The sequence below is a fragment of the Ascidia mentula genome, chromosome 4 (genome assembly GCF_947561715.1).
Source record: "Ascidia mentula chromosome 4, kaAscMent1.1, whole genome shotgun sequence".
NCBI lineage: Eukaryota > Metazoa > Chordata > Ascidiacea > Phlebobranchia > Ascidiidae > Ascidia > Ascidia mentula.
This window is the reverse complement of record NC_138569.1, coordinates 13278174-13410333: the sequence shown is the minus strand read 5'-3', so window position 1 is coordinate 13410333 and position 132160 is coordinate 13278174. Positions and strand designations below refer to the sequence as shown.

General features: G+C 36.5%; 25 protein-coding genes across 48 annotated transcripts; 12 read left to right on the top strand and 13 right to left on the bottom strand.

Annotated features, from left to right (window-relative positions):
• Positions 1-3190: 3190 nt before the first annotated feature.
• Positions 3191-5532, bottom strand: LOC145899251 (WAP four-disulfide core domain protein 1-like). The gene is made up of 6 exons (XM_082987983.1): positions 5309-5532; positions 4604-4726; positions 4235-4362; positions 3913-4038; positions 3471-3590; positions 3191-3264 (listed from the first exon to the last, which is right to left on the bottom strand). The coding sequence occupies exons 1-6, from the start codon at positions 5468-5470 to the stop codon at positions 3258-3260; spliced, it is 666 nt and encodes a 221-aa protein (XP_082844109.1). The 5' UTR covers positions 5471-5532; the 3' UTR covers positions 3191-3257.
• A 685-nt stretch (positions 5533-6217) lies between these two features.
• Positions 6218-7270, top strand: LOC145899110 (testis-specific expressed protein 55-like). Its single transcript, XM_082987828.1, has 2 exons — positions 6218-6601; positions 6760-7270. Exons 1-2 carry the CDS (start codon positions 6371-6373, stop codon positions 6889-6891), a joined length of 363 nt encoding a protein of 120 aa, XP_082843954.1. The 5' UTR covers positions 6218-6370; the 3' UTR covers positions 6892-7270.
• Positions 7271-8761: 1491 nt separating this feature from the next.
• LOC145897862 (uncharacterized) lies at positions 8762-16838 on the top strand. 3 transcript variants are annotated; one of them, XM_082986316.1, is made up of 21 exons: positions 8762-8885; positions 8963-9014; positions 9075-9219; positions 9788-9918; positions 9984-10086; positions 10299-10554; positions 10950-11084; positions 11227-11343; positions 11403-11471; positions 11589-11698; positions 11760-11894; positions 12060-12231; positions 12483-12603; positions 12664-12762; positions 13378-13522; positions 13905-14254; positions 14477-14885; positions 15136-15302; positions 15383-15469; positions 15660-15872; positions 16186-16838. In XM_082986316.1, coding segments are annotated over exons 1-21 (3219 nt in total). In that variant the 5' UTR covers positions 8762-8883; the 3' UTR covers positions 16387-16838. The 3 variants fall into 3 exon arrangements, with proteins under 3 accessions (XP_082842442.1, XP_082842441.1, XP_082842443.1); XM_082986315.1 differs by having other exon boundaries at positions 8770-8885; positions 8940-9014; XM_082986317.1 differs by having other exon boundaries at positions 8770-8885; positions 8940-9014; positions 15660-15951; positions 16186-16294.
• A 1303-nt stretch (positions 16839-18141) lies between these two features.
• On the top strand, positions 18142-25110 carry LOC145898533 (cell adhesion molecule 1-like). Of its 2 annotated transcripts, XM_082987027.1 has the most exons (11): positions 18142-18290; positions 21201-21411; positions 21467-21597; positions 21666-21774; positions 21842-22050; positions 22337-22579; positions 22702-22833; positions 23029-23064; positions 23399-23431; positions 23907-24029; positions 24464-25110. In XM_082987027.1, the coding sequence occupies exons 1-11, from the start codon at positions 18245-18247 to the stop codon at positions 24592-24594; spliced, it is 1404 nt and encodes a 467-aa protein (XP_082843153.1). In that variant the 5' UTR covers positions 18142-18244; the 3' UTR covers positions 24595-25110. The 2 variants fall into 2 exon arrangements, with proteins under 2 accessions (XP_082843153.1, XP_082843154.1); XM_082987028.1 differs by lacking the exon at positions 23399-23431.
• Positions 25111-26453: 1343 nt separating this feature from the next.
• LOC145897463 (uncharacterized) lies at positions 26454-34433 on the bottom strand. The gene is made up of 16 exons (XM_082985770.1): positions 34302-34433; positions 33994-34120; positions 32819-32989; positions 32178-32399; positions 31758-31873; positions 31434-31576; positions 30708-30961; positions 30081-30192; positions 29407-29561; positions 29149-29298; positions 29000-29088; positions 28706-28781; positions 28388-28509; positions 28103-28173; positions 27815-27947; positions 26454-27518 (listed from the first exon to the last, which is right to left on the bottom strand). Exons 1-16 carry the CDS (start codon positions 34388-34390, stop codon positions 27416-27418), a joined length of 2133 nt encoding a protein of 710 aa, XP_082841896.1. The 5' UTR covers positions 34391-34433; the 3' UTR covers positions 26454-27415.
• Positions 34434-36068: 1635 nt separating this feature from the next.
• Positions 36069-37447, top strand: LOC145897520 (ubiquitin-ribosomal protein eL40 fusion protein). 2 transcript variants are annotated; one of them, XM_082985844.1, is made up of 5 exons: positions 36069-36112; positions 36291-36399; positions 36684-36770; positions 37111-37213; positions 37300-37447. In XM_082985844.1, the coding sequence occupies exons 2-5, from the start codon at positions 36297-36299 to the stop codon at positions 37391-37393; spliced, it is 387 nt and encodes a 128-aa protein (XP_082841970.1). In that variant the 5' UTR covers positions 36069-36112; positions 36291-36296; the 3' UTR covers positions 37394-37447. The 2 variants fall into 2 exon arrangements, with proteins under 2 accessions (XP_082841970.1, XP_082841971.1); XM_082985845.1 differs by lacking the exon at positions 36069-36112 and having other exon boundaries at positions 36285-36399.
• Positions 37448-39873: 2426 nt separating this feature from the next.
• On the bottom strand, positions 39874-45312 carry LOC145899635 (hemicentin-1-like). 4 transcript variants are annotated; one of them, XM_082988522.1, is made up of 15 exons: positions 45211-45312; positions 44615-44694; positions 44459-44547; positions 44252-44388; positions 43977-44091; positions 43630-43832; positions 43375-43410; positions 42633-42772; positions 42419-42548; positions 41848-41964; positions 41560-41745; positions 41270-41498; positions 41072-41190; positions 40749-40869; positions 39874-40605 (listed from the first exon to the last, which is right to left on the bottom strand). In XM_082988522.1, the coding sequence occupies exons 1-15, from the start codon at positions 45248-45250 to the stop codon at positions 40449-40451; spliced, it is 1899 nt and encodes a 632-aa protein (XP_082844648.1). In that variant the 5' UTR covers positions 45251-45312; the 3' UTR covers positions 39874-40448. The 4 variants fall into 4 exon arrangements, with proteins under 4 accessions (XP_082844648.1, XP_082844649.1, XP_082844651.1 ...); XM_082988523.1 differs by having other exon boundaries at positions 41270-41495; XM_082988525.1 differs by having other exon boundaries at positions 40749-40851; positions 41270-41495.
• A 2970-nt stretch (positions 45313-48282) lies between these two features.
• LOC145898122 (uncharacterized) lies at positions 48283-49119 on the top strand. Its single transcript, XM_082986557.1, has one exon. It carries the CDS (start codon positions 48283-48285, stop codon positions 49117-49119), a length of 837 nt encoding a protein of 278 aa, XP_082842683.1.
• Positions 49120-49230: 111 nt separating this feature from the next.
• On the bottom strand, positions 49231-50272 carry LOC145898121 (uncharacterized). Its single transcript, XM_082986556.1, has 5 exons — positions 50199-50272; positions 50043-50138; positions 49776-49898; positions 49416-49589; positions 49231-49329 (listed from the first exon to the last, which is right to left on the bottom strand). The coding sequence occupies exons 1-5, from the start codon at positions 50268-50270 to the stop codon at positions 49231-49233; spliced, it is 564 nt and encodes a 187-aa protein (XP_082842682.1). The 5' UTR covers positions 50271-50272.
• Positions 50029-56396, top strand: LOC145899634 (uncharacterized). 4 transcript variants are annotated; one of them, XM_082988518.1, is made up of 11 exons: positions 50029-50117; positions 50507-50615; positions 51780-51949; positions 52287-52472; positions 52536-52627; positions 52741-53040; positions 53157-53213; positions 53372-55201; positions 55288-55330; positions 55495-55550; positions 55604-56396. In XM_082988518.1, exons 2-11 carry the CDS (start codon positions 50527-50529, stop codon positions 56345-56347), a joined length of 3567 nt encoding a protein of 1188 aa, XP_082844644.1. In that variant the 5' UTR covers positions 50029-50117; positions 50507-50526; the 3' UTR covers positions 56348-56396. The 4 variants fall into 4 exon arrangements, with proteins under 4 accessions (XP_082844644.1, XP_082844646.1, XP_082844645.1 ...); XM_082988520.1 differs by lacking the exon at positions 50029-50117 and having other exon boundaries at positions 50432-50615; positions 53372-55043; positions 55134-55201; XM_082988519.1 differs by lacking the exon at positions 50029-50117 and having other exon boundaries at positions 50432-50615; positions 55613-56396.
• Positions 56397-56552: 156 nt separating this feature from the next.
• LOC145899636 (cytosolic beta-glucosidase-like) lies at positions 56553-58966 on the bottom strand. 2 transcript variants are annotated; one of them, XM_082988526.1, is made up of 9 exons: positions 58833-58966; positions 58636-58775; positions 58392-58567; positions 58140-58315; positions 57885-58075; positions 57677-57827; positions 57494-57628; positions 57219-57422; positions 56553-56791 (listed from the first exon to the last, which is right to left on the bottom strand). In XM_082988526.1, exons 1-9 carry the CDS (start codon positions 58912-58914, stop codon positions 56598-56600), a joined length of 1449 nt encoding a protein of 482 aa, XP_082844652.1. In that variant the 5' UTR covers positions 58915-58966; the 3' UTR covers positions 56553-56597. The 2 variants fall into 2 exon arrangements, with proteins under 2 accessions (XP_082844652.1, XP_082844653.1); XM_082988527.1 differs by having other exon boundaries at positions 57219-57329.
• A 247-nt stretch (positions 58967-59213) lies between these two features.
• LOC145899638 (uncharacterized) lies at positions 59214-60214 on the bottom strand. Its single transcript, XM_082988528.1, has 3 exons — positions 60104-60214; positions 59535-59865; positions 59214-59378 (listed from the first exon to the last, which is right to left on the bottom strand). The coding sequence occupies exons 1-3, from the start codon at positions 60175-60177 to the stop codon at positions 59217-59219; spliced, it is 567 nt and encodes a 188-aa protein (XP_082844654.1). The 5' UTR covers positions 60178-60214; the 3' UTR covers positions 59214-59216.
• A 1602-nt stretch (positions 60215-61816) lies between these two features.
• Positions 61817-64339, bottom strand: LOC145898932 (retinol dehydrogenase 7-like). Its single transcript, XM_082987607.1, has 8 exons — positions 64152-64339; positions 64046-64095; positions 63825-63981; positions 63602-63760; positions 63429-63531; positions 62407-62564; positions 62081-62250; positions 61817-62026 (listed from the first exon to the last, which is right to left on the bottom strand). The coding sequence occupies exons 1-8, from the start codon at positions 64255-64257 to the stop codon at positions 61961-61963; spliced, it is 969 nt and encodes a 322-aa protein (XP_082843733.1). The 5' UTR covers positions 64258-64339; the 3' UTR covers positions 61817-61960.
• A 603-nt stretch (positions 64340-64942) lies between these two features.
• Positions 64943-67876, bottom strand: LOC145899734 (protein unc-93 homolog A-like). 2 transcript variants are annotated; one of them, XM_082988637.1, is made up of 8 exons: positions 67628-67876; positions 67370-67564; positions 66901-67109; positions 66639-66821; positions 66387-66567; positions 66135-66325; positions 65729-65963; positions 64943-65507 (listed from the first exon to the last, which is right to left on the bottom strand). In XM_082988637.1, exons 1-8 carry the CDS (start codon positions 67737-67739, stop codon positions 65230-65232), a joined length of 1584 nt encoding a protein of 527 aa, XP_082844763.1. In that variant the 5' UTR covers positions 67740-67876; the 3' UTR covers positions 64943-65229. The 2 variants fall into 2 exon arrangements, with proteins under 2 accessions (XP_082844763.1, XP_082844764.1); XM_082988638.1 differs by having other exon boundaries at positions 65378-65517.
• Positions 67877-68716: 840 nt separating this feature from the next.
• LOC145899735 (rRNA 2'-O-methyltransferase fibrillarin-like) lies at positions 68717-71121 on the bottom strand. The gene is made up of 8 exons (XM_082988639.1): positions 71017-71121; positions 70742-70795; positions 70596-70664; positions 70359-70522; positions 70132-70302; positions 69933-70065; positions 69603-69715; positions 68717-69287 (listed from the first exon to the last, which is right to left on the bottom strand). The coding sequence occupies exons 1-8, from the start codon at positions 71027-71029 to the stop codon at positions 69108-69110; spliced, it is 897 nt and encodes a 298-aa protein (XP_082844765.1). The 5' UTR covers positions 71030-71121; the 3' UTR covers positions 68717-69107.
• Positions 71122-71641: 520 nt separating this feature from the next.
• LOC145899861 (eukaryotic translation initiation factor 3 subunit F-like) lies at positions 71642-77401 on the top strand. Its single transcript, XM_082988787.1, has 7 exons — positions 71642-71771; positions 75604-75754; positions 75831-75968; positions 76610-76718; positions 76785-76913; positions 76977-77090; positions 77157-77401. The coding sequence occupies exons 1-7, from the start codon at positions 71663-71665 to the stop codon at positions 77250-77252; spliced, it is 846 nt and encodes a 281-aa protein (XP_082844913.1). The 5' UTR covers positions 71642-71662; the 3' UTR covers positions 77253-77401.
• LOC145899862 (uncharacterized) lies at positions 77344-78417 on the bottom strand. The gene is made up of 5 exons (XM_082988788.1): positions 78199-78417; positions 77994-78136; positions 77805-77935; positions 77678-77744; positions 77344-77616 (listed from the first exon to the last, which is right to left on the bottom strand). Exons 1-5 carry the CDS (start codon positions 78270-78272, stop codon positions 77486-77488), a joined length of 546 nt encoding a protein of 181 aa, XP_082844914.1. The 5' UTR covers positions 78273-78417; the 3' UTR covers positions 77344-77485.
• Positions 78418-81295: 2878 nt separating this feature from the next.
• On the bottom strand, positions 81296-83654 carry LOC145898669 (TLC domain-containing protein 5-like). Of its 2 annotated transcripts, XM_082987214.1 has the most exons (7): positions 83312-83654; positions 82982-83097; positions 82853-82925; positions 82640-82790; positions 82474-82579; positions 82285-82405; positions 81296-82205 (listed from the first exon to the last, which is right to left on the bottom strand). In XM_082987214.1, the coding sequence occupies exons 1-7, from the start codon at positions 83413-83415 to the stop codon at positions 82016-82018; spliced, it is 861 nt and encodes a 286-aa protein (XP_082843340.1). In that variant the 5' UTR covers positions 83416-83654; the 3' UTR covers positions 81296-82015. The 2 variants fall into 2 exon arrangements, with proteins under 2 accessions (XP_082843340.1, XP_082843339.1); XM_082987213.1 differs by having other exon boundaries at positions 82474-82790.
• A 6161-nt stretch (positions 83655-89815) lies between these two features.
• On the top strand, positions 89816-91864 carry LOC145898359 (mitochondrial carnitine/acylcarnitine carrier protein-like). Its single transcript, XM_082986789.1, has 8 exons — positions 89816-90077; positions 90147-90239; positions 90303-90439; positions 90561-90769; positions 90828-90900; positions 90974-91083; positions 91339-91460; positions 91522-91864. The coding sequence occupies exons 1-8, from the start codon at positions 89976-89978 to the stop codon at positions 91582-91584; spliced, it is 909 nt and encodes a 302-aa protein (XP_082842915.1). The 5' UTR covers positions 89816-89975; the 3' UTR covers positions 91585-91864.
• Positions 91865-98794: 6930 nt separating this feature from the next.
• Positions 98795-110148, top strand: LOC145898499 (protein mono-ADP-ribosyltransferase PARP14-like). 6 transcript variants are annotated; one of them, XM_082986976.1, is made up of 34 exons: positions 98795-99542; positions 99866-100275; positions 100356-100481; positions 100692-100880; positions 101049-101212; positions 101287-101401; positions 101736-101978; positions 102267-102443; positions 102515-102696; positions 102748-102965; positions 103107-103224; positions 103413-103466; positions 103603-103738; positions 103898-104103; positions 104173-104425; positions 104485-104663; positions 104728-104881; positions 104954-105086; positions 105140-105353; positions 105412-105495; positions 105626-105788; positions 105896-106025; positions 106097-106305; positions 106359-106459; positions 106521-106641; positions 106717-106962; positions 107045-107230; positions 107285-107388; positions 107447-107613; positions 108039-108228; positions 108279-108426; positions 108505-108632; positions 108688-108868; positions 108939-110148. In XM_082986976.1, the coding sequence occupies exons 2-34, from the start codon at positions 100194-100196 to the stop codon at positions 109214-109216; spliced, it is 5379 nt and encodes a 1792-aa protein (XP_082843102.1). In that variant the 5' UTR covers positions 98795-99542; positions 99866-100193; the 3' UTR covers positions 109217-110148. The 6 variants fall into 6 exon arrangements, with proteins under 6 accessions (XP_082843102.1, XP_082843100.1, XP_082843101.1 ...); XM_082986974.1 differs by having other exon boundaries at positions 103107-103244; positions 103310-103466; positions 106097-106301; positions 106355-106459; XM_082986975.1 differs by having other exon boundaries at positions 103107-103244; positions 103310-103466; positions 108724-108868.
• A 2169-nt stretch (positions 110149-112317) lies between these two features.
• Positions 112318-114824, bottom strand: LOC145898466 (mitochondrial assembly of ribosomal large subunit protein 1-like). Its single transcript, XM_082986926.1, has 4 exons — positions 114508-114824; positions 113803-113942; positions 113560-113714; positions 112318-113505 (listed from the first exon to the last, which is right to left on the bottom strand). Exons 1-4 carry the CDS (start codon positions 114812-114814, stop codon positions 113292-113294), a joined length of 816 nt encoding a protein of 271 aa, XP_082843052.1. The 5' UTR covers positions 114815-114824; the 3' UTR covers positions 112318-113291.
• Positions 114687-115955, bottom strand: LOC145898467 (uncharacterized). Its single transcript, XM_082986927.1, has 4 exons — positions 115896-115955; positions 115569-115740; positions 115327-115456; positions 114687-114824 (listed from the first exon to the last, which is right to left on the bottom strand). The coding sequence occupies exons 2-3, from the start codon at positions 115718-115720 to the stop codon at positions 115348-115350; spliced, it is 261 nt and encodes an 86-aa protein (XP_082843053.1). The 5' UTR covers positions 115721-115740; positions 115896-115955; the 3' UTR covers positions 114687-114824; positions 115327-115347.
• Positions 115956-116698: 743 nt separating this feature from the next.
• On the top strand, positions 116699-118349 carry LOC145897002 (uncharacterized). 2 transcript variants are annotated; one of them, XM_082985154.1, is made up of 6 exons: positions 116699-116832; positions 117261-117366; positions 117429-117626; positions 117776-117859; positions 117980-118138; positions 118210-118349. In XM_082985154.1, the coding sequence occupies exons 1-6, from the start codon at positions 116756-116758 to the stop codon at positions 118243-118245; spliced, it is 660 nt and encodes a 219-aa protein (XP_082841280.1). In that variant the 5' UTR covers positions 116699-116755; the 3' UTR covers positions 118246-118349. The 2 variants fall into 2 exon arrangements, with proteins under 2 accessions (XP_082841280.1, XP_082841281.1); XM_082985155.1 differs by lacking the exon at positions 117776-117859.
• Positions 118350-118423: 74 nt separating this feature from the next.
• LOC145897001 (PR domain zinc finger protein 10-like) lies at positions 118424-125896 on the top strand. Of its 4 annotated transcripts, XM_082985150.1 has the most exons (21): positions 118424-118489; positions 118549-118597; positions 118745-118864; positions 118927-119054; positions 119130-119180; positions 119301-119444; positions 119518-119594; positions 119767-119911; positions 119965-120030; positions 120092-120213; positions 120269-120420; positions 120535-120695; positions 121051-121234; positions 121421-121554; positions 121785-121869; positions 122016-122101; positions 122257-122439; positions 122818-122891; positions 122987-123113; positions 123191-123274; positions 125699-125896. In XM_082985150.1, exons 3-21 carry the CDS (start codon positions 118747-118749, stop codon positions 125762-125764), a joined length of 2187 nt encoding a protein of 728 aa, XP_082841276.1. In that variant the 5' UTR covers positions 118424-118489; positions 118549-118597; positions 118745-118746; the 3' UTR covers positions 125765-125896. The 4 variants fall into 4 exon arrangements, with proteins under 4 accessions (XP_082841276.1, XP_082841277.1, XP_082841278.1 ...); XM_082985151.1 differs by having other exon boundaries at positions 118466-118597; positions 120269-120414; XM_082985152.1 differs by lacking the exon at positions 125699-125896 and adding an exon at positions 123530-125117 and having other exon boundaries at positions 118466-118597.
• A 2176-nt stretch (positions 125897-128072) lies between these two features.
• LOC145899168 (uncharacterized) lies at positions 128073-130001 on the top strand. 2 transcript variants are annotated; one of them, XM_082987895.1, is made up of 8 exons: positions 128073-128142; positions 128314-128400; positions 128633-128766; positions 128834-128941; positions 129065-129157; positions 129217-129533; positions 129605-129728; positions 129798-130001. In XM_082987895.1, exons 3-8 carry the CDS (start codon positions 128691-128693, stop codon positions 129809-129811), a joined length of 732 nt encoding a protein of 243 aa, XP_082844021.1. In that variant the 5' UTR covers positions 128073-128142; positions 128314-128400; positions 128633-128690; the 3' UTR covers positions 129812-130001. The 2 variants fall into 2 exon arrangements, with proteins under 2 accessions (XP_082844021.1, XP_082844019.1); XM_082987893.1 differs by having other exon boundaries at positions 128114-128400.
• Positions 130002-132160: the final 2159 nt, after the last annotated feature.

Below are 132160 nucleotides of genomic sequence, written 5' to 3'. Positions count from 1 at the left end.
CTATACCCTGCAATGTGTCCACGATTGGTGGCTTTGGTAAACGTTATAGAGTATATTGCCTATACCTTGAACTGTGTCCACGATTGGTGGCTTTGGTAAACGTTATAGAGTATATTGCCTATACCTTGAACTGTGTCCACGATTGATGGCTTTGGTAAACGTTATAGAGTATATTGCCTATACCTTGAACTGTGTCCACGATTGGTGGCTTTGGTAAACGTTATAGAGTATATTGCCTATACCTTGAACTGTGTCCACGATTGATGGCTTTGGTAAACGTTAGAGTATATTGCCTATACCTTGAACTGTGTCCACGATTGGTGGCTTTGGTGGACGTTAGAGCATATTGCCTATACCCTGCAATGTGTCCACGATTGGTGGCTTTGGTAAACGTTATAGAGTATATTGCCTATACCTTGAACTGTGTCCACGATTGGTGGCTTTGGTAAACGTTATAGAGTATATTGCCTATACCTTGAACTGTGTCCACGATTGGTGGCTTTGGTAAACGTTAGAGTATATTGCCTATACCTTGAACTGTGTCCACGATTGGTGGCTTTGGTGGACGTTAGAGCATATTGCCTATACCCTGCAATGTGTCCACGATTGGTGGCTTTGGTAAACGTTATAGAGTATATTGCCTATACCTTGAACTGTGTCCACGATTGGTGGCTTTGGTAAACGTTGGAGTATATTGCCTGTACCTTGAACTGTGTCCACGATTGGTGGCTTTGGTAAACGTTATAGAGTATATTGCCTATACCTTGAACTGTGTCCACGATTGGTGGCTTTGGTAAACGTTGGAGTATATTGCCTATACCTTGAACTGTGTCCACGATTGGTGGCTTTGGTAAACGTTATAGAGTATATTGCCTATACCCTGCAATGTGTCCACGATTGGTGGCTTTGGTAAACGTTAGAGTATATTGCCTATACCTTGAACTGTGTCCACGATTGGTGGCTTTGGTAAACGTTATAGAGTATATTGCCTATACCTTGAACTGTGTCCACGATTGGTGGCTTTGGTAATCGTTGGAGTATATTGCCTATACCTTGAACTGTGTCCACGATTGGTGGCTTTGGTAAACGTTATAGAGTATATTGCCTATACCTTGAACTGTGTCCACGATTGATGGCTTTGGTAAACGTTAGAGTATATTGCCTATACCCTGCAATGTGTCCACGATTGGTGGCTTTGGTAAACGTTATAGAGTATATTGCCTATACCCTGCAATGTGTCCACGATTGGTGGCTTTGGTAAACGTTATAGAATATATTGCCTATACCTTGAACTGTGTCCACGATTGGTGGCTTTGGTAAACGTTATAGAGTATATTGCCTATACCTTGAACTGTGTCCACGATTGGTGGCTTTGGTAAACGTTGGAGTATATTGCCTATACCTTGAACTGTGTCCACGATTGGTGGCTTTGGTAAACGTTATAGAGTATATTGCCTATACCCTGCAATGTGTCCACGATTGGTGGCTTTGGTAAACGTTATAGAGTATATTGCCTATACCTTGAACTGTGTCCACGATTGGTGGCTTTGGTAAACGTTATAGAGTATATTGCCTATACCTTGAACTGTGTCCACGATTGGTGGCTTTGGTAAACGTTGGAGTATATTGCCTGTACCTTGAACTGTGTCCACGATTGGTGGCTTTGGTAAACGTTATAGAGTATATTGCCTATACCTTGAACTGTGTCCACGATTGGTGGCTTTGGTAAACGTTGGAGTATATTGCCTATACCTTGAACTGTGTCCACGATTGGTGGCTTTGGTAAACGTTATAGAGTATATTGCCTATACCTTGAACTGTGTCCACGATTGATGGCTTTGGTAAACGTTAGAGTATATTGCCTATACCCTGCAATGTGTCCACGATTGGTGGCTTTGGTAAACGTTATAGAGTATATTGCCTATACCCTGCAATGTGTCCACGATTGGTGGCTTTGGTAAACGTTATAGAGTATATTGCCTATACCCTGCAATGTGTCCACGATTGGTGGCTTTGGTAAACGTTAGAGTATATTGCCTATACCCTGCAATGTGTCCACGATTGGTGGCTTTGGTAAACGTTAGAGTATATTGCCTATACCTTGAACTGTGTCCACGATTGGTGGCTTTGGTAAACGTTAGAGTATATTGCCTATATATGTGTCCACGATTGGTGGCTTTGGTAAACGTTGGAGTAGATTCACTATACCTTGGACTGTGGGGTTTCCAACGCGATCGACGTTGACCGAAAGATAACGCAAAGCGCAAATCTTTCGGCCTGCTGGTTAAAGCTAGTCCTGTGCCACAATCACCAGCTGCACTGATATGATATAGTTGTTGATCTCTGCCACTTGCTTGTACACATACATATAGTCTATCCCAGTGCTTTTCAACCTGTGGGACCATCCGCACTGGTGCGGATGTGAAAATTTGTTGTGCGGATGGGCAACATGGTGCTGATGACAATCGCCCGATTAAAGGCTATTTAGTCTAAGAACTTTTTATATATGGTTACGTACACTAGCTTCAAGAAGCAACGCTAATCCTTCCCCTTTAATCGTGGATAGGTTTCCAATCGTTTAAATTTCGAAACGTCCAAGAAAGGGCAATTTATCATGAAGCCTGGCTGTTGGTATTAGTTATGTACATTCTGGGGTTCGCAAACATTTCATGCGCGGTTTGGCTGCATTGTGCGGATGAAATTTTCGTGCCACAGAAAAGTGCGTATAGAATTTAAAAGGTTGAAAAGCACTGGTCTATCCTGTTCCAGAGAGTGGAAGGCTCTAGTTTGAGGGATATGTTGGAAGTAGGGATTTGCTGAAAAAAAATGTGACGCCATGCAGTTCTTTATAAAGCTGTCAAAGAGGCCTTTCGTTTCACTTTTTTGCGCGTTATATACCGTGTATCGCACAAGTGTTTTTTCAACTTTAATTTGATTTTTGTATTCTCAACTGTTAAAAACTTGTTTGCACCACACTTCCTGCATAGAATCTGCCTTTTTGATTGAGACGCACTTCCTATTTTCTTTACTATTTCAAGTTGCATACGAATCTTTTTTTTCAACAAGTCCCCATTGTTTGCCCACTTCAAATCATCGCTGTATGAAATTAAAGTTCTCTAAGAACATTGCAAACTGAACGTTCCGTGAAATGTATATTGTCATCGATTTGATGCTGAGATGCTTGTTCTTTTGGCGAACATGCAGTTTGATATTCTGTTGCAAACGTGATTTTCCGTGCGCGCAATTCTCATCTACCTTCATGATCTACAACCATATTCCATTTATTTGTCATGTTTCATGTTCACTAATGCATTAATCATGCATTAAATCAGTTGATTTCATGAAAGGGTATATTAGATAAAAACGCTTTATGTTGACGACGTTCTATTGAAGAACGATTCATGGAGGCGTAAGTCATGCATGCTCGTTGCCTATTGTCTTTGGTATAGTATATATTGGCTATACGTTACGTGAACTCGTAGATAGTTTCTAGGTTATCCGAAGCAAAATGAGTTTTTGAGACCATGCATCTTCCGCTGTCTGGAACACCACGATCAGGATCGCCAACGTTTTCCACATGACAAAGATATCTTAACAAAATGTGTGGCAATAAAGTGGTTCTCAAACGTTTGAAAAAGTTTTCAAAACGGTTGCCTGGCAACTTATCGACTCGTGCTCTGAGTTTAAACATTAGAATTAACGAAAGATTGTGTGCGAACAATCGCCTTCTTAATACTTGTGATAGAATAAAGGACCGTCGTCCGGTGACAGTGACGCAAGCATTATTGTCTAAAATTTTAGACTTAATACTTAAAGATTTCAGAATCTTCACGGTCCCCCCGAAACTCCTTTGGGACCGCAGACCCACTTTAAAACCCGCTGGTGTAAAGAATGCATTCAAAAAATAAATACCCATGTGGACATTCCAAAGGTGCGTTCCCCTCTTGGTCAATTGTAGTTGTGCATAACTCGCCAATCACTGGTTGACCATGGTGACTCTCGATTAGCTCTTCGCCTGTTACAACTTCGTAGTCAACGCTGCAAAAAAACATAGGTGAGTAAACTCGCAAGCTGTTCAAACAGACTTTATTTAATTGCATGGTAGAAGTATTTCTTTCTCTTTAATTCACTTGGTCAAGTTCTGCACCCGTAAAAAGTACATAAATGTCTCAAATTTGCAGGGGTTGGTTAATTTAAAATAGAAAGATCATATTATGCCAGTAATTCAACTTACTCATTTAAATCCACATCTTCGTTTCCATGCCAACGTGTACCGTGAGTTATCCAATCGATGACAGGTAAAGATGCTGCAGTAGTACGCTCGCACGAGAAGATGCAACCGTTGAAACAGCATTTAGAATTCTGCAATAACAAGCTATGTCAACATTCCGCAAGCTTGAAATTCTCTGTGTAAACTTCTCTTATCTGCAGACATCTCTTATCATTGTTTTGGAACATACCGTTGTTCGAAAAGCAATGCGTGAAAATCGTAAACACGTCAACTTGTCATCTTTTGGTTGAATAAAACGGGATAGGCTACATAAACTCCAAAGCACAACACGACATTCAAGCAGCATTTAAATAAGTTAAGACTGTTTGTTACCTCACAATCACTGTCTGTAGAACAGGGAAGCATTGAACACAATTTGCTGGTCATTTTGGCAGAAGGCGCAGGGCATCGGTGGTTGCGCGTATGATGCCGTTCAGTTTGATCTGTCAGTCTTCTCTAAATATGACAATTGATTCGTATACGAATACCAGGAATGTAAAGACTGAAGTTCATACCAATGTAACAGTATGATTTACAAATTACGTAATTCGTTTTTGTGACTGTTTTGTTGTTAAGGTTCGAATTTATTAAACAAAAATAACAATCTATTAAATTTACCTTTTTTTGAAAATTACTGTAAACACCCACTGACGGTTGCAAATTCGCAAAAAAAAAATATGTTTTCACAAAATATTACTTAATGCACATAGTTCCATATTATTTCGATATCGCCAGTTCGCAATAAAACCTGACTATAACGCACTCTTTAGTGTGATAAAAAAATGGTTTCATAACAATATGGCAGTTTGCTGTCTAGAATTTGAGCGTCCGTTCCCTTATATACGTTGGGTGAACCGTTAGTTATATCGGAAAAAAATCCTTTACAAAAAAGGATTCATGCATCGACTGGTATATGGTTACAAACATTCTAATCAAAATAAGGGTTGGCGTGTGGCAAATGGGCAACCTGCCTAAAAGCCTAAAGACACAGTAAGTTAGAAAAGTGTGGTATCAAAATCACAGCCAAAAACACATTACCCCATGTTGAGACGATGATACGTTTCTGTCGGGAACAGGTGATGCTGTTGCTGGGAATATCACATCGACTAGAAGCGAGTTTGAAACAATCCAAGCTGTTCCGAGTATAATCAACTTACGTCGAAACCAACTAAAACAACTTTTGACATTTTCTGTTTTCATACTCTGATTTCAATTATCTCATATAATTACAACATGAAATGTGACCACTTCGGCCTTGTACCTTTCGCACATTGCCAAGCGTATAAACTTTTACCAAACTAACGGCATTTTGGTGCGCTCTTTCGGATTTATGCACAGACATGCCTTGCCTAATATGCCGGTAACCGCTACGCCGTTTGACCGCAGTATGTAAGGCGAGGCTTAAGTGTGCAAGTGTAGCTTTAATGCTGAAGGCGTCTGTTATGTGCTTTGGGTTTGCTGCAATCGATGTCTGTGCATAAACTGGGTCACAGTCTTTGTAAGGAAGTTGGGACGTGACTCACTTCTGTTGAAATATGGACCACCTTTAAGCAAACGATGCAGTCGACAACCAAGGGTTGAAAATGTCGTCAAACTTTAACACAAAACTGTAGTTATTAACATGGAAAATGTAACACTAAATTCTAAGTTAGTTTTACTTGATCGCTGCATGAACTTTGGTACGTGAGAAACTAACAATGTTATATAGGCATATTAGAGGAGCGTATTCTGTTTGTAGGTTTCCTTATTCTAGTCATATATGTGTAATTTGAGATCTAAAGTGTGTCGATACACCGCAATGTGTACTTACGTCATGCCTCGTTGGTTATAAAAACGCGCCGCCATGGTAACAAACAATGGCGAAGAACCTGACGAGCTCAGTTCAGGCTTCGGTCTGATCGATGTTTTCAGCAGTAGCCTTTCTTGTAATTGCCAGTGGTAGCAGTTTTATTGCAAATATTAGAAAGATGCAAAATATTTTCTCAACAACCAATGACTTGTGGGATAAGGAGACAGTTTTAAAGTTACCATATGCTAATACAATATATAACTGCGCGTATAATGTAACGCTATTTAATCAGGTTTTTCACACTTGTAACTATGGATTCAGAAGAAGTTGCTGAGAAACGCGTTTTACTGACTGAAACAAGCGAGCAAACAGGCGCTGAAGCTGGTCCAGCGGAAACTCAAAGAATCACCCCAATTACACCAGTAACACCAGCATCACAACAAGCGGAAATTTTGAGTCCTGACAGTGTTCCAATATATGAAGATCCTTATCAACGTGCCGTAACGTACATGGAAAAGCACCACATACTGCATATATTTCGGGTATGCTTTGGCAATAAAGTTTGTTGTTTTATAAAATGCACTTATTTCCGGAATAAATATGTAATGGTCATGTAACAAAGTTTAGATGTAAGCAATTGACTGGTGTGCTTATTTGTATTGCGACAGAAAATTATACTAACGTAATCACCTTTTACCAGGAGATAACCGAGCACATGGTATATTCAAGACCAGAAGATCCACTAAAATTCATGCTTGGTGAGGTACAAAACCTCATAAACGACCGTGACAGAAAGTTGATAGAGATTGTGAAAACGAATACCGACGTTTGAACTGTACATTGTCACGTTCACTTTTCTTTTCTTTGTTGCCTTGTTGTTTCAGTTTGCACTAGCAGTGTTGTTCGCTGTTTTTACTGTATTGTTTTGCAACAGTAAATTGCGATGAAGAATTATACCACATTTGCTTCTTCTGCTCATTCAAAAATATATTTCTTGTTAGTAAGCATAATATAGGGTCACGTCTTTTAACGTATAAATTTGCCATAATACTGCCTTGTGTTGATGTTAAAATATTCGTAGTATACATGTTACGTAGACTTGATAATAAACTTCGATGATACTTACGTTATGCCCAATTTTATCAACACTTTAAGTTGTATTTGCTGGGGAATTGTTTTGCCAGTATGACATTAATTTGACAATAAATTAAAATGGCATTAAATTGGTGGTTGGAACACGCTTTGTTAGTTTTACTAAAATTTTGGATAAAATCGGGCCTAACCCACACCATAAACATATCCAGTAACTGTGTAGCTATTCGCCAATATGTCATCAACAGTAAATGTGATCATTTAACAATTGAATATAGGCTACTATTACGCTAGTAATCATTAAGCATCGAAATATAGATACATCCGTGATGTGATCGTGCTTGTGGAAAAAACATTTCTGGTGCCATGAAACCCTTGGAGTAGTTTAGTAAATATTGCGGAACCCCTTTTTTTGTCACAGTGAAAGAAAAACGTATATTTTCCATAAACACACTGTCCGTACATGAATGTATAGTCCAACTGAATATTTTAGTGTAACGCAGTATTTAATGGTGTTAATGTCATGACTTAGTGGCTTGCATAGAACCTTGCAGTTGATGTAGCCCCTTGTGCTGCCCGAAACATTATGGTTCCGCGATACCCAGATTGAAAATCTCTGCCTTATACAGAGCAGGGATGGCCGAAAAAGGTCAAAAATTTAAATCAGACAGACTAATGGTCATGTGGATGTAAATTTTACAAAGGGTGTTTTTACACCAGTTCTTCTCATCATTTTCGCACTTGTGGAACGATCAAGTTTCAAAACAACTTTTATGGCCCTGTACTTTGGTAACATTTAAGCTAAAATATAATAAAATTGACATATTAATAAATTTAAGCAGACCGGCATCCGCGGTCCCTGGACATGCGGTTAAAAACTTTGATTACTATATTGGCATTCATGATTATGACTGGCATTTATCTCATTAAGTTCTTGTCTCGTGTATGGAAGCAGACACATACAACTTAGTAGTTTTCGTTGGAAAGCCATCATTTTCAACAAGGCACTGGTGATTCGATCATATCCACCAAATACTGGGCTTCCGCTGTATAAGAAAAAAACAATCCAATTATGTAAGATAACCATGCAATGGTCAAATATGAAAGATACAAATTCGGAGATACAAAAATGCTAATTCGCATGCATTACCTGTTTACTTCAAATTAAAACGGTACAGTGGGACGGACTCTGAACTTTGTACCGCTTCGAACGATTAATTTTCCTTAACCGGAACTAAACTTGGACCCGTCTGGTATAAATTGTACGAACCCCCAAACCAAACCTGAACCTGGTATTTTTTTGAAAACCCGAATCAGAACTAAATCCGTGTAACAAGCGTTTCGACTTCCTGGATTTTCGGTTAAGAACTCTATTATGCGGTAGGTGGCGCCGTTTTGTTTTGAATGTTGTTAAGACACCAACGCCAAAAACAATGAAGATAGTCGTTTGTGCGAAAGTTTACATTTACCTTTTTTCGGAAAGTGCCTGCACTCAATTGTGTGTTACAATTTGTGCACCGTGTGACAGCAACGTAGAGTTAAAACATCACATACTTTGATGCGTATGACTTTATCCTGTACATCTAACTAATATCCACTGTACTTGCAGTTGTAGGGTGTATGTAGGCTACATAATATTTATCAGGAGGTCTATAGGCCTATATGTTTGAATGTGGAACATCGAAGATTTGAATACCAGGTTCTATTTTCAAAGAAAGATCAACATTAAGAGATGTATGAATCAAATTTTATCATAAATTTATGGTAAACTATTCATATTTTTAAAAGTTCTTTATGTATGATTTATACAGGCAGAATGTGAATCACTATGATTCACTTGAGAAGCTAGATGAAGAAATTGAGGTAAATTAAAATGTAAAATTATTAGAATTATGTTTTTGTTAAATATTGAACACTTTTAAGGGGACCTACAGAGTTGAACTGCCTCATCCCCAAACAGTGGAGAATGAGGATGAATTTATAACCAACAGTGCACGAAATACAAAAGTCGAGTCTTGTCAAGACAGCTTAAATGAATCTCAAACATATCAACAGCAGAGACTCAAATGTATGGTCATGTATTGAATGTTATATGGACCTGGCGTATCATTGCATATTTGTGTGTATTTAAACAAACACTTATTTGTTCTTAACTTATCATAGGCCCAATAACCACATATTGTTACCATGTAGGTCAGCAACATTTTTTCACTAACTTCACACTTACTTACTTTCAAACTTCAGCGGCACAGCTGAATCCGATTTGTAATAGTTGAAAGTAGTCAAGTATTTTTAACAAACTAAACAAAAAAAAATTATTTGTCTTTTTATCTGTTGCCATAGGCCCAATATATATATATAATAGTTATGTCACACACACTGGCATGGGAAATAGGGATCAATACTTGACAAAATCCTAACGAACAGAATGACCAATTATGAAAACAATGATGGAAAGCAACCTTAATTTTTTTTAATATTTTATAATGGGTTGGTATTAGTAAAAAGAAACAAAAAAAAAGATTTGATAAAAAATCATAAGGTGCTAGCATACTACTTAATTAGAATTTTTTTTTAATTTAAAATTTTTGTGAAAGCTGGTGTAATGCACAGTTATTTTTTACTGACATAAATAGATGTCCAGCCAGACAAGAGAGGGGAAGGGATGCAGTTTTCCATGACGGAAAGTCTTCAAGCACAACTTCATCTAAGTCTTGACCGCTTAAGCCAAGCATCATTCGAAACCAGAGAAAAAACAAAGCTTAGTGTAAGCATGAATAGCTGATCAACTAAACCACAAAGTCACAAGCTAAATACAGAAACTATATTTAGGACGTGTACGGCAAAGTACTACTCTCCCCAACAAAGACACTTTCTTCTGCACCACCTTATTCAGTGCAATCTCTTGCACAGAAATTTGAACAAGCTGATCAAGGTAAATGAAGTGTTTAAGGGGTAGCCTAAGTAATAATTAGTTCTGTCTCTTGACAAAAGTAGTTTGGACAATGGGCTCCAAAGATTTCCTTTGTTTTCATAATTACCGGGTAACTGTAGTGTTTTCATACATGATACAAATCAAATAGATGACATTGCCTGCAGACAATTCACTTTGACCAAATAACTTAGAAACTGATGTTCTCAATACAGAGCAACTTGGAGATTTGAGTGACTCAGTGGAAGTTGCCAATGCAGTTGTTCCTGGAAAATTTTCTTCTTTAAAAGATTCTCTTAGTAACATGTCAATGGGCGCAGTAGTTAGAAAGGAATTAAAGGATTCTGATGATGACGATATTAACATTGTAGCTGTTGATGACTCATTGAATGGAGATGAGGGACAGGTTACTTTATCTGAAGATTTGTCAAGTTCGGAGCGCTCAATGTTGGATTCAAAAACCAAACCTGGGTAAAAAAAACAATACCATATGATTATATTTGTGGCAAATATTTAACACATGCTGTGCATCAGTGTCTAACATAATGGTTTCCAACCTTTTTGTGGTTGCGTAATTGGTTTACACTTGGATGTAAAACAATTTCAACATTTACCACCTGGTTGAGTGTTACAAAGTAGGGGATGAAGTAGCAAACATTTTGAGATCACTCATGATTTTTTCAATTCGAACTATATCCGCTAAAGGAAAAGTGCTTGCTTACCACCAGGAATGTCACCGTGTACCACTGGTTGGGAAACACTGGTCTAACACATCAGCTACATTACATTGTTTTTGCCTGGATATGTATTTTGCAAATAAATATTTTGTGTGGCTAATTTCACTTTTTGTTTTTAACATATTAAAGTGAAATTCAACCTGATCGTTATGCTGACCTGAGATACAACCCTGGGTGGAGAGAAGTTTCTCAAAAATCTGAACCTTCACTGCAATCTCCTGAAATTAACCCTGAATTTGTAATTGATTTCAGAAATGCCCCAAGGTACCTGAAAACTTTTGCAGAATTTGAAAAAAAGGATAATAATTGCAGTTTTGTGGCAGTAAATCTGGTATCTTTCGTTTCTTTTCCAACTAAGGAAAGATATTTACTACAGAGACCAGTTGAAATTTCTTTGTTATCTTAGACTTCCATCTACTCCGCCACAACATCAAATTGCAAGTCATGGTCAAATAAAGACTGCACTGCAGCCTTCTGTTGGTGGAGCCATAACTGTTCATAACACAGAATTATCACCAACAAGGTACAAAAAGGTTTAATTAAAGTTTGAAAGCATACAAACCCAAATTAAATTCTATAAAGGCCAGACAGCAACGAAGAGAAATTAAACCCACCCAAGGAACAAGAAGAGTTTGGTTACTATATTGGCAGGTAACAGTTATCTGATATCTGTCCCATTTTGTACTGTTTTTAGGTAAACCCTGGCACAAAACAATACCCTGCACAAATATATGTGTTGTTATGTTCAAGAAGTTTTTGTGCCCATAGAGACTCACCAGTGCGACTAAGTGCAGACCCAAACAGACTAGACTCTATGAATCAATTATATGAAGAAGAGTTCGCCAGAATGCTACAGTTGGAAAGACAGTGGACCCAGGGTAGAATAAATTGTTTGACATGAATTAGATGTTAGGCATAACAAAATGCTTTGTTGGATAGAAAATTCAATGCAGAACCACACGGAAGAAAACATGTTTTCGAACCATAATCATCAGCAACTTGTACAGCACGAGCTACAGACTATCAAACAAAACGATGAAGAAAATGTAACCGGTCAGGAGAGCAAACCCAAATGTAAGCACATAAAATTCCGAACAAGCTGATTGTTCAGATAAATTTTTTCCCTCACTTTATCAAAAAAAATTATGTTGAATAGATCTTAATTGCCAAATTATATCCAGTGTGGTACGTTCAGAGTTTTGTTATGCATGTGGTCAATACTATTTTATATTCTCCCAGATTATTCCCCTCGTATCAGAGAACAGAACTCGCAAACCACATCAATAAATAACGACTCGTCCAAATCAATTCGTAACAAGAGAAGTCTTCACATGGTTTCGCATGCTCCAACCCCACCAAGAGCTCCCAAGTCGATTAAAGATAAAGATTACATTGAAATGAACAAAATCAGGTTCAAAAATGCTTTTGTCTTTGGTAAATTCTCCATGTTTTTAAAGAAAGTTAGCATGTAGTTAATTTTTGCTTAATCTGTATTTGGACTGCATCGGTGTTAATTGAATTTCCACAAAAAGATATCCACATGTTTTTATTATGTGAGTTGCCTTTATGTTTATGTTCGTGAGCAGTTATGTTAACGGCAAAGTTTTTTCGATATAACATAGGTTAATTAATATGTTAAAATCAACTTAGACAATTTTATAGATTAGGAAGAAAAAGCAACTCGGCCTCGTACTTGGAAATATATTCGAAACGCAATAAGCAATTGCAGGATGAGCACAACGACCAACTTCGACCTAAGTCAGACACAAACAAGCTAACACAGGTTCGCTCGACAATTTTGTACATGCTTCAAAAATCTTGCAAGTGTAATTTTAATCATCAGAAAAGTGACAATTACATACATGATGATCGGCATAGAAGTCCTCCATCACCGAAAGAAAACCAGGGTATCATGGGTTTGGAGGATGTTTGGAAACAGCAGGTAAATTAAATACACTTTAAATATAATTATAGGTTGCGATACCAAAACTATTTTTAAAATGTGCTGTTTTTTTTCACGAGCTGTAACACAAAAAATAATTTTTTTTTTCTTTTTTTAAAAAACGTGCTTGTTTTCGGTTTGTGTGCATTGTTTTGTTTTATCCAAACGTGTTATTTACATCAAATTCGGCTTGCTGGTTACTTGGCAGTCTGTAGTATAGACGTTTAAATATTAGCATTGTTTGGGTGCCTGCCTTGCCAAAAATCCTTTAGTTGTAGGTGAACGAATTCGTCTCTTACAAAACGTCACCATACTAACAAAAATGATAAATGTGACAAAAATCGTTATTTCTTACAAACCGGTTAAATGATTGTGCTCGTTTTTTGTCTATACACTTATTGTAACGTGAATTAAGGTGGTCTGATCAAACATAAAATATCGGCACAGTCACCAAATAACTTTTTGTAGCACATTCCTCTGTCATTAATAGTTTTGTTCTGTTGGTTTAGATCGGACCACCCCTGAAGTAAGTGTTTAGGCATCGAAAAACGTTCCCTTTGGTATTAGAGTTAAAAAAAACACGTTACAATATTTGTTGAAATCTTCATCCTTCAGGCCAATCGCTTAAAAGGCATCAAAGACGGACGGGAAAGTTCAAAACTCCCACAAAGGAAAACTTTGCGCGAGTTGGGCAACACAAGGGAGATGAACCGGCCTTTGTTGAATCCGGAAGAACTTATTACGAAACGTTATTCTCCGAGTAAGATATAATAATTAAATGTGTGTTTACGGATATAAGAAAGTTAGTTTAGATTTCATGCAGTTTTTTTATTTGTGTTAGGCATGTATTTATTGGCTGAAGGAAACGATAAAGTTCACGATTAGCGCTAATTTTTGGATGTTTTGTAACATTTTGGAAAATTAAGTTTTTATCAGGTTTATATGCAAGCTGAAAAATGTTGCTGGTTTATTTTTTGCCCTAATGGTGTCATAAAGTCGAATTATTTATTTGTGTATGTTACACCTTAGTTCCAGATAACACGTTTTGTTAAAAACTATTCTTGCATTTTTGTTAGTTCCTCGTACAAACAACCTATCATTGATTTCTTAATTTTAATTCTAATTTTTTTTTTTCGATGAAGGAAAATTTACCTCCCCTCGCAACCACCCCGAGTTTGAAGATGAAAACGACAACTTTGCAAATCATCCCGCCTTCAGCTCGTTTGATCATCATCGCAACACTCTCCATCGCAGACAACAATTGCTTCACGATCAGTACCTTAAACTCAGTCAGCAGAACGATTCGTCGATCGGCGTTAATTCTAGTTACCAAGAAAGCGACGAAAGTCAATGTTCGGACAATCACGTTGGTGCATATCAGACAAGAGAAGAACCACAAGATGATCCAAGATACTATTACGCACACGGCGAAGCTCCTCAAACCGAGAATTTCGTATATCAAAGTCCTGTGAGACCGAGTCATCTTCTACAGGTATGTAATATAGTAAACACAAAGGTATTATGCACAAGGTTTGATTAAAAACAAAGTAAACCTGGATAATATAGAGGAAAGAAATCCCAATGTCATGTATCGCGGGTGTAGATTTTACCGTATGAACGTTTTCATTTAACTGGATGACAAAATGTGCGTTGTTGTGTCCGCAACGATAAAATAAAAAAAAATCCAACCTTATTATTCTGGGTTTTGTTGCAGGCGTATAAACAGCGTTACGACAACAACACTTCGATGGAGCAACAATCTTCTCATGTGGATCTTCCGCCTAAACCCGACAACCCACTAAGTCCTCGAAACATCAGCGGAGATTTCTTTCCAGTACAAATTGCCGCCCAGAACTATCCTGAAAGTCAATACTATCATCCGCAAACTTTCCAATTGAAGAAACGAGTCAATTTCGACCCCGCAGTTCAAAGTCCCCACAGCCCGGCATCTCGTATACCAATCCCTGTTTCATCGCATGCTTACAAATATCAAGTTCCTCTTCCGCCCACTAACGGACCATCAGTAAAAAAGGAGGATACTTATTTTTCCTCGCCAAGATCCAGCAGTTTAAAACACGGCCAACGCAATAACAGGGAAACTACCTGGACGAGTAACTTACAACGTAAGAATAGCTAACTGATTTACGTTATTCGGACAATTCTGCAGTGTAGCTCGTCAATAAGTATCGAGGATAATCAAAATTTAAACATAGCATCAGCTTCAACGAGTTTTAACATTAGAGATAAATTACATTTTTTGTCGTGACAACTATATTTATGAAATTTAAGCAGGGAATTTTAAATTGAATTTAACTAACACGGTATAATTTGTTCCACTGTCTTAACTATAACTTAACTGTTGTTGTTTGGCAGAACTTCCAAATCGAAAGCAAACATTGCCCCTTCTGCCGCCAATACTTGGAACGAGTGGTAAAACAGAAGACAAACTAGAACTTGATACATCTCTGGTTTCCAACGATGATGGTGGTGGAAGCTACCTAGAACAATACGAAAAGCAAAAACAAAAAGCAAAGTACAAGGTTGGTGTAAGATAGCGAAAATAATGGTTTGCAAATACTACATGTTGTTTTTCTTAACAACAAATTACTTTATTTTCCAGAAATATACATTGGAAGATTACAAAAACCTAAAAAGAGATCTTAATCTCGGTGGACTTGGTCCTGATTTGATCACAGCAAGGGAGAAAGTGAGCGATGTCGTGTCTGATGAATAAAGTCATAATATTTTTATTTAATGTAGAAAAATTAATATTCGGAAGAGATCTTTAATTGCCATCTGTGTTTGAAGGTGTGATAAATGTTATCCCAACAAACATTTAACAATTTCTGGAAAGGCCAAAACAATAAATAAAAAAAATCATTTCCATTCCGTGACAGATGGGAAAAATAGACCGTGCTAGAAAATACGCGGAGTTCATTCGACAACAACACAAGAACCATCAGCAGCTCGTACAAAACAATGCGACAGCACCGGGAGATAAGAGTTATGACGAAGATATTAGTCGTGAGCGGGACGAAGGCGCGCAGAGATTTGTGGTCATGGCCGACAGCGATGATAAGAAGAAGGAACAGAAGGAGAAAAGGAAACGGGTATTCGCAAAATTACCGCGGCATCGGTCGTGAACATATTTGGAGAGGGTTGCGTCTTGAAGGCTTAACCCACAAACACGTAATCTCTGCTTTGTTTTGGTTGCACCAAATAACACAGCCAAATGCCTTTGTAAATTTTAGATTATTTGTTTTGATAGAATATTTATGACTGTGGTTTGGTGAAGAAGTTATGAAAGATTTATACGTTATAGTTTAAAGCAATTCCCTCTGAGTTGGCGAAGAGAAACTTAAAACTCAAATTTTGAGTTTACAGGTATTAAAATCTCTGGTGAAAATCAATGTTGTTCTTTAGGCGTTGGAGTACGCGCGACAAGTTCCCCGGCCCAAAACCATCTTTCAGACAAATCAGGAAAATCTTCCGCCGTCGGCGACACAAAACCCACTTGAAAACAACGGCGAGCCTCTTGACTGGGATTTGTTAAAATCATTGCAGGAACGTCACGAGCGAGAGAAGGCGCTTGTCGCCCAACTTTCAACAACCAAAATGACGTAATAGTTGGAAAACATGCAGTTCGCCGAGCGTTTTTGCAGAACCAATATTTGGTCGAGGATTCCGGACGAAGTTGGCACGTGACTAAAAAGCACGCCGCTTCTTCTGATTTGTTCGCATTTGATGACGTATTATGGTGTAGGACGATGACTGTGATGTGTAAACTATAGTTAAAACTGTTAATTTGGAACTTTAAAAATAAGATTAAGTATGGTGTTACCAACATTTTTTGTTTTACAAAAATTGTTTAGTGTTTCACTTGCCGTGTAATAAATTTTATTTGATTTGCCGTCCAATTCCTCAATATGTTTTTCAAGTTTCTAATTGACAAACTTTAAAACGCAAGCGGTTATTTCGCAAATTTTCGTACAAAATTCTTTATGCTGTGAGTTGTGTGATGTTTAAATGTGCAAAACTGTGTTATTTTTACTGTGTTTTCTACATTAAAATAAAATCGACACAACTTTCTTGAAACAAAACGAGTTTTATGAAGTCACCTAAAACGTTCAATAATTTCAAAAACTGTTTTTCACAAAATTATAACACCGCCGTTTTCTGTTGATCTTTTAGTTTGTAGTCATTAAAACGGCAGATCGTCGCCTACAATTCGTAAAAACAAATGCTTTTGAGTGAGGTCAGCGCAGTGAAGCAACGTAAACAACCGAAATTTTGTGTTTAAAGGTTGCGCTATTAACTTAGTAAATCCAAAAAATTTTTCAAGGGACCATCCTTACTCAGTTTACCCTAATTTCGTTTTCAGTATGCTTTAACAATCGAATATAGGCCTACTAATGAAGTGACTTGCTTTACATGAAAAGTAAATTAAACTCTAACTGTAACAAACTAAATGAATAATTTCTTCCCGAAAAACCTTGAACGACGTCAATCGCCCGCAATATATCAATATATACTTTTTGAAAGAATTGCAAAAAGGCAGAATTATTTTCGCTGTTTATACCGCCATAGACAGTTTAATTCGAGTGTGTACAGATGTAGTCCTGTTACCGCTAGATGGCAGGATTGAACTTCGCAAATATTTGTTGAGCGGGTAGTTACTTCTAAAAATCACACAAAAGGTCCCTCTTGTTACGTTTGCTGTTGGCGTTTCCTGTTCTCTCCAGTTGGAGCGCGCGATTTCAGGCATGGCTGGCTGGCCACAGTTAACGTCGAAGTCAGGTTAGCCAGATTGGCCTTTTATCAAATATTGTAGCCTATATATACATAAACGTGTATTTGATAAAAGGAAGGTTTTTTGTGTCTTTTTCTGTACTATTTTTGAACACATTATTTATCATTTTACATCATGAATGTTAATAGTTTTTTAAATTTGGCTTTTATTTTAGAAAATTTCTTTTGATTTACCTTTTTTCTAAAGGCTTTGAGCTTTTACTGTAGTCTGGTATCTCCGCTTAACATGGTTTTAAAAGTTTTTTTTGTAGTTCTCTTTAAAACACTTGTTTCAAATTTGTGTCTATTATTCGGAATAGTTTTGTTATAACTTGGTGAAACAACACTTTTTCTTGAACAACACTATTTCTTTATTAATCATCCAACCAAGATGTTATTTCTGAATATATATTTCGCCTATGCAGCATCCTCAGTATTCTTATTCAAATAGATAATGATCAAATAGATGATCAATAAAGAAATAGTGTTGTTTAATTGACCTTCTCACAAACTAGTCATTTATGATTTACTTTGTTTCTGTCTGTAAAGAAATAACTTGATGTTACTGCTATGCTCTTTCCTTGCAGATATTAGTTTGTAAATAATTTGTATTGTTTGTGTAATATTATAATCATCAACAAATCTCGGCTCAAGATTTTTTTTATTCACATAACCTGGATTATTCAGTTGCAAAATGAAATTTCTGATATTCGTAGTCATCTTAGCTGTTCCATTTAAAGGTGGGTCAAAAAGATTTCTTGTAGATAACGAATAATATCACTGAATAACATCTTAGCATTTGACTTGTATGATTGATTTAAACTGATTTACAACATAGATTATTTGTAGTTTGTAATGTATACTCAAAATACAGAACCTCATATATATATATATATGTATTAATGAAAATATATATGTAGTTTTCGCTTTGTACTTGTTGTGTGATTGCACCACTCCTATTTACTTAAAATTTTATTAACCCCAACTGGTAGTTCATAATAAAGAAATGGGCATTATTTTCCAATCCAGATAAGAAGAGATTATGGGGTATTATATTTTCATTAAATTACCATGCAAGAATAGCTGGTGATCTTGATTGTTGTGTCTTGACTGTGTTTTCAATGTAACATTTTAGCATCCCACAAAATTGAATTCAGTGTTATAAACTGTCAACTATGTTACATGAACATTCGAACATTGTGGAAATTGCTCAGCATGCTTTGTGTTTGGTCACACTGGATTCACTTACATTCACTTGAATAGGTTACCAGTGATCTATACACTGTATAGGGTGAAGGAGTGAATGCTATGACGTCGTTCCTATTTATTACCCACTTTAGATTGTACGGATTGTAAAAACGCTGTCAGATGAACCGCATTTCTCTGGACCATGTCACTGTATGTGTCATCATCGGTAACTGAAGACGTTGTTGCGTTTAAACATTTAGAAAATTATTGTTTTCGACTCTAGTTTTGTCGTACACAACTTGGAAACCAATCACAAAAATTTTAATTTGGTCACTGGTATTTGTCGCGCACAGCTTCGTAGTAATGAACTTTGTCGTTTAATTCGACAATACATCACTTTTCATTTGTAACTTTGCACGATTGACCAGGAACTGCAAGCACTGCAAATGAGCTGTCCACCACAATTTCGTCAAACCGAGTTACACAAAATCAAGATGAACTCAACGCCGCTTTGTCCAACGACTTGGGGTGCAAATGTACGTTGCACACTTAATTACAGCTTGGCTGCGCTAAATTGCGTGTGCCGTTTCGATGCAGTTGGCGACAAATTGAGAATGTTGTGATGGCCCAATTTCATCTTGGTGCAATTCGCACCGAGCCTAAAAATCTACCTCACCATTGCAGTGTGTTGCGAAACTGCGTCATAATAAGTTTAACAAAGCGCTGTTCATGAGTGCTTTCATTGCATGTCCTGATTATTTTTCAATGTATTCAAACATGCACAGCACAGCTTTATGTGTAGTGTAGCGGGCACGTATGGCATATGAAGTTAATACCACGTCTTCAGACCCTTCCAGTATGGTTTACTAAAGCGTAAATCGCATTATTATTGTTGCATAATTGCTCTATTGGAGTGCAAATTACTTCCGCATTGCCGTAATGTTAATATGCCACATCTGGGGTGTGAAATTGAATCAAGAAAGCAAGATTTTGTGCAAATTGCTTGAGGCGTTAAACGAGGAACTACAGCTCGCAATGTCTGCTCTGCTGAGAAAAGTAATTTGGTTGATCGTCTTTAAATTAGTGGCTAATAGCAAGGTTGAATGCAATATAAGTATATGTTTGATAATCTTTATGAGTTACCTTTGGCTCACACTGTTTAATTTTCTGTTCAAGTTCACCGAAAGCAAATTATTTGGACAAAGGCCAGCAAAGCAGCAAACGCCATTTGTGTACACTTGCGAAAACCTTAATTTCAACGAAATTTCATTGTGCTATACATAGCGTTAACATTACAATTTCCATTGGTTCGCTATCCGTCGCAAACGCATAACATTTAAGATTTAGAAGTACCTCAGAACTTTCAATCTGCTATTGGGAATTGTTTACAATGTTAGGAAATTAGCATGTGTGCCGTCGTCAGTTGTGATAGGATGGAGCGACCTTCAAAAAAGTTTCGATATTGTGATTTAACGCGATAAGCGTTTCATTCCAATGAAATTGCTGCGCAACCAAGCGCTTTACACGGACTAAACAAAAGACACTTTCAATAAAGGACGCTTGAAACGTTTCGGATGACTATACTGTACACAATTCCCTATTGTTTTTTGCCTGTTACATTATACGACGCAACGATCGGCGCCGTTTTTATTGTGTCTTTTTGTGCTTGGAAATATCACAAATAGAAAGGAGTTTATGGTATGTCCTTCGGCTATTGTGAGGTGTGCCAACATCTGTCAACCCTCTTGTGTAGGGTTTTTGCATTGCAGCTCATTAATGTTCAACAAACATATGTACTAAATTAATGCACTGGTATTAACAACCAACCAAACTCACAGCACAGAAACTCTTGTCAGGGTCCATATTACTGCATGCCTTTTTCAGTACTTCACACATGGGCAAAGTATGCCTGACAGTACAGGGTTCAAATTAGCAGTTCGCAATTCGCAAATTGCGAACCGTTTTTGGAGTTGTTGCGACCCGTTTTTGAGATTATGGCGATGCAACACGAAGCAGATTATAAGGCGCCGCATCCTTCTTTATCTGTTCATTCGTACACGCAACAAGCGCTGATGCAAACAACGTTTTTGAAGTTTCTTGGTTATGTCAACGACTATTTTCTTTCAATTCTCGTATTTTGTCAAGCCTCTATTGCGGAAGTCAATAAAACGGTGACGATGTATGACGAAACAAATATTGGGTAAACGAGTTTAAAACGGCAGGTTTTCAGCGTAATACACAATCGCGTACGAAGCAAAATTTATGTATAGGAAGTTAGGGTGTAACGTTTTTGCGATACGTTTTTACCGCTAACTCGAACCCTGCAATATATTTTATATGGTAGAAATAGTTCACTTTCATGCCAAGATCGTACAATAATAATTGTGTGAGTTTTCTTGACCACTATGACACATTTTTGCTACTTTCTTGGCACAATTTAAATGTTTTTATTTGTTTTATAGATGCAGAGGCTTTAGGGCTGAGAGGACAGAATGCAACAGCAGTGATTGGACCTTCTTATAGCAAAGCAAATGAGAGTTTATATTATAACAAAGCAATATTAAAATGTTTTATTTCTGGACAAAAACAAGACACACAGACAAACAAAATATGGTACGGCCCTGATGGAAAGCTAATGGCATTTGATGAAAATGTTGTCAAACATAGTGAAAGGTTTGTCACTTTGTTGTATTGTGGCTAAAATGTTAATTGTGATTTTTGTTATCAGAATTATAGTTTCTTTTAACCAAAACGAAATGTCTCTGCAATTTACTTCGGTAAAGCTTGGTGATGAAGGAAAGTATGTATGCGGCTTGTCAGGAGAAACTACAGAAGGAAGTGTCACTTTTACTGTGAACCGTATGTAACTCATGACAACACATTTTGATTTTTTATCTTTCATACTTTAACATAACATGTTAATGAAGAACTTCCGGTGATTTCGATGCAACAATATAGGGAGCCGGTGGTGGAAAATTCTATAGCTGTGGTTGCAACATGTTTTGCAAATTTTTCCAAACCCCTACCAACTATGTGGTGAGTAGCAAGTTGTTAAAATTGGTGGACATGTAAATAGTTAAATCAAAACTTTTTATTGGTGAAGGTTTGAGAACTCCAAAGGTAAAAGAGTTGATAACTTGGCAAAAACTATTGCAATGCCAAAAGCAAATGAAACTGACCTTCCAAGTTTGTCGCTAGACCTGAAGAAGGTTTTTACACGGTTGGATAATCATGAAACTTTTATGTGTATGGTGTCACATGAAGACTTTGAAAAACCTCTTTCTATCCCAACTGGTGAAGTAACTGTACATTGTAAGTTGACATTTGATATTTTTTTTTTATAACTGTGCTTTATCTATAAGCCATAGAGTTTAATGTAGTCATTCTTAAACCAAGGGTGCTTACTCACCACAATCACTTTCTGGGGGGGAGGGGTGGGGGGGTTGGGGTACGTGGTCGTTGAGGATAAATCTTTGGGTTTGTTATATAATAACATGTATTACTTCCACATCAGAAGGGGGTGCAAATCTATTGGTGATTTTACAAGGGTGCTGAAAAACAAGTTAAGAGCCACTGGTTTATCACTTTTGTTTTATAGTCCCAGCATCTGCTGAGTTTGTGGAATCAAGTCTTCAAGGCTCATATCTAGAGCTACAGGAAGATGATAGCTTTGAAGCATTGTGCATGGGGATCGGAAGCCCCCAACCAGAGATCAAGTGGAATTTTGTTCCGGATGTACAAATAACCTTGCCACCAATTTCAGAAGAAACCAAATTGTCTGATACACCTGTCAGTGAGGAAGTTAACAACAAAATTCCATCAAACTTTATGGTATCAAGCAGTAAGTAAAAAATGACACCATTAGCATGATTGTTTGTTCAAGGGGGTAGTGTCATTTTAATAACGGATTTCAAACACTATTTGTAAGTTTTTTCCTCGATCTGATTATGAAACTCTTTGTAGATGGAAATAAAATTATCAGCACAAGCCTGAAGGCAACCTCGGAGGATGTTACAAACAATGGTACATTCACATGTACGGCATCAAATGGAGTGGGGTCTCCTTCAACGATTTCTTTTCATATTGGGGTTTATGGTAAGTTTGGTACATATATTTTTAATTGTGAATTTTCAAATGGAAAAACTACATTTTATCATCAAAGACTACCACCACAGTGTCGTAAATGAATAAACCACTAACACAGCTTTGAGTGAGATTCTTTGTCATGAAATGTTTGCACAAAACGTCAATAAAGTTGTACACTATTTAACAACCTTTTATTATTTTCAGATAAACCAACTACCCCACCCCCTCCTACTACACCTGGTAAGTAGCAGTTTCACACGTCATATATGTACATTTCCTTTACATGACATGTGCATCCGTTCACCTTACCAACTATATAGTTGTTATAATTGTGCGTGCATGTTAATGGCCTCACAGCTAAAATCTTGGTTGTTTTTCTCTCCCCTTTGAAAAAAAGGTAATTTCTCTGCCGAGATTTTTTTCAATGAAAATTGCCTTTTTTGGATTGAAAAAACTAACCTTTTGTAACATTTGCTGCTTGTCATCTGGTGCAATAACTGCTTCTTTTCTTTATATGTTTACCTATTATTAACCAAGTAGTTCAAGTACCATTAACATGCTTGACTGCTTTTAGCACAAAGTCATGGAGCTGGGAGTGGTTTTGCAGGTATATTTTCCATGCATTTTTCTCATGGCAAATTTTTTTTTAATTTTGCATTACCAATGTAATGTTTCAAAACATTTTTGTTGTGTGCGTGCTATTCTTTAGCTATCTGTAAATGGTAACTTTGTTTGTTAAATCTAAAACTATTTTTTTCATTATGTATGAAAGAATTTCATTTTAAGTGTATTTTTTATCACCAAATAACAAAAGGGTTCTTTTGGTTGACAAAACCAAATCCAGCTCAATGCACACCTAATAAAAGTGCTTTTATTGTGTGCTTGCACAATTCAAGGCATCTCCATTCAGTCTAAATGGCACATAGTATGTTTTTGTGGTGATGTTTCTCTGTACTTACTGCAGATTTTGGAAAAAAATTTGAATGCATGCTATAATATTTGGCGGGGTGACTGATGTCATTTGCATGAACACATTTTTTCTTTGTGTTTCCAATACCTCAATAATACCTTACTATATTTAGCACCAACCACAACAATGAGTCCAACAGTCGACGCTGCAGTAATCGGTGGAGTTGTTGCTGTTGCAGTATTTGTTCTGATTGTGACCATTATCATCCTCATGCGCTATTTCTTAGCACACAAAGGTACAGAGTGAGATTTTTTAACACTTACCTGGAAAAAGACCTAAGTGCCTAATGTAGGTCAAATTGGTGTTGAAAGGTTTAACTTTTCAGTCCAACAGCTTTGACAGACAAAAATTTATGCTATCAGAATTTCCTGTTTTTTATAGTGGACAAATAAAGGTAAAATCATGCCTTAAGTAGGTGTGTTTCTGACAAAGAATTTGTTGTAAGACATAAGACACAGGGATTAAACAAAAGCTCTTTAATGTTGATGTGGTTTTAAATTTAATACTTTACAATTACCGTATTGTAAGATTTGCTATTAAGTGCTATTTTAATAAGAAACTGATGATGCCTTAGTATGTAAGCAAAATTTTTCAAGCAATACATCAGCTGGCATCAATTGGAGGTAATATTACTTCATTCAAAGTTTTTCTCTTTTTTTTACAACGCAGGTGAATATTACACAAATGAACTAAAACGAAATGATGACCTTGAAGAGGTTTCAGTCTCTGATGACGATGACCTTCCGACAACTGAAGCTGAACTCCTTGGTGAAAAAAAAAGAACTGAACACTTTTTGTAAGAGTGCAAAAAAGATTGAAACCCTTGCAGAAGAGTTAAACTGGGATCGAGTGTAGTAGGCTGTGGGCTTGTAGCGTTGCACATCCGTACACTTGCTACACAAATTGCACTGCTTGTAAATCCTACTCTTTGGTCGTTGCCTTATTGTTTTTTGATGAAAGTTTCACGTGTTTTTTTTTTTGGTTTGAATATTTGCCTTCGATATGACGTAATAGTACTCTCAGAGTTTGTCGTGGGATCAAAGTTTCATATATTATCGAGCTGTCAAGCACGGCTTTTTACGGTGCTTGTCTGTATGCGCATTTTACTAAAGCTGTGGTACTGTTGTTCATTGTGTTGCAATTGAGGACCAAATTTTATGCTAATTAAATAATCTTAAACATCATTTTTTTACCAACCGTTAACCATTTCATACATGTTTTGCAAATTTAACGTTGGTTTGATGTAACGAGTTGTTTTGCGAAGATTCTATTTTTCACGTCATTCGCCAAATGCTGGAATAAATCGTTTTCTTACAAAATCACGTTTTTTGGTCCCAACCGGTTTGGTGTAAAACGTCAGCAGTTATTTTAGTGTGACTTGTTTTCACAAAGTATCAAAAAAAATTTGGGTCATAACAAACTGAACTTTTTAAGTAATACGGTACATGAATTATCCAATGCCACTGTTATGAAGTCACCCACAATTCTTTTGACGGATTAAAGATAAAACAGATTTTGTTCTCGATTTAGTTAGTTTTTCAAAAATCTGTCACATTTTCTACCCAAGAAATTTGGTGAGAAATTCCCTTCTCTAACTTTTCTACAAAAAAGATCCAGGTATCGTAATCAAGCAATCAGTGATAAAAGTGTGACAGATTTTGGATTGATTGAGCCCAGATGCACAAGCTATTCCCAAAGTGATTTAAGCCTGTTATGGAAAGTTTTAGTGTGATCTTGGGGTTTTCGTCAGCTACTAGACAGGGTATTGTTGAAATTTGGGTTAAAAACTACAAAACATGTATGTGGATGTCGCACACACTTTGGTGTAGCAGATACTCGGGGCGCATTTGACCACCTACTTGGACACTATTTTGGCTAAAAAAGCGGCAAAAAATGTGTTGGTCTCTGGCAAATGAATCACGAAACGTTCATCCATTTGCAAATCAGTGTTGGCTCCAACTCACTTCAGTTTAAGTGTATTGTCAAATAATAAAACATAAATAACTTGAAAAATTGGGATCTTAACCATAGACTGCAGATGCTAGCGATCACAGTATACCTTCCGTAATGGCAATACGCACACAAAGCACCAGCTTTTAACAACAGGATCAGCCTGGCTGTTGTATGGAATGTATATTTCGTCCTGTGGGCATCGTCAGTTTCTTGGTTACAGTAAACACAATAATAAAATGATTTTTAGGGCGAAAGTGTATATTCCAAACAACAGCCTGGCTGATCCTGTTGTTAAAAGCTTGTGCTTTGTGTGCATAACAAGACATAAAATTCTGAACGGTTGATGAAATCAAAGCCAATTTAACGTGTCCCTAATAAACGTGCACCATTTGTTTTTAGGCATCTACATTTAGTCTGAGCGGTACATAGCATGTGTTTTGCTGTGCTCATTGCAAATTTTGGAAAAAAATCTTGCACACACAAAATAGTTGCTTTGGCAGCCACCCGTGCCTGACGCAATATTTTTTTACCATTTTAATAGTACCGATGTTCATCAGTTTTGCATACAAAAACAATCGGTGTGTGTATAAATGCAGATAACCTTGTAGGCTTGATTTGTGTGATTTCATTGCGCAGATAAGTAAAGGTGCTTAAGTAGGCCCACGATAATGATGATGCTATTACTTTAATTATTTCAAACTTGCTGTAACTTAGTTTATTGGAGTGCAGCGCACGTGTTTTTGTAAGACGTTTTGTGCCGTAAACCTCATGGTCTAATACATTTTGTTCAGCAAAGAATTGTAGTGGTTTATTCGAAAGCCGAAAAGCAAAGCATTAGAAAGGTGTACAGGATATTGTGTGTAAGTTGAAAAACATCAACCGTTTCTTCATACTATACTTAGAAATTATGACAGGAATACAAACACATTCAGACATACGAAAGCGTCGATTAGCATAGGCAACACTCACGTAAAATGGTTGCAATACACTCTATGTACAATACGTAGCACCGCACTCGTTAATTAACTATATATTAATATACAAAGAGACTGGCATACAAGTCCGCAAGAAAAGTACCTTATAAATGCACATATTAAACTCACAATACATAAGCCCCCGTTTTGTATACCACGCTATAAAGTACCAACCCACTGTGTAGCATTGCAATTTTGTCAGAAGTTATTTGTGTTTAAACGAACACAGAAGGCAACTGATGGCAGTTCAATGAAGTTCACCACGTCACGTTAAGGCACAAAAGTTTTCACAGCAGATAAGCACTCTACACTTGACAATTTTACAGTTAACAGTGCTGTATGACGAAATTGTTTTCAGTGGGAAAAACTATACACAATTGCCACTGACAGACAATGTGAAAGGCAATAACGTTGCGTTCCAGAACCACAAGATGTATAAGATAATATTTTCGTAAGTAACATTAATTAAAATCAGCAACAATTTACAAAGATGAGTAGTACCACAATGGGAAAGATAGAAGTGATCATGGAAAACTGATTTGAGTGATTTACTGCAAAAAATGCAAGCGCTAAAAAGTGCAAGTTGCAAGCACGGGAAGAGAACAACAAAAAAAAGGGTTTGGTAAAAACACTTCACAATTTCTTAAAGATCGGTAGTGTTAAGAGTTTCATTTAAATTGCTCTTTACTAATTTTTAGACAAATGCTTCTGAACCACCACCCTTGTTACTGAGAATTGAAGCATGTTCCGATGCATCATCAATACCAGGTACATTTTGATACTGAACTGCTGGCCCACTAAATTAATTTTATAATAGGTAAAGCTAATGCTTTCAATACTGTACAGTTTTATGAAATTTGTAGTCCTAGTGAGCGAATTACACACATCACATTGTAGATGTTACTGACCTTTGTTTAGAACATAAGACAATAAAATACCAGTCAAAAAAACATTTTGTAATGAAATATGGAAAAAAAGAATTACTTGCATACAACTACATGAGAACCACTGACCTGGTGCTTAACAACCACATAATACTTTACTAAAAATAGTTAATGAATTATGTAAAAAATGTCCATAAAACATTACTTACCCTACTCTGCACCTCCACTTTTTCCAAACAAATAGAGCAGCTACTGTAAGGATGACACCAAGAGCTAATCCACCAAACCATAAACCAGACATTGAACCAGAGTCAGTTTTAGTGAGAACAACAACATTTGTATCTACAACAAGCAATTTTCTTTTATTTTGTATCCACTTTGTTGTGGGCATTTCTAACACCGAAAGTGCTTGTTACTTTTACCTAATATATGTATGGCATAAAGTTTATGTATATGATGGTTTAAATCAAACACTCGGCAAAATAGGGTTACATTACCTTTTGTACAGTTGAGTTTGTCTCTGATAGATATTAAGTTCAGTTTGTCATATTCAATAGGAAAGCTGCATCTATAAATCATCAATAATTGTTTAAAAAATAACACGTACAGTGAAAAATATACTTTTTCAAAAAAAATTCTTTTCATTTGACTTTCTGCTAAATAAACACGCAACTTTTTGGTTTGCCGCAGTTTTAACATAATGTTATTTTTTCAATAGTTTTAATTATTTTTGTATAGCTTAAACTTGTAGCAATGCAAGCAACTACATTTCAAAAACTTACATTATGCCTTCCCCAAACAAGTTTTTCCATTGACTTTTCGTCTTTAAAAATGTTTGCAATTTTATCATTTTACAATCGCAAACAAAAGAGTTGTCATCAACAAATATTTTGTTTACTGTGACCTAAAAACATGTAGTGCTTCGTAAGTTCTATGATGACACAAAATATTAAAATAAATCTCCTCATAGATGTATTGACTTTTTACACAAATAAAAAATAATTCGAAGCATTAACTAAATATAGTGTTTAATGAACTAAGCAATGTTAATTATTCAAGTTTTTATTGACATCGACTTAACAATGCTGTATGGAACTTACATCTGCTGGAAGAATGAGTGGTTTTATTGTCGCATAACTCATTGTTTGTATAATGTTTCCTTCCATGTGAATGAATCTAAGCAAAAACATTTTTAACTAACATTAACTTTCAGTTTTATAAAAAATTAACAGGTTTCTTTCAGTAATTGAAAAGACAAAACAACTTAAAATTTATTAACAATATTTCTGGAAAAATGGATCGTTTATTCTACATGCAATCACACAAACCTTAGAACATGACCATGGGACCATGTATTAACAATACATAACAGAAATGTTGTTTAAATAGCTCACCTGATTTTTTCCATACCGGCAAAGGCATTATCACTTATTTGGCTTATTTTATTGTTTCGAATATAAAGCCACTGCAGGGACTTGAGATTCTAAAATGAACCATAGTTATTTCAATTAGATAACAATAAACAAATGCTCAATTTATTTACCTTAAACATGTCATCATTGATTTCAGTCAGTTCATTGTTGTCCAGGACAAGAATTGTCAATTTTGCTAAATTGCCAAATAGTCCTTTAGGTATGTGATGTAATCTATTGTCTCGCATTGTCAAAGTTGAAAGTTGGCTGAGGTTAAAAACCTAAAATAAAACATTGTTTTTGTCGCACAAGGCTGGTAAAAAAACACAATTATATCAATACAATTATGATAAAAGTTTTTGGTTTTATTTGGCAATTTAAAAGCTTACATTTCTCGAAATTGTAGATATTTTGTTATTATCCAAGCGAATTTCTTCCAGCATTTTAAAAGGTTTAAAGGCATGTGATTTGATTTCAGTAATGTTATTGTTTGCAAGACTTAGTGTAAGTATGTCTTTTTCCAAAGAACTCAAGTTGGGCATAACTAAACAAAGAATATGGTTAGGAAGGTTACAACTCAAGCAAACAGTCATCACAGTTAGGTAAGGTTATTACTCTACTACCAATTTCACTAAAAAAGTACTTTATTAACCAACAAATTAATTATGAGTTAGTGATTAACTAACCAGTGATTGGGCCAGTACTATGTATACCATACATCAGTAATATCAATTGTTTTTGGTGGTATTCAAAGTGAGAGAATAATTAAATTTACTACTAATTAACTGATGATTTCTAAAAACTGTGTAATCACCTCCAAGTATAAGTTAACCCCTTTATGAACTAATTATAATATTTCTCTCAAATTGCCTGATTAGATAAAACATATGTATAATATATGTTTTCAGCACTTATACCATAATCAGGAGCACATAATGACATCAAACTTTATGGCTAGTTGTGAAAAAGTGTGACATCACCAATCACCACTTTTAGATGTTTACAGTAAGTTGACTATTCAAAAATAATTAGATAGAAAACAATGTAAACATGTGATGATTACTGTCAAACTGAAATCCATCTGATGAACAATCAACATGTCGGGAAATGCAAGTGCACTGTTCAACACAATCTAAAACAGGTTTGTTGGTCACTGTGTCCTTGGAAGTGCCATTCTATACAAACAAAAAAGTTAATATTGAGCAAGTAATATTCTTTTTTTAGCAAATAAAATTTACTGTAGACTAACAGAAATTAAATAAAATCCCACAACCTATACACTGTGCTGCCGTGTTGCAGAAGCACATAGTGTATGTACTACAACAATTGGGGAAAAAAAGTGTCAAAATGTACATTGTATTAACCCTATTTTTTCAATCCAGATGACAAATATTTGTGACTATATATGAAACTGTATTACAGTGCTGATTACAAATTAGCAACAAACTAAAATTTCATATACACTATTTACTTCACAGAAATGGTGGATGTTGGTGGAGTGGAGGTATATATATATTGTTTAAATTTATTTATAATTGCCACTTGCAAGCCTGGCATAATCTTCTCCTTTTAATTCATGACAATACATCTAATTTACATACTAATTAAATTTGGCGAAGTTCGCATAACCTAGCAAATGTGTGCTGTTTTCTATTGGTACATGATCATAATAAATATGATTCAAATCTACCTTTCCAGGAGCGACATTGTTAGGATCTTTAACATTATCTTCAGCACCAATAGTGATGGTGGTAGAGGCTACAATAGAACCCTTTTGGTTGGAGGCTGTACAGTTGTACATTCCAACATCCTCTTTCTTAAAGTCATGTATAACAATAGAGCCATTAGCAAATGCCTCAATTCCATCAAATCTGTCTGCTGTATGCATGCTGTAGCGGTCAGTATTGGGTGCCACCCATACGATGCTGGGCACAGGAAACCTTTCTGTGATTAAATACAAAAAAAATTGTAAAATCAATTTGCTTGCCATTACACAACGCTGCCATCAATATAAGATTCCAACATCATATTTACTCAACTAACAGACCTTCATTATGTCTGCACATTATAACATCACAGAATCACAGTTAATTGTCGTGTATATCTCTTAATTTTTTTTTGGTATATAATCAGTGCATGTGGCTAGAAGCACACATGCAGAGGTCTTTTGCATGTTTAGTTAACAAAGATGTCTTAGCTATTTTTAATCAGGTCTAATTACACAACATCAGGCTTGAAAAAAAATGACCTTATATTACTTCACCTATCCTAGAAAATTTTTGTGACAAATTGAACCAATTACTACTGTTTTTAGATCTGGACCGGCAAGCAGTTTTACTCTTCAAAACACATTACACCATCCAGAAATATACAAGTTAAACAAACAATTTTAAAATATCCTTGAAGTTGTTCTTACTTGTATCAACTTGACAATCCAACTGTATCGACTGATGTACTTTAAGTTGAGTTGATTGTGATATTCCATGTATTATTGGTGCATCACATTGAACAAAGGTTTTATTATTAAGTTGAAATATTGGTGTGTTTCCTTTACTAGCTCTACACAACAAGAATGCTGATTAAATAAGACCCATTGTCATGTACCATGTTCCACTAGTGTTTAAAAAAAGTCATACAGTGCGATGCCAAAGGGGACACCATGACTTATACTAACTTATGATTCCCAGCAAATGTACAGAGAATATCCAATTTTAAATCACAATAGTAAGCTAGGAGTTACGTGTTACAAACAAGGCCTCCAAGTAGCTTTTGTGCCCATTTGGTCTTTTTAATCCAATTTTTTGCAGGTATCATTGCACAGTCACATGACCAAGGATTTTCCTGAACTGAAAACACCTAAAAAAATTGCTGCTGTAAAACAATGAGTGGATACATCTTTTTGCTAATTTATTCTTTTTCAAACAGGGCATCGAGTCTTAAAAATAAAAAAATACTTTTAACAAAGGCAGTTGCCCTCAGGCATATATCTTTCATATTTCAAAACTAATAATATATTGGTGTCAAATTAACGTAGTTGTAGTTGGCAAAACCTACATATTTTCTTGTATATTGTACACATGCTTACCCATAGTTACTATGACACTTTCATATTTCTATGCAGCATTTTGTTTGATTTTACCTTTTTTGTTTGTAAAATTACCTTAAACATGTTGGAGTGAAGACCTTTCATCCACTTTGGATCAAAAGTATGAAGTTGATTGCCCCTTAAGTGAAGTTCATTTAAACTCTTAAGTTGCGAAAAAGCATGTGGATGAATAAATGAAATATTGTTGTAACTTAGATCAAGAATAGTCAATTTTTCCAAATCATACAAAAGAAAATGTTGAACGAAGTCAAGTTTGTTGTGATCAAGTCGTAATTCCTAAAAATATAACCATAAATAATAATGGATATCAGCTTTTAGATTTGCCTCTACAGCAGGGTGATCCTGCTTTGTGGAACATTTCTGCAATTAACCTTGATCAAATTACATATTTTTATAAATAGACAGAAAAAAACTATGGAAATGTGAGTTTGTATTCACAAAATCTCCTAATAGCTTACACAGGCTTAATAACAGATGTAACAACTTGAATCATTTTTGAAATCAAAAATGAATCATTTTTTAATTGATTTTTTTCACCTATATTTGTAGATCACTATCGCCAAAAACATAAATTAGTTACAAATAATTGCAAAAAGAAAAAAGAAATTATAACATTGAGAAATCTTTAGTACTGATAACCCTAAGTGAAATATTCCTTTTTTACAACAGCATTTGAACTTACAACAAACAACTACCTTTAATTGCAGTGGATTCCATTCAAACACATCATCTGTTACTCGTGATATGTTGTTGTGACTTAAAACCAACGTATTTAAGTTGTCAAGATTGTCAAAAGCATCATATCTGATGTTTAAAATACTGCAGTTGGATAGACTAAGAAAAGTCAAGTCTTCTGCATCTTTTATCTGAAATGGGAGCAAATGCTTTAGCAAAAGTTAAACATCAATTTCACTTTTAAAAAATTTAAATTGTTTTGAATGACAGCAGCTAGAAAAGTGGTTACAAAAGTCTTCAACATTTTAAAAATCTGTGATTAGCAGTTACTGAGGAAAAGGAAAAAACAAAAACTATTAAAGTTATGCAGAGAAATAAACGTAAACATTAAGTCATAAAGCATTTGCTTTCAAAGTAATTGTAAAGATAATGACAATGTTTTAGGAACATAGATCTGGATGTAGTGGCATTGAGTTTATATCACTAGACACCATTCTCAATTTTAGATAAATTTCTTTTATAAAGGATGTTCACCATTAACCGTTGAAATGAATTACAACTCTTTTATTGTTGACCTAGCCTATAAACTAGTTAGGGATCCTTGAATAAGCATTTTAACTGGTCTGTAAACCACAACAAGAATATTCAATATAGTTTGTTAAGATAGTTTGAACCATACTTCAGCTTAGCCATGAACCAACTCCAGACCATGTGTTGTTCTATCCAAGTATACACTTTTGGAAACACTTTCGGTTCTCAAATTAATGGATAGACACCACATTTTCGACAACATAATTATAGCATTCCAGGCACATTTAGAAATAAAGTATATAATTACAACATTTATTGTGTTTTTTGTTAAGTCTAAGATATAAATTTTTCACCTAGGTTTACACCTTACACTGCTGGATGACTTTAGCAGCGATTAATATTTGTAATATGTGTGAGTGTTTTTGAAAAGCTTCGCAAGTTTTATACATTTTAAGTTTGGTGCGAAAATTTGGTACTGTCTCATTACTGTCTCAGTTGGAAAATATATTTTATATAAGTAGTTGATCGTGAAAAAAATTAGTGAAATTTTATATTTTCTCTTCAGGCCAACAAGTTTGAAATAAATAAATGAATTTACAATTAACTAACTATAGCCTACTATACAATAAATCTTACAATTGCAGTCTACATTTATAATTCTTACTGTTGCTAATGTGCTGAAACTACTCCCACTTAAATCAACTGTTCTTATATCTTCTCCAAATTGTTCTGGCAAAGTGGTGAGTTCACTACATGTGAATACATTTTCCAAACATTGGCAACCATGGTCACTGCATGCACATAAATAAAAAATTGTTATAATTGTAAAAACAATTAGGGTATTTTAGTTCATGTCAAATTATACAGTAGCAAATAATTAGTTGCATTGGCTTTAAATTGAATTTAACACAATGTTTACATAGCCTATAGGCTATATAAAAACAGTAAATTACTGTAACATGTTTGGTTTACCTCAGTGGACATTTTTTTGCCTGTGAAATAGCATTTGTGATCAAAGGAATAGCAATCAAAATTAAAACAACGTAACAACTTAAACCCATATTGAAAAGATATAAAAGTAAACTGCAAAAAATATTGTAGTTGCAGGTTAGCTATTTTCACTACACCGTTTACGAGGTTGAGGTCTGAACCACAACACACAGCCAACTCTAAGAGGTAATCACTTGGTCTGAACTTTACGCTAACAAATAAACAGCGCAGACAAAAAACAACCAAGGAAACCAAACCAAGCTGGTTTGGCAGATTAGAATCCCTTCTCTTACAGTGTTTCCACAAAAAAAAAATCTAAAAAATTGATGTAATTGCCAACTTTGAAAAGATGCATTGCCAATTTTTAGAAAAAGTGATTTGTTTATTATATAACCATTTGTCTGCCTGCATATGGATGCGTGTTTTTACAAACTGCTTATTTGATAAAAAGTTATTTTCTGTTTTTGTAAACAAAATGTGTATACCGTATTTTACGGACCATAAGGCGCAACCTAAATCCTTTTTTTCCTCATAAATTGATCGTGCGCCTTTTAAGCCGGTGCGCCTAATGTATGGATCACTCAATACCAGTACCGATACTATTATAAATAAACCACCGTCTTACACAATAAACTACGGTAAAAGCAACTAGCAACTGTGATATTCATACTATTGTGACTTGCTTACATATATTACGTAACAAGTTTTTGTTTAATGAGCTTTATAGGGTAACCCGTACTCCTCAAAATACGTTGCGTTCTATAGCCCGGTGCGCCTTATGTATGAACAAAATACTAATCCTAATCAAAGCAATTTAATGACAGTGCGCCTTATGATCGGGTGCGCTTTATGGTCCGTAAAATACGGTAAGCGCAAGTTTGTGTTTGATTATTGTGCAACTAATAAGTTAAACCTAAGGAAACAAAAATCTTAAACTAACGGCGAAAACATAAACATATAAATATAACAAATTGATACGTTGTGCTGATTGCCATTGTTTTTTAAGTAGGGAAACATGCGTGTTGCTACATCCTTTTTTATCGAAAGTTTTTTATTAGGAAAAGCACGACCTGCTATTTCCAATCGACAACAAGAGAACTTTAGGACAATAAATAGAAACTGCTTTTCAGAGAACAATCTCAGGTTGACATATTTTTAATCAGTATAACTGTTCAGGAAACTTGCGTTGACCATTTATTGCATAGTTGACTATGTGGTATGGGTCGACGTTGACTGTCAAGTACCAAAAAGTGAAAAAATGTGCCCTTTTTTTCTGCAAAACTTTTAGTGTTTTTAACATTTCACAATATTTTATGAAACGCAGCGTTTTTCTTTATTATGGATGATGAATGAGCTGATTAACTCAACTAAAATCCAGATTACATGTTCGCCCCAATATAATAATTTTGTTTACATTAAACAAAATTTATGGTTAGAATTTAAAGTTCAAGTCATGATTTCGCCCCATTGATCACTATTAAACAGAGTTCAAGGTTAGCCCTTCCTTGACGCTTTTACAAATGAAAGTTTACGAAACCCAATATGGTGCTCAGGAATATTTTAAAAGTACTTCTTTACATCTTGTCATCTAAATTTTGATATATGACATATATATACATATAATATATATTTCATGATATATTTGGCTGAGAATTCATGTCCGTGTCCGCGTCTGCGTCCAGTATGGAAAATTGGTGTTTTAAATTAACGAAACGGTGTGATTATAAGCGAACCACGCACTAAAAAAATTCGAGTCTTTCTTTTTTCTGCGCCTAGGCAGGTAAACGGGTGAGGTAAGTAGTGGTAGCGTTGTAATTTAATAAAAACAAATCGTTGTTAGAAAGTAGTATCACCTGATATAAATAAAGCTGGTGAATATGTGTATATAAAACTACAGTAAAATAACCACATGTAAGGTAGTTTATTTCGGGCATACCTAGTGTCTAGTGAAATATGTTTATAATCATTCAGGAGGCAATGCAGATTTTCGTAAAAACACTGACTGGGAAGACAATCACCCTCGAGGTGGAAGCTTCAGACAGTATTGACAATGTAAAGCAGAAAATACAAGATAAGGAAGGTAACACAGTTCAATCATGATGTAACAAACAAGTGCCTCGGCAAAAATAATTTTGTTGGGCAAGTACTTATAGCATAATTGTTTTGGGACCAGTACAATAACAGTAAACATGTAATCCTGATCTATTTGATAAAAGTTTACAGATTATGGGATATCTGTAAAACATGCCTTAATTGTGTCTCTCACTGGTACTGACTACTCCAAACGCCTTTCAACTGACCAGTGATTACGATGTTACAAATGTTGTAAAGCATAATGCAGTAATACTGATCTGTTTTCTGCAGGAATTCCTCCTGACCAACAGCGGTTGATTTTTGCCGGCAAGCAGTTGGAAGATGGGCGCACTCTCAGTGACTACAACATACAAAAAGGTTTGTTGCATTTAAATTTATAAATTAATTTTTAATCTTTCTGTTGCAACATTTTCCTGTGATCTGCAAAATTTGTATCTTCTTCCCAGCAGTGTTAGTGTGTTAACCTGCTTTTTGCTGGGGCCATTGTTATTTCCATTACTGAAAGTTTATTTCCTTGTTTTGTAATACTTAAAAACATCAAGATGAAGATATAGGTAAAAGTTATAACACAGCTTTCACTTAAACCAAAATAAAGATTTTTAGCATGGGTCTCTTTTTAAAAATGAGCATCAGGGTGACATATACTGTTCAGTTCACTCCAGATAAATTTTTGATATGATCCTGTTTTTTCTCATAGAGTCAACTTTGCATTTGGTACTTCGTCTCCGTGGAGGAGTCATTGAGCCAAGTTTGAGGATTTTGGCCCAAAAGTACAACTGCGACAAAATGATTTGCAGAAAGTTAGTGTTTTTTTTTATCTAGGCCATATTATACACATTCATAAATGTTTATTGTGCTATCTGTAAACCATGGAAACTGCTTGTAGGTGTTACGCTCGTCTGCATGCAAGAGCAACAAACTGTCGCAAGAAGAAATGTGGCCACACCAACCACTTGCGACCAAAAAAGAAACTGAAGTAAATTATTACCCAAGTTTGGTGGTCTTGCTTTGAATAAAGTGCACTCTAAAAGTAATCGTGGTGCTTTTTGATAGTTTTTTTGGTGTTGTTGGCAATAAAACCTATAAACTTTGATAGAATCACAATATGTCAAAATATACTTTAATGCTATTGCAGAAATTGGTCCATAAAAAAATGTCTGTTTACCGTTATTACTCGATTGTAATCCGCATGCGACGGTGTTAAAAATTAATATAAGCCGCACGCAAATGTTAAAGGCAAACTTACCTGCCATACAACAATAATTGTCAACAAATCTGTCATTGAAAATTGTCAGATACGCTGACAACCTTGGGCGATAAAACATATTGGTATGTTAGAGCGAGTTGATGGTAAATTTCATTAAAACACAGAGCCGCAGAAAAATATCGGCGTGACTTTAAATAATGTAAGTCGCCCTCGATTGTAAGCCGCACAAACAGTAGATCAAAAAAGTCCATAAGCCGCGGCTTACAATTGAGTAAATACGGTACTCAAAAGGGGGGCAATTTTACTAATAACTTTGTAGTTGATTGTTCCAAGGCACATTCCAAGTTTTCATGCACTGGTGTGCTGATTATTTTTTGTCACTAGAGCACTAAACGATTATATTTTATTTTTCCGACCCAAAAAGAAATTTTGGTGCAAAAAATGTTCTTGAGCGGTGAGCGTAAAATTCTGAAAAGGGAAACCAAAGGTAAAAGTCGACTGGTAAGCATAAAGCAAACATTTCGAACACCACACTGCGCTTATCATCAGTTACAAAGGAAAGGCGAGTGCAACAGGTGCAGAGTCGAGTAAGTTTTGTTGAAGCAATATAATCTAATGATAACTGAGCTTCGGACAGGGCCACGGTCGACAATCCAGTAAAAAATATTTTATACACGATTTTTACTTGTATTTATCTACTGTCAATACTCTTTTACTTGAGATTTACGTAGTCCTGGTTTACAATACGGTTAGTAAAGCCATAAATGTTATATCACGACAATGTGATATACAGTTTTACACGTACTTTAAAAGTGCATGTTTCAAGGTCATGACAATTTTGAGTGAACTTAAAGATACATCTACAACAAACATATTTCTTAAGTTTATCAGTTCTACGTCAACTTAATATAGTTAAAAACTGCAATAAAAGTAGCGACGACCAATAATCGTAAACACCATGCGAGGGAGCCGCATCAAAAATGCATTTTTGCATGGAAAAAACGCCTTATATTGAAGATAGGTTACGTAATAGTTTCAAATACAGGAGAACCTTCAAATTACGTTACTTCAAAGGTCAGAGCAAGCTGTGACACCACACAAACCAAAGTTACATACTTACTTGTCTCCGATTAAACATCAATGACATTACCCTGTTCTTTAATTAAAGACGTGGATGGTGCGTTTCTTCGCTCTGTGATATCACATGACGTCGTTTTTGGTATGATGTCATAACTTGAACCTCGCCTTTGTGGTGACGTAATCTCATGTTTCTAACGTTTCTAGTTACGAACCTTCGTGGTTGATACGGTGGATTTTGATGTAACAATGAATTTGAACAATAACTAGTTTTTTCTCGACAACGTTGCCAGCCGAAAAAAAATTAAAAACGTGCCAGATATTGTGACAACTTATTACCGACTGATGGCGGTTAGTTTTCTGGGTTAATCCACCAGCAAATAAACTTAAAGGTACTTTGGTACTTATGTCCGATCGAAAAATTGTTTCATGACCATGCAATGGCAATGGTAAAGTCGCCTGTGTTTTAAGTTTGAAGGGGAACTTTGTTTTCTGTAATATGTTAATAATTCAAAAGCCTGTGGTGCCCTTATCCTATTGTTATTAATATGTTCCTTAACAAGTTTATAGTTGACACGAGATTGTAAAACCTAACGTATTTTTTAAAAAAAAATTATTCAGAAGTCTTATTTTTATGCTAAATTTTGAAGACATGAAGTATTTGTCAAGGAAACCAATTTGACCCGAATCTATAACCGAGAAATGCTTGACCTTACATAAAATCATAGGTTTTACTTTAAAGATTAATTTCCGCAGAATACAAGCTTTTTCCTGCATTTTTAAATAAAAATTTTAACAATACCATATGGGGTAGCTGAATGAAAACGCAAACAATCACTTTCAAACTGTCTGAAACACGCGAAATACACATCTGGCAATTGCCCACATGCACCCGTGTTTTTTAAAATTGACTTTAACGTAACACTGATTACTTTGTGACGCGATCTTCATACATTGTGACAGAAGATAGAAAAATGGACAGGCATTTCAAAACTTACTCCAATGTAAAAAGAAATACGAGGCCTTTAGCGGCATTAAAATCAGGTACTAAAGGAATGTTTTGCCTTCCCAGCCCAAAGCACTTTTTTAAGCCTATAACTTCCTGTGTGCTGCCAAAGCAGTTTTTGGTCTGATTTAGACATAGATTTTTTGCCTGCAGTGTTTGTTCGAGCGATACGACGTATTGTAACTTTAATAAATCCCACAAGTTATACACAAACGCACTACAATTTAATGAAAAAAAGTTCCACTATTTGATTTGGGCCTTTCATTTACATCTCTTTGCTTTCAGTTTGCACCACAAACCTTTTTAAAAAAACAGCCGATATTTTGTACAGCTATACATGAATGCGAACACCATCAGCACAGTCTTCATCATAATACAGAAAAAGCGTATTTAAAAGCAACACCAAAAATGCGTTTGCTGATGCACACGCGGCAATTTGGAATGTAACGCAATGTATCTGAGATAGGATTGATCTTATGTATTTTTGTTGGTGACAGAAGGTAAATTGTGTGTAAAACACTATTTGTTTTAATTCTGGCTGTTAAGCTACCGAAGCGGTCACATGCCAGTTTTAATTACGACTAAAGTCAGTAACGGTGTCGAAAAAGATGAGACCTATGACGCACGAAACAATAGTTGATGTTTAAGGGCGACGAGATCCAATTTAGGTTTGTGGTGGAAGTGGTCAGCTTTGGTAGTTCAAACCTAATTGTTGTTTTTATCTGAAATGTGATTGTCGGCTCTTTTATTTGGTTTCGTTGGTTTCTTCAGCAACTTTTTCAAGAGTGTCTCCTTTTCCAGAATCTTTGTCGACAGCCTGGTCCTTTTTTGTGCCACTGTTTTGTTGCGATCCTTGTCCGTTTTCTTCGTTTTCCTTTTTGCCTTCTTCCTCACCATCACATCTAACATAAAGTGTGCAGAACATTGTGTAACAATAATCAGCATTCAAACAAAAATTCTTGAACATTTAACTATATGACATTTGATAAAAAAATGATCTAAATATTGTTAGAAATAACTTAATTAAGTTATGAAACGAACTTACGATTCCTCCTCAAGTTCCTGTTTGTTTCCACGACAGCATTGCGTAGGGAAAGGAATTTGCATTTTCCTACTCTTTTTTTCTTCTCCTACGCTCTCAGCTCCCTCTCCTGTTTCACCATTACCTGTTTCGAAAAAAAAATATTTGCGTGGTCATAGTACTGTTATTTGCACGACTAATTCGACTTTAGGTAACCAATTGATGTTTTTACCGTCCCTTAATCTTAATCCAAACTGATTGATGTATATTTAACTGTGCCGTTTTTTACTTTATCGGATCATGATGAAAATAAACTGAATTAATTTGAATTGAATTGAATTAGGTACCTTCTTCCTTTTCAACATTTTCAGCCGCTGGTTTTTCTTCGGCTTCCGTAAGTTTTTGCTTTTCTTCCGACGTCCCTTCTTCATTGATTTCCTTTACTTGATTCCCGTCAACAACCTCTCTAAGGAAACACAGTGATGTTTGGTTGCGGTTTAGGAACTGATATCCAAAAGAGCTACAATCGTTACAACGCAACTTACTGAGTTTCTTCATTAGATGAAGTGGAGTCACCACACGGAAAAAATGCAAAACAACCGGGAGTGCACATGCCGTTGCCCGATTCAACTTCATTCGGTTTGGTCACATCCACATCCTTATGCTGACGTCTTGTCAACGAAAAGAAGACGATGAAGAAAACGAGTGCCAGAAGAACAATTACTGCCATCACCACCCCGACCACCAGCGCTGTATTAGCCTCTGCCATAGCTGCTAATGTATTCAAGCAGGGATTTTCAGATAGTTTAACAACAAAATAATAAAATAAACTTACGATATTCAATGGAAAATATTCTGCTTGCATCACCGTGGAGGTTTGACGCAATACATTTGGCGAGAATAGGTTTCTTATCCATTCCGCTCGACGTAATGTTGACAATTGATCTGACCACAAGACCACGAGATTCCTCAACCACCACCAAGTCCGTTTCATTCAATCCCTCGATGTTCCACACAATTACTATCAAAATAGATACAATTGTCAAAAAGAATTATGTTTTGATTTATGAAATGTTTGGTGGTTTACGTCAGCTTCTTGTTTATGCTTTTTAAAATCTCTTACCAGCTGCTGGCTTTGCTTTGGCTTCACACACAAGTTCTATGTTTGTCGTTTCTGGACTTGGTAGGATTTTCTCGGTTTCGTTTTTAAATTCTCCGGAAGTTTTTATTTCCGGTGGCCCTAAAATAAAAATATTGTAAGTGAATAGATAAAATTTATTTAATGTAATTTTAAACAAGGTGGGTTTTCAAAACAACATGAAACGCTTGGTAAAGGTCTTAAACGCGAAGTTTCGTGCAAGTTTTAATACAAATAGCCAAAACGGCGTGTACTCAACATTCGAGACTACTTCAGTCTCAAGACTGACGCGCCAAGCGAATTTTTACAGCTACACCACATGGTTACGTCATGAAGATGAGCTCCACAAGTGGCATGTATTGAAACAAACTGCCGTGTTTAAATGACTGTTCAGTAGTGAACTTGAGTACTTCTAGAGATCACCATTAACACAAATGCTCGATAATACTTGTGATGTGTGATGGTTGGGAAATTGGGATTTAAACTCAGCCATGTGCAATGAAGAGAGAAATATGAGACGTATAATATATAGTGGGTAAATATAAATTCCTATTACCCTGAACATCAATTTTGAATGTTTTGCTGATTTGTCCAGCCTTGTTTGTTCCAGTGCACTGATATCTTGTCGCGTCATCAAAAGAGTTCACTAAAACAGTTAATACTGCCTCGCCGACGTTAGTAACAATCTGTGGTGTACAAAAGTTGACAGCATTATATTTTTCTGTCGCTATTTCGACTTAATTGGAGCTAAAATGTAATAAATCACATACCAGTTGATCCTCGCGATACCAGGACACTGACGGTGCAGGAACTCCACCTATCTTGCATTCGAACTGCTTCTGTGACCCAATCACCATAGAAACCAACGCGTCATCGTTAGATGTTGGAAAAGTCACAACATGAGGTGACGCTGCGTTACATGAACACACATTAAACCATCTAAGTATAGTGGTCAATATCAAGCAAACTTCTATAAACTATTGTGTAAAAACAAGCACCCCGCGGGTAAGCCAGCATGCTTATGAGCGCTTCATTTAACATTTTGCGGTGACCCACTTTTCACAGGGAGAGCCTCTTTTATCTGTTCCCATGCAATGACCGCCGCAATCAATTAGACACGCGCGGCATCAAGGTTAAACGCATATTGCTCTATTTTTCGGGGAGGATTATGATGAGGGGACAATGCGCGCACCTTAATGATGCTGCTAGAACCTCGGGATTAGAGAAAACGACGTTTTAACATAAACAATGCAATTTTCCTTTTGAACATTCGTCGACATTTAAAAAAATGCCTTTTCCATATGCGACAGCAGACAATAATGAAGTAATGAAACTATGCTGGTTTTAAGCTTATTTAATATGCGATGAAAACACAAATTTGCTTCACAGATAGTAGCCTTCGTGCAATAACTACGTGAAATCATGCAACAACTCCTACTCGCCGTTGGTGTGGTTTCTACAGTGAGCGATACCGTACAACGTGCAACGAGCATTTATAGTCAGGAGACTTACCCTGGGGTGTTGTGGTCTGAGGTGTAGTAGTCGGTACTGTGGCGTGAAGCATGAAAAGGCCGGTTAGTCAAAAATGCTTTCATGAAAAGTTACACACACACACCGAAGAAAGCAAAGTCATTACGTGACTTGCCATAGTCAGAAATGCAACACCGCCTTTCGCTACAGAAACCACGTCATCTAACAGTTATACGACACTACAAAAATACGACATCTAAAACGACAGTAACAATCGCAAAGTTAAAGGGAGCTAACCTGATACAGAAAGCACGACATCAACTGACGTCACATTCCCCAGAGCATCTTCGACGACACAAGAAAATGTGCGGCCGTTGTTTCTTTCGGGATCGGGGCGAATAGTCAAGGGCAGTGTGGCATCAACGAGTTCGGCGAAGGTCGGGTTATCAGTTTCCACTCGAAAGTTGTTTGGTACCACTTCGTCGTTCATATCTGTCACCCTACATCGACAATAAAAAGTGATTATTGTTATAATTATGTAGATGGAAATAGGAGATTTCTATATTAACAAGGAAAAAACGTGATAAGGTTTGTTAGAGAATTATATAAAACATTGATGTCGAAACGGGATTTGGCTTACTAACCATTTAACAGAATATGGTTTGCTGGCTCCTGTTACTCTGCACTCAGCAAGTGTGGCCGCTTGGTTAGTTCCATCGTCCAATACATCGAAGGCTTGAGCATTCACTTTAGGTGATGCTGTGAAGAAATGCTTGGTATGAAGATAATCAATTATTCATTATCTACACATGCATGAAATATTAGAGCTCGCCGAAGCACTTTATTCTTTCGAGAGGTATATAGTACCTTCACAAACCACCCTGCTTCTCCAACACACAATAAATTAAACAAAACCAACCTAGAACCTGCAGGTTGATTTGAGAGGCCGGAGATCCGGCACTGGTTGTTACAGAACACTCATAAATTCCCTCATCATTGAATGTGATGTCATTTAAAGTCAATGCGAAATTAACGTCATTGAAAGTCGCCCGATTTCTGTAATTACAAAATATTGTAGATTTACAGACATGCGTGACATGTTGAGTTTAAACGGTGTTTTACTTACTCGTAGCTGCCTTGGAAATGTGCCACTCCTGCCCCGTATGTTACGACATCTACTCCGTCGTGTTTCCAGCTAACCGCAAACACTTGCGACTGAAGAAAAACCTGATTTAGAAAAGTGAATTGTTCCAACACTACTGGGTTCACGTTACCAACTTACCTCTGGCGCACCGTAATCACATGGAATAGAAATTGCGAAGCCGTAACCAGCTACAACGTCAGCACTTTTGGCAAGTGAAACTGTAAAACAAAAATGACAAACCCTGATTAGTTATACGTTACATGTTTGGGTCATCGTTATTGTTTTTCGGTTCAGTAAACCAAAGCATGTCGCCGTGGTACGATCTACTGCAAATAATAATTGCACCGTGCATCTAATTTCAAATAACTGCATGAGGGAATATCTTTACAGCCAATTATAACGCCGAAGTGGTTTATACGCGAAATGGGTTTACGATAATCTTTAAAAGCTTAACGTAGAAGCCATGGGATGGATGCGGATTGCGGCGTATCTTAGGTTATTGCCAGTCTTTGAAAGTGTCTGCCATGTAGAGATCGGATTTCATCATCAAAGGTTTTTAGGCAATTTCGCTTATTGTAAACACTGCTTCCACTTGGTAAAAAACGTAATTTTTAATTATTCTAGTGCATGCAGTAATATGTAAATTGTTGTTGCAAAACCATGTATATCACGAAACTATAGGTATTACGATTTTCAAAATCGTGTAATCGACTTTTTTCATGAATTAAACTTACCTACGGATAGTACGTAAATCGTCGCCACAAGTGAAAACATTGTTCAGTTCTGCAAGGTTCTAGGTTCAAAATATTATGCTAGAAACTGGTGTTTTATAATCTGCAAAAATAAAGCATCTTATTCGTAAGCGTGATGATTTTTCTAAATGCACTAACTAGGCTTATTTTTACCAAGAAATTACAACCAACAAATTTCAAAGATATTTGCAGCAAAAACAAACAAAGGGCGTGTTAACTGTTTTCCGCCCACTATGATTTTCCATGTCGTGGAAATCATAAACACGTGAAAGAGAAGTTTAGTTTATCAGACTCCAACTACCGACTGTCCCACTGCCATCGAAATACTGACTGAATCCCACCAAGCTTTTCTCTGCTCTTGGACTGAGACGTGTATTGTTCTCGACCCAAATGCTGTGCTGGGAAAAAAAGTCCGTCCGCGCCCTTTTGCTCGCGCGTCACGTGACCGTCTCCAACCGAAAGCGCGGCGGGCGCTCTTCGTCCCACCTCTCTCCCGCTGCTGTCAGTACGCAAGAGCGAATGAGGCTTTGATCCGAACTGGGTGAAGTGGGGACGCGGCAAACACAGGGTCGGCCGATAAGGTTTTCGGTGCTAATGAGCGTTGCCCGCCTATTCACTCTTTTATTCGTATCGTTTTGGCAACAGCAATGAATTAGTTCATTAAGTATCGAACGGCGCGAATGTGTACCCCGCCTGTTTGTGTAGCAGAATTAACCTTGTTGATTGACCGGACAATCCGAACCACAAACAGAATTTGCTGGAAAATTGTGGCATGATTGGTTACAGTCTGACTTTTTTAAATAACTTTTGTGCTCAATATTAAACTAATCCGACGTTATACTAACTGCAACATGAACAATACAAAATAGACACGAGTTAACAACAAAAATAACGATGCTTGACAAACAAACAAGTAGTTTTATTGTAAATTCCTTTTGCGGATGTACTATTCCTTTTGCACTATTTTGTAAATACAATAAAACAGAATATACAAGGTTTCTTTTACATATCTGCGCCAGGAGAACTTGATTTTAGAAAAATATATTTTGCGCCGTGAACAAATGTTTTGTTGCTTGCAGGTGACCGGATACACTTGATTAAGTGACCGACCGTTGCAGGACTTTACATGTTTACCTTCCTGATTAAAGTCGCGAGAGGGTTTTAGGAAAGTCGACTACCCGTAATTAGTCTCATGCAACATGTGTCCCGCCGACTACAAATTGTTTGCGATCCCACCTTAAGTACCTTTTATTGGATTAACTGACTCCGCAATTAGCAACTAAAGGAGTTAGTCATTTGGTCTTTGTGACATTATAGAAAATTATTTTTACCAAAAGTGGAAATTCATGCTCAAAGCCTGTCTTCATTCTCGTACTTTTTGACATAAAAGTATTTAATTCTAAAATCACTATGACGTTTCTCAAAAAAAAGAAGACTAAATAATTTTACTCTTAATGTTATATTTATTCAAGATAGGTTACTTCACAATGCAAATACTTATTTGTCCACTGTCTCTATGAGCTAATTTCGTAACTGTATGATTGGCATAAACTAGCATGTCTGAACACGCTCGAGCGCATGATGCTGGTAGTCAAACCCAAGCTAACCTCTTGCGTAAAGTGTATTGCGGGGGGCACACGTCGACATAGGCCGTTGTTATAGAAACCAATTCATTCAAAAAGCGAGAGCTCTCAAACAGGAGTGCCCTCAGCTCGCTGAAGGGCCAGAGAGGCCTTATTTTCGAAATTTCGAATGATGGAATCTCTACATTTGACTGGTCTTCACAACGCATCAGTGCACTTGTTTTCTTTTGTGCGCATTTTGTCGCAACCGCACCTTATCCACAATAAATATTGATTAAAGTATAATCAGTACCGTCAACTTTGGGAAAAAAAATAGGTGGTTTACAATCGAGACGCTGAAGCTCGAGTATTATATCACGGACCAAGAGAAATGTGCCAGTGAAATGTTATTTGGGTATTAAATTTGGTTTACGCAGAATGCTATGATGAATATGTTCTACACATTATATTGTCATACAGTTTTGGTTCAAATAAATTTGAAGTCCAGTCGATCTGTTGTGCCAGTTTCATTGCAATTGTACATGTCGCAATTAGGCTATCACATGCTGTGAGCAACCGGACGAACAAAGGTATTCTTCACATTTAAATGACACAAATCAATACGTTTGCTCAAATACAATATGTTCTAAAATCTGTGCGCCCATTGATTACTTACGTCTCCCGGCGAACTAGTGTTAATGACACAAAAACTGTCTTTTTAAAAAAAACGGTAAAAATCACATGTTTTTAATTTTTTTCCTTCTTAAAATGTTTTACTATTTTAATGTTAACCGATTTCCATTCTATGAAATTATGTGTATAATTGTGGAAGAAACGACGTTTGTTGTTGAGTACAAACCAGTCCCACACTTGGCATATCTAATGGAACATTGACTCATCCGCGCTCATGATATTGCATTGATCAGATTAACTTAATATACCGGATATATTGTCAAACGGACCGCACGATAGAACTGACTAAGAGAATACGATTCATACTCTTAAATGTTTCAAATATAAGCAACGAACAATACGTGATTGCTTGTTGACTATTTCTGTCGAAATTAGATTGAGGCGTATGGATAATATCGATCATTACGATGTCATACTTTTGGGCACTGGGTTTGTGGAATGCGTGATTGGTGCAATTTTATCAATGGAAGGAAAGCAAGTCCTGTTTATCGACAGAGAACGTTTTAGCGGAGGACCGAATGGGTCGGTGTGTTCCTTATCCGAACTAAAAGAAAAGTTTTCGAATCAGACGCTGCACAGCACAACTGATGCTGATCTTTGCGTGGATTTGATACCAAAGTATTTTATCGGAAGGGACAGAATGGTGCAAATCCTGCAACATGTGGGAATTGAAGTAAATATGCTTACTAAAAATATTCAGTCTCACTACTTATATGATGAAGAAAAGTTGAAACCAGTGAAAATTACTGAGGCTTCCCGCCATGTCAAAAATTTAGTAAAACTTGCAAAATCTTACAACATGTCAAACAAAACAATGAATACTGGAGAAAGCGTGCAACCCCTCGAAGATTCCATTGAATTACTTTTTAAAAAGTTTGACGTAACCAGTGAAAACGATAGAAAGTTTGTTTTGCAAGGTCTTGCTGGAGGAAGTCATATGGGGAACGATCATCAGCTGCTGGACGCGATCAATCGTTTTTGTGACATTCCTTGTTATCAGTCATCTGCATACCATTATCCTTACTACGGGCTTGGTGAACTTATACAACAACTGTTGAAAACATCCCAAAAACTAGGTGGAAGGTGTATGTTAAACAGGCCTGTAAGCGAAATTCAAAAGCACCGGGATGGATACGTTTACGTAACCGCTCGTGATATAAGGGCGAGGGCATCTGTTGTTATTGGCGACGCTTCTTACTTCCGTAATCGAATGCAAGTACAAAGTAAAATAGTGAGAGGTATTGCTATACTAGACCATCCGATACCGGAAACCATAAACAGCAAATCCTGTACAATTGTTTTGCCCCGAAGCCTACAAAGCTGCGACAACATTTTTTTAAGTGTGTTGGGTGAACAACACTGTGTGGCGCCACCTGGTGTATTCATAGCGTACGCCAGCACAGTCGTAAAGACAGAAAATCCACATGATGAAATAGAAGCTGGATTAAAGCTGCTCGGACCAGCGCTAGCAAAGTTCACCTACGTTGACAACTACTATAAACCACTCACAACTGATGAAGTGGAAAATATTTACATCTCAGGAAACTACGACGCAACGCCCAACTGGGATTCGGTGTGTGACGACATCTTGCGGTTGTACAAAAATGTCACGGGAAAAAAATTTGTGATGTCTTGAAACAAGCAATGCGTGCATTAGTAACATTTTGAACCTGTAAAAAGCGTATGTGTACCGTAATTTAATACAATGAAAAACCACAGCAATAACTGTTACAACAAGAGCGTCTTCTTAGGTTCTTTTACAGAACCGAACTTGGTAGATTAGGTTGGGATCACTTTTGGGCCACTGAAACTGATGAGCTGCTTCAGTTTGACCTCCAAAATTTTTCTACAAAAGTATGTCTTCTAAATTACTTGTTCATATGTTCGCAGAAAATTAATGACTACGCATAAACTGATTTGTTTTACCTTTACGATGTTAATTGGTGGTAGTTTTGGAAGTGCCGATGTTTCCACGTCTGTCCACTTCTGAAGCATATGATGACGGTCGAGATAATCGGTTTTCATTAACGAAGTTTCCGTAACAAATTCGCGTTGGTAGTTTCGTGGTTGTGGACCGATTGGAACCGCGTTGAGAAGATGAATGCTCTGCAATAAACCTATGTAGTCAACATTTTTTTAAATCTTAGTTACTATATTGTAGGTACATTGCAGAGTACAGCGAATACACAGAAATATATCACATATACGTGTTCTGGTATACACCAGTGTTTACACCAGCATTTTAGTTTCTCAATAACAACGATTTTATTAGCTGCGAAATGTGCAACATGCCATGATATTTTCAAGTTCTTTTTTCCGATGGGAATATATGGCAGCTGTAGTCGCAGGGGATAACTCTCCAAAAGACGCTTGGGCTATGCTTTGGGGATATTTTCTTTGGGTTCGATGAAAAATCTGCATGACATTTGGATATTACAGGGAGAGTTTCAGAATGTAGCCTACGTTAGTACCTGACACCTCGAACAATAATGTAGAAATGAAGACAAAAAAATCACACCATTCCATACTAGTCGGATATCATTATATCAGTTTGCTTACTTCTGCAGGTGCCAACTCAAATCTCTTGGTTTTACGAACGTTGCCGACCGGTCTTCCAAGTTCAAAACATTCTCGGTAAGTCGTGGTTTTGGGTTCCTACACACCACATGCCCCAATACTTTTTGCAAAAAAAGGAATAACTGAAATTAGTTTTACCTGATAGTGTCCAAGTACGACACTTGTTCGTGCAACATTGTTAGTATCAACTCGCGGACGATTTAATGCCATGGTTGTACGTTGTTATTTCAATCAAGTCATATTTAGCAATATCAGATGGGAATTATAACAACAACGAGAAATTGTTTATCACAAAAGCAACTATTATGTAACAATTGACAATATTATTAGTCGAAAACATTCGGAAAAATGCTTTTCATTCGACAGTAAATCCTTAAAGCAAGTTTGTTTTCCTCCCAAATGTGGGACGTTAGTTTCTAAACAGAAATTTTGTGCTAAAAAAATAGATTGCAATACATAAACTGAAATGTCGGGAAGAATGGATGTTGAATTAAGGGGAGATCAACCACCTCAAGAGAGTCGTCGTCGCAGACGAAGACGTCGTACCAGGGCAGTGTAAGTAGATGAGATTTAAAAAAATAAAATAAAATGATTAATATGTAGACTTACGACATATTTTTGCTCTGTCGGTGCCAGCAACGCATTCGGCTTTTATTTGAATGTCTCAATTGGCTAAACCCGAAATGGCTGTCTCTGTTGTAAAGATTCATATCCAGTTTCACGCCCAACAATAAAAGTGACGCGCAAGACAAACCGCCGCTCGTAACCAACGGCGGCTTCAGCTGTGAGACTGTCAAAACAATTCCTGAGCAATCTTTTGACAGGAAACTTATGTTAGAAACGGTAAAGTTTTCGCTGTGAAAAGGAAGGTGCAGTTATTACCTCATGCTTAATCTTCATGTAGCTTCCTAGGTCCCAACCAGAAAACTGGTTAGATTTCCCGTGGATTTTAGTGTAGCAGGTAGAATAAATTTATTGTTATCGATATGTGAACATTTACTATTTAGTAATAGGATAGCCTACAGGGCGAGTAGAAATTTTGGACAGTGTCAGTATCAGGCCAACGTTCAAGCCACCCTTACGCAGACACATGAAAAAGTTGGTATCATTTAATCTGTCATTGTCTGAACATTTATTACAGATGATCCATAGCCTTATTAACAAGCACACGTGGATCTGCAAATGAGATATACCGTGCATTGCGTTCTAATATACGATATTGCTCATGGTACAGGCGTGTTCACCTTTTCGTTCTGTACCATGGCAACAGCTGTAAACAGACAACAGCGACGAACAAGCTGTCTCCTCACGGCGTTCGGTTTACAAGCGTGATTAAACTCGTAGCGTGTGTCAACACAGCAAGCCTCTCAACTACCCCAAACAAACAAAACAAGCACCTTCTCCATATGTGGATAATAATAAATGTAATCCCTTGTGGAAATGAATTCAGGCAAAAACATTGAGATTGTAAGGCTAGTGCAGACCTTGAGAACAAGCGCGTGTTTAAAAAAGAGTAACATACTGTCGCTTTGAGAACAAATCACGGCTAAAAGCAGGATTTAAACTAAGTCATAGTGAAACAGACGACTCGGAATGTATTTTACAATCGTCAGTACATAATAACTTGTGCACAAATTATTAAATAATTGACGTCACAATGTCGTTTGCTTGTTGGGAGCCTTGATTTACTGTTATTTGACGCAGCGAAATATGTTTTAGAGTTGACTACGAGGAAATGTCTGTGCGTTACGGAGCAGTAAAGCTGCAGGTGCCTCCTGGTTTCAAGCAACTGCTTGAAAACCTGTCCCGTGAGATTTTGCGCGAACAACCGAAGAATATTCCCCGCTTTGCAGCCGCTTACTTCAATCGACTTCTCGAAAGAAGAGAACGTACGTTCCTGATGTTTGTATATAGTAACAATACATTAAAACACATACGTTATAAAGCGTGTGGTACTTTCATGACTTTGTATTCCTCGTAAATCTGGTTGATATCACAAAAATGACAGTTTGTCATCATGGTTTACAGACTGTTGGTCATATATCCATAGTCTGTCTGTACCCATTTTCTTTTTGTTGCTAAAAGCGATCGCATGTCAAAATAAAACTCACTTTTGCATTCTATTTGTTGTTGGGTGTATATCACATTTATTTTCGAGCGTGCTGAGATAATTGTCATGTGGCTCATGTTTGAAACTGTGTGAAATTACTCGGTATCTGTTTTCAGAGGGATATGCAGACGGATTTCTTGTTTCGGAGCGAATAGTGGAAAGCACCGCTTTAGAGCAAAAGAAAGAGAAAACAATTGATGTTGTTGTGGATGACAGTGCAGAGGAGGTTGCCGCTGCTCCACCACCACCGGTAACAATTATACCAGAACCTCAGCAGGAAGAAGAAGAAATGCCCGATTTAGGTATTTTTATTAAATACTCGAAGTAGCCTGTAAGCTTCAAAGTTAAACTGTGCTATTTCGCAGATGACCCGGATGTTGCAAAAGCTGCAACCTTGATACAAGCGAGTTTCAGGGGATTTAAGACTAGAAAATCGATGACACCAGATAAAGCACCAGTAAGTAGCCCACAATGTTTTTGGCATTTGTATGGTTTGTGGTTACACGACATTGAGTGTTAAGTTTTGTGGCGGCTTGAGTTGGTTTGTGGTTTTAAACTAACATACAACAGACGATGGAGGAGATCGAGCAACTGCAAGCAAAACAAGATGACAAACCGGGTACTTCCCTCAGCATCAATGAAGACAGCAGTCTTGCAAAACGATCTCTGATCAACGCTTTGCTTGAAGAAAGCGAAGATGATTTGCTTGCAAACCGCACTGCTCCGGTTGAATCCAATGTAGCTACCGCAGTTGTAGAGGAACACCAGTCGGCGATCCCAACCATGGAGACAGAGAACGTTGGCCCAGAAGACCACGAAGCAAACGACGATGAAACTGTCGTTAAATCTTCGCAAGCACCAGTCCAGGCAGTTAGTATTTGCATCCACTTGGCACAAAATATGTGTGTTAGCTAAGATAATAACTTTTTAACTCACAAAAGATATATTCTGTGCATTTTTACCCATGCTATTGAAATTAACTTTAGACAGACGTCACGGGACCTACGCAGTCGGCTGAAAATGTGCCAGTTGAAGGAGCTCAGGTAACGCCTTTTGCTTACTGGCAAACAAAAAATACCTTAACCAACGTTATTACAATTCCAGGGTATAAACTAGTTAGCGTGTGCTTTAAAAATATGCATGGTGTGTTTTTACGTTTTCATGTTTTGTGACGGGTGAAGTGTTATTTTTAATTTCTTAGCGCGACCTTCAAAAAACAAATGACCCAGTCTTCATTTTGGCATCAGAAGTTGTATCACGAGCTCAAACGTCCGTCAATTATGGTTCAAGTTCAAGCAGTTTCGGTAGCACGAGCACAGCATCATCGGGCACGGTTGATGCAGAAAGAAACAGCGGGAGTTCTGATCAAATTAAATCTAGTGTAGTCGAAGAACTCGTTGATAAAGCTGAAACAGACCTAGTAGAGGAAGCTACTCCCAGACTTGGTATGGGTTTATTGGCAGAAGTAATGATTAGCATTACACAGCCATCAAACGTTAACATCAGCCATAAAGCCAATAGTCCTGAGCCATTGTCTAGAGAAACAACAGATATGTGCGCAAGTGAAGTTTCAATTGAAGAAGCTCAGGTCACAAACTTAGAGACAGGTAATGTTGAAATCGTAACATCTACAATAGCAGAGTTAGAAATGGAAGCTGCTCCACAGGAATCCTCTCCCATTGAGGAGGCAATAACAGAAAGTGATGTTGCTCCACAGGAATCCTCTCCCATTGAGGAGGCAATAACAGAAAGTGATGTTGCTCCACAGGAATCCTCTCCCATTGAGGAGGCAATAACAGAAAGTGATGTTGCTCCACAGGAATCCTCTCCCATTGAGGAGGCAATAACAGAAAGTGATGTTGCTCCACAGGAATCCTCTCCCATTGAGGAGGCAATAACAGAAAGTGATGTTGCTCCACAGGAATCCTCTCCCATTGAGGAGGCAATAACAGAAAGTGATATTGCTCCTCAGGAATCCTCTCCCATTGAAGAGGGAATAACAGCAAGTGGTGTTGCTGGTCAAGAATTCTCTCCCATTGAAGAGGGAATAACAGCAAGTAGTGTTGCTGGTCAAGAATCCTCTCCCATTGAAGAGGCAATAACAGAAAGTGATGTTGCTCCACAGGAATCCTCTCCTATTGAGGAGGCAATAACAGAAAGTGATGTTGCTCCACATGAATCCTCTCCCATTGAGGAGGCAATAACAGAAAGTGATGTTGCTCCACATGAATCTTCTCCTATTGAGGAGGCAATAACAGAAAGTGATGTTGCTCCACAGGAATCCTCACCCATTGAGGAGGCAATAACAGAAAGTGATGTTGCTCCACAGGAATCCTCTTCCATTGAAGAGCCAATAACAGAAAGTGATGTTGCTCCTCAGGAATCCTCTCCCATTGAAGAGGGAATAACAGCAAGTAGTGTTGCTGGTCAAGAATCCTCTCCCATTGAAGAGGCAATAACAGAAAGTGATGTTGCTCCACAGGAATCCTCTCCCACTGAGGAGGCAATAACAGAAAGTGATGTTGCTCCACAGGAATCCTCTTCCATTGAAGAGCCAATAACAGAAAGTGATGTTGCTCCTCAGGAATCCTCTCCCATTGAAGAGGGAATAACAGCAAGTAGTGTTGCTGGTCAAGAATCCTCTCCCATTGAAGAGGCAATAACAGAAAGTGATGTTGCTCCACAGGAATCCTCTCCCACTGAGGAGGCAATAACAGAAAGTGATGTTGCTCCACAGGAATCCTCTCTTATTGAAGAGGCAATAACGGAAAGTGATCCTACTCCTCAGGAATCCCCTATTGAGGAGGCAAGCACAGAAAACGACATAACTCCTCAGGAATCCTCTCCCATAGAAAAAACAGTGACAATGTCAGGTGACACTATTTTAGAGTCAGATAATGTGCCTGCAGTAGATATGATAGCTGAAGTGGAAGCAGTTTCATTAGACATTGCTTTACATGCAGAACAAGAAAGTTTAGAACCAGTGGAGGATATTGAGCAGGAAGTACAAGAAGACAGCAAATGCACACAGGTTACGTTTGTGCAGTAGTTTTATATAAAAACCTAAGATAATGCTTAAAACTTAAAAGTCATACTATAAAGTTTATTTTTGCACAGGCCAAAGTTCCGGAGGACATAATAACAGAAAATAATGAAACAGGTATGTGTGGGATTAAAAAATAAGAAAATGTATTTACCAAATGCAGCTAAAATTCCGCAATAAACTGGCTAGAATAAGACAGGTCGATACTAATTAAAAATTAAATACTTTGTTTTTCTTTTCTGTTGAAGCTTTTAAATTGAGACAAAAATTTGTAATTTTAGCTTCTGGAGCTGTGGAGGATAAAGTAAGTCCAGATGATGAAGTCACAGCAACCATGGTGAGCTGACATGTTATCACTGCAAAATACAGTAAGTATTAGTAATATTGTAGTTCAAACAGGAAGGTGCAGAACAACCATTGGAGAACACAGAAGAAACCATTTCCCCAGCACCTCAACATGACGCACAACTATCTGTAGAAAATACAGAACAAGGACAGTCTGATGAGCCTGCCGAAGAGAAGGCTGTTACCAATGAGGAGGCTGTTACCAGCGAGGAAGCTGTTACCAATGAGGAGGCTGTTACCAATGAGGAAGCTGTTACCAATGAGGGGGCTGTTACCAATGAGGAAGCTGTTACCAATGAGGGGGCTGTTACCAATGAGGAAGCTGTTACCAATGAGGGGGCTGTTACCAATGAGGAAGCTGTTACCACTGAGGAGGCTGTTACCAATGAGGAAGCTGTTACCAAGGCCGTTACTGAAGAACCTGCTTCTGAACTTGCTGCAGAAACTGTAACTGATACAGCAATGGTTGACGAAGCTGCAGGAAAAATCACAGAACCAACAGAGCCAGTAGAAGTTGTCCACGAGGAAACTCAAGAGACCACTGAAACCAAAGCTCCAGCAGCATCAACTGATGAACCAACTGTGGAAGCTCAACCTGAAGCTAAGGAGGCATCAGAGGAAACAAAAGCAGAAGCAGATGCTCCCACAATAGAAGAACAACATGTGGCACCAAAAGAAGGCACAGAGGACAGTGAAGAGAAGGAAACTGCTGTTAATGAAGCAGAAGCTCCCACAATAGAAGCAGATGCTTCCACAATAGCTGTTAATAATGAACAAGCAGCTGAATGATGGAATTGAGCGATATATTTTTAACATAAATACACTGGTGTGAAGCAGATTGTTAAAGTTTATTGTCATATAAAGTAAATTGGTCCAATTGCAAATCTTACATTAGTATAGAAAGGAGCTATGTTATGGGTCCCTTTAACCACATGTAGCAAATGATTGTAAAACAAGGAAAATGCATTCCGATTAATTTACATATAATAGTTGCATTAATTGTGCAACTGGTTCTGGCAGTTACTTGTTATCAAAAAGTTTACTTAAACCCATTCTCCATGACAATTTCTTTGTATACAGTAGCTGATTTTCTGGGTATACGTTTTCGTTCAGGGTCAGTGAAATCCACATAATGGATCCCAAATTTTTCAGTGTAGCCTGCTTTCCACTCAAAGTTATCCATCAGTGACCAAAGGTAATACCCTTGCAAGTCAACACCATCAAGCAAAAAAGCTGTAAATAAATGTACCACTTGGACAAAGAAGTAATACGTTAGCAAGAAAACTTTGGCTATACCAGTTGGGTACATTTAAACTTTTTTTTTAATAATTTTTTATTTATTAATTGATTTATTATCAAAAAATAATAATTTTAATAACTTGCAAATTGCAATTCTGAACAGGAACATATCAATGCACCATAAAATAGTTGTGTAACCTGGACTTTAAACCTAGAGCACTAAAAACCATTGTTTGTTTGACCCACTAACGAATCACACTTCTTAATGAAAAAAAAATCTTTTTTATTGATATAATCAGCACAAACACTTGGTGCAATACAAAGTCCATACTCGAACACGCCTACAAACATGCAAACAAAATTCCTCAGTCATGCAAGCATGGTCGCTAAAAATAGATATTGAATGTTGGGAGTAACCTACCTTTCAAGGCTTCATTAATGTATGATTGTAAGTAGTTACATCGTTGTTTGTCATCCAATACTTTCCCATCTTCGTCATCTTGAGGGTTGTATTTAGTGGAGGTTCCATTTTCTGTGATGATAATTTTTGGGTTGGAATATGTGTTTTTTATGTGTGCCAACAAACGGCGCAGACCCCATGGAACAATGAACAACCAGAATGAACCTAAAAGTGAATGAGGTTATTGTCAGTTTACACATCAATAAAAGAGAACAACAAATTTATGGTTTCTAAACCTGCTCTATCCCACTGTGGGTCTGGTTGAACGAGAACATCTAGATCAGGGTGAATTCTTCCCATTTCTGTTTCCTTTGTAATGGGTTGACATAAGCGAGTAGTATAGTGATTAAGACCAAAAAAGTCGTAGCTTCCTAAAAGATGAATGTTTTGTTTCATTTTGCAAACATGCAAAGAAGTACCTTTCACATGCTTCTTTTCCTCTTCTGTAAATTCTGGCAGTCTTGATTTGGACAAACCTTGCTCTTTGCTCTTTTGGGAAACCTGCTTCTTCATTTCTTCAGGAAAATCCCCATCACCAAAAATTGGATTGGCAAACCAACCTAATGAACACTAGCAACACATTGGAATCAATTGTGCACATGATATGTGGAAAGTAATTATACTAACATCCAAGTATTGTCTTGCAGCAACAACATCTTCTGGCTTAGATGCATCCATTGGCTCTGCCCAATCGCTATTGAGGCTAATAGAAACCATTCCTTTTTGTTCCAGTCTGTATGTTTTGTCATAAACATGCCATGCTGCTGCATGGGACAAAATCATTGTTCTTGACACCATATAACAAGCATTCAGTGGATCTAAATAAAGTAGGATTCTATCTAGCTTTTTGCCGAATACATTTTACAAAAGTTTAGTATCAACCTGCTATTCCCGGAGCATGGTCACCTATCCCATAGCCCAATGTAGCATTGACATGAGGTTCATTCAATGTAATCCAGAGTTTAACACGGTCCCCAAAAGCATTAAAACAAAAATCTGCATATTCCTTAAACTTTTCCACAATACTATCCTTTAGCCAACCCCCATTGTCTTGCAAACTACAAAACAATGGAATGATCATGTCAATTTTCAAATAACAAAATTCAGTAACAAAATTAAAAAAAAAAACACTACCATTGTGGTAAATCCCAGTGATACAAAGTGGCACAAGGTTTTATGTTGTTTTCCAAAAGACTGTTTATTAAGTTGTTATAATATGCAACTCCAGCTGGGTTTGGTGCGGAACTGTCTGCAGTCGGGAGCAATCGCGACCATGATAGGGAGAATCTATATGAGTTCACGTGTATATTCTAAAAAAATCATTTTTGCTTAAACATAGAAAGCTGTAAACTAAAATTTTGTTTCGATCAAAAATTACTTTCATAAGTTGTATGTCATCCTTGTATTTATGATAAGAATCACAGGCTACATCTCCATTGCTCTTGTCATCTATTTTACCATCTGTGTGAGCATGGGTATCCCAAACGCTTGGTGATTTGCCATCAATGTTCCAACCACCTCATCAGAATATTGAAAAAATTATAAACTGAAGTTTTTAATTTATGAAAAAAATACCTTCAATTTGATATGAGGCAGTTGCTGTACCCCACAAAAAGTCTGGCTTAAAATGTCCGGTTACAGCCATATCTCTCTCCATTACGAAATAACTTAATATTTTTGAAACAAATAAACAACAAAAAGCTAAGAGCAAATCTCTTTTTAATGTGCAGCTTCAGAAAATGTAAACTGATTATTAAAACCGCCAACATTTACTGATAAGAGTATAGTACTGACATGCTTAAAATAACTTTTGGTTAATAATCAACAGTATCAACTGGGGTTTAAGAAGACAGGCGTGCAAACACAACAGTTAATAAATAGTGAAGATTTTGATCATTGCAGGTAAAAAAAACATGTTAAGTCAATACAAATAACAAAAATGTTTGAAAAAAAAATATGCTATGCCAGATCACCAAGGTACAACATAGCATCAATTAAATTTCCATCACAGTGTTTAAGGCCACGAACTGCCTTTCTTCTGTCCACCTGTAGTTGCTGCATAATAGTTTCTATGTCCTCCAGGTGAAGTCCTACTTCACTCTCTAGAGCTTCACCAACAGCCTACAGACACATTACATTTTAACTTCTGCCTCAAGAAGCTATGACTGTACCCTTGTCATTGTGAGAGGTTTTACATGAAATGAGTAAAAATTCACAGATATTATATTTTATTGCCTTATTATTTGGACCACTACACGTAAAAAATATTTTTCCTACCATGAATTGTTTAATCTTCTTGTTAACTAATATGTCAATGATGTTTTCTTTAGTAACAACTTTTCCTTTTGCAATGAGATTTAGTGTATCAAGTGGAACACCCAAAGCTTCTGATATTAGAGTCAAAATTTTTGATGCATCATGTATTGGCTGTTGAAGTAGGATGCACTGTTTTCTATGATTGTGCTTTATAATCAACTTAAGCTTGTGGGACTCTTCAGTTTTCATCATTAAACCATCAGAATTGTTATTTTTGGAATAAGGTAAGTGTGAAGTTGTCAAGCAATTGTATTTGTGAACAGGCCAATCATCCATCTGACATGATTTTGAGCTAAAAATACATTATTTATTCTGTGCAATGCACATTTTCTTGCTAATAAAATTGTGCAACGATTTATCATACATTTTTTTTTCTGATCTGGTGGGCCGACATATCACATAGTTTGCATTAAACACAACCAAAACAAATATTTGCTTAATTCGTTCCGAGGGACAGTATAATATTTTGATGCTTAAGATACACTACGTTCGTGCTTCCGTATATATTAATATTATGCTATAATGCTTACCAATACAATACATTTTTGCATCTCACACATCTTTTCATTACAGGAGCAACAACGCCACAAACTTTACAAATCATTTAATTCTCAAATAAACACACACGCACAAACAACCGTATAATTCTACTGATTCAAAACTTTCTCTAGGCTTGGGAATCCCCTTCCAGCGAAAAGGCCAACCGCGCATTTTTTTTGAGATATGTGGCTCAAGGGGAAAATATTCTGTTTTTAGTTTATCAACCAAATTGTAAATATCATGGGCCAAATGCAATGTAAAACAATTAAATAAATAAAATACCGAACTTGGATTGTGCGATACATATCTTGCTTCTCTCACGTAATATAGCCTATAGTTTTTTACAGTGAGCTGTAACATCGAAAATCACTCATGTATAACCCTGCGTCACACACTATACGTAATTGAATTTGATCACAATGTCAATTTGGCCTTTTATGTGACATCATAATGCAAAAAAACATTTTTCCTTCTGCCATGCTTGGTAAAACTGAGTTCTTAAGGTACCACGTGTAGCGTGCTGTAATTAGTGTCAAGTTTATGTTAATGATGCTAAAGTTGTCTTTATTTTATATGAATAGGTTGAATAAGTTTGTGTAACATTATCAATCTGATTGGTTTGTTGAGATTATTTGTGATCTGGCTCAAAACTCCGGTAAGGTTATTTTTATTAACAATGAATAACTTGGATTTTAAATGTACGTTTTCTTCACAGAAAACCGTGTTCCTGTTCGTGTTGTGAACGTGTCCGTGTGCCAAATACACATGTTTTCGGGAATTAAGATTCCTTCCTGGTGTGGCGACGGCGCGGTGCAAAACGCGCAAATTCTGCCGTTACAGTGAGCTGCAGACCAGGCCACTGTTTCTTTCTGATACGTCCCATCGGTGAAGGCTTTGGTGTCAGCCGGAAACAAACCAAGGTGGAAACACCGTTGCCAAGCAAATGCTAAAACTAACAGTGTCGTCAGGCAGTTTTTTTTACGTTGAGAAAACTAGCCTTGATTCATAACAAAATCCCTAATTCAATTTTACAATACGGGAAAGTAAATGGCAGCCATTTACTGCACCTGAAGAAGCGAGATAAAGCTCGTGCTATAATAAAGTTATTTACCAGTCAGTCTATTACAAAAACAGAGCACCAACAAGTATTATAGGCATAGACCAGAGACTGGCACGACAAATTAAAGAAATTAAATTTTAGTATTGTACAGCATGTATGTAGGCTACAGGGTATAACCAGCACGCTTAAGATTTCTTTTTTTAAACATCTTAGAAAACATTATTCTGTCAATGTTTCTAAGAAATTTCTTTTTGACTGGCGTGCTTGTTTTATTATCGTCGATAATGTCAAAGAGTTTAGCGTTTTTTCATCTTCAGTATGTTTGGTGTATTAAGATCCCTATACGTCGGGAGAACATCACCCTTAAAAACAGGTCGCTGTAATTACATACCTTTAATTTTTTTTTAAAGTCTAGGCTATTAAGTTATATTTTCTGTATGAGAGCAGGGTGCCATATTAGGTATACCGGTAAAACCTACTGAATCATCGCAAAGCACAATTCGGTTGTGTTTAGGTGTATATAGGTAGAAGGTAAACAAAGTTACGATAGAACGCCGTCGTCGTTGTGGTAGTTTAGTTTTGATTAATTCCCCTGTTTTTTAATCGATTTACTTTCAACCTTTTTGGTTTGATTTGTTTTAGCAAGTATACCACATGTCCAATGTTGCTGGTTGTGTCCTATATGTAGTAATATTTTATTGCGATGATATGTCAAAGGCTGCGGAAGAGCACAAGGATTAAAGTGGTAGTAATTTTTTGCCATATATAGGAAGCACCATGTAAACTTCTAATGCTTCGCAGGCACTGGGACCGTCAAACCGGTTATCTTTCCAAATATATCCATCAGCCAACCCTACAAAATTATTGCTAATGTACATATTACAGTTGTAATTTTATTTACGTTTACCTGTATGAAGCATGGTAAATATGAAGAAGGAATGTAAAATAGCATTGCATCATAACCAACAACGTATCGTTCTTTGGGATATCTGGCAGTAACAGCATGTGACATGGCATCCACCACCCAATGAACGTTTTCTGAACTGTTTTTGTAAAATCCTTGCAATAATTCCAGGTCTAAACGAAAGATATAAAGAATAACCACAGGAAAACTGATTGACTTACAACTGCTTGGGATGAGATTTATGTTGTTACAAATGGTATGAATTATTTCGAGCTTGAAGAAGATTTAATAATTTGGAAGTTGTCAAGAGATGCTGATTTTGTTCTTACATTGTTTTCGGAAATCATCCCCATAGACTTTCTGACAGGATTTGTCAAGACTTTGCCATTTGTTGTTGATGCATTCTTCCTGTTTGGCCAGAATATTGGTTTTGAAAAACCCGGGCTCAATCGTATGTACACTGACGTTAAAATATCGAGATTCCTTGCTAAAAACAACGGAATATAACTAATTTATAAAACAACCAAGCCTATTAATTTTAAAACAAATATCTGTAATATTTGATGAATTTCAGGCTGAGTGGTAGCCTGCATTTTTTGGCGTTTTCATTTTTTTGTGTTTGCCGTCATTATTTGACAATGTATTATAAAAAGGTACGGCAAGTGGTGCGTAAACTTAGATTGGTCATAATACACAAGCGCGGGTATACAACTAGGGAATTATTACTGTGATCGTTTTTTCCCTTCATAACACGAAAGAAAAAACAACGTTGAGAATTAAAAGATATGTATGAGGGACTGGAGATAGACTTGTCCATTGTTACTTATTATGAAAGCATCGGTGACTTCTAGGTGACTATTCCTTGTGGCGTTGCTTAATGTTTCGAATGAACTCCTTTAGCTGGTATGGCATAAACGAATCCAGAGAATTTAAATGTGCCGCGTTCCTACATACAAACTTTTATAAACACTTCCCAATGTGACGCAAGCCAAACATAACCATCGTTAGAATTCATACACGGAAAACAAACTGCACAAATGCTGTTTGACATTGTTTTCAACCACATAACGCGGCCGAAAACCAGTCGACTGTGAAGCAAACGTGCTGCGTTTTACAGTATAAGCTTATTACATAAATTCCGTATCGCCAATAAAAGGCATTTTATATACGACGATTACCAGACACGATCGTTCTTAAGTTGCGAAGCTGTAACACAAGTATAACAGTATATGTCGATCAGCGAACATACAGGGGAAATCATTTGTTTAAACTACATAGGTTTATCCGACATATTTGCAGACGTTTAGATCGCTTATATTTGTACGTTCTGAAATGCAAACTTAAACCAAACCTCAAACCATCCGAAAATCCTTCCACACCGAATTTGGAAACCATGTAAGGTGCAGCTGATGGTGCAAAACGACCATATTGACTCGCAACGTTTACTATTCTACCTGTAGTGTATACAAGGTGTATTTACTGTAATGCAAACCACAATCACAATGTAAGTAGTATAGTATTTACCTTGGTTGCCTTTGCGAATAAGCGGGTAAAAATGCAATGTTGTGTCAATTGTTCCCAATAGATTAACATCCAGCATAGCTTGGTAGTCTTCTTTTGTGAGCCATTCAAAGGTACAGGTGGGAATTGATATGCCAGCATTATTAACAAGGCACCAGAGAGCTGCCAGGAAAAACACCACAAAGCTGTAATGAAACAGTACACCCTAAAACAGGATGTCACATACAGTTGCCCCCAAGACGTTGTTTTACAATTTCAACCGCTTGCTTCAGATCGCTTGATTTTGTAACGTCTACTTTAAGTGCCAACAACCTCTCGCTGCATTTCGACTTTAGCTCGTCCACAGACTTATCCAGCAGGCAAGCTGCAAAAACATAAAGCCCCTAAACAACAAAATGCATTTAATTTCCATTCAACTCTTTCTAAAAGACTACGAAGTAGGCGTACTTGCTTGTCAAGCTTGATGGCTAGCGATTTTCCAAATCCGCTGTCGCATCCTAAACATAAACACCACATGTATATTTTTATTTTACTTCAGTCTCTATATACAGACCAGTGATGAAAACATGCTTCTCGTGTAGTTTTTTTATTCTCAGAGAACGCATAATTTTGTAACAAGCGAAAATTGCAATGACACTGACGAAGGTCGCCAACAACATGTTAACGCTGTATAAGAGTGTTATCAATGTCCTGTACAGCTACTTCCGAATGCTAACTGCAAACCATGGTTTATTGACTCGGTAAACGTATACATACTTAGTAAACCAATAAGTTCAACCAAGCATATCCTCGGCGCTACGCAGCAGCATGATTATGATATCTATAGAAGATGCACGATAGAAACGCGGCAAATCATAAACTTCAGAACAAAAATAGCAAATTACACCATTTTAAGATTGTATGCGTAATTAGTAAAAAAATGGGCGTTGATGGATCAACTAAAGCGAGCGAGATAGGTCCCCATTTTCTTGGAAATGACAACATTACCCTTCAATAAATGTGGCGCACGCACCCTTTCAACAAATTATCAAAAATGCCTCTGTTTTATAAATCTTTTGACAATACTATTTCTGACTTGCTTAATATTACATTTAGTATTTCATTCGCGTTCTATTGCGTCAGATTTAATTCGTCAAGCTTCCGCAGACTTTTCGAATAACAATGTGTTAAAGCTGTTTATACACTCCAGAGAACCAACCGATATTTAAACCATTTCTCCACGATTTAACCTTCGGTTTGTATCTACTTGATATGATTAAACGAGGCATCATTTGACTATAGCTGACAAACCAAAGTAGACTACATGTAAAAATTCGTTTATTTAAAAAAAATAATTGATGATTTGTTATATCCGCAAGTTTCAATAAAGATATATTCAGTACATTTAGTTATGGCTATAACATGCTTGTCTTCATTGTCACAGATAAACACTGCTGGAAGTAATGGCTGAAGCAGATGTGCATCATTGCACAAGAGTTAAACTTGGATTTACACTCCAGATGTACAAAAGTTACAAAAAAAGCAGAAGATGGTGTAAACAGTTCTAAAAAAACAGAAGGGAACGATTTATTTAAAAAATATCAAATTTGTGCAATATTCTTTTACACATATACAAAATGACTATAATGCAATCATGTAGCGAGCCCGCTTCCAACATGTAGATCTTGAAGATCATCAGAGTGATCATCAGACTGAATGTTCTTTTCCTTGTTTCTTCTGCGGTGAAAACTTTCCGCCGCAACGTAGGTTCCTATACTCATCACAAGGATGCCAAACAATATGTACAGCTTAACATCGACGCAAAGATACTCGCTCCAAGATGATCCTGCCACGATTCCTAGGTTGGTGGCGAAGTTTTTCACACTAAATGCGATCGCCAGTCTGTCTTCGAAGTACGTAGCAAACATGCCTTTAAAAAACTAAAGCCAGTTACTTAAATGTGATCTGAAATATCTTTAAAAAAATATTTACGTGTTACAATTTATTCAACCACATTGATATTGACCATGTCCAATGCATGTGACATATTGGCCTTATCTACACGATACGTAATATCTCACAATAAGAAATTTCAAGGTAACAAACAATGAACCGGAAAACGTCAATTAAAGCGACATGCAGATTGAATACCTTGTGTAATATTGGTCATGATTCCGTCGCAAGCACCAAGGCAAGCGGAAGCGACGAAAATGAGCCAAATGGTACTGCGTGATGGTACCCATAATAGGCACAGAAGGAAGGTTGTGGCGTGCATTAGGTACATTGCACCGATACAGGCGTTTCTCCCAAGCAGTGGAATAATCTTTGTTGAGGTTGCTGACATTGCCATGCTCGCCAATCCGTACGCCACAATAACGAATCCAACCTGTTTTCGCAATGTTGTTGACTTCACAGCCCTTTCGTGACTTACATACTGGCAATTAGCTACTATTGGAAACATGCATTTTGGGATGCAGCAAATAATATATTTTTGTGTCGTATACAATAGTGGGTTAAATGTATAACATTTCACAAACAAGTAATGAAATAAACTTACATATTCCACTCCCAGTGTGCACGACACAAACGATCGAGGAAACTCAACTACCGCAAACGCAACGAATACCCCACTGTAAAAAACAAATGGAAAAATGAGAAGGTGCAGAGGAGACACGATGTGACGAAATGTCTCCTTATATTCTCTTTTAACTGCTGATAGCATTCTTGGTGCACATATTTTCCAGACATCTGTTTAGAAAAATAACCATTTACATGCAAATTTTGTAAAGGTGAATGCCAATAATCTTACCTCCGTCGTCGGTTGCGTGTTGGAAACCTTTATACGTTCTGTCTTGTGTTGGTATTCCTGGGAGGGCCAACACATGTACCAAGGTAAAAGTCAATTGAATCGCGACAAACAGTGTCAGTAAACAATACACCGCAACCGGGCTGGGTTCGTATTTATCCAACTCTTCCGTATCGATATTTTCCTAGTAAAGATTGTGATGAAGAGATCACCCTAAATTTGCCCAGTTTCTGTCGCACCGATATTTACACTTACATTGCACAGATTAGAACCACATAGCTTCCAAGATTTGTCGGATGTCAAATTAGCCCCAGGTGTCGATGCAGTGTACTGACTTTCCTTATATTCTGCAAAGCTTGTATTTGAAGATGTATTACCATCAGCTCTTTTGTCCATAAGACTGTAAAGTACAGTACTGACAAGAGCATTCCCAACCACCTGCGAAGTAAGTCGACTGTAGTAACACTGTTGCCTCGTGTAGGAATGGTATTTTAATTATAGATTACACGCCTTATACCTGGGAACTATACACAAAAACATAAAAAACGCTGAAGAAGCGATACACGCACGACTCCTTGGCAATCGATCTCGCTGACGTCGTTCCCTGTTGTTGCTTCAGTTCACTGTACTTTTCACCCAAATATGTGACGTAACAGGACGTACCCGCCCACGATGCAGCCTCGGTAAACCCATGACATATAGCCGCTGGTATAATGGTGTACCACCCTATGCAAAAGACCATAATGTAACGCTAAAAATCAAATTTTTCTCCGTTGCACCGTCTATAAATATACGTAAACAATGAAATGGGCTGTCTGACGTGTTTAGTTTAGCGACTAAAATATTATTTCCATGTACAAAGTGTGTACTTGGTACTTATGAAAGCTTTTTGCACAATCTAGTTGTAATTCGGGTAGGTAGTTCCCACATTAGCCTAAATATTATTGAAGCACATAATGTGTATTTTGTTGGTCAAAAAATCTTACTTGGGTAAAAATTTGCAAGAGTGTAAATAAAAATTCCCATCTCTCCGGCAATTATGGCAGTCTTCGCGCCTTTAAAGTCGATAAGAAACGGAATAAAAAAGATCGTCGAAAAGGACGAGGTTGCGTAAATAACGACCAAACCGCTTGTTCCAAGACCATCTTCAATATTAATGCTGCTTTGCAGAAAAAGAAGTCCTAAAACAGATTGATGTTCAAATTGTATCTAAGAAACCTTAACCTGATATCTGGGAATGTTACCTCCATAGGCAGCGTAGTTCATCATAAAAGCAACTGAACAAACTAGAAGGCATTTTCGAAGTTGACGTTTTGCCGCACGAACCTCTGCATTGACCAGGGTCAGCACTGTCATGTTTTCTTCACGATATTATCGAAAGTAAAAATCAACAGTACAAAAAAGTAGGCAACTAATGTGTAACTATTGCTGACGTTAACTCGCCTTCACAGGGCTCGAAAATGGTACAGATCTTTTTCTGTAAACGGCAATAGAAAAGCTAGTGAATGGACTGAGCCAAATAAAATTTTAGATGCCAAAGAGTGAACTGTCACTATATTGTATCCACACTTACACTACAAGTAACACAGACAAACTGCACATCTAGAGGATTTCCGATGTATCTTTGTGGCTCTTGTGCACTGATGCAAAAAATGCACTGTTGTTTTTTAACTGTTTCGTGTAACCACAGAAAATAACTAACGCCCATGGGAACCCGAAACAAACAAAGCACAGTAGCTATTGATTCAATGCGCTGAAAACCCTACTATTAACCTCAACCACCAAATCCATTCAGAGCTATCAAATTGTGAGTGCAATTTACAATGATTACGATAAACGTTTTCACATCACTGGAAAAAAGGTGTTGCAATGGGGCGTTAAAAAGCAATCAACCGCATCCATGTGTGCTGAAAAACATCGGCCACAACAAGCGGAAATAGTCAACATTGCCTAACAATCACTGTAAGAACGTTTTGTGAAACAAGCAACTGCCACATCCTTTGCGGATGCTATAATGACGTTCATTTCAGGTATAAATTTAGAATTTACGTAGTTGCGGCTTTCAATTTATTACTAGGAAAATTGCTCTGATCAGAAATACTTTCTCTGGTCAACAGAATCGCCTGCCTTTTTTGTGCAGTTCTTCGCAGAAGACCCGTATTACAAAACCTCTATACTTGCAAAACAATCCACAGACGATTCATGTCCAAATGGTCTTATTTCTAACTTACTTTAACACTCACTAGTCTACCACTGCGTCCTATCGTCTGTCAGCTGTCCACTCCGGTTTGACATCACACGCATGCAGCCGCACACCGTTTAGAGCATTATAGTCGAAGAACGCTTTGTCAGTTTATTGGGTAAAAGGGCTGCGACGTGGGACGTCTGGTAGTATCACGTTACAGAGTTCGCCATCACGCGAAGAGAAACGTGTGATACATGATGGTTTGGTGACGTTTCCTACTTCGAACAACCTCGCATAAACCAGCGCACGATGCGAAAAAATGTAGAGAAGTAGCTTTTTTTCGCTGCGGTAATCGTAGCAGGCTTTTGCCGCGAAAAAAAAGGCAACTTCAATGTAGAAAAGCAAAACCACCACCAATTTATGTTTGAGACACGGTGGAGCGACTGTTAAAAATATCCCGAACAATACGGAATTTTCACAAACACGGTAAACATTCAGAGGATCAAAAGTGTGCGTGGATAAAAAAATTGGCAAAATCGTCAAAAACTTTTGTTCTTGTTCTTAGGTGGGGGTCGATAAACTCCCACCACTACAGCGTGGTCACGCTCATATGGTTCCAATGTCATCTGTTCCTGTGGTTTCATTTTCTCGGTTTGCATTTTCTTTACCTCAGAAGCAAACACTGCCTCTGGTTTGGCAGTGGAATCAATGCAGGATGCCTTTAAAGATAACATGCAAGTTTCATATTTTTTGAGAAAAGTAGGGTCATCATTAAAAATAAGGTAAATTACAATGATCACAACATTCACATCTTGAAAAAAACTACACTTTTTAACTAGTTTTTGTTTGACAGCATGGGACTGATGAAATTCCGAAAAACAGAGGGCGAGAACAACACAAACAAATTACGGACGCACCACGCTAACAAAGCTATGTACAGTATTTAGTGTTGCAATGCATTTCCAGGAAATCTTGAAAACCCATCCCTGTAAACAATTTCGCTACAACAGGATGTATTAATGATCGCAACTAACCTTAATGGAAATGACAAAATGTCCTGTGTTTTTCAGGAAATTGTGCGCATTCAGGGCTACAATTCGTACTTGGTCGGGCTGAGCAACATCAGCAAATATGGTATCTACCATTCCTTCAAACAATATGAAAATCAATAAAAGGGTTTTTGTAATAAATGGTCATATTTCCTTGTAGAAGCTTTTGCCCAATAAAATTGCAAAGTTAAGACAAAAAATCTACTTTTAATGTAAAAAAAAATATATATATAAAGCTAATCACAGAAAATGTACTAAAAAGCACAGACATTTTGGATGCCCAAACCATGCAGTTTTTTTTAACTAGATTCTTACCAACTAGCATTCTGTATTTATGCGGATGTCGTGCGTCTTCTATGATAGGAATGATGTTGGTTCTTTTTTTAGCCACATTAATAAGGTCACGTCCAGAACGATGTGAAAACTCCACAGCATAAACAAGACCATCCTATTAGTGAATTTCAAAGTGTAATTATCTCAAAAAACATATATAAAATGCAAAAAGTAAACATACTGGTCCAACAATATCAGAAACATGTGATACTGTGGTGCCGGAAGCAGCACCAAGGTAAAGGACTTTGGCTCCTGGTTTCATGTGGATAGATTCTATTCCACCAAGGATAGCAGCGGCCAGCTTTGAACGAAACGGATTCCATGCACGGTATTCAATTTTGCTTCCATCATTCTGCAAGAATTTGTTGATTGAAAAGTATATTTGGAATTAAACCATGTTTTTCTCACTTCCACTTCAATTTTCTTTTCACCATACACTGTATCACCAGGAACTAGGTTTTTGGTTACAAGTGCATCTTCCTTTCCTCTTGCAATAAACACCCCACAATGTCTGTGTGGCTCAACAACAGTTGTTCTTCCGCCTCTGAAACCTCCACCACCTCTTCCTCGGCCTAAACAAGTAGGCGTGAAACCGACCCTTTAACACGGGTAAACCACATTTTGTTTAAACACAGTAAAACCTACCACCACCACGGCCTCCAAATCCTCCTCTTCCTCTGCCACCACCTCTTACACCTCCTGCTCCTCTCCCGCCTTAAAACACATCCAACGAATCAAATAACAGCCAGTTTACAACAACAAAAAATGCCAACTATAATATTATTTCTAACCTCCTCTTCCACCACCTCCACGAAAGCCTCTTCCACCTCCTCGTCCAGCAAATCCTTTTAGATGTAAATAAAAAACAAGTAATAAGTTTTTTTATTACTAAACTATTTAATTTTGGTCTTAAAACTTTGCAATTATTACATAATGCATGGGACTACTTTGTACATCCTTATTGAATTTGCTTTGTGCACTTTGCTAGTAACGTATGCGTTTTAAATCATGCCCGAAATTATAAAAACTGTTTGTTTTATCTAAAACACTTAATGTAAATAATAACCTGGTCGCCCCATTGTGTGTAAATAACTTGAAGATTCCGGTTTGCAAAAGTTTTCAACCTTGAGATACAAACACGTGGACTAATGTTATCTAAATGAACAAGCTTTTTTTAATAATACCAACATATTAACAAATTTAAACATAAAAATAAACATCACTCCACTGCGTCATTTCATCTTCACTTCACGTCAGTAACCACGTGCGGATTTGCCTGGAGCCTCTGCCGGTCCGGACAATTGATTGCTGTTTTGCAGAAAACGATTCGTTGCATTTTCAAATAAGATATTTTAGCAAAAAACATAAATATGTACCCCAAAATTTTTGTAGACAACCATTGCACTATAATTTCCTGAGTACAAGTACAACTGCAACGAAAACAATCTATTTTCTGGACTGTAAAAACAACACTACAGGCAATTTCGCAATTAGTTACCTCTTTTGCTCTTCGTATTTCAAAAATGGTTGCTTCCTATTTGTGAAGATGTTTTTGCAAAAAAACTTAATCGTAAACAATTTTATTAGGAAATTTGCATTGCAAAAATCACTGATCTCCATAGTGTTTAATAGAGATCAGTGCAAAAAATCCAAACATTTAATCGATAATAAAATTTTCGTTTGCACATGGCAGTTCTGTTGTGACAGTGAAGATGGCTGACGGACGAAAAGTTAATGTTCATCCCGTTGTGTTATTTGCTATTATTGATAGTTATGAAAGGCGTAAAGAAGATGCCAAGCGAGTAATTGGAACTTTGTTGGGTATGTGAGTATATGGATTGTTTACTGAACTAGGCTTAGTTGAAAATGAAATGGCAAGGAAATACATTTTTGTTATTCCTATATAATAGTAACTAAACTCCGACGAAATGGAATTTAACTCAGTAAGTTGGTGTTATTAGCCTACTTCTGTTTGGTTTTTATGCAACATCATGCTGCCAAGATAAAAAGTTCGGTATATACCTAGCCTAGGCATAGGCGGCGAACACGGGTATGCCTCGGGCAACACTAAAAGGAGGGACGGAGGGAAGGAGGGACGGAGGGACGATGTACACTAAAGGGAGGGACGGAGGAAAATTGCACCCCTAAGGGAGGGAAACAGTCAAAAGACACAATAAAACATAAATACAAGTGCAAACAGGGCTGAAACCGTAAAATCATACATAAGAAAGGATAATAATTGTGGAGGGAAAGATTTGTTGACCATTATGACCGAATATACTACAAAGTACATGCAGCAAACAATGTACAGGCGCTTATGGAGGGAAGGATTTGTCGCAAAATTTAACGGAGGGAAAGATTTGTCGCACAATTCGACGGAGGGAAGGATTTGTCGCACAATTTCATGGAGGGAAGGATTTGTCGCACAATTCGACGGAGGAAGAATTTGTTCATAAGCGCCTGTACATTGTTTATTGCATGTACTTTGTAGTATATTCGGTCACAATGGTCAACAAATTCTTCCCTCCATCGAATTGTGCGACAAATTCTTCCCTCCGTTAAATTCTGCGACAAATCCTTCCCTCCATAAGCGCCTGTACATTGTTTGCTGCATGTACTTTGTAGTATATTCGGTCACAATGGTGAACAAATTCTTCCCTCCATCGAATTGTGCGACAAATTCTTCCCTCCGTTAAATTCTGCGACAAATCCTTCCCTCCATAAGCGCCTGTACATTGATTATTGCATGTTCTTTGTAGTATATTCGGTCACAATGTTTAACAAATTCTTCACTCCGTCGAATTGTGCGACAAATCCTTCCCTCCATAAGCGCCTGTACATTGTTTGCTGCATGTACTTTGTAGTATATTCGATCATAATGGTCAACAAATCTTTCCCTCCACAATTATTATCCTTTCTTATGTATGATTTTACGGTTTCAGCCCTGTTTGCACTTGTATTTATGTTTTATTGTGTCTTCTGACTGTTTCCCTCCCTTAGGGGTGCAATTTTCCTCCGTCTCTCCCTTTAGTGTACATCGTCCCTCCGTCCCTCCTTCCCTCCGTCCCTCCTTTTAGTGTTGCCCGTATGCCTCGCATACCCGGACGAAAATCTCGGGTATGCCGCATACCCGAGAATCTGACCAACGTTCGTCATGCGTTATTTAGATTTAGGCAGTTTTCACGGTTTACTTTCCCAAAGTAACGAGTTTCTGGACAGCAGGTAATGCAACGTTTGCCGCATTAGGTAGCGTTTAGTTTAGGCAGTGAGTTCCTAGGTGAACCTCACTTTAGAATTCAGGGTCCTTGACCTTTAAAAGGCATGATCGTTGCAGTAACAACGAGATATTTATTGCTTGCTTCACCAAATATAATACCACGAGGCCCAATTTGCCGCCACACCACAGGCTACTTGGTGTCACTGCCTATAGCGTTATGTTACCACATTGTACGTATTAATAACCATTATGCTTAAGTAAGCCCTCACACTAAACATAGGCAGTAAACACAATTTGTAACAGCGGTTTTATTGGGTCTTGGAGAGAACCTTATTCAAACTGACAAATATCGCTGCTGTTTTGGAATTTCTCTTTGTCATTCGCAAAAGTTCCTTTGTTTAATATTCAATGCGGTCTTACCGCACATAAACATGCGTTCATTTGGAAAAGTGCTTTGACGTAGTCTCACGTCCCACCCTTTCTAGCGCCAAGAAAGATATTTTGCATTATATGACGTCATAAAGTAACGTCATATAATTTGGCATACCCGAAAATTTTTTAAAGTCGGCGCCTATGTACCTAGGGATGGACTTTTGCTAAAATTTGTCGATAATCCCTGCAATATTAATTAGATAATGCATTAACATACAAAAAAATGTTGCGATTGTCCGCGCAATTAATGATCGCCAAAACAAAATCCTTCACGCATAAAACAAACTTTTCAATCTGGGGGATATGGGCAATATAGAATAATACACTATAAATCGAATCCAGAATACTGAATCATATTCTGTTTTTGATTTAGCCTGTGCACTGAAGCACAATATAAACATTAAATATTTTTTTACATGACTTCAACAACAAAGCACAATCAAAGAAAAAATTTATTGCACTGTAATATACTTAGGCTCTCTTCGCGCTAGTCTTCCAAGCGAAAAGGTAATTTGTGGCTGTCAAACCTACATGTCTCAACCGTAGCAGAAGATTGCAAAAAAGTTCTCAAAAAAGATACATACCACATTTACTCGATTGTAAGCTGTGGCTTGTAAAGTTGTTTAAGCTACCGTTTGTGATGCTTACAATCGAGGGCGACTTGTATAATTTAATGTCAAGCCTATAATTTGTCTGGGGCTCTAAATTACAATGAAATTCACCTTTAACTTGCTCTGCTGTACCAATAGGTTATATCACACACAGCAACCAGCGTAGCTTGACAATTTTAAACGACAGATTTGTTGACAATGATTGTTGTAGGCTAGGTTTTTTTTTCCTAAAAAAATTTCTGTCAAATGACCGAAATGCCAGCAAAAATTTAGGACAACTTAGGTGCCCTACAACCTGTTTTTTTTTGTGACAAATGACACACAACAAAAACCCAGGTTGTAGGGCACCCAACTTTGCCTTTAACATTTACATGCGGCTAACATTCGAGGGCGGGTTATAATAATTTTTTAACACCGCCGCATTCTGCTTACAATCGAGTAAATACGGAAAGTTACCATACATAGAAGTATTCGGGTAAAAGACAATTTGGACTGGGATAGTTTAAGTGCCTGGTTACCTTATTGAAAAGAATGACATGTTTTGCAATTTTATCTGCAATCTGCACAAAAACAGTTAGCTAATGCATTAAAAACATTATGTGGCAACAAGTTATCATGTACATTAACTTAAAAAACAAAAGAAAACACAAGAGGAGGGAATAGATAACATTGGTACCTCTTGTGGAGTCACATGTTAATGTGTGCAATGGGGCGCAACAATTACTACAAGTTGTTGTAAACCCCTGAAAAGTACATGCACTTTTCCTAGTCGTGTGGACGGTTTCCAGAAATAGACATTTTGTGTGAACGTCCTCCTTAGACGAAACATCAGTTGTAATAAAAATCTTGTAAACCTTATGTCAGAAGAGCAGCTCTTTAAAATTACAATGCCTGACAGCAAAAATAGTAAAGCCCATGTACCTATGCCAAGAAGCATTGAACGAACAAACTATTACTGATGCTATCAAGCATGATTTTTTGGCAAAAATTTTCCAGAAGAGCAGTATTCATCAATAAAACTGCTTGTCACCTGTGTTGGTGTTTATCCATAATTTTTATAGTCTACATGTGGTAATAAACATTAAAACCTGGCCAAATCTCAGCAGTAACATGGGCTTTACTACTAAATTGTCCTGGTTTGGCACTCTTTGAGAAGATTGACATGGCACATTTCATAATTTGATGAGCTTTACTGTTTGTTTTGAAGATTTATAAAACTGCGAGTTATGTTCCTAATGCATTAACATACGTTTGTACGATGAAAAAAACCTCTGTGTGATTAAAAATCTTTCCAATCTGGAACCTTTGTAAAAACATGCAAACTCTGACATTTGAAGTCAATACCAAAATTAGATTTGTTAAAGATTGTGGCTTACTTAACTTAACTATTTAGGTACTGTGGATGCCACTTCTGTGACTGTTACCAATACCTTTTGTGTTCCACACACTGAAACAGAAGATGAAGTGGCCTTTGATATGGAATTTGCTCGCAACATGTATGAGCTACATAAAAAAGTGAATCCATCTGAAACAATTGTGGGTTGGTATGTTTCATTGCTGTTGAATTGCTTGAAAACATTAGCTATAAATAAACACATTATCTTATGATTCTATATTAAGGTATGCTACCGGTCAGGACATAACAGAGCATTCAGTGCTAATTAATGAGTACTACAGCCGAGAAAGCAAATCCCCAATTCATCTTACTGTGGATACTGAACTCCGTGGAGGGGATATTGGTTACAAAGCTTATACAAGGTGAGGAAGGTTTTTCACAAATATCCATGGACAAAATACAACCTGCTCAGGCGAAATTTGAACCTTTCGGTCTTTTTATTTGATTCACCAGATGTTGGTAGAAATTAGCATCTCTGAAGTACTTTTCATACAGTTTTTTTAAGTTATAAAAAGTGTAACAGCCTTCATCAGGAGGAAGTATCTAAGTCTACCACAGTGGACAATTTGAGGCACATAAACAGAAACGCTAAAAAAGAAAGAAGAAGTGAAACAACGAAAAAGCGATAAGGGCGAACACACCTGCACAGTATACTTATCACTAACCGCACGGTTTTTATCACGGTTTTTGAAGTGCGTAATGTCTATCGTTGTTTCACTTCTTCTTTCTTTTTTAGCGTTTCTGTTTATGTGCCTCAAATTGTCCACTGTGGTAGACTTAGATACTTCCTCCTGATGAAAGCTGTTGCATAATAGCCGAAACGTCGAGAAACGTAAATACAATAAAGTTTGCCAGAAGAGCAGTATTAAGCAATAAATATGCCTGGCAGCATCAGTAACAATTTATAAAAAGTGTAGTGTGAACATGCATAGTACACTTTATACACACATGACCTGCATGTTACTTTCGATTTAAAAGGTATGTAACATTTCATAATTTACAGCACAACAATTGGAGTTCCTGGAAAAACACAAGGAATGATGTTTACTCCTGTTCCTGTAGTAGTGGATTTTTATGACACAGAGAGAGTTGGAGTGGACAGAGTTCAGGCGGTATGTATGGATTTTTGGTAATTTTTGCTTTGCAACAATTTCCATTTAAACTGATTTTTTTTGTAGTCATTGCAAAAACTTCCCAATCGCAGCAGTCTTATTACGCTTCCTACTGAATTTGAAAATGTGGTCGAAGCAACTGGACAGCTTTCAACAATACTTGATTCTGTTCTAAAATATGTCAACGATGTCTTAGTAAGAATATTAGTCATTACAGGGAACTAACAGTTTGAATTAATTCTGTTTTTTGCCCAACAGGGTGGAGCTATTCCCATGGACAGTAAAATAGGGCGTTTTTTGATGGATTTAGTTTATACCGTACCACATATGGAGGAAGATGAATTTGATGCAATGCTTAACAACAATATCAATGTAAGGAGGCAGAAACCCATAGTGTTCTGTTAAACCTAAAAAATTTACCTTTTCTTTCAAATGCAGGATGTGCTTATGGTGCAATATTTGACAAATATAGTAAAGAGTCAAGTAGCTTTGAATGAAAAGCTCATCAACACATCAACTGTACAAGCAACGTGATGATCCTTGCTTGCATTTTGTTTTAAAATTGCCAATTTTCAGACATAAGAAAGTACATAAATGTTACAGAAAATGTTGTGTTTATTGCAAAATAAACTACAGTGAATTCATTGGAGCAGTGATGGAAAACAAATGTGCAAATTAACTGCCCTAAAACAGTGGGGTTTATGGGGATAAAAAGGAGTCAACTGTTTTAACATAATTGCACAAAAATCATCATAAATGTTGTAAAGCTATATGTGCCAAATGCATGAACAACAAGATACAGGCTCGTAACATAAACCAGATCTTTTTCTCCAATCCAAAACAGAAGTTGGCTTAACCATATTAAGTAGCCAAAATGGGACAGCCAACAGAAAATAACCTGTAAACAAAAACTGCAATTGCATGATTGGTTTTTAGGTGTGAAGGCTTGCACACATTACCTGTGGTTATGATTGACAGATATGAACTAACTAAGCACCAATAATAAAGCTCTGTGGTGGTTGTTTCCTGCAAACACAAGAATATATGACACTTCATGTTAAAGGGCAAAACACAAAATTCCCTTACACAGCTTTGTGCTTGAAATGTGTACACAATTGTAAAAAGCCCCAAAAGCACTGAACCAACTCCATAAACATGAAAACCAATTTTAACAAGTCGTGGAACAGGATCCATAAGAGAAAACAACAATGCAAAACCTGTACAACCACTTGTTGTTTTAGTTTCAAATCAAAAACTATCACAAGTATTACCTACCCACAGAGAAAAAAATGAAAATAGTACTGGCTACTAGCAAGTCCAACAACGGCTGGTCACATGCTCTAGTAGATTTAGGAAGACTCAAAACAATGAACTCCGGAATTAACAAACCAGCACACAGCAGTAGCACCACAACACGACTGGAAATATAAATGTTTTTGGCCAGTTCACGGTATTAAACCTATTTCATTTAAAAACTTACAATTTAATGCGGTTGTTTTGTGGAAACCATCTTGTTAAGTGGTAAATGCAATGGGAAAAGAAATAATACCACATCACTGAAGTAGTGTAAATCCTCAGATCAAGTTAAACAAAGAAACCTAAATTAAAACAATACGTTGACAAATGGAAAGTATCAATAAACAACAACATGCTAAACGCGTTTGGTTTTCCAAAAACAAAATATTCCGTTAAAGCTTTCAGAAATGTTGATCTTGTGTGTTCAAAGTTGTTGATAATGTCGCGTAGTGACGCTTTGGCGCATCAAGTGGCCATTTAAATTAATATTCGGATTTTCCGCCAGCTTTTCTTTTACAATCCACATGGTAATAAGGATGACGTTAACAAATTCAATTATGCACGTTCTTTACTGATGTTTTTTTGCCTAAATGTACGCAAAAATACAAATTCCACGGAGTGCGTTTAAAAGCCTGATTTACGTAACAACGAGTTTAATTCAATCTAGTGAAAGCTGTCCATGCGATAACTGTAAATTATCACAAATGACCGGTCCGGTCTGCGAAATTGTGGTGGTCTGGTGGAGATATGGCAACAAAAAATATTTGGATTTGACCGAATCTGAGTACCTGCTGCAACTAAAATTCGGCCGAATCCGGAAAATAAATGACGTCATAAATTGACATATTGATCGTAAAAAATAGCACGCACCATTTGCTTCTTTTATGATATTTTACAACACCTTTTTTTGGCCTCTCAAACATCAACAATAACATAAAAGTCGTGGTATAGAAATCAAACGCTTGACGATAAAAGGGAAACTTGACAACTTTAGAACTGTATAATACAAATTGTTACTGATGCTGCCAGGCATATTTATTGCTTAATACTGCTCTTCTGGCAAACTTTATTGTATTTACGTTTCTCGACGTTTCGGTTTCGGTTAGTGATAAGTATACTGTGCAGGTGTGTTCGCCCTTATCGCTTTTTCGTTGTTTCACTTCTTCTTTCTTTTTAGCGTTTCTGTTTATGTGCCTCAAATCGTCCACTGTGGTAGACTTAGATACTTCCTCCTGATGAAGGCTGTTGCATAATAGCCGAAACGTCGATAAATGTATAATACAAGTTATATTAAAACTTCTAACATTTTATATTGTGTTTGTAGGACATAGTGCATCTGCACATATAGACATGAAATCATCAATGAACCATAACATAGTCGTCGAAGTAGTTTTCCAAATTTCGACGTATTTTGAAGACGTGAATTAGAGTTTAATTTCAACGTCTTTTTGCTATCGTCAATTCGACGTTGAAAAATAGACAGAATATAGTCGTTTATGTAGTTTTCCAAATTTCGACGTATTTTGAAGACGTGAATTAGAGTTTAATTTCAACGTCTTTTTGCTATCGTCAATTCGATGTTGAAAAATAGACAGAATATAGTCGTTTATGTAGTTATCCAAATTTCGACGTTCAATATTGACTTGAAATGAAGCTGAATTTCAACGTCTTTTTCTTATCGTCTATTCGACGTCGAAAAATAGACAGAATATAGTCGTCTAAGTAGTTTTCCAAATTTCGACTTATTTTGAAAACGTGAGTTAGAGTTTAATTTCAACGTTTTTTTGCTAACGTCAATTCGACGTTGAAAAATAGACACAATATAGTCCTCTAAAAGTAGTTTTCCAAATTTCGACTTATTTTGAAAACGTGAGTTAGAGTTTAATTTCAACGTTTTTTTGCTATCGTCAATTCGACGTTGAAAAATAGACACAATATAGTCGTCTAAGTATAGTTTTCCAAATTTCGACGTATTTTGAAGAGGTGAATTAGAGTTTAATTTCAATGTAAGTAGTAATCCAAAATGAAGCTGTATTTCGACGTCTTTTGGTTGTCGTCAAACTGACGTCGAATGATAGACATGAAGCATACGTCTAATTTAAGTGCAAACTTTACCCGTCCGATTATGAACGGTGTTTCAACGTCTTTTTTACGTTGTTTGCAAACACGTCTTCATCATGACCGCAAATGGACGTAGTTTCCACATAATTTTGCCCAAAAACGTCTTTGTTCCGTTTACAATGACATGCAATTGTTGTCACATTCGGGCTATATAAAAACGTATCAAAATAATCGTCGCATGCCTGAAAACTGCAATCAATTTAAATGGCCACGAATCCTCAATTGTTTTTAAATAATAAATTTTTACATGTAGCGTACTTTGGTTTGTCATTTATTGTCAAATGATGCCTCGTTTAATCATATTAAGTAGATACAAACCGAAGGTTAAATCGTGGAGAAATGGTTAAATATCGGTTGGTTCTCTGGAGTTTGTAAACAGCTTCAACACATTGTTATTCGAAAAGTCCGCGGCAGCTTGACGAATTACATCTGACGCAATAGAACGCGAATGAAATACTGAAGGTAATATTTATGCGGCGCTTTCGACAGTGTCGTTGCAATTTTTGTACGCTACAAGATTATGCGTTCTTTGAGAATAAAAATAATAAATCTATATATATATATATTTCTGTAACCACTGGTAAATTGAGTGTGCTAAAATCAGCCAGTTTGTTGGCGAGGCACATGCAAGCCCCATTTAATGGATGGAATTTTGCGGATTGCGGGCAGATTGGAGAAAGCGCGGATTGCTATCGATGCAAAACACCCGATTATATTGCCGTATGATCACAACCTGACAATATTATCACGAGGTTGGCCATTATGGAATTTACCATGCATGGAAGACACATAGTGATGCCGCGGTATTACGTTTTTGGTGATTTCAATGACTTTTCTTAGAGAAAGAACGTTACAATAAAAATTACTCAAGCATATTACTGCGTCACGCCGTATGTAATTGAATTGCAACACATGCAAGTTTTGGCCTCCGTGACGTCATAAAACTGCATTAACCGACAGTTATGTTTCTAACTCAAAAGCTCTTCTGGCAAAAAATAATACACTTTGTCGACGTTTCGTCTTTCTTTCCCCCGTTCCCTGTTGCTTTTTTCACGCTTTCTTATATTTATCATGGTGGGTTTGCATTTACGCACTTAGTTCTGATGAAGGTCGATTTCGATTGCATGGTTTATTGAGCAACTTCATGAACATTAGTCGAGACGTTTTAAAAATTGGATACTTTTGCGAAAAAAGTCTGGCAACGCTGCCGCAATAGTTGTTATAAATGTACCTGCGGCTGAAATGTGGTTTAGTGTAAAAGTTTATACAGTCAAGCCTCCCAAATCTGGATTACCAGATTCTGGTTAACCGAAATTTATTGTTGTTAATCAACAAACTTTACGATTGTTTTTATTTAACTACCAAAAACAAAACACTTTACATCAAAACCATTACTTTTAGTTTGTGTACATGCTACCCATCTGAGATGTTGAAAATTATGTAACACGACTGCAAGAATTGGGAACATAATGATACATTCAATGCAACACACATTTCCTATTAGCGGCTAGACCAGGGATGGGTAAATTTGACAGGCGGTCCACACGAGAGTAAAGTGAACAAGGAGAGTTAATGTAACAGCTTAATAAAATAAATTATTTGCAGCAATATATTTGGCCTGTGGGCTGGAGATTACCCATGCTGGAGCTAGACTCAATCTTCTAGTTCAGAAACATAGTACAACTGCATCAAGATAAACTTAAAAAGTACCCATACCATTTAAAACTGTTGCAATGAATATAAAAACAAAGTACAAAATAGGGCATGTAAAAAGTCACATCTGTATATGTGTACGAGTCAAAATAATGTAATCAAGATTAAATAAGGTCTGTAAGAATGCATAGAACTCATAAAGAGATAGGATTCTACAGCAAATGAAACTAGTCTGCTATTAACGCAGGTGCATGAACTTCAAATGAACGTTTTATCAAAGGATGATCCCCAGAATCACACCTAATGTGGTTTTTAACTTCACCATTGCAATTCATTTCTCTGTTACACTTTCGACTGTATGTTGAACCATTTGCAAAGGACTTTTTCCTTTGACTAGTCCAAGCTCTTATACGATACCTGAAAAAATAAAACAATCATAACTGTGTCTTTTGCATTCTATTGCAAACTAAGTTTAAAGTAATAAATATGTATATACCTTGCAAATGAAAAAATTTGAAACAAAAATATGCAGTTCACTCCAAAAAACAACCCTCCACCAACTTTTATTAAACCTGGAGAATTGTTTGAAAACCAAACGCTAAAAAGTAGGTGCCCACCTAAACAATGAAACTAGGTCAATTTCAATACATATTACACCTGCATATTATATGGTTATGTTACTTACCAACACCTATCCTAACTCCAAGAAACAACAGCACAAATATTAAGTCCACAACAAAACCTTCAGTCTTTCCTGCATAATGTTGGTGTTCTTTTAAAAACCATCTAGTCTGCAAATAATTTGCAGAATAAGAGAATGAGTTTGTTACTGGAAAATTGCATCTTCTTACATTCAGAAATATGGATGTAATTTCTGTTCCAAATATTGTTGCAACAACTTCAGTTCCAGAAACACCCAAATGCAAGCAAATTGTCATAAATGTAATGCTTATCACATGATGAAGCAGCATAACTAGGCCCTCAGTTTGATAGTAGAGGCACCTGAACAACAGTTATACAAGAGTAGTGGGTATTTAGAAGTGATATTTCAAAAACATACTAACCATGTAAAATCATATAAAAAGTAACCAAGCGACACTGTGACGACCCAAATCTGGATAGCAGTATTCTTTAATCCTAAAAAGTTTTTTTTATGTCATTAGACATGAACTATACATTTTGCATTCACCAACCTAGTGATTTATATGGATTTGTTCCATTAAAAAAAGTAACAAAGCCAGCACCAAGTGTTACTGCAACAGCATGAAGTAATGTGGTGATTCTGCAGCTATATTCTGGTTTCCGATACCTGAAGTCATTTAAATGCAATATTACGTTCCAAGCAATTAAAAAAGGACTAAAACATTATGAATCAGTTTAAAAACTATTCCAACTAAACAAGCATTGAACAGTAATATTAAACAAATTAAAATAACCTAGTTTTAAGAAATTAGGTTTCTACATCTTAGAATTACAGACATCAATAAACCATTCACTTAGAAAACAACTAATGGTTTTCCTACCTAAAAATTCTCTTCATCGCCCGGTAAAATGTATACCAAAGAATAATCCATCCTCCAACTCGTTGAAACAAAAATAAACTAAATTTTGTTTCAATAGAAAACATTTTTTTGGTGGTGTACTAGCCAGATGCAAATTTCACACACTCCAATAAATAAAAACCTTCAAAAAATTTAACTTGCATATGTTTCTGTAATACTGTAAACCATAAAAAAGATCCATTCTTTTTTGCAGGAACGCAACATGTTACTTAATCCCAGGTACGATTTCTTCAAGTCAATGATTGGTGGCACAAAAAGTAGTTTTGGCCCTTAAAACAAGCAGCAAGCAGGCGTGTTAACTAGCGTTAGTACATATTTTGACAACAGGGGTTCAAACCATTGAACCGTTTCAATTTCAGTCAAGAGACTCGGAAACTGCCGAAGCGAAGCAAACCGGATTTTCATCATCAATGGTGACAATGGCGTATTGAATCAAATGCCGCTCGGTCCTTCTAAACTGTGCTCATGCAAATTTTGCGCGTCACAAACACGTTTACACAATGCATGGATATCTCTTTTCTTTTTATATCTGGTGAAACGTACCGATCCCCAATAGATTTCGGAGTAATTTTAAGAGAAAATCTTAGCGTGAACTTTTCGCTATATAAAATATTACTACACCGGGTTGCAAAGTTTTTGCGTAACTTGATCCACATATAAGCCTATATAGGCTAGTAAAGAATTCTTTTTCAAAAAAATGTGATAAAAAACGTTAACTGACAAGACACTTCATACCGTTAAACAAAACTATTGATGTGTTAAATGGACATCGTTTTATGAAGTTATAGAATATTCTTGAAATAGTATACCGGTAAAATAAAAGGTCAAAATTAATGATAAGTTTAACATTTGACTATGTGACAAGTTCATACCTTCCAGCTGTCTAGTGTAGGTTGTTTCATCAAACTAATGATGACGCTGTTAAAAAAAAAATTAAAATTGTCCTTTGGCCTAGTCACCTTAAAACCAAGCAACTTTTTCATTGTATGTTACATCATAGAATACTAAAACAACAGCGTCAGTAGTCTCTGGTTACATGCAGGGCCTCGATTTTTGCCATTTTCACCATTCTTCGACACGCAGAATATACACAGATCTTTTCAGTTTCCTGTTATGCATTCGGGCGCCAACGACTTTTTTTATTGTTTTGACCACATCGTGATTCTAACCCAGGATATCCTAGCCACGAATCCCGTTTAGGGTTTCTTTTTGGCACTTGATCGATGTTGCCAATCACCCGCCTTACGATTTTGTTAACAGTTAGTACCGTAGAGCAGTGCTTTTCAACCTGTGGGACCATCCGCACTGGTACGGATGTGAAAATTTGTTGTGCGAATGGGCAACATGGTGCGGATGAGTGTGGATGACATTCGCCCGATAAATAGCCTTAAGTTTGACTATATGTTTCATATTTGGTTACCGTCACCAGTTCTCTCAAAGTTTGGAATCACTGAAATGTAATTTGGTTATGTGTGTAATCGGCGCAAATAATTTTGCTAAAATCAAATTTGGAATCGTAACTGAAAATGAACGACAACTGTTTTGTCGCATTTATGTCGAAGACCGCCCAAAATCATGATGTGGGCCTTACCTTGGTCATCTCTCCCTATTTATTTCACACAAGATGATGCAGTTTTGTTCTGAGCTGTTAAGAGTTTCGGACCTTACCTGCAGGCTTCTCGGGTCCGGTTGGAGAATATGGTTGAAAAAATCTTTTTTTTAGGTCCTGTGGCACGGGCTTTACAAAAAAATTTGGTTCGAGCGTAAAATCATTATTACATGTCACTTTTTAGAGCGGTTTACATCGCCGAAGAAAACTCTGACCTAATAGTAAATTAAGTTATAAGTTAGTTTCTCTACAACTAAAATTTCTTGCAAAATTTCCTTTGTGAAATTACAGTATTGGCAGTATCTGGTTATAGCTACTGCTTGTGGCAATATTCTTTACGCATTCAAAGTTTCGGTTGCGATGCAACAGTCCTTAACAGGGTGTAACGAAATGAGCCGAAATGTTGAAACTTCAACTAGCCAGAAGAGCCGACTTATAGTAATAAATTTAATTCATTGGGCCGCATTGTGCGGATGAAATTTTCGTGCTACAAAAAAGTGCGGACACACTTCAAAAAGGTTGAAAAGCACTGCCGTAGACTCTATAATGGCCAAAGTAATTCGAAGATGGTGCCAACATATAGTATATTCATAAGGTAGTGCAACGGCTCCTCCTGAGCGACCTTTTGCATGTGAAGAGATAGGAAACTCGCAAATAAATTTATATCACGTGAAACGCAGGTAGAGATAGGAAACTCGAACTGAACTTTTATTATGTAAACGTTGGCAATATAGATTCAAACGACTCGAAAATAATAAATTTTCTAATCCCACTTTCTGAAATACTACGATGTTTTGTCATGAAGTTGTTTAGGTATCAGCATGCAGGTGTTGACGTAATCGATACAATGACGTAATCATGACGTCATTTTATAAATTAGAGATATGGTTTGACGTAATCATGTCTTCTCTTGTGAAAAAATGCTGTTTTCGGGGTATTACAATTGTCATGTAAGATTCAATTACCAACTGCATGAAATTATGAAAACAATTTACATCATCAAATGGCAGAAAGTCGAAATAATTCAGTACTTCAGGCAAAATTATTTGTAAAGAGTATAAACTGTATATAAATTTATGCAATGTGACGTATTTCATAATCATATGCAGATTTTCTTTTTCTAAACAAGTCATTTCGTTTAAAAGTGAATTATTATTTTTTTAATTCGCTAAAACATGAAATTGTTCATCGATTCTCAATATTATTTCTCAGTGACAACGATCGACCCAAATGTCATTCGAGAAAATATTGTTGTTAAGTTTGCATGGGTTGTTTTTCAAAACGTCTAATTAAATATAACAGCCAACTGTTAAGCAGATACTAGCATTTTGTTGTGTACTGATTTTCGGGCGCTAACTTGGCCATGTTCAAGTGGCTCTGTCACACATCACATAATTATCGCATGAATAAAGGCGAAAATTCTTACTATATTGATCGGGAGATTATGGGTATATTGAGCAATATTTACTTTGATTTTATCTAAACTGCTTTCAGAGATCCTGCTTTTTCTCTTGGACAATTTTAACTACTTGTAACTTAAATTTAAGTCATATTAATGTGTACATGCATCCAATAACAACGAACAGCTGTGACAAAACGATTCTTGTTTTGATCACACCATGTAACAAATTGTGCTTGTTTTTTTACAAAAGCTGAATAGTTGGTTTAGGTGCGGTTGGCTTTTGCATTATCAACTGTTCAGCTATAAAAATGGTCAGAAAACGATATTTTTATGAAACTGTATATTCCACTGAAATATGTGCTCGTATTTCTTTGTGAGTTTTTGCGCCCATAAAAACTCAAAAACAAACACCAGAAATCAACAACATAATTTAAAAATAGTTCGTCATGACAATCAATTCCAGTGATAAAGTATATGATCAAATTTCTGTAGGTAATGCCGAACCGGTACTTCAGTTGTTCCTGGTAAAGTTGTTGGTTAATGCAATAGCTTCAAGTACATTTTGCCATGGTTTATTTGTGTGAATAACACGACGCAAACTCTTCAGTAATAAACAGATATATTCTCGCGTTTTTAAATGCTACACAGCAAAGAACAAAGTGTAATATAGCATCGAAAATGCGCCGGGCAGAGTGCGAGGTCCCAACGGTTTCTGTCTGCGTGGACTGATGGACACGGCATTGGTTTAGAAAAGAATTTTTCAATTAAAGCATGAGCAGAGCCATAAGAAAATTTAGGAAAACTATAGAAACGTCGGGGAACAGAATTTCACTTAAAACAAAAATTTACGTTTGGGCAAAAAAAACTGTTATTACCACACAAAAAAAGTATGACTTTGCTACAGAGAAAACACAAGCCTTCATTTGTTGTAGTGTTTTTACAGCCAATTAAAAAAATTAATGACGTTGTAGCGTCATGTGCTTATGTAACGACAAAGTGTAACCACGCCGCCCAAAAATGCTTACGTCATAACGTTGCGTAATTACGGTCCACTGGTATGCAAGTTTACCAGCTATGGCACGGATGTAACTTACATAACATTCGCTATTAATGTGTGTTAAATTATCCACAGCCCTTCCGATGTCGTGCGAATGACTTTTGTGTTTTCCACTGCCGCTGTGTCATCATCCTACTCTTATGGCCACTTTTCGAAATACGACGATATTTTTTCGACCAGTTTTTGTTTAGCTTTAAAGACAGCTTTTAAAATGTATTTAATAGAAGAAAAATATATTTCGCCTCAAAGGCATGGTCAGTTTTTGCGGAGAGTGTGATGATTGTTTGTACTATAGATGCCATACATTTTTACTTTATAATCAAGAACCATAAATCTTGCAATAATATTTATTTTTATCATTAGAGACACAATTTAAATTATAACTTATATATTTGTGGGAGCGGGTACAAACTTAGTTTTTGGAATGCATTCATACTGACCCAACACATCATAATGATCAAAACCCTATAGTAAATTGTTGTTCAAATTAAGAGTCAAGATACATGCAAATAAATAAGCAGCACATTTGAAAATATACACGCAAGACCCAATAACATAACGTAAAATAGTCTACTTGTGACAAGCTACATTTTTTGCCCTTAAATGTCTTACTACTACTCACAAACTACGTCGTGGTCGCGTCACAATTCCACTACGTCGTGATCGCGTCACAATTCCACTACGTCGTGATCGCGTCACAATTCCATTACGTCATGCACAGGCATTTTGAGGTACACCTAAAAACAAATGTAAGTTGAATACTTCTGCTTTGTTTTCCATTTGCATATGGTGTTAAGATCTCTCCACATGCAAAAAGTCGCATTTAATCTCTTTAGAAATCATGCGTGACGGAGATAAGAGTATACTATGGTGTCATGATGTCGTTTAATTCTCCTGTAGGTAATGTTGCTCCAATAGCCTTTGGGTCAACAATACTTGGGACTTTTGTGTTATAGCGCCACCAAAGAACATTTGATAGTTATAATATCCTGGTGGGCATAATTGCAACATCATTAAAAGGGATCCAAGTGAAAACAATTCTTACCTTTAAGATGTCTTTAAACAAGTGAAAATACTAACCAATTTAAGTTTCTTATACTGTTTCCTGACATCAACTGGTTTTGATAATTTGTGTTCATTATAATATTCATCTTCGTCAAGATCCAGAAATCGCATAAAAAGGCAGTCATATATTCGTTTGTCAACTTTTCATGTCAAAATTAAAGTTTGTTGTTGTTGTTGCGAAATAAATATTTCCGAAACACCGCCTATTACTGTATGCAAAAATGGTGTCCTAGAAAAAAACATAACAAGCAAAGCACTCGATTTGATTAATATTACTCGATTTAATCTTCCAATACTTGTATTTGTTCATATTTTAATCGAAAGGCGGTAGACAAAAATCGCCATAAAAAAATGATGCGACGCGATTTATGTCAAATCATCCACATTATTCAGAAAACGAAAAACCAAACTTCTGGTTTCTTTAAAAAGTTCAAAATTTTGTTTTATTCAATAGATATTTAATCCCCCTAAAACGCCGCATGTAGGCCCTAGTTATTATTTTGCGTTAAGTGCTACGCACGTTACGCAATTTTTGAGCAGTTGCTCTACTCAATATGGTGCCTAGTTTAAAATGATTGCACCCGAAACGTTATTTAAAAACAAGTAAACCTGCAGTAATTGTGGGGAAGTAGGCTATTTACATAAACGCAGATTTAAAAGTAAATATTATAATTTAAAAAATTTAATTTAAAAGTAAATATTTCGAACATCTACTTCTGTCAACCTGGACATAATGTGCTTAATGCTAATAACTAGTTTGTAACTTGTGGGAGAAATTAACTAGAATAGTTTATTTATTATTAAAGACAAAAAACAAGTTTCAAGCCATACGATGGACGCAGCAGCCGTAACGTTTGTTTCTGATCAATGACGCTGCAAGTAACACAAACGGCCGAGGTCGGTCAGTTTGCCAAGAAAGCGTTTAAGTACGTGCTCCGATTATGCATGTTATACATTGAACGATCAACACGCAGCAGATACAAAACGTACGCTGTATTGTGGCACTGCAAAGCTCTCAATATGGATTCTCTAAAGTGATGATGCATTTTTTTCTTACTACACATTTATAAAGTATTCTTCAATTTACAGGTAATCGCATTCAACCCAACTTTTAATTTGTTTTGCGTAAAGTATTATGCACTTCCGACAAAGTTTCCGTTCCATGATTTAGTATTCTGTGATGAAATCAGTTCTTTTTAGATCACCATACACTCACATAAGTATATTATGGTCACATTTCTATGGTTAGTGGTGGGAAATGAAGCATAACTGTTCAAAGTCCATCTAGCTATGATCCTAGCCATTTACCTTTTTGCTATGCTTTCGTAGGCACCCGCAAAAACTTGGTGAAATTTTGCTTGTGTCTGCCAAAATAGCTGGGTTTAATTAGAAGCAACAATAATGTTTTCACCGATAGTTTTAACGTAAAACTAAAAGCTTTGAGTTTGTAAAACTTTTTTCAAGGTTTATTTTGTTAGACTTTTGCAAAATTATGGGGGAAACTGCAAAAGGAGGTGTGTGGAGGGACTTTCTTGCTGGTGGTGTCGGTGGAATATGTGCAGTGGCTAGTGGTCATCCTCTTGACACCATTAAGGTTTTTTTGTAAAAAGATTTGTAACTTGGAAGTTACTTTTTCTTGTTTCACACGAATGTATTTATGAAGGTCCGGCTTCAGACAATGCCTACTCCATCTCCTGGTCAAGCACCTATGTTTACTGGCACTTGGGATTGTTTTACCAAAACTATTCGAAATGAGGTGTAGTTGCTACTGTTGTGGTAAATAATGTAAATATCATGTGTTAAAACAATAATTTATTAGGGCATCCGAGGCTTGTACAAAGGAATGGCTGCACCGATTGCAGGAGTATCGCCTATTTTTGCTTTAAGTTTTTTCGGTTTTGGGGTTGGCAAAGACATCATTTCCAAATTTAAGCAGGACAAAACCTCTAAATTGAAGTATGTTGGGCAAAATTTTCAGTTTTTGTTGTATGCAGTGGTACATAAAATGGTTTCCCAGCTTTTAAGAATTGCACTAGTTTTAAGTTAATTTTGCAATTAAACATTTGGCATTTTGTAGGTTTGGGGAATTGCTTGTAGCAGGTGGATTTTCTGGGATTCTTACTACAGTAATAATGACCCCCGGAGAACGTATAAAGTGTTTGTTGCAAATTCAACAAAGCACAACAGAAAAAAAATACAACGGTCCAGTTGACTGTGCAAAAAAACTTTACAAAGAAGGTGGTGTTCGAAGTATTTATAGAGGAACTGTGTTGACCTTATGTAGAGGTTTGTTGTAATCAAATTGCAAATATGATTGGAGTTTAAATGTGTATGACTTATTTAGATGTTCCTGCCAGTGGAATGTATTTTGCCACATACGAGGGAATTAAGAATTTTCTCACTCCACAAGGACAAGAGTAAGTGATCAAAGTACTGCAGAACACTGCATCTAAACATTACTATTAAATATGTAATATACTGCATTTATAGTCCAAACAAGCTAAGCATTGGAAAAGTCTTGTTCGCTGGTGGAATGGCAGGAATTTTTAATTGGTTAGTTGCGATACCAGCAGATGTTCTTAAATCTCGTTTGCAGACAGGTAAATGTAGTGTTGTTGTTCATGCTACTTTCGCTACCAGCCATACTACAATTTAAATACGACTGTTCTTCTGGCATAAATTAATAATTACTAAAGTATGTTTTCTTCTTAGCACTTCTGGACTTGGTATTATCACTCTAGAAACATATTTTATTCAATTTTTTTCTGATGTATTAAACTAATAACTAAAAACGTGATTTTGGTGATGTTTATTGCCATGGTTGCACAAATAAATCTAATGGAAATGTTTTTCAGCTCCTGAAGGAAAGTTTTCGGGAAATTATGATGTATTTAAAGATGTTATGAAAACTGATGGAATTCGTGGAATGTACAAAGGCCTAGTTCCAGTTATGCTCAGAGCTTTTCCGGCAAATGCTGTAAGTTAAGTGTTGGTCTGTGTCTAGACCCCTAAGTTACTAACATAATTTTTTTTGTTAGTGTTGTTTCCTTGGCTTCGAAGCTGCACTGAAGTTTTTGAATTACATTATTCCACCATCATGAACAATGCTTTGGCAAAAATGTGATGTTACAATTAACGTTGGAGAAAGTTTTTAGTTTGTTGCTTTGTAAAAAGGACATTTTATTTAACAAAATAGGTTAAAAAAATATGCAAGAGACTTCAGTATGTAAATTACAGACTATTATTTGAAATTGTGCGCAATTTTTGACTTATTGCTCTACTCAATGTGGTGCCTAGTTTATCAACTGAGTAAACCGGCAGTAATTGTGGGGAAGTATTTACATAAACGCAGATGCAATTAAAAAGTAAATTTTCCGAACATTTACGTGGTTTTTGTCAACCTGGAAATAATATGCTTATTATCGATAACTAGTTTGTAATTTGTGGGAGAAATTAAGTCGAACAGGTTAATTATTATAAAAGACAATAAACCAGTTTCAAGCCACACGATGGACGCAGCAGCTGTAACGTTTGTTTGTGATCAATGACTCCGTAAGTAACTCGACCGGCCGAGGTCGGTTAGTTTTCCAAGAAAGCGTTGAGTACGCGCTCCGACTCTGTATGTTGCGCTGCCCTTGGCAGTCAGGCAGGCGTGACTTCTTGCGCCCGGGCAGTGCAACAGCGGGGATTTCTGCAATGGAAACGCGCAAACCACTCTGGTCAAAAGGAACACATCAACTTTATTCCGAAGGCGCTGCGGTTTAAGCGACCAAAAACACATAAATTAAATACACAATTCTCCTTATTGTGGAACCAGAGTAAAAAAATATCGACTTTTTCCCAATCAATCAGACAGCAGGAAACAACGTTAGCAGAAAACGACTTTTTGGTCTTAAAATGTCCTTATTCAAATAGAACATTCTAGTTTCATACAGCAGTAGGACAACCAACCAAGGCAAAAGCAAAATTCAGACAGCACAGGGTTCAGGTAAAACTTGTATTCGCAATACCGAATTGTTGACAGTGGTGAAGGGACATAGGACCGCGATATAACACATATAACCTCAAACTATGACAATATAATTTAGGTTTACACACTGTTTCGACCTGTACAATTTAGATATTTTGTGGACAAAACCACCAACGAGACGCTAGTCGACAAATTTTTTTTTCCAGTCGACAAAACTTTGAACGCTTATAACTTTGCCGTTTCTCAACGGATCTCGATGATTTTTGCACAAGTTGCATGGAATGGCATGTAGTTTCAAAAAATATAAAAAAATTAAAAAGTTTTAACGATTTATGGAACGAATATTAATGCATATTGTCATAAATCGGTCATAACTACTTTTACAGTGGCCACGACTATTCATACAAACTTGTCTAATTGTCGCATCTGAAAGAACGCCTACTGATCGAATATTATTCATAACCGTCATAAAAATATACACTTTTTCGTTTATAAGTCTTTTCACAGTGTCGGGGCCACGACTATTTATACACCGTTGGAAACTACATTAAAAACCCTTTCCAACCATACCAAACTTGTCTAATTGTCGAATCTGAAAGAACGCCTACTGATCGAATATTATTTATAACCGTCATAAAAATATACACTTTTTCGTTTATATGTCTTTTCACAGTTTCGGGGCCACGACTATTCATACACCGTTGGAAACTACATTAAAAACCCTTTCCAACCATACCAAACTTGTCTAATTGTCGCACCTGAAAGAACGCCCACTGATCGAATATTATTCATAACCGTCATAAAAATATACACTTTTTCGTTTATATGTCTTTTCACAGTTTCGGGGCCACGACTATTTATACACCGTTGGAAACTACATTATAAACCCTTTCCAACCAAACCAAACTTGTCTAATTGTCGAATCTGAAAGAACGCCTACTGATCGAATATTATTCATAACCGTCATAAAAATATACACTTTTTCGTTTATAAGTCTTTTCACAGTTTCGGGGCCACGACTATTCATACACCGTTGGAAACTACATTAAAAACCCTTTCCAACCATACCAAACTTGTCTAATTGTCGCACCTGAAAGAACGGCTACTGATCGAATATTATTCATAACCGTCATAAAAATATACACTTTTTCGTTTATAAGTCTTTTCACTGTTTCGGGACCACGACTATTTATACACCGTTGGAAACTACATTATAAACCCTTTCCAACCATACCAAACTTGTCTAATTGTCGAATCTGAAAGAACGGCTACTGATCGAATATTATTCATAACCGATTTTGTTTTTATTGTGTGGAATTTATCATAATATTTGATTTCTTGAAAAAACATTTGCAAAATTCATTTGTGGCAAGGTTGTTGTTGTAGCATGTACTTTTTTGTAGTCGTGCGGCAAGTTTTCCAATCAGAGTTAATCAATTATTTTTTTGTATTTTTAAGAAACTCTATATAAACCTAGGCAAAATGCTGCTTCGATCCATTTCGTTTTCACAACGAAGTACTTTCAAAATTTACAGCTATCTTTTTGCAAGTTCTTTTGAAAAGTTTTGAAATGTCTTCTTCCATGTTCAATGGTTTTAAGATCGTCTGCAGCCAGAGAAAGGTATGTGATATGCTTAATCTTTTGTTGATAAATTGTTGCGGTTGCTGACGTTGGATCGTTTTACAGTCTTGTGGAGTCGAGAGGTACAAAACGGGTATCTCTGGCAAGCAGACAAAGTGGAGGATTCCGGAGAAGAGTGTTCGGAATCGGTTGCTGTTCCTCTCGGACAGCAACGCCAGGCGGTTTGTATCTCCGTTTACAGTTAAACCAAGCGATAACTTTTGTTTAGACTTTGCGGCTCTGAGCATGCCTGGAGGGAGGATCGACCACGCGATTGTCGAGCTATCAAACACTCCCATTATTGAGGATGTCGAAGCTGTCGTCGTAAGCTTCGGTACGAACAACATCCTCAACATGCACGGGAGCTACCAAAGCATTGCTCAAGTCGTGGAGCTAACAAAGGAGCTCATGTACTTGGTGAATGTTCTCTACCCCAAAGCCAAAGTAAGCTTGTTAACTTTTGTCCATTGTTTTGCTTTGTAACTTGTTCAGAAAAACTTGTTTAACAAAATGAAAAAAACTAATCAGATAATAGATCTTTCAATCCAACGGCTTTATTCGTCTAACTACAAAGGAAACCTCTTATCGCAAAACTTGTGGGACTAACGTGTTTAGTCTTATCGCCTCGCCGTCATCCGTCACAATATTTATCTCCGCTATTGGTTATGGAAGTTACATGGATAAGTATAAAGTTTTAAAAAGATAATATGTGGAACAATAGGATAAGAATGCAGTAAACATGTAAATGTGGTTGGTTTTGGTTTTAATTATTTATCTGTATTTTACAGGTTTACCACTGTGGTATACTGCCACTTGCTGGAAGACGAGGGTTTTTCGTTGGTGATTTGAACAGGAAACTGCAACAAATCGCCGCGGAAATGAACTTTACGTTCATAGAAACTGCGATTCCAATGCATTTCCTTGCAAAGGATGGTATTCACTTAACTGAGGAAGGTTCAAAACTGTTTCTTTCACAGGTGGAGAAAAAAGTTAAAAGAGGCATTGTACGAGTTCCCGAGAAGAACGAGTTCCGGCTCTTGGGTTTCAAGCGACGCCGGAGGAACCCAACAGACCGACGATACCAGTGGTTAAAAAAATGGACCAACGGAGAAAGATGAAGATGTCGTGCCAAATGTGGCGGTAGGTCACGATGCGTTTAATATGCAGATTAGACGATTGCTTTATTCGGCTCTTGGTGTTGTTTAGGAAGTTGATCGTGGTTTTCTACCATCATTTGCTGAAATTATAAAGAATTCCGCCCAGGTAAGACACCTTGCCTTGTGTGTGGTGTCGCGTACAAATGTGTGTTGTATCGCGAAAATTATACATCCGTTCGCACACAGGGACCAAAAACGATCCCATATATTCGCATGCGAGGAGGGGCGACGGAAACGAGGTTACTCCGTAGATAAAAAAATTGGGAAATATTTTCAAACGCCTGTGGCAAGTTTGCGTTCTTCAGATATAACAAATAAGTCAAAAAAATCGGATAAAACTTCCCAACACAAAATAAACGAAGTAAATGATCATAAATGTTTTGCAAGCGCTCAGTGATAAACATATAGATTCGGCCCAACATATTTTGCAGCAGCAATTCCCCCACATAGACGGACTGCAGAGCGTTTTAGCTTACTCCCGGCAAATGGACCCCGTGCCCACTTACACCCCCCAACGCAAATTTGTCCAAATTATTGATGTGCACGATGATCATTGGGTTACGGCGTCAAACGTATTTTCAACAGATGACAATAGTGTTCAAATTTATGATAGCGCATTTTTTAGGTATGACTCGGACGACCAGTTTGCCATTTCAAAGCTTTTTAAACATAATACCGCGAATTATTTACGCATGGAATTTCCGAATATACCGAGGCAAACTGGTGCTGGCAATTGTGGCGTTATGGCGATTGCATTTGCGGTAGCCTTATGTATGAATATTCAACCTGATCAGCTAACCTACGACGAAAATACATTAAGGCGAGAATTAACGAAAATGTTTAAGCGCCAACATTTTGATCAAATTTTCAAGCGTAAGAAGCTCATTATAAATAGAAAACCTAAAATTGAACCAATAAGCATCTATTGTAATTGCAGGTTGGCTGAAAACAAACAGCAGATGTTAATAGAGTGTTCTAAATGTAAAGAATGGTATCACCCAACATGTCTTAAAACCAGTTTGCCTGAATCCGCCGTAATTGAAGATGTCCCTTGGTTTTGCGGCCAATGCTAATTATTTGTTTTTGTTTTTCAGGTTTTGCAATTTTGAAAAAATGTTGCGTAACGTTAACTTCGAAGTTTTCATAATTGAACAGTTTATTATTGTTTATTCAAACTTACTAATAATAACATTTTGCTTATTTAGGTTATAGGACGTGTAGGAAATATTATAGACTTTTAAAATTGTTCTCAAACTGTGCAATAAGTCTACATAGCTCTGACAAAAGGAGAAGCTTGTGGAGTACAGATACATGCTTCTATTTTGGGATAGGTAAGAATATGTTACATATGTTTAAAATTATTTCTGATGAACCTGTAAAAAGACTTGACAACGAAAAAATGTACATTTTTTTTTAGATGCGATAATTAGACAAGTTTGGTATGGTTGGAAAGGGTTTTTAATGTAGTTTTTAACGGTGTATAAATAGTCGTGGCCCCGACACTGTGAAAAGACTTATAAACGAAAAAGTGTATATTTTTATGACGGTTATGAATAATATTCGATCAGTAGGAGTTCTTTCAGGTGCGACAATTAGACAAGTTTGGTATGGTTGGAAAGGGTTTTTAATGCAGTTTCCAACGGTGTATGAATAGTCGTGGCCGCGGTTCGATAAAAGTAGTTATGACCGATTTATGACAATATGCATTAATATTCGTTCCATAAATCGTTAAAAATTTTTAATTGTTTTTATACTTTGAAACTACATGCCATTCCATGCAACTTGTGCAAAAATCATCGAGATCCGTTAAGAAACGGCAAAGTTATAAGCGTTCAAAGTTTTGTCGACTGGAAAAAAGTTTTGTCGACTAGCGTCTCGTTGGTACAAAACGCCGTGTAAAAAAATTTGAACTTAATAAAAATTGAACAAACTTTGTTGTTTCATATAATTCTTATTCAAATTGCTGTGATACTAGGTTGACATAACCTGCTGCTGACGCTGCCACGCATAAAAATAGTAATAAAAAATAAGTCAATTTCAAAGTTCTTTTGGCAAAAAATATTTAGGGGAGACCGGGGATAGCTCGGACGGTTTTGGGAAAATTGCTCATATTTTTGTTAAATTATGAACCACATTCTTAAATTTTATTTTGTTGTAAGTAGTACAACGCTCGTTTTAGCTCACTAAAAATGTTTATTCAGCCCGTTTTTTAAACAGGTCTCAAATGTCGTCACTGGGGATATCTCGGACAGCAAGTTTTACCAGACGTTTTTTTTTGTTTATTTAACAAATAACGGAAATCAAACTTGGCGCAATATCAGCATTGGGGCATTAGCGAATAAAATATCATTCAAGCTTTCAGGAATCGGGGCGTGGCCACTTATCGTTTCGACCCTTCCACACGTTCATGCTTTGGGTAAATCGTGTATGTTTTACGGCAGCACGGATATCATAGATTTTAGACTCAACAAACGATTTTTTATCTTTGGGACTTTTTCTTACTGCCAAAATTCAATCATTTCATCCAGCCTCTGTTTATTCTCTACTATGACCGATAATTTTTCATAAAACTCAAAAATTGTTGCCTACTCGCAATTTTTTGCCATGATGTCCGAAGTATCCCCGACCACGTGACGACATAGAAATTCTTAAACTATGGCAGTATTTTTAAAGACACAAAATCATCATTGGCCTATCCAAGAATACATATTTGATTATGCAATCAACCCAAAATTACTGCATTTTGATTAACTGTGACAGATATATAACCTTCCACATAGAAATTGAAAAACTTGGTTTCACTGATAAATTGACTTTTTCGATTATAACTTTTTTAGCAGACATGATTTAATTCCAAAGTTCCTGTAAACGTTTGATGGAGACATAAAGCTTTTGTAAAAGTGTCTTAACAATACCTAATTGTGACGTAAAATACCTGGTCCGAGGTATCCCCGATCTCCCCTATTTGATCGACGTTTCGGTCTTCATGCAATCGACCTTCTTCAGGACACCTTCAGTGCTTTCGTCAGGACAAATGAGAGTAAACAACCCGTTAAATATAAGAAAACGCGTAAAAAAACAAAAAAAGAGGGAAAGAAAGACAAAATAAAGGAAATGTGTGCCCAAGTCGAAAAAATGCCAAACAAGGTACAACCACACATCCTTAGATTCATACTGTATAATCAGAGCCAATAAGCCTATGCAGTTCCAACTTTCTACTTGAGTGCTCATGGTTTCGCGATGTCCTGACTGCTGACCAGATGCCGATGCACTGGAGAAAAAGTTCTGCTTCTTATTATTTTGCTAGTTCCTTATAGAGGATTTAGGTGCTAAACTTTGTCAGGCTTGGCATGCAGTCTTTATGATGTCATTATCTACAAAATTACGTCGATACTTCTTACCGGTGAAAGAAACTGTTAACTTTATGTTCCTGTCTACGTTTAAATTTCAAAACGTTATGCACTTTCTACAGCATTTGAGACTATATTGAGACACAATAAAGATTCAGACTATCGTTTAGTTTGGCGTACTGAAACGAAATCGAAAACATGGTAACGTTCATAAAACAACAATGTCGACATTTACTGTTTCTAATCAAATAACGATTGTTTATCTCGTTTGACGTTATATGCTATGCATACTATTCAACATAGATTAAATAGGTCGTTTGAGCGTAAATTGAAACCAAAATGACGCAATCATTACAGGCATTTAAACCACAAACGCGGCTTTTTTTGGACGGGTTTGCCAAGGACACTTTTAACCCTATATTTACGCATTCTGACACTAATTCATCGTAACAAGAGAAAAAACAATGTATACATTTTCCAACAAACAAAACAATCGTAAGGCGCAGGGAGTAATAATGCATTCAGTGGTTGAGTGAGTTGAAAAACTAAACAACGCATCTGGATCAGCTGTTTTTGCACAACATGGACAATTTACAAAGTTGTCTCTTCCTTTCAATGCTGCCGTAGAAATGTTATTTCCGCAAATGATTTCAAATTAAGCAATCGAATGCAACAGGGAATGCTTAAGGCTACAATGCATTAGAGGTTTTCTCTGGCGTAATAACACATATTTTAATATAATTTCCTACTTACAGCTTTCACATTCAATCGATTTACACACGTGTATGACAAAATTATAGTACTCCACTGACTGTTGGAATTTTTTCAGAGTAAATTTGGGCCGTTTTACAACATTCATGGTGTTTTTTTTGTTCAAGCACTTTACCAAGTGCAGTTGAGCGAAGCCACTTCACAATGAGTAATGTTCAGTCTTCGGCGACATGCTTCAATTCTCAGGAAGGTCGGGTGTGTGTAAATGTTGTATGTGTTAAAGGCATAGCTAAATGTTGGCGGGTCAAATATTTACTGTTTGAATTGGTATCCAGCAGCAACACTGCGCAAACTTTATTTGCTGTTTATTGCTTAACGAAATTGAAACAGGAAGTTAATTACTGCTAAATTGAATAGACTTATGAAAAAGTATATTTCGGATTATTCCAGCATTGTAAAAATCGAGTGCGTCGAACATTACCGTTATGAAATCTTCTCGTGTGAAAACTGGCATTTAATGATTAACGCACTTGATCTCTGCTTGGAAAATATATTTTTCTGTTTAACACACAGCAAAGGAGTACTGTACGTGCTGTACAGTACTTGGATGCAACAGAGCCAGATTTGCTTGCCCAGTGGAAGAATTGCATCATGGTTTCGTCTAGGAGACGTAGAGCCTGACTGTATTGTGTAGCATTTTCACAAGCATTTTTCGACATTTGTAGACTAGTATAAGCTCTAATGGTTCTTGAAACATACCTTGTCCTGTCAGAATACCACTGACATTGAAACATACCTTGTCCTGTCAGAACATAAAAAAATTAGTTAAGTAAGACACATTGGTATGTCAATACTTTTTGGATCAAGTACGTTTTTTTTGATGTTGCATGAATTCAACTAAATGGAGTGTTTATTCGAATACACTGAATGGACAATTAGCATTTTTGTAATAACATTGGAAATCTGGTGGCTTGGTTATCAAGGTGAGTGGCACAATAACAACACGGTTTTAAATTAAAGCCAATTAAGTGTGTATACTCTACTTGTCACGTTTCTTTGCTAGGTTTTCAATGGCAGTTTCAAATACAAACTCCAAGTCTTCCCTTGGAGGTTGTTGTAAAAGCAGGAGATATTGCTCAAACTACATGTGAAGTGCAGATAAAAATAATCGATTTTATGTGGGAAACTTGTACGTGCACTTATCTTTAAAATGCTATAAACTGCTTGTTTTTACCGTATATACCCAAAATAACATAACATAAAAAGGTACATTTCGATTCATTATAATTTCGTCGTTACGCTACATGTTTTAATGTATAGTAGATAAAGTACATTACTTTTTAAAAGGTGTCCTAATGCTACTTTGTAAAGTAGTTTTATCGGTACTATGTATGTTTAGTTGGTAATAGTGCAAGAAAATCGACCAACACAAGGATTAAAAAATCAGTACCAAGTCTTTCATCACTTTACATCGTCGAAGTAAATGGAGTTGCGATGCTGTCTGCAACAGATGATCATGTTCTTGAGGCACTCTACGAAGTTGGCAAACTGGGTTGTACCTCACTGGCACTTCCTGGATTTGGTGCCGGTGCGAATTCATAACAGTTTGATGAAAGTCATACACATGTTTCATTTACCTATACGTCACAATGGTTCTTGTTGAGATAAATCTGTTTCGCTGAACGAAATAATAACTTAAAGATGGCATAAACAAGTCTAATGTAAAATAAACAAGCATTAATTTCATAAAACGTAGATGGTGATACAAGATTGACAAGAACTTTGGAGAAGTTTCGGAAATATAATCGGTCCAATCTACACTACATTGAAGTTTACGTCAAGCCGGAACAATTACGCAGTTATAGTAATCAGGTCCAATCTATTATGATTTCAAACTGCAAAGAAATGAAAGCAAAGAAGGTTAGATACAGTTGGATGCTTTCATTTCACCTCCTGATGCATTTTTATTCACACCCGAAAAACTGTTTTTTCAGGAAGACTGGAAAAGCATTCTTCCAGAAATTGCAATCGAATCTATGGACGAGTATAGCCTCATCCAAAAAGAATGTGACGCATTTGTACGTTTGGGAATGGATTACGAGTTTAACGGTAATGATACATACAACGCAAAATAATTGTGGCGCCGTCGAAAAGTTTTGTGGCGAGTGCTTTATACATAATATAGCGGTGATATATGCTCCAATTAGGCGAGTGCATAATTATTTTAAGTTTAAAAAACAATGCATAGGCTATACTGTGATTGTTAAAGCGCCACTTACGATCTGGTCACAAACTACAGTAAACAGAAACAATGTCACAGACAAAGTTTGTTTTTCGATGACAAGTTTTGAAACAGGGCGTCGGCCTATATGGGCTGTACTTATCATAACTTAAAATTTAAGAAAATTAATGTTTGCAATATAAATTTTTTGCATGTTACCAGATCCATTCTCAACTGCTTTGTTATTCATTGGCGGCTACAATGTTAAAGTAAGCTGCGACAATCACGTTATTCGCTGCGGTGAAACGTACATGATTACTCGTGCGAACTGGCCATTGAAATGCAAGTACATTATTCACGTAAAATTGCCTTCCCATCGCAACCAGTTGTTATCTTGCAACAAAGAGATTTTAAAGGCCGCCCATGACTGCAATATTAAACATTTGGTCTGTGTTTTGGGCACAGGTAAGAACTAAAGTATGGCTTTTGCAAAAACTTTAAATATATGCCCTTTTTCAATAAACACTTTGCTAACATATATTGGCAGTACAAAATACAATGGCTTACAGAATACATACAATTTATGTAGATTGTCCTAAAAATCTTAAATGCCGATTTTTTGTTACTTGTTTACGAAAAAAAAAAAATTAAAGAAATTTATGCCACACAGTTTGTTGAATACGTGGATATAAATCTCTTGTATTCCTGTCTGAATTCTTTGATGAATTGAGGTTATTTTTCGCTATTTTACAGATGCGACTCTCAATTTGATACAACAAACGCAATTGTGGAAACGGGCGATCATTTTATTTTTTAAAACACACACTTCAAGCGTAAAACGTATTAGTTTTAAATCACACGAAGAGACAGGTTCTTGGGCCAATATCTTGCTTCAAATACAAGCGATTAGAGATTTCTGTGACAATTACGGTATATTGTATTTTCACACTATATTTCTCTTAAACCTTAGATACATTTTGCTTCTGTTTGAATGTTAACAGATCGCACCGTTTTCCAATTTGATTGCCCATTGTCAACAGTCGCTTCAGAGGAAATTGTTTGTTTTATCAAATCAGCACCTGATTGCCTAAATTTACTCCAGAACAAAATGGAAGATTGGGCAATGGTCGAAATAATTAAACCCACATCTAACCATGCTTTACGATTTCATTCAGTTCCACAGGTAAAATAGTTTGTAGAAATGTCAGCAACTTTTCACGTGATCTTTTTACAGCTTTCCGATTGGAGCAAAAGCAACCAATACTTTTTTGAAGCGCGCTGCATGAGTAGTCTACAAGAGTTTGTTAAAATGTTTGACAGCATGATGGTCAACGGCATAAATCACACTACTTTGTATTTTCTTAATCAATTGTCGATTCAAGGCCATGACCGTGAGGGTTTAATGTATTTTTATCCAGATGAAGTTACTCCCCCATTTCAAGTTTATGCCAGGTGTGTACAATTATTAAGCTGCTCTAGGTTTACTGCTCTTCCAGGAAACTTTGCTTGCAAAGTCGTGTTAAGTGACAACCAAACAGTAAAAATAGCTCGAAACAGTAAACTACAAATAGGCTACCACAATCTTATTTCCAGGTCGTATTTTTCGTTTCTGGTTATAGCTGGGTACACAAAAGATATTCAGTCTATTCAGACATATGTGCACCATATGAGTGATGCACAAAATAAGACATTGTACGAGGATTCAATAGAGGTGGATAGACCCGTTCTCCGGTACAAACTTAAGCACATTTTGGCTTTTTTGTTATTTTGATAGCAACAATGGCGTTACTTTACAGTGCACTGTGCCTTTGTGGTGTTATTTCACGCATGGCTTTAAAGCATTCAGAAGTCAAAATTTCGCATTCCAAAACCGATTTTACAGGAATCATTAAAATGCAGGGTGGACAAATTTACCTGAATGCTGCAAAATACGATATTAACATTGAAATTAAGGTAAGGCTTTTCTTTTGGTATATCCAATATTTTTTAAATTGGCTGAAAAATGACATATACCCTTTGTGCTACTTCACATTGCTAGGAATAAAGCAAGCTTGGTCCAATGTAATGGTATTCAAAACTATTTCCACAGAAAATAAAAAGAAAAAAACTACCACCTTCGCAGTTTTGGGTGAAATTCCTAGTTTCGCAAGCAAATGATTTGGCACACAACAGTGATTTTGTTCAACGGAAAGTTCAACAAAAACTTGTTAAAAATAATGTAAAAGGTAAATGACTTTTGTCATGACACTGCGAACATACTTCCCAATATTAATGCACATTCGCACTTTAATTGACATTTCTAGATATAACAATACAATTATTTGTCTAATATTCCAAATGTCTTTCTGATATTTAAAAATTGAAATATATCCTTCTATAAACAGTGGCATTTCAAGTGATGCCACCTGATGTATTGGTGTACTTCAACAAACAAAGTGAATTTGAACGTGCTTTTCACATTATACAAAATGATATTAAACATTTGAACATAAATATTGACAAAAATGATGTCAAGTATTTGAAATCGTTGGAGTGGAAGTATTTTCTTGAAAAAATTTCTAAAACTGGATTAGTTAGGGTTGATAGCCATGTAAGTTTTTTGGCTGCGAAAAAAAACCCTTATAATTACTTACTGTTCATACACCTAATTTTTTTGCAGAAAAGTCACATGACTGTCATTGGTTTTAGTGATGTCATTCAAGTGGAATACAATAATATACAAGACAACATCACCGAAAACAAAACAGTTGAAGTTAATGTTGAAAAAGAGACTGTAGTTGTACAGTACATCAAGATGTATATGCAAAAAGAGGTCAAAGAGGCATGTAAACAGCTAGAGGTTTCTTACTTTATTACAGAAGATCAGGACAGTGAGATAATTGTAAAAGGAAAAAATAAAGATGTGCAGAAAGGTATTTGTTTACAACACATTTTTTAAAAAAAGGCTAGTTTGTATCTTTTAATATTACAGCATTACTATGGTTCAAAGGGAAATTTAAAACACTTCAGTGTAAGGCTTATAATATAGAAGATGAATGTATTCAAAAACAACAAATCAGAAGTGCAATTCAAACAACTGCAGACAAATGCAAATGTGCTGTAAGAATCAAAAGTCTGGTTGTTAAGAGACCATTATCTACAGAAAACGAGGTATGTTTGCTTGAAATGTTTAATTTATGTTAGTTTAAGTATAACAAAGGAACATTTTTTAAAGGAACTAGTTAGTGTACTGTTGCCTGAAACAAATGTACAGTTACGCTTAATTCAAGACAACATTTTAAACACTACTTGTGAATGCATTGTAAACACATCAAATGAAGATTTGCAATTACTTGGTGGTGGAATTTCTGGATGCATTTTGAAAAAAGGTAACATGCTTAGAACTCAACATTGAAAGGGAATGTTTAATTTGTAAACAATGAATTAACGTTTTTTAAAAGATGGAACAAACTTGCAAAGTAAAATGAATAAATGTCTGAAGCTACGCAAGCGCAAGTTTCTTCCAGGTGAAACAGCAACGACATCAGCAGGAAACCTTCAAATGAATGGAATTATACATGTAGTTGGACCAAGGCATGATATGTTTTCCAAAGCTTAATGCTTTGTAATGTAACCTGTATATGTAGGTGGACCTCCACATCAGCAGAAGAAAGCAAAAATATTTTGACACTTTGTGTTAATAATGTTCTTTCTGAAGCTGATCAAAATGCGTTTAAGTCAATTGCTTTTCCTGCCATCAGTTGTGGTGTGTTTGGTGGAAAAGCACAAACGTGTGTTCCAATTATTGTTGATACCACTGCAAAATATCTTCAATCACACACTGATTCAAAGTTGGAAAGGGTAAATTTCTTTCAAGCGCTGTGGGCTCATAAATGTTTTGGATATGTCCATATTTTAGATTGATTTTGTTGAGATTAACGATGCTGCAGTTATTCAAGAGTTTTCAGCATGTCTGCACAAATTGTCCTCATTTCAACAACCTGTAAGTAAAAATTCTGAATATTTTACTGTATTTGATGTTTTTTTTGTCACAACTTCTCTGTGGTAGAATTAAGTTTATTCATATAGTAATTAGGTTTTTAGAATAAAAAATCAAAGAACTTTGTTAATAGTCAGGTGTATTTACAACACACAAAGCAATTCAATTTTGTGGTGTTGAGATAACAGCATGTGTGCAAGATATTACAAAAAGTAAGTGTGAGGCAATAGTTCACACTACAAACAAACAACTGCAAATTAACAAGTCAGGAATTTCTGGATGCATTTTAAAAATGGGTAAAGTAGCTGAAAAGTAATTTTTTATTGTTGTAATGTAACTTTTATAAATATTGTGCTATTTTGTGATAATGTTGTTTAGCTAAAACACCTTACTACTAAAATAGGTGGCACAAGTTTGCTCAAAGAGATTCAAGAATGTTCACAAAAAATTGGAAAGCTGCCAATAGGAAGTGCAATAACCACTAACTCAGGAAACCTTAACTGCAAAAAAATAATTCATACTGTTGGGCCCAAGTAAATTTATTCTAGTTGTTACAATATAGATTTTATTCTGAGATGCCTTTTTAAAGTATTGATTTATTTAGTTGGAAATTGAAATCAAGATCCCACACAGCAGATCTACAAAATTGTGTGATTAGCTGTTTGAATGAAGCTAAAAAACATTCTATAACATCGATTGCCATCCCAGCAATTAGTTGTGGGGATGGTGGTGGAAAACCTGATATTTGTCTATCTGTGATTCTTCACACCATATTACATTTTGTCAAGAGCAAAAGTGAATTAAAGAAGGCATGTTTACCACTTTATTTTCCATACATGTTTTATACCTATATATTGTTTAGGTAGTTTTGGTGGAAGTTAGAAAAGTTGGTATTATTTCAATATGGATTAATCTTCTTCACAAGCTGAAATATGTGGAGAAACTTCAACATGGTTTGGTTGAAAATGTCAGATGCCTAACAATTTGCAAAGGTTTTGCTTTTCTTTATGTATTTTGATATAATTTAGGTCATTGATCGCAGTCAAGCAAAATCAGTCGAACCCATCAATGTTTGTATTGAACATGGGAATATTGCATTAACAACATGTGATGGTTTGGTAAACAGTACAAGCAATTTTTCAATGGCAGGTTAGATAATTAAATAAGCGTTTTGATACTTTTTGTTTAGGTGATGTGGGGCAGTCAATAATACTTTTTGTTTAGGTGATGTGGGGCAGTCAATAATACTTTTTGGTGGACCTGAAATAGAACATGCATTACAAAACAGAAACATAATCACAGAGACAATACACTGTCAAGTCACTAAGGCTGGTGAATTGTATTGTGATTACATTTTTCATGTTGATACTCCTCGAGATTCAGCTAAGCTACCAAATACCTTGCAGGAAATTTGGCAACTTGCTGAGGAGCTAAAACTTAACTCATTAGCAATCCCCGCAATAGGAACAGGTGCAATATGTATACCCATGTGATGGGTGTAACTTCAAATAAAAAATTGTTGATGTAAATAAAGTAATTATTCTTTTGACAGGAAAGATAGGTTTAAGTGCTGATGATGTTGCCAAACACATTTGTTTAAGTATTAAACAGTTTGGACAGTCCAATCAGCAGTATTTAAAAAATATTGTAATATATGTATATCAAAACAGTATGGCTCCAGTATTTTGGCAAGAACTTCTTAAACCACAATCTTCAAGTTTCATGTTCCCACTTCAAAGTATATCTGTGTGTTAATGATAAATAACATTTAAAAACTTCATTTAATATAAAGATAGTTGCAAGAGAAAATTTTCATTGCCAAGCCTTGAAAGCATTACACTTCCAGAACCAATTCAAGTTACTTTATGTTTGCCAAGACAGCAAAATATTAGTGAAGTATGTATATGTTTTTTGTAATGAGTAAATTAATTTAAATATTACCTTATTTATTTAGGTTTGGGAGGAAATGGGTAATGTTATAAAAGAAGAGGAGCACGAAATTCACATGGACCAAATTGACACAGATGACAGTGAAACTGGAAGTGAAATAGAAACTTTGGAAAACAATTTTCTACTGGATGTAATGTTGAGGCATTCTGTAAAGATAACAAAACAGAAAAAGTACACAAGTGATATTGATCTCTGGCTATAAAATATTTGTCACCAGAATTATTATGAGGTTTTCTACAGTAAAAATGCTTTCAAAATTGTCATGTTTGTAGGACATATTGGCAAAACCATATGCTAACATTAGTTTCTGTTAAAAAGTCTAATAAAATGTCAATGTTAACTACAGCATTTTTATTTCTAAAGTTCTATGCATTCTTTAATGTCTTGGAAATCTGACAAAATATGTCTATGATTAATTCACAGCTTTTTTGTGTATCGTATTTTACTGACATAACTACAGTTCTATTTCTCAAAAGTTTTATTTAAACTAAACCTTATGTTGTTTATATTAAAAAAAGGTTTTTAAAAAATATGTTATAATTACTGCTTGCAGTAAGTGTATTTTTGAGAAGTGTACAACCCAGTGCATTGTTTAGAATGTATGTTGTGAGAGGCAGCAGAGAAAAGGTGGTGACTGCCTGCAAAGAACTGGACAAATTTGTGGTGGAAATTAAAAGTGCTGTAATGTGTTCTGAAATTGTAACATGGAAATACTTTGACAACACTTGTCGAAAATATAAAAAATTTCCTATCCTGATTAACCGCAATTTGGAACAAAATTACCAGGTACCTGTTTTCCAGCATTTTTCAGTCTAATGAGTAAATTAATATTTTAGAACAAACAATCTCACATCCTTACATTTTACATCTTCTCTTGCGGCATCAACATTGAATATTGTGTGAATACCAAAGAATTGGAAGGCAAACGACTAGACACCAATGCATTTGTTCAGGTTCAAAGATTGTTAAAGGATGCAGAACATGGTGAAATGCATAAAATTGTTTCCATGTAGTGACTAAAAATGAAACATATTTGTTAATTCAGCTAAACATGTGTTGCAGGCCTTCCTGTTCATTGGGATGACATGGGAGGTGAATCTTTAAAACTTGTAACAATATTAAAGAACACACCCGAGTACAAAACTGTTCTTGAAAAATTTAAATCTTCATCGTATGGTCATCCAATTCAGGTTTGAAAAAGTATTTGACATTCATACAGTTTTGTGTATTTTACTCTGTATTTAGTTGGAAAGAATTCAAAACTCAGCATTATACAAACAGTTTCAAGTGCAGAAAAATGAAGTAAAATTAAGGTTGAAAAACCAAAGTCTACCAATCACAAGAGAATTGTTTCATGGGACTGACAAAGAAACATCTCAAAAGATATGTAAAAATGGGTTTGATCGCAGCTATGCTGGCAAAAATGGTAGGAATTATCAAACTCAATTGACATTTTTTGAACTTATACAATATTTATCTACAAACTACCATTTTAGCCACATATTATGGTGGTGGTGTGTACTTTGCCATGGATGCTCATTTTTCCAGTCAAGGAAAGTATGCCATGCCAGATGAACGTAATCACAAAAGAATATTTCTCGCTGATGTAGTAACTGGAAAATATTGTGGAGGAAATAGTTCAATGAAAACAACACCATTACAAGCAGATCATACTCCCTATGATAGCACAGTTGACTCTATGAACAATCCAAAAATATTCGTTGTGTACAAAGATGCCAGCGTTTACCCTTCCTACTTGTTAACATATTCCTAATGCAACAAAACCCATTGCAACGTTGCTACTGTTTTGAAGTTGGCAATCGCACAGAGAAGGAACTGTAGTACCAAAACACGTAGGGATTCAGCTATATACGGAAAAACTACCACATTGTGTCACCATCGCATTATGCACGGGGTAACATCGGATGTGACGAGGGGTAGCTCGGGTAGTAACGAAAACATACGATTTTTTGTTCATTTAACAAATAACTGAAGTTAAAGTAGCCCCAATATCAGCATTGGGGCATTAGCTCATAAAATATCATTTGAGCTTTCTAGAATCATTGCGTGGCCGCTTGCCGTTTCGACCCTTCCACATGTACAGGACTTTCCAACGCTTTGGATAACTCGTTTACTACATACGGCAGCACGGATATCTTAGATTTTCGGGCCAACAAACACAATTTTGTCTTTGGAGTTTTTTTTTACTGCCAAAATTCGATTATTTCATCCAGCGTCTTTTTATCTTCTATGACCTGATAATTTTGCCTAAACCTTAAAAAGTGTTTTTTCTTGCCATGGTGCCCGGAGTATCGCGGACGACATAAGATTACAAAAATATGGCCTAATTTTTTAACGTTGGGCAAAATCATTATTGGCCTATCCAAAAATACGCTACGTACTTGAATATAGAAACAACCAAAAATGTACTGCATTTTCATTAAATGTGACTGATATAGGCTATAACTTACACGTACAAATTGAAAAACTACTGATAAATTGACAAGCAGACATGATTTGTAAAGTTCTTGTCAACTTGTGTACCTAATTGTGACGTAATTACCTGATCAAGTATACTTTTAAATTGAAAATAAAATTCAGATATGCAACAGCATTAACAAGTTTTCTTAATTTCTAGACAGAATGTCCAATTATAGCACCAAACCACAGGGGTTGATCGCCCAAAAAAACTGACCTTATTACTATTCCGCAAAGTCTTGTGTTGTATATAAACCGCAAAAGTAGCGAAATAATTCGTGATTACTTTTCAAACATAAAAATTGACTTTAAATAAATCATGGATTGCTTTATTATGTAAGTTACATCCTCTTGATAGATGTAATTAAGTTGGAATTTCCTCCCGGCAAAACTTATTTTAATAGAAATACAGATATGCGGTCTATACTCAATCTACTTGGAACGACTATTTTTTTGACCACACCGGAATTCTAATCCAGAATATCCTGGCAAAACCAACAAACAAAAGTGTTTGCTGGCATTAAAGTCTCGCTACAAAACATAGGCTAATTAATTTTCTCATCCTCTGATTGCCTCAAGTATGCCAATTTTAAAATTATAATTCGCAGTATTGTGGCTTTATTATTTCATTACGTTGGTTTCTCTTAGCGTCTTTTTACAAACCTTCATAATCTTACGCCACAAGTCTCTTTGTATATAATATCAGAAAACAATTAAGATAAACACAAAAGATGTTCCCAGTTCCAAATTATCCGGCCCGGTCGGATCCGGATAGTTCTCAATCAAATCCGGAAAATACTACCGGGTCACAAGGTTTTTTCGAAACTTGATCCACGTATAAGTCTATATAAAACATAAATCTGTGCGAATTTTAATGATTAGGTGTAAAGTGGTAGGGCCACTAGGGCCACTACCTGTTATTTTTGTTTATAAATTTAACTTGAAATACTACAGACCGCATATCAGTAGGCTATTTTTATTAAAAAAGTTTTAATCCTCTGTCATACAGAAACTCAATGATGTCACAAGGCAACCGGTGATGCAATGGGGTCAAATTTATGGTTGGATGAGCAGGGTGTCACGTTCTGTTGCCAGAGCGATTTACAGCGTGTCTGGTGCAGTTTTAGCGCATTTTTTTCCCTTCTCATACAGCTTGTCATTTGGTGCTGCGTGCTGTGAAAAAATTAGTTGAAAAAGCACCAAAATGCTCAAGTGTAAATAGCTCAGAATTGAATCACAGAAGTATACCTTAATTTGTGATTTTATGTTAGGCCCGCCTCTTGTCTACGCATTCAGGTCAAAATTAATTGCAGGATAGTTGCTTTAAGGACCTATATGGGTATTAGATTGGAGAAATCCTGTGTTCAAGGCCCTCGGCTGTAATGCATCTAGCGACTGTTCCGCTTGTTTCCCAATGACCGTTGATGGGTCTTGTGACTTACATAGGGACCTAAAATTCTACGAAGTTAAAAAAAAAATTGCTCCTGGATGAGACTGTACAGAGCAAGGACTTGTTGGGCCTCCTGGAAGATCATATGGCCAACAGGGAGGCATACCCAGCCCTTGGGGGAGGGCTTTGACACTTTTTCAGCAACTAAATTTGATGCCATCGCATAGAGAAGAGTTGGAACTTACAAAAAATGCAAATGAGTGTGTAGTTGAACGATTCATTTTTCTGCAAAATCCAGTTCCATTTTTTGTTGCTCTTTTAACCAAAATACTGAGTAACCAGGGGGGCAAATGGCCCTAGGGGGGTGGCTAAACCATTATTTTTTTTTCGTATTCTATCGGCCTGTCGTTATTCTTGCCATCGCGCTGTAAACGTTCGCACGTTCTTTTAATAGTTAAATTCGCTGCAATTCAGTCACGTGTTAAACGCGCTTGAAACAAGTTAAACTTAAGCCACCTGGTAATTGCAATCGTGTGTTTCCATTAATAAAGAAGTCTGTTCACGGAGCTTTTAATTCAGTAGTCTATATCAGCAAGAACACGCAAACAGACTTTAGCTTCAGCAAAGCAGCGACTGGGAATCCTATTGGTACGCTGCAGTCCTAAAGTTCCTCCCTGGCCGAACATTATTTTGAGCTGAATAGGCTGCAAAAAATGTAAGTTGGTTTTGCGAAAAAATCACAAAAACTTCATCCAATTTGCAATTTAATGTTGGCCCCAACCCTTCTCTACGGAAGTAAGACAGCGTTGGCCAAGCATGCTGCCTTAAAAGGTCATCGGATTGCCTTCGACAAAGCTAAGGTTTTGGAAAAGGAGTAAGTAACCATATACAACTCTTCACACTCACCATCTTAACCAGCAAACCATAGGTTATTAAAGTTTCGAAAACTTCTTTGTCAGTCATCCATATTTCTGGTTTAACTTCAATGACAATCCTGGCTATAACGAGTCAAGAAACTGCATCAACTTTGCCGAAACCATACAACAATTTTGCGAATATATTGGACAACACCGCTAATCTAGTGCAAGATCCTGGGGGCAAAAAGATCCGCCTTGGTGTTATAAATGAGCTTACCGATTCGTGTATTTTATCGGTATGGCAAAAATGTTTGATTGCCAAACAGAATACTATGTTAAGGTTAGCTTGTCATGAGTGGAACAAATAAACGTGGGCATTAAATTATATGGTATAACACGTCACGAAAAACCTTAATCACAAACAACAGAAAAATCGTAAGTCAGCGAGTCTAACAGACTGGGTCCCAAAACGAGCAATTTGAGAAATGTTTGTCCGTTTTTAGGACAAAAATGCTTTCCCAAGTATCCGGTAAAATTAAGTGTATTATCCGGCCGGGTCCGAGTACCCGGATCCGGCGCAAGAAATGACTACCAAAGACGCAAGTCGACAAAACGTTTTTTCCAGTTGACAAAACATCAAAGTCTTGTCGACTAGCGTCTTTTTGATCTAAACAGAGAGTTTATTTTTTGCACACGTTCTGGGAACGTCACTGCAAACAATTGTTGGTGTAAAAGTTCAATTTGGCATAAATGAAATATTCACATAAACGTGCAGCAAAGACCCACTTTGCTCTATAAAGCAGCAAAGAAGTTTTCACAAAAATCTTTGTCGGAACACATTTTGTGTAGCACATTAGAGTCGCAAAAACACTGCTTTTTTCCTGTTGATTTAGATGTTATTGCACAAAAAACCTTCACGAGAGTGGTTTCTTATAAAGGTATATGTTGGGCTTATTATTACAAATCGACTACTGGTTGGCGATCGTCAAGATACATTTAATTCGCATGCAACAATAGAAACTATGACTAACCCACGACAAATGATTGCTTAACAATACATTTGTAAGTCAACTCAAAAACATGTGATGAATTTGTGAAATAAAAACATTTAGTGATACCGCACATTAAATCACATAATCGTCTTCATCAAAATTATCCTGAACCCTTGGTCGCGATGGTCCATATGATATTTCCCAAGGAGCAATATAATGTTTTTCATCTTCATCTTCAGAAATCTCATCCATTTCAAGAATTGAAAATGGATCCGTTTCCTCTGGTGTCTCATGCCAAAGGTCGTCATATTCGGGGCCCAAAAGCCATATTTTTTCCAGCTGATATCTGTAACAGACCTTTATTTTGGCAAAATGTAAAACAGATTTAGAAAAAAACAACCTTTTCCGTGTGTTTGGTAACATGAAATGAACTACAATATGCCCCATGTCAATGCATTGCCAACTTTGACTGTCTTTTTTACCCTCAATATACAGAAATGGATCCTCAATACCCTTTTTTGACTTGTACAACTGATTTAACGTTTGGGACATATGCTGCAACAACAAACAGTTTTAACAAAAAGTTTAAACGGGCTCATTATAAAATATATTTGTTGTTTAAACCAATTGTGTTATCACAGACCACTAAATGCCTTGGAGACTTTGCAGTCACAATGACAAAGTAGTCCACATAATTAAGTTTCTTTGATAGTTCCAAAACAGCAACATCCTGACCATTTAGTTCTTGTAACAGTTCATGAACATCATCAAGTGATAAAACAACTAAAAACAGTATTTTTATAACAGTGTGGTTGAAAACTGCAAAACATTTGGTTGCTTCCATAAAAAACATTGTGGAAAAACCTATTATTTCAATGCTAGAAGCATTTTAGCAGGGAGAGGGTTAGTGTTGTTTCTTAGGCACAAAGCCCACAATGGATATTTAGAGTAACCATTTGCTTTAGAGCAAAAGATTCCCAACTTTTTTCTTCAATATGCACTCTGGCAGCCTTTGAAGATTAATTTTACTCCCTCCTGTTTTAACATGAAATACAAACCTGAATTAATTTTTATCAAACCTAAAAACACTGCAGCGAAGCAAAGAAATAATGTAAACATAACGAATGGTTTTTCAAAAACCTAACCATTCAAAAACTAAACGGCGTACAGTGAAAGTTTGCAAATTTGAGGCTAACAACAGGTAAATTAAATTTACAACCAAGGGGTAAATTTATCCCCGGGTGGGAACCATTGCTTTACTGGAATCAGAAATTTCAAATTTTAAAAATGGCTGCTAATTTTTTAATGTGACATAACAGCAGCACTATTTTATGCTAATCAACATTACTTTTTATTTTTCCTTGGTCAAGTTGGTTACCATCCTTGGGCTTAAGTTTTTCCAACAACACTTTGTCTTTCATGTTTTGGTTGATATTGGGCAAATCGCAATTTGACTCTTGACTGGAATACCGAACTGATACCATAGAACTTTTGCTGTTTGTAAAACACAAGTGATTTTTCTGTTTCAGACTTGTGAATTGACGATGGCACTGATGATATTGCTTGAGAATTTTGCTTGCATTACATGAGAAACAATGTTGACTTAACATTGTTTTGAAAGATTTTGTAAATACAGAATTTCCAATTGGTAGCATCAGCTTGTTCCTGCAGTAAATTATACATGTGAATATACAAAAAAAACTAGATTCATAACCATAGGCTTATCCAGGATTTTTTTATGGGAGGAGGAGGGGAATCTTTTTTGGGAATTCCCAGATATTCCGGTGTAAACTAAGCTTAATTGTGGTCGAGCATTGCAAAATAAGAAAACCAGTGTTGGCGCAAATTCGTCAAATATAATGGTGGCTTCCTGGTATGCGCAATCGCATAATGCTATGGAACACTCAAAGTGAATTTTTGTGGTAGTCCTTGCAACTTAGTTTTAATACTACTTTAAAAGAAAGGCTTGAATATATTTGTAACTAAAAGGGATCAAATGAGGGCTTACGTTATCAAGAAAACATGCAGATCAGGTAATTATGAAAACACCAATAATGACTAGATTTTAGTTTTCAGAAATACTGTTCACACCTTTTTTAAAAATAGTCATGATGCTACTAATAATGACCAAGTTATAAAAGGCAAAAGCAAGTTTTCACACTAGTACCTGAAGATCATAGCTATCCTCTTACCCACTGACATCAAATTGATCAATGGTGTCAAGTACCAAAAGAAGCAATTCAAAAAAGGAATTGACTGAAACTCTGAGTAATCTTGCCTCAGAAGCCTCCCAGTTACTAAATGTAAGAGTATTTAAATGCAGTACAATGACAATTTTTGTTGATAGTACTGTAATTCATAAAAAAAAATACAAGATAAACCTCATATAAGACTTTGTGAAAAACTTACACAAATAAAATGTTTTCCTGTAAAATTAATTTTCTTGTTATTTCTTCTTTTCTTGGTTCCCTGTCAACTTCCAGTGAGTTCTTTGCAATAATTGCGAGCCGATTATTTGCAAAAGGAACTTTAACAAAATATTTCCAACCCTTACGATCCATGCAGGACTTATACAAAGGCCCTGAAGTGTCAACAAAATCTCATATAAACTATCTAAAACAGAAATCCGACTATATTTATGTAAATTGGCGAATTAACACCCGATAAGTTATAGCAGTTGATCTTTCACATATCAATTACTAATCTTCGTCTTTTTTTACCAAAAACAACAAATACTTCTCACCTTGACGCACGCGGCAATCACAACTAACCCAAAATTGCAAAATATCAGGCAGAATTACATGGTGTCTGGAAAGCACAAGGTACAACAACAACACAGATTAGTTGACGCAAATATTCATGAGAAGTCAAATTGATAATCTGTATTATTGGTATCCACTACACTAGACGTGAATATTTAGTCCAAATAAAGATTTGTTATGATTTTATGACGGCTTTTCCTTGCTTAACTTAAGCTTATTAATAGGCAAATTATGGTTTGTATTGTTGACTTTTGCTCTGGTCATAGAATACTACACACAGGATCATAGGACGCTTTCTTTGGGGCGCCGTTTTGAAAAAAATTAACTTGCCGCAAGATAGCTATTTTTCACAATGGCATCAACGCGCCTTTTTGAAAAATATTAACTTGCTGCAAGCTAAGTTGCTGATAAAGCTAAGTTGCTGCAAGATAGCTAAGTTGCCGCAACTTAGCGCTTTGTTGCCGCAACTCAGCTCTATGTTGCGGCAACTTAATGTTTTTGGTACCTAATATTTTGTGGTCTTTACACTTGCGACTATCAAAGAAAACAAATAACAACTTGGATGAGATGCTGTTTCTGTATTTTGTTTATTTACAGTTTACAGATAAAACTAATATAAAAATATGTTTGTTGTTTTTAAAAAAGTGTGTTAATCTAATGACTGCTTCGAAGTGAATATAAAACTATTTTCAGTCCTGTGTTTTGATTTCTCCTTCTTTATCCAAAAGACGGTACTTTCCCAAAAAAATTTCCCTGGTATATTCAAGTAGCACCAAATTAAAAATACTGATTTCAGAACAACTCTTCTTTGAAAAAAAAATTTGTTATTTAACCATGGATGCAGGTTCTTTTCCAAACGATTTTTTGATCAACGACGAGAGAGACGTTGAAGAATGCACCTCTGATCAAAGGTTGGCTACCCCTACCTCAAGTGTTGTTGTGTTTAAAATTGTACAAACTCTTTAAAGCTGGTAACCACTGTTGAAAACCTACAGCCCACAGGATTTCCTGTGGACCACAGCTGTAGTTTTTAATTGTGTTGCACATGGCCCGTACAAGTTTATATAGGCTTTATTACATTAAATAAATATTCTTTGAAAGTGTAGGTTAAATAAAATGCTTTACTGCCAGTGTTAGCAGTTTGGGGAAAAAAATGATGGTTATGCAGTCATGTATGTGAATATTATTTTTCTCTCTAAAAAAACGGTTAAAAATGGTGGCTCACTGAGGCCTTAAGCCCTTAACCTGATAAAAATAGGCCCTCACCATAAAAGAAGTTAGGACACCCCTGACCTATAGTGCCAGTTGCAAAAGTAATGGTTGATTTACAATTACTAAGATCTTCATCTGAGCAAAACAAAAGCCCCTTCAGAGAACAGGACATCTATCTACCAATTGCAAATATTGCTAGGATCATGAAGGGTGCAGTTCCAGCAAATGGAAAAGTATTTTCTAAAATTGTAGTTTTGTGCAAAATAAATAATTAAAAGATACTATTTCTGTGCAGATTGCTAAAGATGCCAAGGAGTGTGTCCAAGAATGTGTATCTGAATTCATAAGTTTTATAACATCAGAAGCTTCAGAACGGTGTGCACAGGAAAAAAGAAAAACTATTAATGGCGAAGATGTTCTTTTTGCTATGGCTACTCTTGGTTTTGACCCTTACATTGAACCACTGAAGATATATTTGCAAAAATACAGAGACGTAAGATTATCTAAAGTGTGCATTACATCTTGACTGCATAATAACTGCATTGCATTTAGTCATAAAGTATCAGTTTAGTGAGGTCATTAGAAGCAGGGTTATTGTCAGTATGTACATAAAACAATTCATTGGTTTTGTTTACTTACTAGTTTTCTGTACATGAAATGATAAATGGAAATCAGACATTAGAATCATCTGTACATCAGTACCTTGAAGCTTCTGAAGTAATCAAGGTGAAGTTAGAAAAAGTGCCAGTTAGTTAATTGTCAGAAATCAGTATATCACAAATGACAGAGAGAATATTAGATTTATGTGCAATTTGGCATTGATATTTACATGAATACTATTTTCAGACTCTCAAAGCAGAAAAAGGAAGTGAAACATTCCAAGACCCACAGCAGCAGTTATCTGATGCTGACTTGGTGGATCATTTTTCGCAAAATAATTTTGCTGATATTTTAGTAACAACAGAACCTACAAGCATTGTGGAAGCCTCTGGATTCTCTGGCCAGGTTTGTTCCAAGAAAAATAAAATAAAAATGATTTGTTTTTTTGGTTTGTTTTAATGAATATTTTTTGACAGAGTTCAAGCCTCGATGGTCAATTTCAGCTGTCTTGAGAGTAAACAAGAAATCTAAACAAATTACACATGAATTATGTTCTGTGAAGGATTGTGAAGTTTCAGCCAATATCACCGTTGTTACAGACTCTTTTGCATAGTAGCTGCCACAAGATTGTTCATCATAATTTTAATGACTCTTTTGACTGTTAAACAGGATCAATTTGCAAGATGTTACCAAAGACCAAGAAAACACAAAAATCTAGTTTTATTGATGTCATTACATACTGATTCAAAGTACAATGTAATTTTATGTCGCAATATGTTTTTTTTTATTTCTTAGATTTATTGTCTATAATGTAGGTGAATATTGTTGAAAGTTGTACCCAATGAACCAGCGTACTTTTTGCAGGTGTGGTTTTGTGATTTTATTTGTATTCTTCGATTTAACATATTTTAAAAAGGAAAAACCTGACAATAAATATTTTAATTTTTTCATCCTTGAATGCAAAGTATTGGATGAATTTCATATTTCTGATAATTTTTTCTTGATTTACAGACATGGACATCTTCCCCACAGATGATGAAGAGTTGGATGTAAATCTGCCTACAGTTCACATTCCAGATAATATAGTAAAGACCAGGGCCAAGGCTTCTTTGCCCAGTTTGCTTTCTACTAGTAGGTGCTTATTGTTTTTTTTATGTATTATTGCTAGTATAATCATTTGTGATGGTGTAAAGGTGAGGATGATAACAACTGTGTCACATCAAAATCCTTGATTCAAAAAGGAACCCAGTTTGGACCCTTGTTTGCACCTTTTACATCATATGACATTGCTTCAGGTTCACCTTTCTTGATGAAAGTTCCGGTATGAACTACTAAATTACTGCATGATTTTTCTTTTGTACATTACATTTTTGGATTATTGCATCTTTTTTTGCAGATGACTTTCCACTCCAATAGCCTGCAAAGGTCAGAAGCATGCTATTATGATGTAAGTTTTATACACATTGCCATTTTATAGTTGTTACATTGTGTTTGTGGTCTGATTGATTTATTTTTAAGCCAAATATAAATGTGACCCAATTTGTGCACAAATTCATCATAATTTCAGACCAAAGATGAAAACCAGTGTAACTGGATGTGCCTGGTGAGACCTGCCTTAGTTTATGGTGAACAAAATCTTGCTGCTTGTATAAAAAATAAAAGAGTATTTTTCCTCACTATAAAAGACATTCAACCCATGGAAGAATTAAAGGTAACACAAAATGGTCAAAAAACTACAAAACATGCCTATTCTACACATTTTATATTCTACACCTAAAATTTAGGTGTGGTATTCTAAACAGTATGCTCATTTCATGGAAAAGCCCCATCTTACTTCTTCCATACCTACAACTGATGAAAGGTCAGTCCCACTTATGCAAACATAGGGAACATACAATTGCTTTCCAAATGGTTTAAGCCAGAACATGGGTTTTGTACCTGTTTTGAAACAGAACTGTGCATATACCTTGCATTTTTGGTGGCAATGGCTCTTGACAAAACAAAACTGGTTAATATCAAAATCATGTTCGCAGCCCAAGTGGGAGTAAAAGATTACGCGGAATGAAAACTCCCACATTTTTTCCGTATATCGAAGACGAGGACATAAATGAGGCAGAAGTTCGCAACGTACCCCCTAAGAAAAGAGGTTGGCGCCGAGCCAACATGAAGCTTGTAAAAGTAGGTTGCAACGTTTCATTTTTTTTATTAAACAAATATTCCCTTTCTGGAAGGAGCCGTCTCAAAAAAATCAAAGCACTTCTAGTTCTTCGCTGAATGACAAATCCTCTTCTGAACAGGTGGGTTTATTTTGACTGGGTTTGATTTCTAACTGATTTTTTGCGAAATTTGCACGATTAGCCCCTTGGTGATCAGGAACTAACTCAACGACTAGACGCGATTTTGAACGAGGATGAAACCAAGTGGAATTCACAGTCGCATGCCTTGTACCGTTGTTGCATATGCGGGAAGGGTTTTAAGAGGTGTGAATTGCGAAAACGTAGTGATTTCCCTACATAGAAAAATAAACTTTTGCAGGAAACATAGTTTGACAATCCATTCTGTTGTCCATTCCGAGACGATGAGATTTCTATGTCACACTTGCGGAAAACGATTCAAGCGGAAAGATAAATTGCGGGACCATTTCAAACGCATGCACCTTTCCAAGGAACACAACACAGAGGGTGGTGGTGTGTTAATTTTCTTTTATTTGATACAGTTACGTAACAAAATTGTTGTGTTGAGTTCACTATTCGTTTTAGCTAATTACTGGAAGCCTCATATTGTTTGCCATCTTTGTGCAGACATAGGAATTCCTAAAAGCATTGTTAATCGGCGTTTTCAAACAAAATCTTGTGCAACAGCAGCTGTGTTTAAATGCCAAAGTTGTTCAGTTGCTTTCCGACGTCGTGGAATGTTGGTTAATCATATCTCGAAGAAACATCCAGGAATCGACCTTAATTCTGTGAGTTTTTTCGCGTGTAGTTATTACATCTGTTCTCCCTTACACATTTTATTAAATTTAATAGAAGAAAAAGAGCTATAATAGGTGGATCGTCTCCGTTGCTTGGTATATTTATGGGTACCCAACAGGTCGATGTTCCCTGAAAAGTACCACAAAGTTTATTGATAGTTTAGTGCTACAGTCACAAACTTTACTAATGGGACCTTTCAAGTCATAACAGTCTACGCTACTGTCTGCAGCTGTATGATTAAATTAAAAACTTCGTTTATCTAACCAGCCACATTTAAATTTTAGTACTCGTTGAACGTAATTAATGTCATTCATTTATCGTTTGCGCCTTTTTATGTTACTTTAGGTCGTCGAACTTTCCCAGCCCTTGTTGAAAAGATCTATCAGCTTTGTGTGCCCTTACTGCAAAAAATCCTACAAATCTGTATCGAAACGCAGCGCCCACATTAAAAAGCATCACCCGGGACAAAGCGTTCCACCCGGTTTGAGAGATGGGAAAAGGAACTCTCTAAGTTCCAATTCACACGTTGGTGAGTTTAAATATATTAAGTATTATTTCTTACTTAAGTCTTGATTTGACCAAAGCGACAAATAATTGGATCGACGACAAGAGTTGGCCGGAATTGCCAAAAACACTTTTACTGGATATCTGTGTTAGGATTTTTTGCTCATGTATTGTCTGTTGCGGGTTTTCCACGTTGGTTCGCTATTTTTAGCCTGTAATGAATTGAAGGAGATCAAGCCATTCCAGTGTCCGTATTGCCCCTCGCAATATTCTTCAAACAACAAATTATGTCGTCATATGACGATGAAACACCAACATTTACTCAAGCCACGCCCACAAAATCGGGTAAAACAAAGTTGCATCATGTTTATTAATATCAAATGCTTATGCTTGCAGCCACAAGGTGTAGCTGTCGAGTAAAAATAAATTCAGTTGCCCTACATTTTTAAACCTAGCTAAACTGTGTAAGTTGGTCACGGAAACTGTTATGTTTTATGAATAGTTGTTTTCCTAATAAGGATTTGCGTTGATGGAAGTTTATTTTTTTAATCGACATGTGTATGTTTTTCCTGTAGAAAGCAGAGACATCCCACTTGCAAGGTACAGGTATTGAAATTATTCCTAACTTTTCAGCAGCCGACGTCACAAGTGCATTTGAAGGTAATCAAAAGCTGAAGATTTGTATTGTTGGTGTCAAGCTTCATAAATTACATTTACTATGTCACTGTTTTGTTAAACTTAGTATTCGTACATCTTAAACATTAGTTGTATTTTTGAGGTTGATTGTGTAGTTTTATGTAAATCAGATGTCTTGGAAACTCCAACGCTTCCAGTTGATTGTCCGAATAATTTGTTTGAAGATCAAGAAGCAACCAACGTCCTTGAGCAGTGTGTAAGCATATCACGCATCATTTCTTTCAAGTTTTCTGCAAAGCTGCTGGAAATGTGACACAAGTTGATCTTTAGTGCGACCACAACTTACTGTGCCATCGACACTTATTGCAAACTTTTTCCTATTCACGTAAAATTCGTACTATTTATTATCAGATGGAGGAGCAGGCGGTTGAGCAGGTTGGTGGCGACAACTCTACCGGCTTTCAAGTCCAACTAGAATTCAGTTCACGACCAACCATAGTATCTCTTCCAACCAATGATCAACGAAACCACGACCACATGCAGTTCGTGCCGAAGGTCAATGAACCTTTATCACACGTCATCAACCACACAGAAGTAATACTTTTTTAATGAGATTTTAACAAGTTGTGTATTTTTCTAGTTTATGTTATTGAATGCTTAACCTTTGAATGAGAAACTACTTTCTAGTCAGCTGTTTTTGTCTGGATTTCTTTGCTTATTTTAAAACAACCATTAGTTATGTTTTTAAGAAACTATTTACGTTTGCGATTCATCTGGGGAAAAAACAACACGAACTTGATTTCTGAGAACTTTGGGGAATATTCCGTTTTTTCCTGTTTATTTGACAGTAGTTTGTTTTAATGCTCAACACTTGCTCCTTCTCTCCCTGTGAGATAAATGTATTTCCTAAATTTTAACCGAGTTGTGGAAATACAGAAGAAACCAAACATTTTTTGTGTTTTAAATCTTCAGAAAAACAACTTTCGACCAAGAAAACACCATTTGCTACAAGCGAAAAATTACAATAATCCCAAAGTTGTTGAAAGGTAATGCACGGCTTTTTTCCTGACTTCACGTGGTTGCTGGTAATGTTTACGCGTTTATTTTCCTGGAGATAACAAAACAGTTGTATTTTGTTCAGCGGTCTTCAAGCAACTGCAGGTTATGCGCAGCATAGACTGGATCCAGAAGCTCAAAGACACCCGCACTATCCTATTATCCTCGAACAAAGCAAGACCAACATGAGCAATTCCTACCCTTCACAAAACGTAAAAATAACTTGACAAATTCTTAAATGCTTGAGATAATATCATGACTGTTAGCGATTCGCAAAAATCATTTTTAGGGAAATGTTGAGCAACTTCAAACATCCCCTCCACATTGGAATTACTCGTATAATATCGAGTATCCGAATATCCACGATGTTAAGGTATGAAAATGTTACTTAATACTTTTGCTCTCGGCCGCAAAGCATGTATAAAGTAATCAAACGATTTGCAACTGCAAATTGGTTTTAGCATCCACTTAATTTTGGTTTACTTTTTAGTTTCGTGTGTGTTACAACTTATAGTGAGTTAATATGTATAATACACACCTGTTTGTAGCAATATTTTAAATACTAATTTCTGCTATCACTAGTAACGTCACATAGGAAACTTTGCTGACTCGGTTGCCATTTATTTAGTAAAAGGTGACTAGTGCGATCAACCGTGAAGTGGTGGCAGATGTGTTTGGGAAAAGTTGCTTCGTCTGAATATTTGGTTTCTTGTTTGTTTGCGCAACATAAGTCGATCGAGCAGTTGTGTTTATGAGTTCCACTTAACATCACATCACGTTTCAACCATGGTCGGAATGCACGTGATTAGAATCTTAATACTTCAGAGTGATTGTTTTGTGTTCAATTTGCTCCATATCCATTCAGTAAGCCTGCTGGCGGTTTAGAATTAGGGCTGGGTTCAACTAATTACTATTACATGTTCGCGTAATTTTCCTATACCTGACCACTTCAGTAATATTCTTTTAGAAGAGCCAAGATTTAGAACCACATTACTTTTATTAATAATCGCAATACTACACATGACATGCATCTGGGTGCCCTAAATGTCAGAAACTTGTCTTCTTTAATTCTTTTTCGCATTCTACATAGAATCTGAAATATTGACAATTTATGTCATATGTCAAGTTGTTTAGAAAATAAATTGCTCTTCCAACTCTGTGATGCTCTGTAATAAATTCTATGATTTTTATGATCAAAGCTACTTCGTAATATGTCACAAATACTTATCACTTTGAACAACAAATTTCAGTTATTTGAACCCAGCCCTATTTAAAGATGGATTCGAAGCTAACTCGCCACGGTTTCAAAAAAAGGAAAGTGCAATCGTATGCTGTCGGATTTGGCTCCAATCCACCCGGCAAATAAAACAAATCCTTAATTTTTGTGGACTTTTTGAGGCCAAACGTTTTTCCTGTTCATGTTGGATAAGAACCAATTTGTTTTCGAGTGTTGCAAAATTGTTACTATATGTTGTTTAAAAGTCACTGAAAAGTAACTGAGGAAGATCAACAAAAAAACATAAAATGATTTATATGGCAACATGTATATTCAACCACTATTGCTACTTACAATACATATATTTAGTCTTGTTAAGACGTAAAACAGTTTTAAGAATTTACTACAATATATACCATACAAGCAAACATTTAAATATCAGTTTCATGACAAAACAAAAAAGATGAGCTTGGTGCTGTTAATTGTATAAAGGACATGTGGTATCCCAACTATCCCACACAATGATAAGCAAGCCTGAAGTTTTACATTTTGCGGATTTGTTTTACGAATAAAGGACGACGATTGATTAACGAAACCGAGCAACGAAAATTCGACAGAACGTCGATAGTGATTTGCGCGTAAATAATGAGTTGTATGTTTGGGGGATTCGCGTGCTGATATATTAACGAACAAAGCGACGGGCTTTCATTTTCAACGATTACCCTTATTTAACTTTCGGCCCCTCTGGAATTGCATCACCGCTGGGAGAACTTGAGTGATGATTCGGCGACTTGTCAGTTGTCTATAATCGAAAAGCGAAACACACACGACACTATCAATATTCAAACGCTCTGATGAATTATTAAACTGTTCGTAATTGAAACTTAGCGGAGGTTTGTTACATGTCGCTAATTTTTGTATCTGGAGCTTGCAAACAGTATTTCGTTGTAAATGTTCGGCTCTTTATCAGATGTTTGTGGTGGAACCAGTTTCAATAACTTGCGTTATTCCCCCTCATGTGGTAAAGCCTGAATTGCTGCCATGAAGGCGAATCCAGCCATGAGACAAATTGTGTTTGACATTCGGTTCCTGGACTCCTCCGTAAACTCGTGTGGGATAATTTCAACAAAAATCACATATACGAAAGTTCCAGAAGCGAAAGCCTACGACACAAAAAGAATGTTTAAGGCGGTTTTTAATTTTTGTTTTTTTAACTATCCCAATATTTTTTAACTATACATATACCCGATATATTTTTGCCTTTACCGCATGACGTCCTTACATACATATTTGTGAAAAAGTTGGCATACTTACTTGCATAATTGCAACAACTTTGTCGACTTGTATGTTGTCATCGGTCAAACTGCTTAAACACGTTCCAACACCAATTCCAATCGGAGCCATTACAGAGAATATGATCATTGACATCATAACGATATGAAAGGACGCCCTTTGGACGATAGGAATTTTTGGTCAGAACGTCTTTTTATATGTTTTATGTCTTATCTCGCAAGAGAGTCTGACAGGAAGTTAGTTATGATGTGGTTGAAATAACCTAAAAACCTACTTGTTTGTCACCAGACTCATTCCGTAGCTGAAGGCCAGTGTCATCTTGTGTATGATGACGGCGATCACCAACGTCCGTAGCGCGGATGTATTCTTTTGAAATCCAATCGCCAAACCCTCGAAAAGTGCATGAGCTGAAAGCGCCAACAGGAGGACAAGGGAACGAACAGATGAATGCGATGATATATCGTAATGTACGTGAGCTTCCTCTTCTGCGTGGCTCATGGAGTTATGCCGAGTCTCATGGTTGACAATCCTTGTCTCGATTTGTCCACACGATTTTGATTTTCGCACTGTGGTGTTGTGCATTTCTTGCGTGTGGGACCTGCTCAAATTCGATAGAACAGTGGATCCTGTACTTGCGTCAGACAACTGCTGACGGAGTGTATTATAATTGACGCCTTTTTCCGAATGAAGAAGCATCGATTGGTCTTCTTTTTGGTTATGTACGTGATTGTTCTCGACTGTTGATGATCAAAAAGTGAATATTTTGTTATTAAACGTACGTGGATCACATTAGGAAGTAAAGTTCCTTTCGCCACTATGCTTCAAACAATGAGCATGTTTTTATTATTAGTTATGCTTTTATCTGACATATATTCTCGTTTGAATAAAGCTTACTTGTGGTATTTTTGTCTTCTGCTTTTGTTGTTTGTGAATACCAGCTCATAACCGCTTGTTCAAGGAACATCACAAAGAAAAAACCCAAAGAAATGACAAGCTCGGCAAATGGATACTCAAACTCTTCACCGAACTGCTCGAGCATTTGCTCCTGGGACTGTTGAAAACGCTAATGTTTATTTGTTGGCAATTTAATCGCACTAGTAGGTTATATAGCAAAAATATTCCAGGTTGATGTTGGGTAATTATTGCTATTAGTACAAATATTAAAAAAGAATGAAAAACAACAAATGTAGTTTAGGCATTTTGGAAGCTAGTAACGTCAGATGATTCTTGCTATATTTTGAAATATTTTTGCACATTGAGTGGGTGCAAGTTAAAGAAGGATGTATACCTCCGGCAACATATGCATAAAGAAAGTGGCGAAAAAAACTCCAGCCGAGGCGCAGTTCAGAAAACCAATGATCGTATCACGAAAGTGGCTGAAACAGAATGAATATACATTAAAATTTATTTAATGGAAACACAAATTAAAATACTGACCTTGGTGACAAGCATTTATTCCGCAACAGATGGGGGGTAAATCCGCCACCAAAACCTAACAAAAGCAAAACTACCAACAACACAACTTTTTCCTCCACTAAATCCATCTCACGATGCCTGCAAAAAGTTGACTAATGATCAAACCATCTTACAACTATTTATTAATAAAATCACAGCATTACTTCCAACTACTTTTAAAATTAGGGCAATCTTTGAAACATATGCCTGTAGCGCTTATCTCCTTGTTGCAGCTGCATAACTGCGAACAAAATGTTTAAATGCACGTTTAGTCACCGGTCGTTTATTGGCCGCTCTTGATGATACTCCCACTGGATTTTCGCTGTGGTTGCCAGCTTGCCATATATACAGATGTCGAAAATAGACAATCGATGAAAAAGCCCTCCAGAACCAGATTGACACGAAGAACAAATTGATGGCAACCATTCTTAAGTCGACGATGCGTTTACATATGAAAGTGTTGCGTGTAATGGACGTTTGACATGTCATTTAGTTTCGCTTGACTGAAGAAAATCAAATTAGCTTTAATTTTTTTTTGAATAATACTAAACGCTATGTGAAGATCTTTGGAAATCTAAATATTTGCGTCAGTAGAATTTTTGTGTATGTGTAGTTAATATTTCCCGATGTACCAAAAATCTTTTCCAAAGTATTAAAATGTGAACATCCGACTTCACATGGGTATCAATGCCGTCTTTCAACAAAGCGTGACCCACACTCATCTTGTGACATGCAAAATGTTTCTTGGTTCAGGGGAGAAATAGCTTCGGGCGTAGTCGGCTGTTTATCTTGATCTTGAAAAAAATCGGAGATGTACTAGATACATATGTTGATGTGACGAAGAAATCAAATCTGTCTGCATTTAAAACAAAAGTTTTATTCCGTATTGCTCATGAAAAGGTATTTGTGGTATTCAGTGACTTTTTACCAACGTGGCGAAAACTAATGAAATTTTTTCAGACATAACTTCATTAGAAAAATATCAAACATCTTCGTCTCAGATGTGGGAGATTGTTGAATATACTATGGTTGATGGAGCACCTTTAATTTTTTATAATTTTTTTCGTATATAGCATGATATAGGGCTCCAGATATTTCAGTCATGGCCTGAGGGTTTAGCGCTCTGCGACAACTCTATGGTTCCATTTTAATCTGCTGTACGATAAGCTCGCGTTTGTATGTTTACCGTAAGCATCGGTGCGAGTAACAGAGGCGCATGTCCGCAGTGGGAAGTTGACATAAACGTGTGTCACTGCGGGAGCTTTGGCTTTACAATTGTAAGTAGATGTAGCTTGCATGTGCTTTGAGCGTTAGTGTGAAATCCCCAGCTACATTTCGATAAAACACGTGCACCGTCCTCTTTTATTCCTTTTGAGAACTTCAGATCGATAAGAATTAGTCAACAACGCACTTCATATAAAATACAAACAGACAACTTGTTTATGAAGGTAAAACAGCAAAAGTATTTTGTTGCAAGATTCGGAAAATTACGATGTAAGAAGAAGTCTCCGGAAAGGTTTTTCTTGGCAGTATAGGTAACACTTTCAGTTAAAGTTAAAGTTGCTACACAGTTAAAGTTAACATTGCTACAAAACAACCGATAATAAACTATCTTGCCACCACGGCGATAATTCGTGACAAGGACTATCAAGCCGCTGACCTCAACGTAAACTGCGCAGCTAAAGAGGATTTTCCAGGCGTGTGGTAGCACCGTGAAAGAACTATAAACAAATTGTTGAATATAAAACCAATGCCATGAAATTTTAGTTTCTGCGTCTTTGCCAATCGCGGAACATTTGTGACAACAGAAGCTCCAGCGATCGTAATGAATTTTCTTTGTTGTTTATTGTTTTGCATCGTGTGGTGGCATATGGTATGGGCTATGGATGACTTTGAAATAGGTATTACAATTACTTTAAAAGGGTGAATACTTGAATAAAAATTAGAAGTTAAATGTTTTCACTGTAGCAAATCGGTGTCATCCTCAAAAGACTCCTTTGTATGGGAAAAAATGGTGCAACTTCAAACAAAGCGCTGACGAAGTTGGAGCAAAGTGTTATTTTACGTGCAACGAAGGTAATATTACTTTAACTTGTGATCAGTTTTGATCCGTGGTACTGTTTGTAGGGCTATATGTTGGGAAAACGTTTCATTCCTTAGTCAGTTTCCGCTAATTAAATCACTGGTATTGTGTTTCAGGTTATTATCTTACTCAGACTGAATACAATGAATGTATTCACCAATTCATGGGCATGATAGCCATATTTGATCGAGAAGTCGGAAATTGTCTACGTGAGTTTTAACGTTTTACTTAACTCAAACGAAACAGTAATGGCGACTAACCTTAACAGCTCGTCCCCCGTTACTGAAAATCGGAGAGAACGGACCTTTTCAGTTCAGTGCCAAGATTGGGGCAGCGCACTGGGGCATTGTCAATGGCCGTCTCATCGACAGCTTTCTCTACAAAAGTAATAACTTTTTCGTGCAGTTGCCCGGACTTAATCAGAAAAACAACTCGGTCTCGATTTACACGAGTGGGCAACAAAAAGAGTTTGTTGTAAATATGGAAGACAAACTTATTGTTGAAGCCAAACAGTCGGATCAAAACGACATCGAAAAGTTTTTTACGCATGCATCATTCATATTTCACCAAGATTTATTTTATCCGGTTGGTCAAATTTATGTTTTTTGACGATTTCCTTTTCTTCAGTTCACAAATAAACTACTTTACATTATCAGGGATTTTCTTGTTTTGAATCCATGGAAAATGATGGAAAGTTTATCATGGTCGTCGGAAATGGTTTGAGTTTGTCCATGTCCACTCCCAATAGTGAGTCGGCAAGGATGAGGGCAAGTTTTCAATGTGAGAATATTCTGATATTATGTTTTGCTGTGGAAAAACTGAAACTTGATTTAAATACTTTTGTTTCAGGGACTACAGTATAATTCTTTTCAGCCACCTTTATATAAAAATTAAGTGTAATGCAAGTGTTTTTTTCAACTTATCCGCTTGCAACTTATCTTTGTCTGGTTGATGAAATAAGTGCATCGTTTTATCAGGTGTATTTTTTAGCATATATCCAAACATGCTTGTTATAGGATGCAACGTATTCGAGTAAATCCACTTCCATCAAAACTTCACTTTGCTCTTCTTTACTTTTGAACATAAATGTTTACGTGTGAATAAAAGCTTTCGTATAAAAAATGCCTGAGCTGAAGGTTTTCTATAACGAATATGTTATTTTTTATAATTAGGTTATTTTGATCCAGCGTAGTAATAAATGCGGTGAAGTTATCGCGCAAGGTCACCTGGCGCATGTTATGTTTCGCTTCAATGCCTGGCCGAAGATCACTTCCGATTAATATTTGGTGCGTGATTTGCCGCCATTAGGATGAAGTCACCTGAAATTGAACGCTCTTGCGTCCAATTGTGCGGAAAACATTAATAAAAACTTACCCCCGCCACCTGCTCCACAACCGTCGCAATAAAATTTAATAACTTCGTCCGTCAAAAATGGCAACCTGACAATATAACATAACAAAAGGCGTGACCCTTGCAAAATGTTCAAGAGCACATTTATGAGACTTGGTATGATTGCAAACGTCATTTTTTAGTGGTAAAGTTTGTTTCCCATTTATTGCGACTCAAAACCAGGGCGCCTTTTCGAAACTGTTCAAGCGAGTCATCAAGCGGAAGTTGCTTAGCGCATATTTCCTCCGCACTAAACTTGAAAGCAGTGAGGTGAACAATTAACACATAATGCATCCGATTCAATGGTTACATAACATTAAATTACGTTTTTGGTGCTAAGGCACATTAACACACTACTTTGTGTGTTCCTAAAAGCGTGAAGTGGTAAACCTGACTTAACCGACAACCGCAAGGAAATAACAAGATCCGATAATTTGGGTTGGGTCAATTTTGTTTCACACAGTCGGTTTGAGTTTGCATGCTTATGTTCGCCTCGTCGCAATTTCAGGATATTGGATTCGGTTTTGGACGCCCACCAAGTCACAAGCACCAGGACCCTTGCATGTCCGTAATGGCCAAGATTACAAGAAGATGGAAGCGACAATTTCGCGTGCTTTGCCTTTCGCACGAAGCGGAACATAAACGTGACCGTTGAATCGAGACTTAATGAAGTTCAAGCCATCATGACTTGTTTAGTTCACGTGCGTGGCGACTTTGAAGACGAGAGGTCGTTAATGTCCTCGACCTCGCCCAATCCTCGCGGAAAGAGGCCACTGTTAACATGCCTCATAGTTTCCGCCTTCCGCTCCAACTCGAGGCCACCTGCGCGCTCCCCTGTTCCGGTTCCTTGCCACTTTAAAGGTGAATGAATCACAGCAAGTCGGCCATTTTACCTTGTACAAATCTATATGGTTTAAGTAAATCGTTATCTCTTCTGAACATAAAATAGATGTCGATTTTGTCCAGGTAACAAATTAGAAAAAACACGTGAGGACTCAAAAGTTTTTTTGTATTGCACTATTAAATAATTGAAATATAGTATATTACATCTATTTTGAACTAGTGTGCTGCCTTTAAACACAAGTTATTGTACGCAGTACAGCTATTTGGCGTTCCAGATTGATGACACAGATTAGAGTTCGGCGGAAGATAAGTTGTAACGTTTTTCCGCCAAAATTTTGTTAAGCTCGTTCAGTGAGTTTAATGACTTTTCTGGATGTTGAAGTTTCGCTTCGCCAAACTTGAGTACAATTAACTGGTAATATCACGGGCCGGTGAGAAATAATAGTCGCATTTGTCTTGCGCTGTCTTTTGTCGTGACAGAATTTCAATCAAAGTCTCCGCTCGTTCGGCCATGATTATGACCAAGATGTGTTCAAATTATCGGTATATTTCGTTTCGTGAGTAAAAGGCATTTCCTGCAATGAAATGAATAAATGATAATTTAATATTGCTAAAGCGATTTTTTTTTGTTTCTTGCGTAAAGGGTTCAAACTCTTTTTTTAACCCCAAGTCTCGTTTCCAGGCCTCATAGTTTCCAAATCAATGGCGTTTTAAACTAAGTTTGTAACAAGGCCAAAAACTGAATACATTTACTTGAATAATCGAGGGACAGCAGCGTAAAGTGTTTGTCTCGAACAATATGGTTGGCAAGCAAAAGGTAGCACAACAAAGATTGTATACTTGACAATTTTGTATATCTGTGGTTTGTGTTATTCATGTGATTTATAAACGATATTACGTTGGAATAAAAGAATTTGGGTTATGTATGAAATTGTACCGACCCGAAACGAAATTACCGTTGTCTGCCCACCTCTGCGCGC

Excerpts from the sequence above, each read along its gene's own strand:
- LOC145899168 (XM_082987895.1), top strand. The coding sequence starts at position 128,691 with ATGAATTTTCTTTGTTGTTTATTGTTTTGCATCGTGTGGTGGCATATG. Across the intron at positions 128,767-128,833 it reads TATGGATGACTTTGAAATAG|CAAATCGGTGTCATCCTCAA; the intron begins GTATTACAATTA and ends TTTTCACTGTAG. Across the intron at positions 129,158-129,216 it reads AGAAGTCGGAAATTGTCTAC|CTCGTCCCCCGTTACTGAAA; the intron begins GTGAGTTTTAAC and ends TAACCTTAACAG.
- LOC145899634 (XM_082988518.1), top strand. The coding sequence starts at position 50,527 with ATGTCGGGAAGAATGGATGTTGAATTAAGGGGAGATCAACCACCTCAA. Across the intron at positions 50,616-51,779 it reads AGACGTCGTACCAGGGCAGT|AGTTGACTACGAGGAAATGT; the intron begins GTAAGTAGATGA and ends AATATGTTTTAG. Across the intron at positions 51,950-52,286 it reads ACTTCTCGAAAGAAGAGAAC|AGGGATATGCAGACGGATTT; the intron begins GTACGTTCCTGA and ends ATCTGTTTTCAG.
- LOC145897001 (XM_082985150.1), top strand. The coding sequence starts at position 118,747 with ATGGACATCTTCCCCACAGATGATGAAGAGTTGGATGTAAATCTGCCT. Across the intron at positions 120,214-120,268 it reads TGCGGGAAGGGTTTTAAGAG|GAAACATAGTTTGACAATCC; the intron begins GTGTGAATTGCG and ends AAACTTTTGCAG. Across the intron at positions 123,114-123,190 it reads ATTCCTACCCTTCACAAAAC|GGAAATGTTGAGCAACTTCA; the intron begins GTAAAAATAACT and ends AATCATTTTTAG.
- LOC145898359 (XM_082986789.1), top strand. The coding sequence starts at position 89,976 with ATGGGGGAAACTGCAAAAGGAGGTGTGTGGAGGGACTTTCTTGCTGGT. Across the intron at positions 90,240-90,302 it reads CCAAAACTATTCGAAATGAG|GGCATCCGAGGCTTGTACAA; the intron begins GTGTAGTTGCTA and ends ATAATTTATTAG. Across the intron at positions 90,770-90,827 it reads TGTGTTGACCTTATGTAGAG|ATGTTCCTGCCAGTGGAATG; the intron begins GTTTGTTGTAAT and ends TGACTTATTTAG.
- LOC145899861 (XM_082988787.1), top strand. The coding sequence starts at position 71,663 with ATGGCTGACGGACGAAAAGTTAATGTTCATCCCGTTGTGTTATTTGCT. Across the intron at positions 75,755-75,830 it reads TCTGAAACAATTGTGGGTTG|GTATGCTACCGGTCAGGACA; the intron begins GTATGTTTCATT and ends TTCTATATTAAG. Across the intron at positions 76,914-76,976 it reads AATATGTCAACGATGTCTTA|GGTGGAGCTATTCCCATGGA; the intron begins GTAAGAATATTA and ends TTTGCCCAACAG.
- LOC145899638 (XM_082988528.1), bottom strand. The coding sequence starts at position 60,177 with ATGATTTGTAAAGTTTGTGGCGTTGTTGCTCCTGTAATGAAAAGATGT. Across the intron at positions 59,866-60,103 it reads TGCAAAAATGTATTGTATTG|CTCAAAATCATGTCAGATGG; the intron begins GTAAGCATTATA and ends ATGTATTTTTAG. Across the intron at positions 59,379-59,534 it reads AGAAGATTAAACAATTCATG|GCTGTTGGTGAAGCTCTAGA; the intron begins GTAGGAAAAATA and ends ATGTGTCTGTAG.
- LOC145898932 (XM_082987607.1), bottom strand. The coding sequence starts at position 64,257 with ATGTTGTTGGCGACCTTCGTCAGTGTCATTGCAATTTTCGCTTGTTAC. Across the intron at positions 63,761-63,824 it reads ACAACGTCTTGGGGGCAACT|CTCTCTGGTGCCTTGTTAAT; the intron begins GTATGTGACATC and ends TTTTCCTGGCAG. Across the intron at positions 62,565-63,428 it reads GGATTTTCGGATGGTTTGAG|CAAGGAATCTCGATATTTTA; the intron begins GTTTGGTTTAAG and ends CGTTGTTTTTAG.
- LOC145899110 (XM_082987828.1), top strand. The coding sequence starts at position 6,371 with ATGGATTCAGAAGAAGTTGCTGAGAAACGCGTTTTACTGACTGAAACA. Across the intron at positions 6,602-6,759 it reads ACATACTGCATATATTTCGG|GAGATAACCGAGCACATGGT; the intron begins GTATGCTTTGGC and ends ACCTTTTACCAG.
- LOC145897520 (XM_082985844.1), top strand. The coding sequence starts at position 36,297 with ATGCAGATTTTCGTAAAAACACTGACTGGGAAGACAATCACCCTCGAG. Across the intron at positions 36,400-36,683 it reads GAAAATACAAGATAAGGAAG|GAATTCCTCCTGACCAACAG; the intron begins GTAACACAGTTC and ends TGTTTTCTGCAG. Across the intron at positions 37,214-37,299 it reads GACAAAATGATTTGCAGAAA|GTGTTACGCTCGTCTGCATG; the intron begins GTTAGTGTTTTT and ends AACTGCTTGTAG.
- LOC145898499 (XM_082986974.1), top strand. The coding sequence starts at position 100,194 with ATGGAGTGTTTATTCGAATACACTGAATGGACAATTAGCATTTTTGTA. Across the intron at positions 101,979-102,266 it reads GGTCTGTGTTTTGGGCACAG|ATGCGACTCTCAATTTGATA; the intron begins GTAAGAACTAAA and ends GCTATTTTACAG. Across the intron at positions 105,789-105,895 it reads TGGATGCATTTTAAAAATGG|GTGGCACAAGTTTGCTCAAA; the intron begins GTAAAGTAGCTG and ends CTACTAAAATAG.
- LOC145899734 (XM_082988637.1), bottom strand. The coding sequence starts at position 67,739 with ATGACAGTGCTGACCCTGGTCAATGCAGAGGTTCGTGCGGCAAAACGT. Across the intron at positions 67,110-67,369 it reads TCTTGCAAATTTTTACCCAA|GGTGGTACACCATTATACCA; the intron begins GTAAGATTTTTT and ends TCTTTTGCATAG. Across the intron at positions 66,822-66,900 it reads TTTTTGTGTATAGTTCCCAG|GTGGTTGGGAATGCTCTTGT; the intron begins GTATAAGGCGTG and ends CTTACTTCGCAG.
- LOC145898466 (XM_082986926.1), bottom strand. The coding sequence starts at position 114,814 with ATGCTACCAATTGGAAATTCTGTATTTACAAAATCTTTCAAAACAATG. Across the intron at positions 113,943-114,507 it reads TGACCAAGGAAAAATAAAAA|TTGTTTTATCACTTGATGAT; the intron begins GTAATGTTGATT and ends TACTGTTTTTAG. Across the intron at positions 113,715-113,802 it reads AGTCTCCAAGGCATTTAGTG|CATATGTCCCAAACGTTAAA; the intron begins GTCTGTGATAAC and ends TTGTTGTTGCAG.
- LOC145898122 (XM_082986557.1), top strand. The coding sequence starts at position 48,283 with ATGTCAAACAAAACAATGAATACTGGAGAAAGCGTGCAACCCCTCGAA.
- LOC145897463 (XM_082985770.1), bottom strand. The coding sequence starts at position 34,390 with ATGGGTTTAAGTTGTTACGTTGTTTTAATTTTGATTGCTATTCCTTTG. Across the intron at positions 28,782-28,999 it reads GCCGGTATGGAAAAAATCAG|ATTCATTCACATGGAAGGAA; the intron begins GTGAGCTATTTA and ends GTTTTTGCTTAG. Across the intron at positions 28,174-28,387 it reads TTGTTTGGGGAAGGCATAAT|ATGCAGCTTTCCTATTGAAT; the intron begins GTAAGTTTTTGA and ends GATGATTTATAG.
- LOC145899862 (XM_082988788.1), bottom strand. The coding sequence starts at position 78,272 with ATGTGGTATTATTTCTTTTCCCATTGCATTTACCACTTAACAAGATGG. Across the intron at positions 78,137-78,198 it reads CAAAACAACCGCATTAAATT|TCGTGTTGTGGTGCTACTGC; the intron begins GTAAGTTTTTAA and ends TTATATTTCCAG. Across the intron at positions 77,617-77,677 it reads TCTGTCAATCATAACCACAG|GTTATTTTCTGTTGGCTGTC; the intron begins GTAATGTGTGCA and ends TTTTGTTTACAG.
- LOC145899636 (XM_082988526.1), bottom strand. The coding sequence starts at position 58,914 with ATGGAGAGAGATATGGCTGTAACCGGACATTTTAAGCCAGACTTTTTG. Across the intron at positions 57,629-57,676 it reads GGAAAAGAAGCATGTGAAAG|GAAGCTACGACTTTTTTGGT; the intron begins GTACTTCTTTGC and ends TTCATCTTTTAG. Across the intron at positions 57,423-57,493 it reads CCCACAGTGGGATAGAGCAG|GTTCATTCTGGTTGTTCATT; the intron begins GTTTAGAAACCA and ends ATTCACTTTTAG.
- LOC145899251 (XM_082987983.1), bottom strand. The coding sequence starts at position 5,470 with ATGAAAACAGAAAATGTCAAAAGTTGTTTTAGTTGGTTTCGACGTAAG. Across the intron at positions 4,039-4,234 it reads GAAGATGTGGATTTAAATGA|CGTTGACTACGAAGTTGTAA; the intron begins GTAAGTTGAATT and ends GTTTTTTTGCAG. Across the intron at positions 3,591-3,912 it reads CCTTTGGAATGTCCACATGG|ATATCTTTGTCATGTGGAAA; the intron begins GTATTTATTTTT and ends CATTTTGTTAAG.
- LOC145897002 (XM_082985154.1), top strand. The coding sequence starts at position 116,756 with ATGGATGCAGGTTCTTTTCCAAACGATTTTTTGATCAACGACGAGAGA. Across the intron at positions 116,833-117,260 it reads GAATGCACCTCTGATCAAAG|ATCTTCATCTGAGCAAAACA; the intron begins GTTGGCTACCCC and ends ACAATTACTAAG. Across the intron at positions 117,860-117,979 it reads AAGCTTCTGAAGTAATCAAG|ACTCTCAAAGCAGAAAAAGG; the intron begins GTGAAGTTAGAA and ends TACTATTTTCAG.
- LOC145899635 (XM_082988522.1), bottom strand. The coding sequence starts at position 45,250 with ATGTTTTCACTTGTGGCGACGATTTACGTACTATCCGTAG. Across the intron at positions 44,092-44,251 it reads AATCAACCTGCAGGTTCTAG|CATCACCTAAAGTGAATGCT; the intron begins GTTGGTTTTGTT and ends ATTTCTTCACAG. Across the intron at positions 43,411-43,629 it reads TGTCGTGCTTTCTGTATCAG|TACCGACTACTACACCTCAG; the intron begins GTTAGCTCCCTT and ends TTCACGCCACAG.
- LOC145898533 (XM_082987027.1), top strand. The coding sequence starts at position 18,245 with ATGAAATTTCTGATATTCGTAGTCATCTTAGCTGTTCCATTTAAAG. Across the intron at positions 21,598-21,665 it reads TGTCACTTTTACTGTGAACC|AACTTCCGGTGATTTCGATG; the intron begins GTATGTAACTCA and ends ATGTTAATGAAG. Across the intron at positions 22,580-22,701 it reads AAACTTTATGGTATCAAGCA|ATGGAAATAAAATTATCAGC; the intron begins GTAAGTAAAAAA and ends AACTCTTTGTAG.
- LOC145899735 (XM_082988639.1), bottom strand. Across the intron at positions 70,523-70,595 it reads ATTTGGAGGCCGTGGTGGTG|GCCGAGGAAGAGGTGGTGGA; the intron begins GTAGGTTTTACT and ends CTACTTGTTTAG. Across the intron at positions 70,303-70,358 it reads AAAAGAAAATTGAAGTGGAA|AATGATGGAAGCAAAATTGA; the intron begins GTGAGAAAAACA and ends AAATTCTTGCAG.
- LOC145898467 (XM_082986927.1), bottom strand. The coding sequence starts at position 115,720 with ATGGATCGTAAGGGTTGGAAATATTTTGTTAAAGTTCCTTTTGCAAAT. Across the intron at positions 115,457-115,568 it reads CAGGAAAACATTTTATTTGT|TAACTGGGAGGCTTCTGAGG; the intron begins GTAAGTTTTTCA and ends TCTTACATTTAG.
- LOC145898121 (XM_082986556.1), bottom strand. The coding sequence starts at position 50,270 with ATGGCATTAAATCGTCCGCGAGTTGATACTAACAATGTTGCACGAACA. Across the intron at positions 49,899-50,042 it reads TTGAGTTGGCACCTGCAGAA|ATTTTTCATCGAACCCAAAG; the intron begins GTAAGCAAACTG and ends AATGTCATGCAG. Across the intron at positions 49,590-49,775 it reads AAGAACTTGAAAATATCATG|AGCATTCATCTTCTCAACGC; the intron begins GCATGTTGCACA and ends GGTTTATTGCAG.
- LOC145897862 (XM_082986315.1), top strand. The coding sequence starts at position 8,946 with ATGTATGATTTATACAGGCAGAATGTGAATCACTATGATTCACTTGAG. Across the intron at positions 10,555-10,949 it reads GATTCAAAAACCAAACCTGG|TGAAATTCAACCTGATCGTT; the intron begins GTAAAAAAAACA and ends AACATATTAAAG. Across the intron at positions 14,886-15,135 it reads CTGGACGAGTAACTTACAAC|AACTTCCAAATCGAAAGCAA; the intron begins GTAAGAATAGCT and ends GTTGTTTGGCAG.
- LOC145898669 (XM_082987213.1), bottom strand. The coding sequence starts at position 83,415 with ATGTTTTCTATTGAAACAAAATTTAGTTTATTTTTGTTTCAACGAGTT. Across the intron at positions 82,791-82,852 it reads TTTTTATATGATTTTACATG|GTGCCTCTACTATCAAACTG; the intron begins GTTAGTATGTTT and ends ACTGTTGTTCAG. Across the intron at positions 82,206-82,284 it reads CAAATTTTTTCATTTGCAAG|GTATCGTATAAGAGCTTGGA; the intron begins GTATATACATAT and ends TTATTTTTTCAG.